Here is a 144,179-nt window from a genome sequence, read left to right as displayed (position 1 = left end):
TTGTGCTTGCAGTTCTTATAGACAGGAACTCTGGATCAGAGATTTTGACTGTGGGATGGCAACCCCATCCCTCCACATGATGCCCTGTTATTTCACTGAAGATGGACTCCACAATTTCCCTCTCCCCACTGTAGGACATTTCATCTAAGGTCCCTCCCTTTGAGTCCTGAGCATCTCTCACCTCTCACATCTCTGGTACATTCTAGAGGGTCCCCCTACCTCCTACCTCCCGAGGTTGCCTATGTAATGAGACATTGCAATAAACCCATCTCTGATTGAAATTTTATACCTTCAAGTTGCCCCCCAGAGTATATTCCTCAGAGTGGACTTTCTAGGCCAAAAGCTATAAATATTTTTTTTAAAGAACTCTGTCTTCTTGACACAAAGACATGTAAATTGTGTTACTGTAGAAAGCTGCTTGGCCAAGGTCTTTCTTCAAGATCTTACTAGTTCCAAGTGTGGTTCTTTAGAAAGCAAAACAAATGCACAGACAAAGAAAATCCTTCATAAATTTCATGGGCTGGCTCTAAGTATCTCAAGAGTATATCAAAGTATACCAAAGTAGGCATGTAGGCATGTGTGTAGTGCAGTTTAGTGTAGTGTAAGTGTGTGTGTATGTGTGTGTGTGTGTGAGAGAGAGAGAGAGAGAGAGAGAGAGAGAGAGATATTTGTCCATCATCTATTTAAAAACACGTTTATGGTTGCTCATTTGTCATTTGTTGTTTTAACATTTTCTCTTTCTCTAACTGTATTTAACACATATTTAATAAAGCATGCATGTTAAATTGTAAAAGTTTAAGATCATAGTTTTTTTGTGACTTTGTGATATGGTAATAATAACACAGCTCTCTTGTATTGCTCTAACTAATGTGAGATTGTCCTCTGTCTTAGGGTTTCTATTGCTATGATAGGACATTATGCCTGAACACAACTTGAACAATGGGGAAGCACATGTTTATTTTCTCTTACAGCTTACAGTCCATCATCCAGGGATGTCAAAGTGGGGACTTAAAAGAGGCATCTGGAAGTGGGAACTGAGTCAGAAGCCATGCAGGAGTGCTGTTTTCTGATTTGTTCAGCCTGACTTTGTATAGCCCTTAGGGCAACCAGCCCAGGGGTAGCAGCACCCACAGTGACCTGAGCCCTTCCATGCCAATCATTTATCAAGAAAACACACCACAGTGCTTGCTGCCCACAAGCCAATCGGGGAGGGCATTTTCTCAGTTGAGATTCACTCTTCTCTTCTAAAGTGTCTTCGGTTGTGTTAAGATGGCATTAACCCAGGAAACACTAATTACAAGTATGCTAGGGTTGGTCTTGTGCGCTGTGTATTCAGATACTGAGTTCTGTGCCCCCAAATCAGGTTGCAGTCTGAACATGAACATTGCATTGACCAATGTGCTATACAGCATGCTCCCCAGTAATTTCTGATTGGGCAATAAAAGCCTAGAGCCTGTGACAGGAGAGATTGGAAGGCAGGACTTAAGATAGAGTAAGGACCATGAGGGGAAGGACAGAGGGGAGAAGGCTGCCATGAGGCAAGATGGACCATGGGGGTGGACCACGAGCACGTGGCTAAAAGAAGCTTGCATTGAAGATGCACATAAAACAGAACAAGACCCAGTTGGTAAGTAATGCGGCATTTATCTGGTTATTAGTAGCCTAGTAACTACTAGTAACTAACACTAATTAGTATTAGTAGCCTAGCTGGGTTATAACAGTCTCATAACACCCCCCCCCCCAGTTTAGATTTGTAGTTTGTTAATAAATTATGATATCTCGGTGTTGTTTACTTGGGAGCTAAACGGGAAAGAGTGGGGCAGAAACTCCACATAAAAATACTTCAACACTGATGGACCAGAGAAAAGACCACTGACACCTGGGTTGGTTGCTTCTGCTGACTTGTTCATCTTATTTTTTCTATAGTTCCTGCTGACCATCATCTCATGAGCCTTCCTTACTGAAAAATTTCTCCCTGCTTCTTTTGCTTTTCTCGTTTTACTTTCTACTCCACGTTGTGTTATCCTAATCTGCTTATTTCTTTCCAAAAATGAAAATATAATCTTTCAAAGAACTAGACAGGTCTATTTTTGCATGCCTTTAGGGTTCTAGAAAGTTATAAAACATGAAGCAAAAGCACCAGAGATATGTTGCTTGAGAGTTGGCAACACTGGGAGCTGATCAATGATCAACAATGTGTTTGTTGATCACAATGATCAATAATGTGTTCAATAATTCCAAAGGTTTCCAGGTGCAGTGGCTCAAGTACAATTTTCTGTCCATAGTGAGTTAGTTAGAGATTATTTAGTGATCAAGAGAGATATCTTGTTTCCAAATATACATATGTTCACTATATAGCACACACACACACACACACACACACACACACACACACACACACACACACACACACACACACAGAGAGAGAGAGAGAGAGAGAGAGAGAGAGAGAGAGAGAGTTAGTTCATATGTCAAAATCATTTGGTTCTACAAGCTATGTAGAGAAAGACTAATTCATGAGACTTATCACAGATGATCTTGTCTATAAGATGAGCCAAACTTCTAAAATTGAGTAACTACATTTCATGATATCTAATTTTATATATAAGCACCAATGATCTGCACATGATTGGCACCTATAACTTGGAGATAAACCTTCCAGAAGAGGAGCATAGGAAGGTAAATAAGAGTTTTGTAGGGCTGTGAAATGGCAGAAACATGGCAAGGAGCAGGGGGTATGCAAATTCTGGTCTATGAGTCTGAATACCAGAAAGTTCACATGCGCCAACTTCCGAGCAAGCAGGAGGCTCACAAGGAGCTGGTCATCATGACTTGGAGGCTCTTTATGCAGTCTGAGATGGCCAGGTAGGTATGAGTTTCTGGGCTGAGCCACTGATTAATAAGATGGAAGAACATCCTTTAAAAGCATGTCTTTACAGTATTGATTTCTGAGTTTGACTGACTCCTAAGAGGCCCACTGAATGGAACGTTAGACTATGTTCCGATAATAGGAGGTAAGGAAGAGAGGCTAGGGAGAAAAAAATTGTTCAACTTCAGGGGCAAGGAAACTCAAAAGAAGATCCCAAGCAAGAAGATTCCAACTGAAACAATGTATGGTCAAATTTGAGGAGACATCTTTCTGTAGCTGTTGTATTGAATTAATGGTCTAGGTGCTTTTCTAGCAATTTCTGCTGGAATTGTACTGTCTGCAATACTATCGTTAAAATGAATATTAATTAGGATTCTTTCTGATTCTTCATTTTCTATAATAACTTATTTAAAGCTGGGATAGATAATTTTAAGATCATTTGGGACCTTAGTCATTCTGCACATGAGCAAATGAAGAACTGGAAACAGGGAATGATTTGTTTGAGCAATGCAAAGAATTATGGGTGTGAGAGGAGAACAAGCCTTGGTTCAGTGCCCTCCATGCCTTCCAAAACACCTTTGAATTGAAAATAAGGTTCAGGGTTTAATTTCAGGGAAAACAATATCTTCTCCCTCTGCTCCCTCTCCCTCTCCCTCTCCCTCTCCCCTTCCCCCTCCCCCTCCCTCTCCCCGTTCCCCTCCCCTCCCTCTCCCCCTCCCTCTCCCCCTCCCTCTCCCCCTCCCCATCCCCATCCCCATCCCTCTCCCCCTCCCCCTCCCCCTCTTTCCTCTTACTTTCTATGTGTGTGTATTTCTCTCTGTCTCTCTCTGTCTCTCACTGTCTAAATTTTTATCTCTCTGTGTGCCTCTCTGTCTGTGTCTCTGTGTCTGTCTCTGTGTCTTTGTCTCTGTCTGTTTCCACTCCCTGCTTCCTGTTGCATGAACGTTTCTTTGCCTATGTGTGTGCATGTAGAGGCCAGACAGAGCAGGATGTTGGGCAGCATCCTCTATCCCCCACCACCTATTGCTTCAGACAGAGTCTCACCCTGAACTCAAAGTTCTCATTTCAGCTAGGTTAGCTGACCAAATAGCTCCTGGGATCTGCCCCTGTAACCATATCAACAATGCTGATGTTATAGGCATGTAAAAGTATAGCTTGGCTTTTTAAATAGGTGCTGAGGGTTTCCCCTCAGGTCCTTGTGCTTGTAGAACAAGTCTTTTTACCCACAGAGCTATGACACTGGCCTCGAGTATAGCATGTCGAATTTGTTACATGGGGTTTTCTCTTAAGAGGACCACATCTGTGAATTAGTGTCTGGTGCTAATCTGTGGAGAATTCTCTCTCCTCTGGTTCAAACACTTCCTCTGTTCATTTCTTCTCCCACCCCTATTCCTGTCTAACATAGGTTATACTTTTTTATAATTGTTATGTCGTTCTTGGATAGTCGAGTTTTTTTTCTTCCCATTTTTTATTTGTATTTTCACTTTGGATTTTCTAACAATAGATCAGTGAATTTAGGGATTATTCCCTCGGCCCTCCTTAATTCAGCAGTCAGCCCATCAAAGGCATCCTTTAATTCTTTATCTCCATTATACTGGTTTTGATCTGCAGCATTTGCTTTTGGTCTTTTCCTAGAATTTCCGTATCTGAGCAAATTGCAGCCTATGTCATATTCTGTTCACTTTATCCTTTGGAGCCCACAGCATATGAAGAGTGAATGTTCTAAATTAGTGTCCTGGTAATCTCAACGTGTCTACAATATTGAAGTCAAGTGTTTGGTTTTTTTTTGTTTTGTTTTGTTTTTTTGTTTTGTTTTTGTTTTTGTTTTTTTGTGGTGGTGGTGGTGGTTTTTTTGTTTGTTTGTTTGTTTTTTTGTCAATGTGTATGAATTTTGATTTTTGCATTCTATAGCTTTGGTTTGGGAATTATATACTGTGTAAAAGGAAATGTTTTAAATTGATCTTTAGAAATGCAGAAGTCAGGTATTTTGAAGAGGAGCTGAGAATTCTATTATCCTAAGTATTTGATATTTTTGTAAGCTTGTGCTTCTGGACCATAATTCGCATGTTCTCATTAGTGTCTCCTCCCCTTAGGTATGATAGGATGGCCAGTAGGGGCTGGAATCCAGCACTTTCCTTTCTTCAAGTTTGCTAGGCTACGATGAAACTGTAACAGATCAGGACAGATTGCTTATGTGCTCTAAGTGCACGTTTAACTTAATGGCACTGTCAACTTGGAATGGGTTTTCTGGATCTAGCCCTCTGTCATTTCTAGTTTCTTCACAAGGCAAACCGAACTAAGAGCAGAGTTTTCTAGTTTACCATATTTTTCAATTTATACCTGGGTTATATACTCTATCAACTCATCAACTACAGTTTATATTTCCAGTTCTTTCTATGATTCCACCCCTGGTGGGCTTTGGTTCTGTGTTTTCACCAGCAGACCTGCAACCTTACTTCTCTGATAGAGGAAAATGGCATGGAAATCTTCTTACATGCTCAGACTAACCTGAGTTTTCAAAAGTAAAATTTTCTTGATCTTATAAAGGTGGAGCCAAATCACTCTAGAAATATATGGTTGTTTCTTATAGTATATTTAATACTATTCTAACATTCCAAGTCTTTCTTGGATCATAGTCCTTAATTTTGTATTGTTACCATCCAACGCAGAATTTGATGACATTACAAGGGACCCAAGTGTCTGTACAAAGGCATGGAAATCAGATCATTTAAAATTCCTAAAGTGAGCCGCCTATGCTTGCTGTCTGTGCTTCTGTGGTGGTATTTTTTGTGGCTTGAGGTTTCATAGGTTTTGCACATACTCTCACAACTGCTCTGATTTCACCTGTGCAGCCATGTTTGTCTGGAGTACACTGTTGTTGTTATTGTTGTTGTTAATCATTTACCACCTCTGCCTCTTAGAGTCTTTCTGTTCTCTCTTCTGCAATGATCCCTGAGCTTTGGAAGGGGAGACTGTACACTAGACGTCCCATCTATGCCTAAGTTCCCTCTTCAGTCTCTTATTCTCTGTTGATTAGCTGTGCATCTCTATGTTAATCACAATCACTGTGGAAAGATGTTTTTCAGGTGGAGTCTGAGAGATGGATTGGTCTATGGGTCTAAATAGAAGCCATTGGGGATTGGTTTGATACCATGCTCTTTTAGCTGTCAGGATAGGGAAAGGAAGCATTTCTTTGAGTGTGACCAGCACTTGGGTAAAAGTAGAGAACAGAATAGACTCCCACAAGTTGTCTTTCTGATCCCCACATGATATGCACACGAGCATGTACACATATAAGTAACGATAAAAAACAGAGTGAAATTTGTAAAATGAAACAGAACTGTTTGAAATCACTAAAAGCTTTCTATGCTTTCAAAAAGGATTTTTGCGTTGTACGTGTTAAGATCAATGATTTGTTCTCTCTGTGTGTCTACCCTTCCTCTCTCTCTCTCTCTCTCTCTCTCTCTCTCTCTCTCTCTGTGTGTGTGTGTGTGAGAGAGAGAGAGAGAGAGAGAGAGAGAGAGAGAGAGAGAGAGAGAGAGAAAGAGGAGTCTTTTCTTATGTAACTCGGTGCATTATTAGGAAGCTCATGCATTCATTGGTTCCCTGTACTCTGGAAGAAATTTCTTCAATGATTAAGAGACTTATACATGCTCTATATTTTCACTGCAGTTTACTACATTTCTACAAAGGCTGACCTTCTCCATATGATCCCCATAATCTTTTGGCAGTTCTTTAGATCTTCCTTAAAATTCACTCATAACATTTTCTGTTGCAATCTTAAAAAATTAAAAATTCAGCTTCCCAGTATCCCTCCATCTACCCTTAGTGAAGACACCTGAAAAGATTCAGCTATTATGTTCCACCTAAGCAATATAAAGATTAATTTCCTCTTGAATCAGTTTCTCTTGTCAACTAACTCTGAGGAAGCCAGTTCCTTTCCCAGGAGCAGGAGGCCTTTTGTTCATGGGAATCCCATTTGTGGATCTGTGGCCTTTCCTCTTTTACCAAAAGTTCTCTCAATTCTGCAGTACTCATCCCTGAATCCCCACCTACTAAACTAGGATTGAAGCTTTGAGAGCTCAGGATATCTAATTTACTTTTTAAAATCCTAATACAAACTATAGTTAGTGTCGGAAACCTCACTTGAATTGTATCTGCCTGGACCCTAAAAAATTTAATTTTAGGTGATAGCAGTAATGAAATAAAATGAAATATTGGCAGGCATCTAGTTGCCAAATAAAAATTGTTCTACATCCTATTCTGTTGTTTCCTGAGCTTCAAGACATGGCTTCAAGGCATTCTGGGTGGGATAGGACCAAGATGTATCAGCAATGAATGTCATCTGAATTTAAAAAATAAAGAAAATAATCAACTACCCTTCCTTAGAGGAGGAAAAATTCTCATTTGTCTTTGCTCATTGTTTTGCTTATTTATTTCGCAATGTTAGGGATCAAATACAGACCTTATGCCTGAAGATGTTCTACCACTGAGCTATTCCTGAGAAGCTACAACAGACAAGAAAACATATATTGCCTCTTTAAAGGTACCCAGGTCAAAATATACAAGGAGTGTGCAAACAAAGGCATCGAGGAAGTAAGAGCAGTCTCTAAGATACAGTTAAAAGAAAATAGGTTTTTTTTTTTCCTTAGCAAACAGACTTGCAATCTATTTGTTTCAAAGACATGAAAAAAGTTTAAATAGGGTCTATGTGAAGGTGCAATTCATACCTCTCTGTGACTATTTAGTTTCTGATGAAAGATCAGGTGTAAAATAGTAAGCACCATGTTCTTTGTTATGAACACGGTCATAAATTATACTAAGGGTGACCAAGAATTATATATTAATTCACCGTCACCTTATTTTGAGAATGCACACTGGATGTCCCTTTTATTTCTGTTTCCTTATGAAGAGGGAAAGATATAAGTGGAGAGCAAGGGGCTAGATTGGAGAAAGAGACTTGAGTAATTCACCCTGTTATAGCGTAAGTAAGATATACATATGCATACTCAGATTTTGTAGTTTTCTATGTCCTCAGAGGGCCTTGAAATACATTTTATAGAAATGTATAGTTGGCCTAGAAAGAGGATCTTAAGAAGATGTGTGGGCTTCTATTCAGTTACCTGGGATATCTAGTTGTTCCAGGCTTTACACTCTCATAATAAGTCAATACCAACCAATCTGTCTGTAGGAGACCTATAATAACCCTGTTTTGTCTTTCATACCACAACAAATCTGTCTTACCCTATACCCCTTTATGAATGATGATTTAATCTAGTTAGGAGTAGCCAAACCTAAGCAACACCAAACCAAGTAATTCTAGGAGAAACTAGAGGTCCTTTGGGCTTCAGGGGCCTCGTCAGTTCTGGGCTCTGGGGTTACAGTTCCACCCAGTGCTTGAGAGGTGCAACAGAAAGGACTCAGATTTGTTCTCTGGAAGTGACTCAGATCAGATGGGGTTTTTTTTTGCAAAGGAACTTTTCCTTTGCAGCTGTCAGTTCCTATAGTTGTGTTTGTTTGCTGTGAGCTTGGCGCCGTGGACATTTCCACCTCACCGGTTCCCAGAGGATCTTTCTTTATCTTCAGATTTTTCACTGCCCCTAAGATGTGTGGAAATCATCTTCCTGGGACATCATGTGCCCGAATCCTACAAGGAAGTAGAGGAGAAAATTGAAAAGCATATGGCCTGGAACATGATTGCACCTGCTTAAGAGTAACTAGAACAAGTTCTACCTTTGGCTTTCTGACCTTCCATGTTGATGCTCTTGAGCAGTGGATTACAAAGGCAGACCTTGTAAACTATTTAAAACGTGCTTTCAGATGTGTTAAAGAACTGTGTTGCTCTTGAGAATCATTTGTATTTTTTTTTTTTAAAGCCAAACTTGAGGTGTGGATTTCAAGCCGTTGTAGCTAATGATGGTTAAAATATCATCTCTTTTACTAAATATTTACTAATTTGCTAAATCAAATAATTACTTTGACTTTGTACTGCCATTGTTAGATGTGTCAAGTGCCACCTTACACTCAAGGTGACATTGCTTGTTCCTATTTGTTCTCTCCTCTCTCCTCCCCTCCCCTCACTTCTCAAGCTTTTTTCACCACCCTTCTTTCTACCCTTCTTTTCTTTCTGTTAGGATATGGAAGTTTGCACAGACTTTACTTTTTATTCCATATTAGAAAAGTCTTTCTATGATGATGTATTCCTGTTGGCTATGTGCCCTCACACATTTTTTTTCAGTGATGTTAATTCATTAAATGAATGATTATATTTGGCTTACTTGTATGTAGGCACATAAATCTGAAACATTGTTTTGAATGCATCTTTCCTCATTAGCATAGTTGCATAAAGAAGCATATCTTAGAACATTTTGATTTTTTAGCATCCATAATAGCTGTTGTGTGAATGAAAGAAAAGTTTTGAAGGAGTCACTCTAAAGGATTGCTAAACATTCAACTGGAGCAAAAAGGCTGGAGCAACTGCTACGCACGTTTGGACTGAAGATGGTCTTACTCTTCCTGGTCTTCTGACTCTTCTTTTTGCCTGAGATCTTCTCAAGCCCTTGGATTTCAATTTGCTCGGTAGAGTGCCAGGGGAAATCCTCTTAGGATAATCCAGTAGAACCACTTGAAAACTTTCACTTTCCACAACTGTACTGTGGTTTGGGATTTCAGAGGATCCAGGAACTTCCAGATGAGTATCTGTGTCAAGCGCTCAGTGTAACTCCAGGAAATGTATATAGTGCCCTCCTGACTTCCAGTCAGTGTGTCTGGCTCAAGACTGCTTGACATTTTCTCAAATGACTGTGCAAATCACTTTAATAGAAGCCTCAGCCTGATCCTAACACTCAGATGGAAGAAAAGGTACTTAATTGAATGTAGAAAAATCAAGGAAGAAAGTGTCTCACAGAACACATGTTGGTCCACCTCTAACAAAGAGAGACCTAAAGGGGAAGCATAAGGCATGTTGGTTTTTATTTTCTTTCAAGGTAATTGTAGTATTATGACAGTAACATTCATTCCATAGTTGGACTTTAATATGTGTATTTTCTCCCTGTAGAACTGAAGAGTTATCAATTACAGTTAAGAAAGTAATTTCTCCTATGACGATCATTCGAGTCTGCTCCAAGTGTCATATGCAGAAGATGGTGCCTGGGAGGGAAGCCAGTGATGGAGAGAACATGAACTCCCATTGGCCCTGCAACCTTTAGGTCAACCCCAGCCTCTTGTTTTTATTTGTGACATGGGTGTGATGATTCTGTGTTGATTCACAAGGTTAGGATTAAACAAAGTAAGACACTGAAAGCACATAGCATTCAGCCCAGCCCTTAGCAAATACTACATAGAATACAGCAGGAATTGATACCTTCGGATGGTTGTTTCCTTGTGGGTTTTCTCTAAGACCTGGTTTTCTTTTACCTTAATGACTGCAATATTTTATATCTGCTAGGAAGAATGAAAAAACAGAGAGAGTAAACCTAACTTTTATTTTCTTATCATTGAAATAAGCTCGTCACTAAAAAATATTCTCATGACAAAAAAATGTAAATGCATCACAAGAAGGTGTATTATTAATGGTCATCTAAAGAGAGAGACTGAAGGGTTCATGATAGGAAATGTTATTGTCTTTTGTGATCTAATAGGTTTAATGTGGGAATACTCAATGTTAGAGATAGTATAATTACTAAAATCACCATTATAAAGTATTTTGTTGCCTAGAGAGTAGTACCCTGTCTTAGCAACAAGGAGATATAGATTTACATTTTATAGCTGCATCTTATTCAGGTTGAAATCCCTGTATTAGTTTCATTTCTTGTTGCTGGGTTAAAATACTCTGACAGAAGCCACTTAAGGGAGTGTGTATTTACTTTGGATTATAGTTATAGAGGACATACAGTCCATCATTTCTGGGAAGGCATAGCGATGGAGTCTTGAGGCCAGGCTATCATATTGCATCACTGCTGGAAACAGAGAGAATTAAGAGGAAGTGAAGCCAGGCTAACTACTTCAAAGCCCTCCCTCCCTGTAGTGACACACTTCCTCCAGCAAGGCTCCACCTCATAAAAGTTCCACCATCTTCCCAAATAGCATTACTGGATGAAGGACAAATATTCAAACACAGGAGCCTGTGGGGGACATTCCTCTTTCTAACTGCATGACCCCTATTACTTCAAGAATGCATGTCACCTGTCAAACTGAGAATGATAAGACATGAATAGTGTTAACATTCTCTGCTTGTCTCCAGTTTCTAACATCCGGGCTGAGTCAAGCCAGTACAGTACAGACAGACAGTGCTGCCAAATGAAGCATAACCACAGATCAATGTTCTTCCCTCTGGAATTCCAATGGCACTTTCATCTGCAGCTCTTCTTTTAACAAAACCTTACATTAGATAATAATATGGTTGAGCCATGATGCTACACAAAGATACCTTGGTTGTTTTACTGGTCAGAATAATAGCATTTGTTGACAATAACATAAGAAGGGCAGGGCAGCAATAATTTGAGTTCCCGCTTAAAAAAAAAAAAAGATATAATTTTTTTCCTATTTTCTCCAATTTTATTTACTTTTTAAATAATTTCCTTATTTTTATTTTATGTATATTGGTGTTCTGTCTGCTTGTATTGTGTGTTAGGGTGCTATATCCCCTAGAACTGGGGTTTCAGGAAGTTGTGAGCTGCCATGTTGGTGCTGGGAATTGAAGCCAGGTTCTTTGGAAATTAGCCAGTGCTATTATTAACCACTGAGCCATCTTTCCAGCTCATGATGTATTTTTTAAAGCTTATTTTCCTTCTCTACTTTAGCCTTCAGAAGGAAGTAGCTTTTGTTATTGATATTACCCTTTGGATTTTGGAGTTAGGACAGTGAAATAAAAATTAGGATTCAAACTATGTGGATCTCTGATTTTCAAGCAGCATAAGTTGAGACTAGTGATTCCTTAAAATCTATGGGCCAGAAGGATGTAATGTGTTACCATCAGACAGCAAAATACAAAATGGTCTTTGACAAATCTTGGTTTGAATTGCTCTATTTGACTGGAGGGGGGGTGTGTGATAATATTCATTCAGTAGAAAACATAATTCCATTTTTAGAAAAATACTGCCTCATGATAATGGTCAAGAGGCTGCAAGTCTAAGTCAGTTAGGCGATCACAGCAACAGAGGATGCTCAGATGCTTGTGACACTGTGTTCAATCAATCACAAGAACTATATAACACTTCCTCATAAAACTGTCTTTGTCTTAGATGATAATGTCAATTTGTTAGCTAATGTAAATACCAAACACACATTAGAAAGGCCAACCTATAGTACATTTTATAGTTTAGGCATATTTAGGTAATATGATTAATTTGAGAACTTTTCCTTATAATATTTTTACCTTATGACAGATTTGTCAAGATATAACCACCTCCTAAATTGAGAAAACCCTATGTTATTTTGTGAAGGAATGGTAATGTATCATTAATAAGGTCTATATAAGAAGGTTTAATACCGTCAAGGAAATCATGCTTCAGCATGTGAAATGTGCAGATTCATTTTAATTCTAGAAGGTTAACCTCATCTTATCCCAAGTCCCCACATGTCAGTAGGAAGAGCCCCAGTAAGCAAGTAAGCATCTAAAACTTGGCGGATTGACAGTTATTTATATCTGAAGTAAAAGAAGCAAACACATTTTCTTAAATTATGTAAGAAGTTTTGTTTTCTAAAGAAATCTCTAAAATCATTTGACCTTTAAAATGACAAACCAATTGTGTTTGGCAAATTTATGAGCACTGAACACCCTTGCTCTCTGCTTTTTGTTTTGTTTTGTTTGTGTTTGTGTTTTTTTTTTTTTTTGTTTTGTTTTGTTTGTTTTTTAAATTCCATCCATGGCTGCTTCCCTTGTTCTTTCTCTCATATATGAGGATCATTTCACGGCCTCTGTTGTGAGTGAGACAGCTTCCTGGTGCTTTATGCATGTAGTCAATGTAACAAAATATATCAAGGCACTGAGCCTTTTAATACAACCTTCACTTTCTGTTACTTCATTTGATGCTGTAAAATGGTAGAATTAACCCCCGTGTTTTGTCTTGGCTCTGTTTCTAATTTGATGTAAAAGACTTCTTCTTAAGTGGCTGTAAAACCAAGGCATAGTACCAACACAAAACATTTTGAGGGGCACAGGAAGTTTTGAAAATGACCTTTGGTCCCAGTTGCCTCCGCCAATTCCTCGGGAATCAATTTAATCACAGAAGGGATGTTTACAAGACGAGCTGCAGCGTACATGCCTGTGCGCATGCCGTGTAGGTTGTTTTTCTAGGTTAGAGCCGAAAAGAGGTCAAGTACCTTGTGCGTGTTCCTGTTGTTTTGTGTTTACTCTGGATCCTTGCAAAACCATTTCCAAGGGATCAGCAAGATTCCTAGACAGAGAGGATTCTGAGCCTGTATGCTTTTTAAAAATGAGAATATTGAAAAGCTTTCGCTTGAAGAATTTTATAGACTTAAACTAAACGAAGCCCCAAATAGCAGTCTACCATAGATTTAATTGAACAAGGAGACAGCATTTCAAGGGTAGAGAATTGCTGGGTAAATTTTCAGCACCACAGCAAGGATAATCTGATATGCTATAGGATACTGTAATTGAGATCTGAAGCAGATAGGATAATTAAAATTCTGAGGAGATAATAGTGGTGACTTTGGAAGATCACAGTGTCTGTAAAGCACTTTATCACATGAGAAAAAAATGTAGTTATTGGGCAGCTTAGACTAATAAATACACAATTCTCTGCTTAGAGGAAATAAACAGTATTATTGAGATGGGTGAAAATTACCACAGTCCAGTATGTTATATTTACACAGCACTAAGGAACTATCTGAAACCTTCTATCAAACTTGGAAAAAAAAGCTATGATTTTTTCAATATTAAGGGTCATCTGAGACATGCAATGAATTCTTCTATAGCATACATTTGCACTTGAAAATCACTTCCAGTGAATGGAAAATATGTGTGAGCATCTCTGGTACCTATATGAACTTGCCAGGGAGTTTGAACACCCTGTAGGTGCCATGTGCAATTCTACCTGTGAGAAACACTAGGCAGGAAAAGACACCAACCAGCTGAGTTACTATACAGAAAACACTCTTAGGGAGATATTAGCTATCTACATGTATCCCACTTCAGAGTGGAGGCCATGAGGCTTCCTCTGCCTGTTGTAGCAATGTTTAAACAAATTGCAAGTGCACTTCCTTTTACTGGTTCCAAGAGCTTACAAGCTGCAAAGGTTTCTTCCAGTGCCTGTTTCAACAAATTATTTCCAGTTCATGTTGCATTCATTTATTCATTCAAACTGGACATGTGTAAAACTCCTTTGCCCTTTTGGTTGGGTGCCATTTTTTTTAATGTCAACACCAGTAATGCTTTTCATTGTTATGATCCCAACTGTATATTTTTAAGTGTTCTCTCTTTTTCTCTGTCTGTCTGTCTGTCTGTCTGTCTGTCTGTCTGTCTGTCTCTGTCTCTCTCTGTCTCTCTTTTTTTCTCTCTTTCTCTCTCCACCCCCTCTGTGTGTGTGTGTGTTTCTTTATGTGTGTTTAAGCAAATTCTTCCATATGTATGCTTCAGTACCAGAAAAGTCTATCCAGTACCCTCTTTTACTGCTTTCTGCCTTAGATCCATTACTCAGATTCTCTTGATTAAACCCTAGGGTTTGCCTTTTGGCTAGACTAACTTGCCAGCGGGTGTCAGGATCCACACATCTCTGCCCTTTCAGTGTTAGGATTACAGCTACAGTTCGTTTTGCCTCACGCGGGTTTTGGGGATTCAAACCCAGGTGTCTATGTTAGCTTAGCAAGCTGTCTTATCCTGAGTCCTCTCTTCGGCCTTTGTAGGTTTTGTTTTGAATCATGACTTTTGTGTGTTTTAAGAGCAACAATGATGTGTTATAGCAGAGCTGGGGAGGGCGTACCTGTAAGCAGAGCACTGAGTGCGCATGTCTGTTGTGTATGTCATGTGTAGCTCTAAGTACTAACCACTAAGGGCTTTGAGCCTGCGTGATGCTGTTTCCAGTGCAATAAGATGTCCTTATTACCCACACTAGGTGGTAAGAGAATCTGTCCGTGTTGCCTTGTCTCCCTTTATGATTTGTCCTCTGATTGCTTCCTTCCCATTCTTCTTCGCCTTTACCTAGAATGAACCTAACCAGTTGGCAGCTTCCCATATTCTGTGATGGGTTTTCCAAAGACCAAAATGTACCTTTTTTTCCCCCCTTGCCTTTTCAAAGAGAGCCACACAGGAAGGAAAACAAGAAATTCAACTTTTAAGCTGGGCTATTCACGGCCTTCACTAAGTCCTGGCAGAATTTCACGGTTTTCATTACGATTCATCTCATTGATTTCCTGACGGAATGAACTGGCCTTTTCATTGAGGCCATTGGGCAGTGAAGTTGGGTCACTCGAGTCGTTGAGTTTCGCTATCTGATGAGTGAGCTATGGACTGGTTTTCAGTGTGTGTTTGGAATCTCCTGTGTGTTCTTTCATTAAATTCCATTTTGTGAAATTTGAATCAAGGGGAAGGAGAGGGTTGTTAGAACAAAGTCTGTCTTTTTTGTTGTTGTTGTTCTGGGAGCTCGGAAAGGATAACGCATGGCTTCAAGAAGTAGAGCTATAGGGTTTATAGTGTTTTGTTTTTGTTTTTGTTTTTTCACTTTCCACTTTCCACAGGACCCAGTTGCTTCACATGCTCAATTAATGCTGTACTCCGCTACTCAGTTGGAGTACACACATGCTCAAGTTCACTAACATAATGCCCTTCCCCCAACTCCTGTCCTGGAACGGTGAACTCAAATAAGAGAAATATGAGGTTGTTTAAACTTATTCCAAATTACCTGCTAGAATGAAATAATGATGTCCACTTCTGACTTCTAAATTGCTTTATGGCTAGACAACATAATAACCCCTTTGTTTTTAACTTGTCTTAAATGTACTATTAAGAGAATCTGTGTTTTCTACTTACTGAAACATACAGAATATTTAATTTTTTAGGTAAATCTAAATGGTCTTTGAAGATAATAATTAAAATCTATACCACAGATTGAACTTTTTGAATGTCCTATTCATTTTATTTTTTAATTTTAAGGAAGAAGGGGAAAGGATTATAGATGGGTATTTGGCATTTGACCTGACATTTTGTTTAGAGTCCTAAATATTCATATATTGAGTTACATGTAAATGACACAAAAATACTGAAATTAACTTGTAGACTTTGTTCCTAAGCACTGTGAGAACACACCTTTGGCAGAGATTTTAATCTTCTACTGTAACTTAAAACTACATACATCATATCTCCTATTGTTTAATTAATCTACAATTTATTCAATACAAGCAATTCTGTTGGGGTTTGTGAATAAGGTGGAGAAAGAGGAGAGAGAGAGAGAGAGAGAGAGAGAGAGAGAGAGAGAGAGAGAGAGAGAACACATGAGAACATACTGCTTTTGAGAAATACTTTTATTTTGGACTTAGCAGTCTGGTTTTGAAACACATACACAACAAGGTCCTGGAAATCATGAATACAGAGTAAACTTCTGGAATGGTTGCGTGTAGTAGTTTAAATTTTGGATCACTTATTACTTTGTGTTTTGTATAAATCAAAACACACAGTTCAAGTGCACAATGTGTTGCTTCCTAAACTGGACCATATACAAGAGAGTGAAACAACTGGTGATTATAAATAGAGAAATAAAATCCATCAGTTTGTTGGGGGGCAATAAAAGGAGAAAAATGGAAACAGTCTTAAAATAGCTCTCAGCAAATCTACAACAAAATGTAAGAATTCTGAGCTTGCAAAATTTCAAAGAAAATTCCTTGGCTTGAGCCTGGCTAGAGATCTATGGTTTCTGCAATGAGATGTGTATTGATGACCTGCAGAGCTGGAGATGAGAGGAATAGATATGTAACACTATATATAACGTGATGCATCTATCATTCAGAAGAAAGAACAGCTGAACTCTGGCTCAAGAGGTAGCTCAGTGGATAAAGTATTTGTTGTGACAACATGAAGACCTTATTGTAGATTCCCTGCACACTTGAGTGTACACACACATGCACACACACACTATATATCTATATATATGTATAAGATTATATATGTATATAATCTTAGTATAGTAGTGCATATCTATAACTATAACACTGGTTTGTGGATGGGGGATGGAAAATGGAGGGCAAGGACATGTTTATTCCTAGTGTTTCCTGGAACCATAAGATAAACTCTAGGTTTAGTGGGAGACCTTGCCTTAAAAAATCAGATGGAAAATGATCGGAAAAGACATACAAAGTCAATTTTTGTCTTCCACATATACATGGACTAGACAAACTCAGTCTGTTTCCCCTGAATATACACAAGCTTAGAACACACACACACACACACACACACACACACACACACACACAAATAATTATATAGCTATATAGGTGAGACTACAAAAAAAATCAGAGTTATATTGATAGTCTACCTTAATCAAGCCCTGTGACCTGCACTAAATATTATCCTCAAGGGCATATGTGATATATATATATATATATATATATATATATATATATATATATCTTAATCAAGCCCTGTGACCTGCACTAAATATTATCCTCAAGGGCATATGTGTGTTATGTATATGTATATGTGTATGTGTATGTGTATGTGTATGTGTATGTGTATGTGTATGTGTATATGTATATGTATATGTATATATGTATATGTATATATATTTACTGAGCACTTGTTGTAAGTTAGGCACTATCCTAATTTTTGAGTGTATATGGATACAATCCTTATTCTCACCCATGTAGCTTCATTTCAATATAATATGAACAGAAGAAATAATAAATTATTTGTAAAGATAACAGAGATTATTCAGTCTTACACTTTTCATTTTGGAAAACACAACTCCTCAGACATAAAATGTCTTGACAGAGACCATACCTCTCTCAACTCCTCTGCCCTAATGGAAATTTGACTTTCTAATACTTTCTCTGACCGTTCTGTCTCTATACTTGATTGTTTCGACTGAGTGGATTTTTCTCATGAGGCAGTGAGAGATCCTTAGGACAATTCATCCCATATACTCAGATAACAAAACCCCATAATTATTTTGACCTCTTATTCCTGTTCTATAGCTAAATAAAGGAAAACCTTTTTATTTCATTTGGTTTTACCTACCTTTTTTTCCCTTTAACTCACTAACTTCAGCACTGTCATTAACTGTTAGGTAAAGAGATGCAAAAGGCTGGAATAAAGAAAAGGTTGGGGGAGGGAGCTGAGCGGAAATAGAGTGAAGCAGTCAGGCTGAGAAGTGATGTTTGAGTAGTGACTTATTGTAGGCGTCAAGGTTGTGGTTCTTGTTACCGTCAGGGACATTTTGATCTGTGATCTGATGGACTAGCTGTGTGAACTTTGTCTTTACAAAAGAAAGAAAAAAAATTCCATTTGCATAAGTCCAGGCATCTTAGTACAGCTGTACTCCCTGTGGAGATTCAGAAGTTCTCATGTTCTCCCTTTTCCAAACGCAAACAGAAAACCGGTCAGGTTCTCATCAGTGCAGGAGTTAAAGGGCACGTGACTCGGCTAGACAAAACAAGAAGACTTACAGACTCACTGGAAATGTCTAGGTTTTGAAAAGTACCTGATGTGGAAAAAAATTGAAAGAGACAGGAATGGAAAATTCCTTTGCTGGCTTCCTGCTCTCCTTCCTGCTAAAGCAGGATTAGTTACCAGCTGTCAAAAGAAATATCATTTTTGATTCTTATTTTGGTAGAAAGGAAAGCATTAGAAAAAAATCTTGGAAGACGAATGAGGCAACATGGTCTTGCCTTTTTGCAGTTCATTCTTGAAGTCTGAAACAGCAGCAGAAGGTTCTAAATTAGGAAGCAAAGCATGGCACCTCTGTAAGAAAAAGTTGAGAGAGGTAAAGGAGGTGATGCAAGTCATTTTCTTCCTTTCCATTGTTACCTAATGGAAACAGTAATGGAGTCAGGGACACAGGACCTGAAACGTTGAAGCAGTGATCAAAAGTCATCTCTCACAGAGATGAATACAGGGCATATATGCATAAAATCGTCTCTATGATAAGGTATTTACTGAGAATATGATTGATGAATGCTCAGGCCTAAATAGAACATTTACATCATCACTGCATTCAAGGCCCAGTGAGTGTCACAGAAGAGGACACAGAAAGATTAAAAGAGGCATAGGTGGAGAGGGAGAGAGGAATGGTATGAAACAGTCTTCTGCTTGTGGTATGGCCTTTGCAATCAAAAGCAAGAGATGCAGCTACCTGCAAAAGATATGCACTCACACACAAAAGAAACATGCACGTTGTAGAAGAACATGTGGAGAGGAACATAAGGTAGGTAAAAGAGGCAATGAGGGAGACCTATGATTGTAATACCATAAATATGAATAAAACCAAAAATAAAGTCTGGAGAGCAGTAGGGTTGGAGAGATGGCTCCATGATTAAAGGCAATCACTGATTGTATAGAGGACCTGGAGTTTGCTTTCCCAGTACCTAAGTCAGGTAGCTCCCAAACACATCTAACTTTAGCTCTGTAGATCTGATACCCTCATCTGGCTCTCAGTGAAAGCTGCACTTCCTTACATGTGTGTATTCCCACACAGAATTATACATGATGAGAAATAGTAAAAGTAAACTTTAAAAAAAAAAAAAAAAACCCAAAGTCATCTTAGGCATAATATTCCTAATAAATGCATAGATAATTTTAACATCTAGGAGAGATTTCAAAAGTTATTCTTTTCATTTTGATCCCCTGGAAAAAGTAACTTGTGTTACACTGTGTTGACTATGGTATAGGCATAAGATGCTCCCTAAAGCAGTAATGCTTGGACACTTAGTTCCTAGGTGACGCCACTGCCTGGAAGTTGAAGAACCTTGAAGGAAATAGTCCACAGGTTGAGGTTCTTTGAGGGCTCCATCTCAGCCCAAATGCCACAGGACTTATCTGTGCTTTGTGGCTCACCTAGATATGGAGAGGCAAGCAATGCTGGCCACATGCTGATATACGACCATGCACACTGATGCTGTCATGCTTTTCCCATGGATATGCTCTGCTCCTTAGCACTGTGGTACAAAATAAGCTACTTTGACAGATATTTGGGCATAGCGATGAGAAAAAGAGGCAAAAGAAGCATAATTCAGCCTCTCAGACACTTCTAATAACTTAGGGATGTCATGACCTTGACCCAGTCACCGATGAAGTACTATGGATCATCTTACAGAAGTGCCAACATAGTAGATTGCTCTGTGCACTGAGAGGGCTGAGGCTGGAAGACTCACTAATTGATATTTACAATAAACAACTAAGCACTTGCACTTATCAAGAGTATATCTGGGGTCTGGGCCCAAACACTGAGCAGATTCCGGGCAGCAGCTCTGACCCCATCTCACAGAACCCAAAGGAAGTGGGCCTCCCAGGAGCTCTAACCTGGGCAGTATTGTAGGTAAGGAGACAGCAACACCCACCCCAAACAGGGAGTAACTGGAACCCACTAGGACCCAGGAATTCACTCCTGGCCTGGAGGACTGGTTCCTTCCTGTCTGCGCCTGAGCACTGAGCAGATCTTGGGCCCCAGCTCTAACCCCAGTAGTAACACCCATCCCACACAGTTCTGATACAACCAAGATAATAGGAAAGACAGGCTCCAGTCAGAGACAGGGCAGGTAGCACTAAGAAGATCCAAATGGCAAAAGGCAAGTGCAAGAACATAAGCATCAACAACCCAGGGTACTTGGCATCATTAGAACCTAGTTCTCCCACACAAGAAAGTCCTGAATCCCACATATCACTAGGAAAGCAAGATTCAAACTTAAAATCAAGTCTAATGATGATGATATAGGACTTTAAGAAAAACATAAATAACACTCTCAAAGAATTTAAGGAGAACACAGGTAAACAGGTAGAAGCCCTTAAAGAGGAAACACAAAAATCCCTTAAAGAATTACAAGAAAATACAACCAAATAGGTGAAGGAATTGAACAAAACCATCCAGGTCATAAAAATGGAAGTAGAAGCAATAAAGAAACCACAAAGGGAGACTACCCTGGAGATAGAAAACCTAGGAAAGCAATCAAAAGTCATAGACACAAGCATCACCAACAGAATACAAGAGGTAGAAGAGAGAACCTCAGGTGTAGAAGATACCATAGAAAATATTGATACAATTGTCAAAGAAAACAAAAAGTGCAAAAAGTTTTTAACACAAAACATCCAGGAAATCCAAGACACAATGAGAAGACCAAACCTAAGGATAATAGGTATAGAAGAGAGTGAGGATTCCCAACTTAAAGGGCTAATAAATATCTTCAACAAAATTATAGAAGAAAATTTCCATAATCTAAAGAATAAAGAAGCCTATAGAACTCCAAATAGACTAGACCAGAAAAGAAATACCTCCCATCACATAATAATCAAAACACCAAGTGCACAAAACAAAGAAAGAATATTAAATGCAGTAAGGGAAAAAGGCCAAGTAACATATAAAGGCAGACCTATCAGAATTATACCAGACTTCTCACCAGATACTATAAAAGCTAGAAGATGCTGGACAGATGTCATACAGACCCTAAGACAACACAAATGACAGTCCAGGCTACTATACCCAGCAAAACACTCAATTACCATAGATGGAGAAACCAAGATATTCCAAGACAAAACCAAATTTACACAATATCTTTCCACAAACCCAGCATTATAAAGGATAATAGCAGGAAAGCTCTAATACAAGGAGGGAAATTATACCCTAGAAAGAGCAAGAAAGTAATCCTCTCTCAACAAATCCAAAAGGAGATGACCACACAAAGATAATTCCACCTCTAATAACAAAAATAACAGGAAGTAACAATCACTGTTCTTTAGTATCTCTTAACATCAATTCCCCAATTAAAAGACATGGGCTAATTGACTGGATATGTAAACAGGATCCAGTATTTTGCTGCATACAGGAAACCCACCTCAGTGACAAAGATACACACTACCTTAGAGTAAAAGGCTGAAAAACAATTTTTCAAGCAAATATCCTAAGAAACAAGCTGGAGTAGCCATTCTAAAATCTCCATCCCGAGAACACAAAGGGAGGGACTCATGGCTCCACCTGTATCAGTAGTTGAGGGTGGCCTTTCCAGGCATCACTGGAAGTGAACAGCCTTGGTGTCTGAAAGTTTGGATTCCCTGGTGTTGGGGAATTCGAGAGCAGGGAGGCAGCAATGGGAGGATGGCGGGAGCACACCCTCATAGAAACTCCCAGAATTATATAGATTAGATATGACAGAGGCAGGCTGCCAGAAGACTAGATTACAGAATTCAAACAAAAAATTATCTTGATACTAAAATTTGTTTTGAGAATTGTATATTGTAGAATACACAGCTTTGGTGTATCTGCTCATCAAGCAAGCTGAGCAGACCTGCTAGAACCTCTGATGTCCTGGAATTCCAGCTGAATGCAGTGAAGACACAGACTCAGAGGCTTATCAGTTTACTCTCCCCCCTGCCCCTCTTCTAATATCTCAACACCCATAATCAGCTTGAAGAAGTTAATGAAGAGTCGGTGCCCCTATTCCCTGGGCTTGGGGACTGAGGTGGTTAATATTGGGCTGTCTTTCTAGGGAAAAGTAGTGGTTTTGTTGGAACAGGAAGGAATAGCTAGGATTTATTGCATAGCCATAACCTATTGGTAGAAATATGTATAATTGTTATTAAGATGAAGTTATAATTTCTTAAATGATACAAAATTTACTTTGATTTCAAATTTAAGGTTTTCATTGGTATGAGTTTCTTATTGATATAAAAGTGAGATTAATATTGTTAATCTCATTGGCATTGTTCCTATATAACTCATTTAAGAATACAAGGCTTAGTTAGACCCAGTTCTTCTTTAACTTTTTTTAACTGATTTGAGATGGTTAGCCTGTGATTTAAGGGCCTATAGCAAATTCATGGCTCTGAGTTTATTGTTAGGGTGTTTTCTCTATTTTATTTAGAAATAGCTGAGAGGAGTTAACAGACAGCAGTCCAGATTGCCTTACATGAATAGTTGGTTTTCAAAACACCAGAAGTCCACAGAATTGATGTTACAAACATTTCTGTATTAATGTTCATTTTGATTAGAGACCTGTCTGCTCCTGACAGCTTCCTGTCTTGGATTCTAAGGAGAAACTGAGCATCTTTGGAGTTACTCCAGTTGTGGTGAGACAGCCACTAGGCAAGAATTGCCTCTTTCCATCTACAGAAAAATTACTGTCCAGAAAAGGACACACTTGCAGAATAGTCGACTGATTATATCTGCCTAGACAGAGTAATCAGCCCTTAATAATTCTGCATCATTAGGTCTGTCAGATGATTCTGGGTCAGAAGGCTGAAGATCGGATGCTCCAACATTTTGTAGTATAGAGACTGTCCAGGTGTTCAGTGGTCTCTATAAATTGGCTAAGTTTTAGAAGCTATGCTTTGTGCTTCCCATAATTTCAGTTAACTCAGTCATTCTGCATTTCTGACAGGGTTGAAGACTTATAGTCTCATAGCCAATCCTGGCTATTTACTTTGAGAGAAAAAATTTGAAAGGATGGTTTTCAGCTGACATTCATTCTAAAGCCAAGAAAAAAGCCAGGTTCAGAACTAAGTCTTTTATTTAGGAGAGATGACAGAGGTTCTGGTTAGTCAACAAAATGATGGACTGGGTATTAGGCCTATATTGTACCTTACTAATATAAATTGGTATAGTTATGCTCTAATTGTATTTTGAGAGAAAAGTTTTATTTTTAACAGGAAGGGTGACATGTAGGAAGAGCTAAGGTAGGAGGAGTAAGGAGAGGAAGAAGAGGAGTAAGGAGATGAGCAGGAGAAGTAGAGGAGGAGCTAGGAGAGATGAGAGACAGACAGAGAGAGAGAGAGAGAGAGAGACAGAGAGAGACAGAGAGAGAGACAGAGAGACAGAGACAGACAGAGACAGAGACAGACAGACAGACAGACAGACAGACAGAGACAGAGACAGAGAGGAACATAGAGGCGGATGTTCGAGTGTCTCTGCCAGTCAAAGATAGTTGGTATATCTAGGTTGGGTATTGGGTTACACTTCTGATTGTATGGGCATCTTGTTATTGAGCATTACCAAACTTAAAAAGCCTTTGACCAACATTTAAAAAAATGTATAAAAGCAAAAAGGGGGAGGGGGGATGGGATAGGGGTTTTCTAGGGAGGGGAAATGGGGAAAGGGGATGGCATCTGAAATGTAAAATATCCAATAAAAAAAACTAAAGAAAAAAAAAAGAGGCTGGGCAGTGGTGGCGCACGCCTTTAATCCCAGCACTTGGGAGGCAGAGGCAGGCGGATTTCTGAGTTTGAGGCCAGCCTGGTCTACAGAGTGAGTTCCGGGACAGCCAGGGCTACACAGAGAAACCCTGTCTTGAAAAACAAACAAGCAAACAAACAAACAAACAAACAAAGAGAGAGAGAGTATATCTGGAGGGGCAGTTACTCTGGTTCCTGTAGATCTGACATACTTGTGCTAGAAATCTGTTTGAAGGAGGAAGTATGGTTTGGTCTCATATTTAAGAGGTCCCTGTGGATGTGATGTCAGTATCTTTATATTTTAAGAGCTGTGAAGAGAAGAGCATAATGGGAGGTCTTGGTGGAACAAAGCTGCTCACTCCTACTGGCCAGGAAGCAAACATAAAATGAACAGTGTGGGTGTCCCAGCATTCCTTTTATAGGCATGATGCCAGTAACATAACCCATCTTACTTCCAAAGAATCCCTGCCTTGACAGTTCCACTATGGATAACAACACAGGAACACATGACCTTTGACAGATAGTTAAAAATCTTACCCATAACAATAGGACCCTGTGCTATAGAAAGACAGGGCATTAGCATTCAACCACAGAAAGAAATTAATCAGAGAATTGTAGTTTTGCCTTTGGAGAACGGGGAATTATGCGGCATGCCTACATTAAAGGTTGGTAAACATTTTCTTTTATAAAGGATATTTTAGGAGTTGTGATTCACAGTCCCCAGAGTCCTTGTAAGCCTGTGTCTGAATCATGACAATGGAGCATAAAATGTATTGACCATATGAAAATAAATGAGCCTGGTTGTGTTCCAATAAGCTTTATTTATGAACAGTGAGATTGAAATTTTATATCATTTCCCAATACCACAGAATACCCCTTTTTCCCTCTTTATAGCCATTTTAAAAAGTAAGAACTGTTCTTAGCTCATAGCTACTAACAACATTAGAGCAGGTAATTATTACTGTCGGAGCTTGGAGAACAATGTTAGAGTTCTACATTGTAAGGAGTCTTTCTGTCTCTGTCTCTCTGTCTCTCTGTCTCTGCCTCTCTCTCTCTCTCTCTGTGTGTGTATATGTGTGTGTGTGTTCTCTCTCTCTGTGTGTGTATGTGTGTGTTCTCTCTCTCTCTCTCTCTCTCTCTCTCTCTCTCTCTCTCTCTCTGTATGTGTGTGTGTGTTTATATGGGTGTGTGCATGCTGGTGTATGTATGTGCATGGGTGCATGCACATGTTCGAAAGAGTGTGGAAACCAGACATCAATATTGCTGTCTTTTTTACTCTTTATTTATTTATTTATTTATTTATTTATTTATTTATTTTTGAGCCCAGCTCATCACTTTGGCTAGGCTGCCTGGCCAATGACCTCTGCAGTCTGCCTGTCTCTGCCCCTACAACTGGGGTTACAGAAAATCACCCCCCATGCCTGGCTTTGACCTGAGTGATGGAAATCTGAACTCCGGTCCTCAGGCTTGCAGGGAAGGCATTTTACTAACCCTGCCACCTCCCTAGACTCTAAAGTCTCTTCGAATGGTACAAACTCCTCTCATGATACCAGGAAAGCTCTACCAATAAATAACTAAAAATGATAATCACTTCTCAATTTCAGTCTATACATTCAAGTTGCAAGCACTTTCATCATTTTACAGTATAATAGATCCTAAAGAAGACCTATTGCTTTCATTTACCTCAGTTTCCCTTTCTATTTCAGGGGAATTGCAGGTCACAGAGGCAGAAATTCAGTTAAACTCATGTTCAATGGCTGTGTTCTGTTCAGAGCTTGTAGAACAACACAAAAACCCATTTAAATATCATTTTTACTTTACAGTGTGTTTTTAAACTTCCTGGTCAGCTGGGACATATCTGACATTCCCAGGATCTACTTCAAATGAAGCAATGACATCACAGGTCATGGCGTGACTGTTGGATTCAAGAAGCTATTGACTCCATCTTCCCTCCTGGCCTGCAATTCTCGATGCTAAGAAACCAGATTCTTCATCCTCTCTGTCAAATCCAAGCACTCACACACAGTCAGCTTCCCTGAAATGATTTTCCCAGAGATAATTGAGTCACTGTATCTTCACACTCGCTTAAAAGTACCTCAAAGGCTTTGAAGATGATTTGTAAATGGAAAAACAGGTAAGAGTCTCTTAGAGAGAGCGGTACAACCAGCAACTGGTAAGTTCTGGTGTGGAGGGAAGGTTAGGTAGAACCTGTAACAGATGAAGGGTGAGGGATGCTGGGAAAACCCAGAGGATGCCAGCTTGACTTTACACCTCAGCCATTTGTTCCAGGGCTTGAGACTTAACAACTTGGACATCATGTAAACAGGAGGTCTTGAGCTTGAATCCCCAGACCCTCTGGGAAGCAGAAACAAAAATAAAAACAAAACCAAGACAGCAATCTAAGTATTATTCATCCCAAATTATTAGGAAAGCCTACCTCTACTCTGAGGTGGAGATAGGTGGGGTTCCATGTCGTTTACCAGACATGAGCTCTAGGCTAGTGAGAGAAACTTTCTCAAGGCTGAGAATAAAAGTCTGAGTCAGCATAAAGAGGAAACTCAGCTTTTGACCAGTGTAAGGGATAATAGCCACTAGATTATGAAGCCAGACTGATTTCAGAAACATCACAAAGGAAAGTTGAGGCTTCCATTAGTACTGAAATGAAGGCACACAGGAACCTGAATCTAGTCTTCAAATTTCTTTGCAGAGAAAGCAAGCTTTGGGCCCACTGCTTGCCAGACATTGATGTGTAGCTGAAAAGTTCTGTCTCTTAAAAAGTTGAGATTCTTCTGAGGTATTGTGTTACAGTTTGCCTAGCAGATGTTTATATTAGAATGTCAAGACCTTAAGTTAGCTAACAGTTCGGCAGAGTGTTTATCTACCTGAGGGAGGTATTGCTGCAGCTGTGGTTCACTGTCCCTCCCCCCTTTACAAATGACGATATTTGAGATAAAAATTGAGATTTAAAAAAAAAAATCATCAGAAATCTCCCAGAAGGGCTGACAACACTCAGGTTCAATTTTCCCAAGCACTTGGAGCCTTTGAAAATAGAATTGAAAACAGCAGCTGGAATGCAAACAGCAACCAGGGGTCAGAATCTAGAAAAAGTCTCCAAAATTTGGAGTATGAACCAAGAACCAAGGGTTTCTTTTGCCCCTCTGCCTATCTTCCCTCTTTGGAGAGGCATAATACAAATTCCCAGCTAGAAAAATATCCCCATTGACCTTTCCTGAAAACAGCTCTCCTGGGGCAGAGAGAGCTTCAGGTGCTTGGGGAGGGGGTGGGGGTGATTTCTTTGGTTCCTCATGGTTGCTTTTTACATTCCTCTAGCATTTTAAGCCACCTGTTCCCTTCTGAGGCTGTGTTCTGTCTTCTAGTGAACCGCCCCGACTGCACGGTGTCTTTGAACATTATATTTACCTTCTAGGACACTCTTCAACGAACAGTACCTGACAATCAGAAAGTGTTCTCAGGACCTGGACAACAATCTGGGCTCTATTTACCCATCTCACTGTTAAGGTGTGACCTCTGGGATGCTGCAAAGGAGCCGTCCCCAGCCCCAGTCCACATCTCATCAGGGCTAGTCTACTGCATTGTCCAGGATGAACTACTTTTGGTTTATGTGGAGTAGCGGGATGAAGTCGTGGGTATCTCTAGTTGTCTTGTCTCACTGTTCACCAGCAATGCAATCCCAGCCCTCACCTGCTGAGCTATGGACAAATAGTTCTGCTGAGCAGGGTTTCATTGTATGGCACTGATCAAAGCCATAAGACAGACAGGAGTGTTTCTATAGGTTATTTCTCAGTAAGCCTGTTTGGAAATGTCTGAGCCATTTACTGGCATGGTTGAGCATGCTTCTGGCCCAAATGCTCTCCCTCCCCCTCTGTATCCTTGACAAAAAAAAAAAACTTGTCAGGGTATACTTGAGTGACCTTCAGAGTAGCAGAACCAGTGAGGTCATTGCTGTCTCAGCTGACTGGTTACTGCCTGCTTTAGAAGATGCCAGGGGCTGCTGATGTAGATTCCAGGGTGGAACCAGAGTAGCAAACCAATGTCAATGGTTAACCTGGTTTCTTGATATTGGAGACTTTTCTTCCCTTTATTATTAACTAAAGAACATTCTTAACCATTGCAAGCTGAGAGCAAGCAGCTCATACATCCTTGTGGAAGAGTGTGAATGACGGTAAGCATTACTTCATGTTTTGTTATTATACAATCTCTTGCTACATTGATGGTTTACACACAATGATTTTTTTGGGGGGAGGGGGTGGAATCTTCAAGGCTCCATGACCATCGGTACAAATGTTTATGCTGAATTAAACGCAATTAAAGTGATTTAATAAGGGTGTGCCATATTCCTGAATTTCTTTTGAGGCTTTGGGTAAAAGTAGTCTCAAGCTGGTATTTGTGGAGTCTGTGAAACAAGTCTCATCTATCCATATACAGGTAGATATTGAAAGTCACTTATCATGTTGATCCCATGTGGGGTATTCTGATATTTTTTTCAAGATCAGATTATTGGAACCGAAATGTATATTTGTACATTTATCAGTGTGTATGCCTCAAAATTTTGTATTTTATATCATCCATAAAGCTTTAAGAATTTTTTATGAGTATTTATAATGATATAAGAGGAAATAAAACATCTATTTTTCTAGACTTGTTTTAACATGAATTTCATACCAGGAACTTACTACTTCATTCCTGTAAAGCAGTATTTCTCAATCTGTGGGTTGTGACCTTTTGGGGGGGGTTGCATATCAGAGTACCTACACATTGGATATTTACATTACAATTCATAACAGTTATGAAGTAGCAACAATAATTTTTTTATGTTTGGAATCACTACAACATGAGGAACCATATTAAAGTGTCATCAGACTAGGAAGTTTGAGAATTGCTGCTTAAAGTTGAGTTTGTTTGTTTGTTTATTTATTGTCTGTGAAAATCTTAGAAATTTTACTTCTTCAAAATGTATTCAGAAAATTATGGACTTGATGTCTATCCTCTGACTTCCAGGAGTTCAAACCTATAAAATTGAATTGATGTTTGTAGGTTTCTTTGACTAACAAGAACATTTCTATAAAGTAGATGACATTTGCTGTGTGAATTATAGCCCTGTGGTGGTGTGTGTCTAGAAGAGAGGATGTCCCGGGAGCTGTAGTTTGACTTTTTAACATTATCCTTCACCACTCGGTGGGAGCCAGGACATTAAAAAGAAAATAATATATTTGTGTACTTTCACTAGTTACTATGGGAAGTGTAAACCTCGCACTCTCTGTGTACAGTTTTCATCTTCCAGAAAATAAAAATAAAACCAAATATCATGTGTGTTGAACTGCAGCTGATTCATAGCACACATGTAAGAGTATTCTGAATTTAAGCCAAAAGGGAAGGTTATAAATGAACAAGGTTCAGAGTTCAATTCAAATTAGGAGAGAAAGTGGAGGAGCTGAGAGGCTGAAGAGACAAGGAGAGAGAGGGAAATGGGGAGGGAGAGGGAGAGAGGGAGAGAGGGAGAGGAAGAGAGGAAGAGGGAAAGGGAGAGAGGGAGAGGGAGAGAGGGAGAGAGGGTGAGGGAGAGAGGGAGAGATGGAGAGAGGGAGAGGCCAGGTTTAGCTTTTGATAATGCAACTTGATCATGAGAAAATAATTTTTCTTAAGTGAGGTGAAAGACAAGTTAATGTAAAAGATATTACATGGTCCTCCTCTCTAATATCACTGCTTCTATGCTACTGAAGTTTATTATATATTTTAACTGCCATTTTCTCCTCTGTACCTTTATGTACTGTGTTATTCATGCATATGAACCCTACCTCTGAAAAGCTGTTCTTCCAGGGGTAGAAGACTGTAAGGAGCTATGAGCACTGTAGTGAATACACAATATGCTATTCATATAGTTACAGAATTTGGATTTGAAGTAAGGAAAGATGCTTAATGTAAATGACAACCAATTGAAACAGTTTTATAATAAATATTAAATATTTTATTACCTATTTTACATATTTTATATCACACAAATTACATTGTATATTTATTATACATACATTTCAACACTGTTTAACACAGGCATGCATTAAAAATTCTAAGACTGGAATATTTTGAGTCTTTAATCTTATATTCTGATAATCTCTAGGGTTTGGGGTTGGAATAAGACTAATGTGTTTAATTTCCTTTCTCTGTGTGAAGTCATATTTCTTTAATGGAAAAGTTTGAGGAGCATCAATAGAGGGTGTAGTTGGTTTTATTTAGTGTGTGTGTGTGGGGGGGTATTGTTTGTGTAAGGAAGATGCTGGGTTTCTTGCATCATCAACTCCTTATTTTATTCACTTGAGACAGCATCTTTCCCTTGACCTGGATGTAGACAGGCAGTCATCAAGTCTTAGGGATCCTCCTGCTTCTACTCCACCTCTCAGTGCTAGGATTCAATATCTACCAGCAACCATAATTTGCTATTCACATGTGTTCTAATAGCCTGAACATATATCCTCATGCTTATGAACCCAACACAGGTTGGATTTTATTACACAGAGTTCTTGAGCTCAATTAGTAATTAATAAATAAGCTGGTTTCACCTACAAAAAAAAGTAGCCATTCACTTAAGAGCTTGGCCCGTCTTTTTACAACTGTAGTTTCATATCATCTACAATGAAACTGGCCCAAGCAATGTGTCTTTTAGGATATTCTGTCTTTACTCTGGGAAAAGAATCTGAAATAATATTATAAAATAAAATCTATGATTCGGTGCTCCTATCAATGAAGGCAGCATGGTGATTTTCTGTAGAAGGACTCAGTAGCTCTAGCTGGCTAGTACCTAAAATACACAGTTAGCCATTTCTAAGTAGCTTGTTTAGTAGGGAATGTGATGTTTAACTTTCATCTCTCTAGAATTGTGGTTATATTTACAGGTGACACCACAAAAAGCTTCCTGGATTTGCAACTGGAATTTGAAGTTTCCAGACTATTACAGACCGTTAGCCCAACTTTTGTTTGGACCAGAAATGGTTCAACTTGCCAGTTGGTGCAAGAAGAACATGGTGGTTAATTGGCACAAATGATCTAAGACTTACAAGTTACTCATTTTTAAATTTAGGCTTTCTGGGAATAACATTGTTTCATTTACTCACGATCTAAGTTTTATTAGTAATGATGTTGAGGTGAAGATGAGATTGGATACCTTGTTCTAGGGTTTTACATGATAAAGAATATTCAGTGCAACAAGTAAGAGCGTAGTAAATGGTCTAGACAGCACCCACAGACCCAAGGAAAACCAGGAAGAATCCAAATGCAGTGTGCCTTATGCTCATGAAAATTAACAACGCTGGACCTCGGGATACTCTTTCTCTACTTTGAGTTGATGCAGACAGAATATGTCTGCAGCTTTCCTGCACAGATGTGTCAGCTCATGCTTGTTGTTTGTGGATGTAAATACAGGGCACTGCTTCTTGAACTGTGCATTGAATCTGGCTGTCATCCATGGGGTCAGCTTGTAAAAAAGGAACAGAAACACAGAATAAGCAGAGCTAGCAGTTAAGGGTGGCACACTATGTCCTTGGGATAGTGTTGTTTATTTACAATGTCTTGCATGCATGAGTATATATAAATTTGATGTCTGTTAATGTATGAAGTTTTACCCTGATAATTGCTATCTAGTGAGTGTAATTTTGTGGCCCTGGCTATTTATACATCAAAATAATAATGTTTAGTAATCATTTTGCTACTCTGTAGGCAAAATGCTATTTTCCTGAGGTAAGCAAATGTCACTTTCTTTTCTTCTAAATAGATGTACAGTGACACTTTGTTGGTTACTGGACGGATTTTAGATTACCCTTTCAGTTTCTCGCTTTGGTAGGGTCAAATGTTTGTAAGTGTTCAGAAGAAGGCACAGTGCTTGGGATGATAGAAAGCTTTACATCAGACATAATTTTTTGTTACAAATTGTTAGAGAAGAGTTATCTATCTGACTGTGAACAGTCTATCTGGTTTCAGATCTGTGAAACATTAAACATGATTGGAGTGTAGGTTCTTGGTGTAAGGACAAAAGCTGAGTTAAAAGATTCTGATATCCAGACAGTTAAATAGTCATGTTGGCTTTCTCCACACGGATACACAGCCTAGGTGAAGCTGCTTGCTTCTTTCTGACACTAAACCCTGATGCTATAGGGCAAACAGTTGGAAAGACTGATGAGGTGAAGAAGGCAATACATAAAGATAATGCCGGTCAATGCCATTAAGGCATTAGTAAATCTACATTGTTCTCTCATGGTTTTAAAGACTCCAACTTGATAATGAAGGTGTTCATCAGGAGGGGCTGGAGGCACAGCAGTGGAGGGCGACTGGCAGGATCTGTTGACATACACAAAGAGTGTGCCTTGGTGAAGCAGTTACAATCTGCATGGTTGTCACAGCCTCATGTCCTATGGTGATCCATTGATGAATGAAAGAATGGATTCATGAAAGAAGAGTGAAAATATTGGTTCTCTTTTACCCAGCATATGAGAGAAAGTATATTCTCTGTAGCCTGGGCTAACTGGTAATCTAACTGTGAAGTGTGCAGAAAAAAAAATTGAGTCTTCTCAGCCTCTACTATCAAGTTTGCATACAGCCAAATTCAGAATTTAAAAAAAAGCAAATTCATAGTTTTTGCTATCAAGGAGTTGACTGGATGGTAGCAGGGCCAACCCTGCTCTTGACTATAAATGAGAGTAATGCAAACTAACATGACTTGAAGCTGTTACATTTCTAATGGGTTTCCAGAGATCCATCCTGTCTATTTGATCTTAAATTATTTCCATTTGTAAAGATGAAATACTGGGGTATGAATCCATCTTAGATAATTTAATGAGCTTGAATTCTGTAGGATTGCTCTGCTTCTTCTCTTGTCAGTTGGTGGAATCAGAGTGCTGAATGGAGAGCAACCCAGCTGCTCCATCAGCCATGATGCTTTGCTTTACCTAAGCATGCCCACGTTTGAAAGCCACCATTTACTTCCCCACCATGTTTATATACTTTATATCCATTTTAAGCAATGAAAGCATCAAAGATATACAAAAAAAAATCATCAAAATTCCTAAACAATTAATAACTGAAATGTAAACACAGGAGGTAGGGAGTGTAGTCTCAACATATGATGTCAAGTCCACATAAATGCAAACTGCAGAAAAGATGGAAAGGAAGAAATCATTAGTTTGGACTATAATTTCAGAGAGTGCTAATAAAAATCATAGAAGAGATCTCATCTTGTGGTGTTGGGATCATGCAGTGGGCTCTGTTCACACCACAGTGGATAAGAAGGCAGAATATGACAGGAGCTGGGACCAGAGTAGGCTATCACCTGCAAAGACCTACACCCAGAACCTATTTCTACCAGCTGGGCCTCTTCTAGATTTCACAATCTCCCAAAATAACACTACCAACTAGAAAATAATTGGTCAAAAGATTAACCATGAAGGAACATTCCATTTTCAAATCATAGCACATACCAAACATTAAATACTTCATACCCTACAAAGGAATTGAAAACAAAACTCAAAACAATAAGGTCAGAAAGAGAGATGGTACACCTATACTTTACTGAACAGGTACAAACTCTGATGTACCAAAACATGAATTGTCATTTACACCAGAAGCTAATAATTATAAATAAATAAATAAATAACCTTCAATAACACAAATCAATGAGAATTTTGACTCATTGAACAAATATAGTATCCAATCAAAAGGAAATAATATTTCATTGATGTGGAAAAATCCACTGTTCCTTGTGTTCTTAATGACAAGCGCCAACCTGATGGTCCAAATATCGAATATTGACCTGCAATGGCATTTGTGGGGAACGAAATGAGCATGAAAGTGAAGTGAAGCAGTGTTTGGTAAATTGCTTAGTTTAGAATCAAAAGTTCTTCCATAATCCAACACAGTGTTGACAGCACATAAATATTACTTAAAAGGTGTTGATTCTGGGTTTTCAACATAAAATTTTCATGAGAAAATAAAGACAAATGTTACTTTGTATCATTACATGACAATTAGTTATTGGAGAATAACAATGGCATACAGTCTGTCTGCTAACATTTTGCCTGCCTCTGAATACATGAATCCTATATTTGTATCCCAGAGTACATTACCCATGAAGTCAGATTGATGTTTCCTCAATGTACTTTAGACAAAAGCCAACAGCCTACATCCCCCCCACCACCACCACCGTTTTGGTGAAGTGTTTCCAGGTTGGCAGAAAGCTATAGCACCTAAGAAAGTAAGCAGCGTGAAATCCGAACTGTTGTTAAAGCAGTTACACTTACATGTTTATATTTTCACTTGAAAAAAAAAAAAAAAAAAAAAAGGATTATTGGAAGAGGCCCTGTGTTGTCTCCCCTGAAAACAATTAGTCCAGTCCCTTTAAAGATGTCATAACCTCTGAGGTTCTAATAAACTTCTTTGTCATTTCCTTTTACGTCATCCCAGCCTTTAAAACAAAGATCAGTTCCTTTAGTGGCATAGTGACATTTTCTTTTGGTCCATCTTCAGTTCATTGCTGTTATGATTTCTACTGAAAATAACCAGCAGCATTTGCGGTGGCATGTTGGAGCTTTGGAATTTTTTTTTTTTTTTTTTTAACACTGATGGGCACATTTTCGGGACTTTTAAAATTAGCATTGTGACATTTTCATATGTACAGATACTTTGTTTTTTTATCATACGTATTTCCCTTAGCTCTCTCTTGTCCCTCTCACTCTTTCTGAGCTTCCACTAGCCCCTTCACAATTTTCATGTGTCTTATCCACTTACATTAATTAATTTCATTAGGGCTGCTTACAAGAACATGGGCGATGGGTTGCTTCTAGGAGTGTGACCAACTTAACAGCAGCTACACCACTGAAGAAAATGTCTTCATGACAAGAAACCATTATCTGTCTCTAGATCCTCAGGTAGGACTGTGGTCTAGTAACCCCTGTCCCTGCTAGCCATCATTAACTCTGACAGGTTTCATATCAAAACAACTCTTAGTGTTAGAATTCTTCGGTCATGGAGACACTAAAGATCAGATTAATTAAATGATGTGATGGTGTATCGCAGAGCCAGGAGCTCAAATTACAGGCTCCACTACTCTTCCACTTACTATCTAAACAGGGCAATACCTTTTCTCCTCTGTTTTACACTAAAGAACTCTTATAGGGAAATGGGTGCTTTTGGGTGTGGTCTTTGAATGCTATTTAGAATCAGACAGGAGAGGGTATGGTCTGTACTTCTTGTTTATGAGCTACATGGTCTAATTTAGCTGTTCCCAGTGTGAAGCAGTATTCTAGTATCTTTAAGGAACTTGTAAGAAATGCAGATTCTTAGGCCCTATAACCCGGTCATCTAAAACTCTGGGGACAGAGGTTGGCACATCTGTTTAACCAACCCCCGACAGGACTGTGGTATACACTGACGTTTGAAAAACAGGTGTAGGACAAAGTGCTTCTACAGAGCCTGGCCTCTCTTTAGAAACTGGGTTTATGGCAACCATGCCACAGAGCTCTGAAGATGGGGATGTGGTTAGGAACAGAAACACAGCCAGCAGGTTAGATACGGAAACATCCTAAGGCATCCATGTTCATTGAAAGGATTAGCTCTAACCAGTTCTTTAAAATTGATCTCTATGGGGGAGGAAAGCAAGGCAGTCACGTGATCATCCTTCTTGGGCACAGCAGTAGTTCTTTAGTTAGAATTGACTGCTAATTCTAACATGTATCTATCTGGGTTATCTATGGGCACACTGGCTATATTCAAAGTGCTTAGTGGTTGCCATTGAAAACGAAGCAAATGGAGCTCACTGATCTATGCCTTTGTTTCCTTCCTTCCTGCCTGCCTTCCTTTCTTTCTGCAACAAAGGCCCTTTGGTTGGGGGCAGGGAAACATGAGCGAGAGGTGACTATTTTCTTCATCGCTTTTACCTCATGTTTTCTTCATGTGATTCCAGCTTTTGTATTCCAATACTCTGCTCAATAGGCAGATTTTAGTCTCATGATTTGAATGACCTGCCACTTATAAACCAAAATATGACACAACGAGTTAAAAGTCCTCATTTTACAAAAAACTACAAATTAAATTCAAAAATTCTTATCAAAAATGATATTTAGTCATATTACCCCCAAAACACAAAGTGGGTATCTTTTCTCTTTCTTTATATAGTTACTGTGCTTGTCTACAACCCTCACACTCCAACAGCTATAGTACTAATTTTTTTTGACATTTTGAGGTGATAAGATAATTTGGTAAAATATGTAATGTTGCAAGTTGGAATGCAGAAACACACACACCCCCACACACATGTGGGGCAGTGGATCGTTCAGGAAACTTGGTAAGGTTGAGCAGGTTAGAAACCCTGGAATCTCTGAGAGGAAACCTCTGAGAGGACAGTAGGAGCTTCACCTGCTTCAGACCAGGCCCCTGTCATGTGACCACACTCCCTACATAGGAATGTGACCTATGGTCACATAGATCAGAACCGAGTTCTCCATGCTGATGAGGTATCTAGAGACCCTGAGGGTTTATCCAATAAACTTACCCTCTGGGACATTCCTTCCTCCAAAAGGTATTTAATCTCTGGTCTACCTTGAGGAAGTGGCATGCACCCTTTTTTCACGATGAACAATCAGTAAACAGTTTGGAACCAAAGACTTTCACTTTCATCAAGTATTGCCATGGGGAGCATAGAGAAAGCCATTGTCTACAGAGCTATCTATGAGCTAAGCTGGAGCTCTCCATCTCCCCGATCCCATCCCACCTCAGAGCCTGCTGGCCTCCTCTGTTCTCAGCAACTCTGTGACTTCTAGAGGCTCCTGGATGCCCGGGAGTCAGGGAGCCCCAGTGTCTGAATCCCAGTTTTGACCTCCCACATCTTAGGCTGCACTTTCCCAATCCCCTGAGCAGTGTGTCAATGCTTTGATCAAGCCCAGCACCTAATGGCAGTGCAGAGTAAATGCCATCTTTGTGTTTTGCCTGCCTGGCAGCATTCCCATACCTTGGTGGTGGGACTCAATGCTTCAATGCAGAAACACACACACACACACACACACACACACACACACACACACACACACCAAGTCAATGTATGCTTCTGATCCTTCCTTCCTTCCTTCCTTCCTTCCTTCCTTCCTTCCTTCCTTCCTTCCTTTCCTTCCTTCCTTCCTTCCTTCCTTCCTTCCTTCCTTCCTTCCTTCCTTCCTTCCTTTCTCTTTCTTTCTTTCTTTCTTTCTTTCTTTCTTTCTTTCTTTCTTTCTACTTTCTTTCTTTTTTTCTGAGATCTTTCTGGATCTACAAAGGCATAGAATAGCTGTAATGCCAACCACACATCATGTTTTGTGCCATTTGCTAAGGTCCATGTTGTGTGATTTATATGTCCCTTTTAACGGCAGGTAGTCCATAACATAAGCTGGAGGTGCTAAGCGAAACCAACTGTTTGTCTACATTTTTGTTTTAGAGTTGAGTCATGTGTAGTTTAAGTAGTCATTTTTTGAGGACAGGAAATAAGAGCAGTTTTGTGTTTTTGGTGTTGTTCTGGCTTCTACTGTTGGATAAGAAACAATACTCTAAGTCCCTCCTGCCACTTCATTTTGCTTTTTTTAATTCAGTACTGCGTTAAAGTGACTTGGGAAGACATTGTCTGATTTAGTGGAGCATAAACCTATAGTGCTTCCATGACTTTGGTAATGTACAGCCTGAGGGCATACTATTAAGTAACTTCAACTTGCTTGGAATGAGGGAAAATATTTAGCCATAAACTAGGCTTCCAATTGCATGTAACAATTCTTTCTAATCTCTGTTTATTAAATCTATGTGTAGATAAAGAGATGAAAGCTTACTACTCCAATATTTATATAGAACACACAGCTCTGAGTGATTTAAATCTACACTTAACATTATATTCAAGACAAAGGAGAATATGACACCACTGATGTGTTAACACTAAAAACACCACCTGTTCCTGTCCCTCTGGGTCTACTGCTACATTCTGCCCTGCTGCTGTAATGGAAAAGACCTTGAGAGGGAAACTGGTTGAAGCTACTTCTGCCTGACCTCAGCTGGCTGGTTCACTGTACCCAAAGAATACTGCTCCAACATTTGCTTGAGCATTTAGCCTTTAGACTCCACTTAGAGTGTAATCACTTACTTATCTTCCTGTCAAAGAATCTGTGCTGGTGAAATGGGGCAGGTGATCTGGACTGAGCCTGTTTTGGCTGCTTGTGTGCAAAGGCTACTTGGAGAACAGCTGATGGCAGTGATTTCCTGACTGAATGGGGAAATTGTTCTGAGGTTTATTTTTTCCCCCTTTAAAGAAAATTCTACAGGCCTGAAAGCTCTAAGATAAAGGAAACTGTCCACCACTGTGTATTCTCTCACAGGCCTTTGGTGACTAGGAAAATAGATCATCCTTGTTGCTTGTTGGCCCGACGGAATTGGACACAAATACTTGAGAAATTAAGGTCAATGAAGCGCTAAGACTTTATTTCCCTGGGTACTTCTTTTTGCTGGCTTGAATTCTGCAGTACAGCCCTATGAACTAGCCATACCGTGTGTGCGTTGGGTATGTTCATCTGTCATTTTAAAAACTAATTTGTCTTCATTCTTAGGATTTCATACAAATGCCAGGAAATCTTATAGCTACCCACTCTTTTGATCCTCTTTGACCATTTATAACTTGTCCCATGTGTCCTTTTTTATTATTATTTTTTATTATTATTTTTGAGACAGGACCGATGATACTATGTAGCTTTGGCTGACTGGAACATGCTATGTGCAGCATGTTGACCTAAAATTCAAAGATATCTACCTTATTGTTAAGCAAAATACCCATAAGCACAAAATAAAAGGAAAACAAATATCAAATAAGGTCGGATTCACAGAAGTAAAGCCTAACTTCGTGGTAAAGTAGTATAAGATGCAAACACTTCTATTCCTAAATTTGGCTTAATTTTTTTTTTTGAACGAGAGTCATTTTTAAGTAATTCTCATAACTACCTGAATCTGATTAGTAGTCAATGAACCATCTTCATTCTGGTGATTAACAAAATGAAAAGACAGGGACAGAGCAAATGAAAATGGAGAATAGAAGAAGCATGTGACCAATCACATGGGTAATATGAAGCTTTCTCATAAATAGTTCTCCGATAAAGAAAGAGAAAATTGTGATTTGGGTGTTGATTTTCTTCCGTAACTTTCCACACAGCCAGCATCATGAAACTTCCTTTATATTTTCCAACTTCAACCTAAAGAGAAATGACAATAATAAAATTTGCATTTGCTTAAGGCTTTGGAAGCATCAAACTGAGTTTCCAGGAATGGAATACCTCACTCAAGCAAGTTTTGTTGGACAAGGCTGTAATTGAGACCCAATTTTCACAGGAGCAAAAGTAGACAGTAAGGGAGGCAGAAGAGAATAGAATATCACCAACATTTCGGTGAGAGCATCCATGGGGATTAGCCTGTAAGTCAGAAGAAATTACGAAGTTGGAAGAACTGGAGCTGGTCAGAGTCAGTAAACATATTTGGTGACACCACCTTGATGTGAAAAAATGAACTTCAACAAATTGGAATGATTGCAACAATCCAATGCTGGATTTATTAGTGAAAAATGATCTAGACCAACAGCTCTCACAAAGTTGGAAATGGTATCGTAGATTTACATAACTTTTGTGATTTATATTGTTCAGTTGATAGGTTTTGTGAGGCTTAAGGTTTTCATGCTACAACCCTCCATAGGTTTTAAATAAACTTGGGTCTGCTTTACAAGAGCACTCTTGAAAGCAACTGCAAACCAGGCAATTTATGTTTCTAATAACATGACATATTGACATGGGGAAGTTGAAAAGCAGGAGCTACTGCTTTTCAAATTTTGCACAGAGGGGTGGTAGGATTTGTCCTCAGAATACCAGAGCAATTGAGCATTATTATAATAGATTTCTTAGGATCAGAACATTACACTGGAGAGATGGTTCAGTGGACAATGTATTTGTTGTGAAAGAACCACAAACCTTAGGTCAGATTCCTCACCTGCCCTCCACCCCACGATATAAAGCTTTCCCAAGCCTCTGAATGCGTTTGCAACTTTTGCTAAATGAACCTAATACCTGTTTCTTTGGGACAGCAAGCTGTAAATAAATGACTCCTGCTTGTCTTGATTTCCATGATCTTTGTGTATTTTCGAAGTCTATTATGCTTCTTGCACAGAAAAATGTAAATGGAAGATTAGCTCTGGCCAAGTAAGAAAATAATTTCAGGCCAATAGGATTCTCAAATGTAGCATCAATAATTTTAAAAGGCAGATAAATGGTTGGAATTGGTTCACCTTTGGAACAAGACTCCTGTGGACTAGCTGAGACCTGTGATTATTTGGTGTTTATAGACTCAGCTGACTTTCTAGATATCTCAGCAGAAACTACACTTCTTTGAGTTTTCTGCCTGCGATATTATTTGGCAGACTATTTGGGGAATTCCTCAGGAATAGTAAGAAAGTCCCCTGCAAATAACAACTTTGGCTCTACTTCATATTTATACTCTTTGAGAACTTCACCCAACCTGTCTGGGTCACATCCACTATCACTCCTTACCCCAACTCCTCTCAGATCCACCTCTTCCTCCCTAAGTCCCATCCTTTATTTTAGATCTTTAAAAATAATTATTCAATAGGAGATTATCTCAAGGCAGATGGCTTTGTCCTCTGTCTTTCACAATCTTTGAGCCCTCTGTCTTCCATGTGCCCAGATTCTTAGGTGTAGGGGTTGTATTGTAAATGTAACAGAGAAAGGTTTCCCAGGGTCAGTTCATTTATGCATTTTGACCAGTTGTCATTTTCTATAATGATCTCCACCTGCTGAAAAAGAGAAGAGGGATACATTTATCTGTGAACATAAGAATAAATAATTTAGCATGCAATTAGAGATTACACTGGTTTGGGAATATGACAGTATTATCTAGGTCTCATGGCCTTGACATTCATGGGTATTTGATGAAGTTTATAGTTCCAGGTATGAATTCCTTCCTATTGGGTGAGCCCTAAGTCTAATTATATAGCATTTAGTTACTCCTAGGATATTAAGTGTCACTATTGTACTTTTTACAATCTTACCATGCTAGTTACTGCGGCTCACAGGTGGTACATCTAGGTTGGATTATTGATTTACTTTCTCCATTGACAGTTTGCAAATAACTTTGCACAGCACTGTGAACTCTAGCCCACAAGAAGAAGGAATCCAGGTCAAATTCTGAATAATTTCTTCAAGTCCTGTGTTTGAGGTATGTGGTGTCTAGAAGTTTACTTTCTTTCCCTGGAAGGTACAAGTGCAACACCAATCATCTATTTAATTTGGGAGGGTCTTTTGGATACCCCGTATCAAAACTCTAAAGAAGATTGGCTCTATTTTTTAAAGAAGGTCTGATCTATCATTATTAACTGAGAATTTGGTATATGGCATCTATTGGATGACTTCAATTCAATTTCAGTCAATAACTTCTGTTCAATGTATGACACTGAAATAGTGTACCAACATGCTTAGCCTTGTGTTGCTCATGTAAAAAAAATGTGATAGTGACTGTGGTAGATAGCATATGAGGTTTCTAAAAAAATAAAACATAATTTGTGCAAGCCAGTGACCTGTGGTCTAATATGCAACACTTATTCAAATAAATAATAGCTGTTTGTATTTATATTCTTATCATTATATCAAAGCCATGTTTACATTTCCAAATGCCATATTTTTGAAGTGACTCATTTAGTATTCAGAGCTGAGAACTGCTAAGACCTGAAACTTTCCATCAGCTGGATAATGTGTAGGGTTTTCTAAGGTATCAGACATGGCTGCTACAAGAAAATCTAAGCATTAAATGATATAAAGTATAAATTTGCTGTAGCACAATTTAATATAGGAAGACCCTCAGCTATACTGCAAATTAAGTCTTGGAACCAGCACAGTTTGATATCATGCTAGTGGGGTTTTGTTTGACTTGTGCGTTTTATGTGGCTTCTATTGTTTGAGAAAATGACAGGCAATATTTTGGTCAACATATTTAGATATTAGTTTTGCCTTTTGGAATGGAGATGAACCTACTTTTGAAATACACTATTCCAGAAGAATAGACAAGCACAGACAACCAGTGTCAAGTATGTCATGATGCACAAAACATTATCTATTCTGTTTTGGACCCTGTGGCAGTTTAATACTTCATCATATTTCACAAAATGCTCATTTTGGAGACATGATGCATGCACATTTAAATTCTGAATAAAACAAAGGAAGCATTATTGGGTATTTTGTATGTGTTTTCTGCAACTGTGACTCCAGATACAAATAGCTATTCAATCTTAAAAGAGACATGACCTCACCGGAGTAGAGGAAGGAAAGTTAATGTTTTTTTACTCAATTACAGTTTCCTCACAAAGGACAGCACCAGTCACAGAGCCTTCAACTGGGCTTATGTCTCTTTGACATCAGAGGCTTCTGCCTAGGGGTCTTTAATGGAGCATTTTTGGAACACACAGTTTGTGGGAGCTTCATTGTTCTTGTCACACAGGTTATTTTATGGCCAATCTGGAAACTCAAAATGGAATGAGTGCACTATTAAAATTCTCAAATCTAAAAGTGTTTATTTAGTCTAGTGGGTTCCCACAAAGTGGGGGGGGGGGGGGAGATGATGGTGATGGAGAGGAGAACACCTGGAATCTGACTAGATGCAGATCACCACAGGAGAATCATGAACTGGACTTTGCAACTTTCCAAGCTTGTCTTTTTCAAGTGTTCTTCCTTCTCTTTAAACCCATGACTTTCTTGCCTCTCTTCAATATCCTTCCTACAACAGCATGATCTCTTGTATGAACTTCATGTTCCTCAACCTATGGGTCAGATGGCCTTCTCTTCCTTTTGGACCATAGACAAACCTCTATTTGAAATATGATATTTCAGAACTACAGAGAGGTATAGCCAACTCAAGACAGAACAAGCCCTAATTTATTCAATGTTGTTTATTCTCCTTTGAACCCATTCCATTTCAAGATACTGACTCATGCCTTGAAATGGTTCTCTTGTAGACATTCTAAACCAAGTTCCTTGGAATCATCTGGGCTCTCATTACATCCTCCTCTACTCTCTCCGCTCATCCACAGCCTTTCCCTTCTGGCTCCTTTCCCTATGGATTTCTGATTGCTGTGGAATCCAGAGCTGACTCTGAAGTATCTTTGGAATTTGTCCCCTTTTCTTTGTTCTCTGGAGCTATGTAATATTCTTCTTACTCATACCTCCATCTCTTGTATTATCATCTTAATCATTCCTTTAGACCCAGAATTTTCGATGTAACTTTAATCTTTAATACTTTACCTTTGGGGCTAGAGAGATGGTATACTCAGTAAACCTCCTTGTGTGAAAGCATAAGAAGGGATTCCCTGGAACCCATAGAAAGAGCAACATGATGAGGGGTCTCTAATCCAGTGCTGGTTAGAAGAAATAAAGAGATCATCAATTCTTGATGCTCATTGGACAGGCAGCCAGATTAACTGTCTCAGAAAATAAGGAGAAAAACAATTGAAGGAAGACCCTCGATATTGACCTCTGGCTTCAGTGTACACAAGTGTACACAACCACAGGAACGTGTAGGTACTTCAACCTCATCTGCCTTTGTATAGATACATACATGCATATGAAAAGGAGAGAGAGAGAGAGAGAGAGAGAGAGAGAGAGAGAGAGAGAGAGAGAGAGATTTTACCACAATGCCCTTAAGATTGTCCTAGTCTCCTGATCAAAGCCTTTCATTCCTTGTGAGACTAATCTTAGCAGGTTAGGATGATTTACCAGTGACAGCTCACCACCTCAGCTCTCTGTGATATTTCTCCCAGTAACTGATCTAGAGATGAAACCAAACAGGCGTGCTTCTTTTGCCTGTTGATTCCTTTTCAGGGCTCACAACATTTGTCTCCATCATTTCCATTCAGTATGAAGGGTGTGAATTGCACCCTTGGGAAAGCGTGACTCAACAAGCAGCTACTGGAGAGTGGATACCCTGGAAAGCAAAGGCAAACACATCCACACTTCTTGAGAATGGAGGAGCCTACTCCGGAGTGGAAAAGACTGGACGTTAAAAAATAAGATTAGTCATAAGGAGACATTTAAGTTCAATGTGTATGGATTTTCCATAACTCATGATGAGGGCTTGAGCATTAACTGGGTTTTATGGAAACATTTTAAGACATTAAGATCAATCATGATTTTGTGTTTGTGGTATCACTTTTTGCAAGACGAGCTTCTTGCAAGTACATCCAGTTCTTGTTAAATTCCATTTCTTTTTCCTTCCCCCCAGGAAAAACAAAACAAAACAAAACATCCCTTTAGTTACACCTAGTGCCACATGACATTCTTTAGACCTGTAACTTGTCTTTGTACATGTCCCTCCTATATTTCATTAGCATTCCAACAGCTGGGGATTATAGGAATGCACTACTGTCCTCAGCTTACTTTATAGTTTAAGGGGCATCCTCAAGAATTCATCAAACTAAACTCTCAGCTCACAAGACTCAATTTAGGTCTCTTACCAGCACTTACCCGGCCTGAGATCTCACATGTTCACCTTAAAAACAGCCACAATTCGAATATACACAACACAGATATTGAATGATTTGTGACTGGCCATAACTCGAATATTTACACCACAGAAATTGGAAACTTTACACATCAGCCTAGAGTTGTGGCTCAGTTGTAGAACATTTGATTTGGGCTGACCAAGACTGTCAGTTCTGTTGTAAATGTGGCCCTAGCCACAGCTCATGAGTAAATTGACCATGTAACCAGCAGTTCTGGTTGGTACCCATTTCCTTAGTGACATGGGACCACAACATTTATCCCATTTGATCACAATAACAGATTAAATGGTTACTGTGGATATTGAAGATAATGAAAGACTTCGGGCATCCTTTCTTTCTGGAAGAAATGAAGTCTCTGTCACAAGGTAAGCTATGACTACGAGACTCTCCTCTGTATTCAGCTGAAGAGTCAGTTGTTGGAAGTCTTGCAAGGCTTGCAGCAATTTGGGAACACTGAATACAGGAAAGTTTGTAAAGGCTACAAAGAAGCACAGTTTTTATCAGAGTCTGAGGAAGGACTTCCTGTTTAATTATGTAGAATCATCATAAAGCAAGAACAGAACACATGGGTACCACTGAGATCCTGGAGTATGAAAACTATATAAGTCAGAGCTGTTTGGAAGGGACATTACAGAAAAGGCTCAGATGATAAATTCTTCCATTAACATTCTCATGATTCATATATTTTGAATCAGTTCACTCCTTGATCTGGCATTCTGTCAGTTCTCAGAAGGCCTTGCCTAATACTTTGTGTGTTTGGCAATGAGGAATACCAGCCTGATGTCTAAAAAAAAGAAATCATTTAATTTCTTAAATAAAATATCCAACCAGAAGTGCATGGGGGCACTTTTGTATTTGATTCTAAAATTAAATGTCGTCTCTCATCTGAGAGGAAGTAAACATCTCTCCAGTGTCCTATGCATGCTTTCAGAGGCTAAAATCTCTCAGGATAACATGGTTCACTTCAGCACAGCCTGGTCAAAGGAAAGGAAATGTATCAGGAAAGAGAACCCGGCATGAGGATCTTAAGCAGGGGAATGACGTTTGGGAGGGGCGCCCTGTTTACTGATGAGAACTTTAACCACTTCCTCCATATCCTAGTGTAGCCCCGGGCAGCTAGAATAACAGGAAGTTCTCAGGCAGGCAAAACATGGCACCTGTGCAGTTTGTTTCAGTCAGTCAGAAGAAACCTTTCAGCGAGGCCTAAGACTGTGAAACAGCAACAACTTAAGCATTTTTGCTGAATGTTGAAATCTGGCTAAAGTTAACATTCTGTCTGTTATTCATATGAACGTGGCACTGTGCAGCAGTAAAAGGGTTTCTGTTTTGATCTTGCTCAGTTTTCTTTAAGGGGTGGTCCACTGGAAGTTTGATTATGCTCCAGATTCTCTCTGTCTCTCTTTCTTTCTCCTTCTCCTTCTCCTTCTCCTTCTCCTTCTCCTTCTCCTTCTCCTTCTCCTTCTCCTTCTCCTTCTCCTTCTCCTTCTCCTTCTCCTTCTCCTTCTCCTTCTCCTTCTCCTTCTCCTTCTCCTTCTCCTTCTCCTTCTCCTTCTCCTTCTCCTTCTCCTTCTCCTTCTCCTTCTCCTCCTCCTCCTCCTCCTCCTCCTCCTCCTCCTCCTCCTCCTCCTCCTCCTCCTCCTCTTCCTCCTCCTCTTCCTCCTCCTCCTCCTCCTCTTCCTCCTCCTCTTCCTCCTTCTTCTTTTTCTTCTTTTTTTCTGAAGCAGTGTTAGAAGGGTTGGTGAATGGACAAGGGGAGACTGGGAAGGAACTGTGATCAGGGTGCATGATGTGAACTTCCCAAATAATCAATAAAAATATTATGTTGGAGAAAATGTACCAAAACATAGGGTTGATGTATAGGTCAATTAGTAGGCATCATGCTGGCTTGCTATGAGCGAAGCCCTGGGTTCTATCCCTAGGTCTGCAAAAACCCAGAGTGCTGCTGCACAAGGGTTGTGGAGGCAGGAGGATTAGAAGTTCGAGGTTTAAATAGAAAAGGAAGTTTAAGATCACCCAAGGCTCCATAGCATCCGAGTCCAGCCTGCTGTGCATGAGACTTTATCTCAAAGGAAACAAAAGTTGCTTTAAAAATAAAATTACTTTATACAAATTATGTAGTTTTTATAGCATTACCAGAAGTATAATTGGCAGTAATTTCAAGATCAATGTGTTTCATTTGCATAACTTTAATTATACCTGATACTTGTCTGCCCATTCCTTCTGCTATGTAGGGATTTTTTTTTTTTTTTTTTTTTTTTTAGTTTATCCCCATTTCCTGTCAATCTTTGCACTACAGAAAATAATTTAATCCCATCCACCTACTTGCTCACCCACTCACCCCCTTGTAGACATTCTTCTCTCTAGTCTTTCCATTAGAATAATTTCACAATGATTCTGACAGCATTTACTTTGCTACGGTTTTAACTATTTTGCAAATATTACATCTACTTTTACTAAGGGCTATATGGAATATATATATATATATATATATATATATATGTATGTATACACACACACACACACACTTGGTTTGGCATGACAGGTCAATTAAATGTATATTTTTTTGAGCTTCATTTTTAAAAAGGAACCACACTACTCTCACAGTAAATAATTGCAATTGTAGATCATTTTAATGCTGTATTTATTCAGATAGTTATTCTGGCCTTTGACAAATAGGCATTAAGCACTGACTTTATGTTAATAGATATTTTAAATGAGCATATGACTTAATAGAAGATTATGATTAATCTGTGCATCAATAATAGGATTATCCTAATGATAATGAAAATTATGGAATTCATATTTTATAGTCTATCTTATTTTTACATGTACAAAAAGAATCATTGCTTCAGAAATAGAAACAGTATTTTTATAAGATATAGAACATGAAGAAAACATAGTGAGTGAGATTAATCACTTATTGCACAATCATTTAAACAGGTGGTTAGTAACATTAGACTCACTAATCCACTGATAGTTCTAATATCAGTGTTGTATCTTTCCCTATGAATTTGCAATAAAACGATGAAGATGAAACAATGCCTTCTTCTTATTTACCAAAAGATGTGGTTTTATGCAATGATATGCAAGAGTCAGGTCATGTACTTAATTAAAAAACTTAACTAATTGAAAACATTTTCAGGCAAATCATCACTTTTTTCATAGGGTAAGAGGATCCACCCCCACCCCTCAAGACACCATTGACAGCTAATGTCTAGTTGAAAGAGAGAAACCATTTTCTTCAGAGACGTCACCACTGTACGCTTATCCCTGCATCAACCCACAACTCCATACCATGTTCCTGCAACAATCCCAATTACACCTAGTGGGTCACAAAAACACGAAGTAAGGAAGGGAACAGACAGGAAGAAGAAAGGTTTCGGGTGGTTTGAGAGTGTAATAGACGGCGTGCACGTTCAGACTGATAGACGTGTGTCAAATTACCAATAAATTAATTAAAGACAAACAAATCTCTCTTTCCCAGAATAACAAACTACTCCTCTTTCTTACATGGCTTTCCATCCATCCCGGTTATCTATGGCGTCGCGCCATGTGGAAGCTTCCTGCCTCCTCTCGCTAACACCTCTTACTCTGTTCCTACTTGTTTGTCATTTATTCAGGGCTCTGCCTTCAAATTTATGGCAATTTTTGTCAAGGTTACCAGTCAAATACCACTTCTCAATGCCAGGGTGTCCCTCCATGTATGACAGGATGACATTCCCTAGCACTGTCAAACTTTCATGGTGTACTATAGCTCACAGTTTTGCTGTGCAAGGAAGGGTTCTCTCATTTCCTACTGTGGATCCTCTTCCTTGTTCCAACATCAAATTGGGTTTTGTCCTAGGACTCAGTCATGGAATTCTCTCTTCTAATTCTTCTGACTTCTTGTGTGGTCTCTTCCATTGTCTGTGACTACAAATGCCAAATATATAGCAACAACTTCTAATCTGAATCTTCTGAACTCCAGACCATTATATTATCTCCTGGCAAGTCTACTTGGTTGAAGAGCATATCTCTCTATCTCTATCTCTATCTCTATCTCTATCTCTATCTCTATCTCTATCTCTATCTCTGTAATCTATATATCTATAACCCCAGATAAAAATCTACTACTGAGTGTCACATGTCAAAATTCCTTGTCTCCAGTCTCAGTGAATTCACCAAAGTTGACTTAAATAAAAAATTCAACACCGACTAATTATTCAAAATGATGCTAAGCTTTCACTTAAAAAAAAAAGAACACTGGACAGTGAGTGACTCACTCTTTCTCTTATCTCCAAAGTAAAGAAAGCAAAGCAAACAATCACAAATGAAAGCAGTTTCCTGAAGAACATCTAATGTCCTTGGAACTAATACTAAGGTTGTTGATAATTTCTCTAGGGTCACCTACTACCTTGGAGCCCATGTGAACTGGTGTTGGGCAAGAGGCTGTTTGCCTTTGGTATAGGGTTACATAGTCAGACAGGGTGTGTGTTTTCACAGAAAACTCTGCTGTGACAGTACAGAGAGCCCACACATAAAAAGATCAGACTTGGATGAAGTTGTACCAGCCTTGAGATGTCAGCGCGAGAGGATTCAGCTTTCTGGGTGAATGCGATGTTTAGGGGGCAGCATGTGGCCACTTGGTAATTTGAGGGATTCTTGTGATTTAACAGGCTCCTAGAGCTGTGATCAAAGACTGAGTTGTAAATGAGCATAGAGAAAGGGGATTTCTCCTAGCTTCTTGTTTTCTGTCAGCCCCCGTTGGCAGGCATCTCTACCATGAGTAGGCATGGGAACCGGTTAAAGAAAGTGTCGATTCAGTCAAGTAACGCTGAGAACTCTGGCTTTTGTCTGTGCTGAATGTGGCCGGAAAGGCAAAACAGACCAAGATTCTGCTGTGGGGTTTCGCATCTCCATGGTGGTAGGTGCCGACAGCCTAAGAAGGGGAATGTGAAGAGCACAGAGAAGAGATCATGAGTTGTGTCTGCGCAGTCGTGTTGAAGATGAAAAGGTCCCAGGGTTTGAGTCTGTAACTGAGGTAAGACTTTGCTCTCCTGTACAAACGGATCTAAGCCTGGGCTACTTGCTCATTCATCTGTTCCTTTAAGCTCATTCTTTCTACATAGAAGCTTTTGTTGGGTACTTGCGTTGGCCATGGGCTATGTACTTTAGTTATGTGTCATGCTTTATTACTACACAGTCTATGGCTGGGATTCGTTTTTTTTTTTTCTTTTCATATCATCTCTAGGGAGGGCTGAAGCAAACAAACTGGGAAAGCAAATGCCATTTAGGGATCTCTTAAGGGAAGTAACATTGAGAGGAAGGCGAAAAGGGGAGCGACTTCATCAGTGGAACATTAGTATAGCTTATTGACGTGGCTGGGGTGGCAGAAGTGAATCTTTAATTTCCCGTGCAAACAGGCATGGATAAAAGAAAGCTGTGCTGTATGTCTTTGTTCACTGCCTCCAAGGGACAGCAAAGCAACAGGAAGGATGTGAAATTGTAAGACAATTCATGCTTCTGCACGGTTTTGTCCTAATTACATCCCCACCACTAAAAATGTGGGCACACATTATTATTAAATGTATGTAAAAATTAACTACTTACAGGTCTTTAGTGAAGAGCAATGTCCTAATCCATGCCCCCAAGCACTGGAATAAGCTTTAGAGAAAAAAAAATCACCAGGCTTTCTACTATTTGGTGTTTTTCTTCTATTAATTATTTTATTTCAATTTTCATATCTGAGTGTTGCTATGGAGTAAAAATCACTCAGGCTATTCCTTGTCTGTAAGTTTTCATTTCACTTGTAGAAAAGACACAATTCGAGAGAGTAGAGTTTGACTGGGTGGAAATTCTAAGACCATGGAGGTGCAGGATCATAGATATGGCCATAAGTATTTTATTTATCGAGAACATGAGTCTTTGCCTTTCAAAAGTTCTGTTTCCTTCTTTAATTCCCATGAGTCTTCAAGTCATCCTGAGAACTCCAAAAAGGCCGAGACAGTGTCTGCAGAGCTTATGAAAGCTTTTCATCCTATCAGAATTGGCTACCTATCAGCAGTGACCTTTCCAAGGTTTTCAGCTTCTAACAACTTCTGTCAGAAAAGCCTTTAACAGTATCTGTCCCTAGATAGTCTATAATCTCTGTTGGTATGGTACCTGGCACATAAGGACCACAAATTACACAGAGATAAATGTTGTTAGCTCCATTTCCTAGAGGAGGGAAATTTTGGTGTAAAGAGTCACTTGATTCAGTAGCTAAACTCAAGAGTAATATTCAACAAATTGCTCAAGTTCAAGCAACTCACACTTTGTTTGGTATTAGAGAAAAAATACCAGCCAATTGTAATTTTGTAATGGGGAATGTGGAAGTAAAAGATTAAAAAAAGATGTAATTCCCACAAAAATATCAACTATGATATGTTGCTGCGGTGGATTTTGCTTTTTGATAGCTGTGTTCCACCCCTGGGCCTTCCCCGGCTGATGAGGCCAGTCTCTGTAGCTAGGGATGCAGTTGAGGTCAGAGCTGCACACTAAGATGGGCTGGCATAAGAAAGAAACAGGGTCAAGTGGGTTAGAGCCAGGCAAATTCTCTTTTGTGTGTTGATGTAATAAAGAGTAACCATTTTATATTCTGATCTCTTAAGTTGGGCCACACTAAAGCATCCATTATTGAATGAATCTAGCCTAGTGACTTTCTCTGTGCCTATCAGGTGGCTGTTTTAGATCAGCCCTTTTTGACCCAAGTACTTAAGCTTAGTGTATGATTTATAAACATTAACAGGATCCCTGTCATTCCACAGTGCTATTGGATTTGATTTTTATAGTTACTTATTTTTAAGGAGTAAAATATTTAGTCTAGGTTATAAGAAGTCAATGGTTATGATGAGACTCAGATGGGAATCAGTCTGTCCGTTGAAATCAATTCTGAATAACTAAAGTAAAGGCATTGTTTGATTTGAGAAATGGTGTATTTGCTGTGTCAGATGATAAGCACACTAGAAATCTGTCATAGCATACAGATTTTGCTCATCTACAAGAGGCTGTACTCCTAGCTTCATAGGGGATCAAGGGCTCCTGGAGTTCACAAGTTATCCACCCAAAATCCATCTGTAGTTCTTGAGCATTTCATATGTCATTAGGTTTATGTCTAGTTTAAGACAGTCTCCTTATACAGCCGTAGCTAATCTAGAACCCATGAGGTAGACAATACTGACTCTGAATTGTTAGCAATCCTTCTGCCTCTGTTTCCCAAGTACTGTGATAGTGAGTATGTGCTACCATGTATAGCTTTCCAAGTTTTCCTTAATGGTTGCTCAAAAAATCCCTAATCACATGTGAACTGTTTCTTTTCCTGTTGTTAATGAGTTTTTAAGGTTTGAGCTACAGGCAGATCACAAAATAAAAATGAAAACAACTCAACTAAACCATAAATGTCAACATTGATCGAACGCAAAGATAGCAAGCGGACATGAAAAGGGACAGCTTTTCCTGTTGCTATGACAGTCAAGCTCAGACTTCTTTTAAATCAGAAGATTCAAGTGCTTGGATCCTAATGAACTGATGGAGTTTTTGTAACATTGTTTCATTTTTAATCCTCTTGGCCATCCATTCACCACTGTTCATCTCCTAATACTGGAGTGAATCCTGTGTGCTTGTGAAGGAAAACTTTTAGCCTCATACTGTTAAAAGAGAACTTCAGAGTTGTCTAGCCCAACTCCTTAACAAATGCAGGAAGTTCCTCCACAAATCCTTTGATTACACAAATTTTAAACAAATAGTCCCAGCATGGTATCTATTGTTAAAAATATTAGTGGCAAAACATTCTTGTTGATATGGGTATTAAATCTGTAACCTTGTAAATTCGGTAGGCAGTTCTTGGACTAGCATCACAAAATAGGGACTCTGTGTCTATTGCATAAATATATGAATTTGCCATTTCTACATGCAAGGTGCCACCTACTTGGAGCAGACTCATGTTTTTATTATCTCAGAAAAATTTAGATCACCAAATATACAGCTTAGTTGATACCTGTTGGGTAATTTTTCCATAGAAAACACAAGGAAAGGACTAATGTGTCTCAATATATCATCTACAGACAAAAAATCTCTAGAACAGTGAACCTCTGAGATTTTTTGGTAGTTACTTATAGGAACATGGGCAACTCAAAAGGCAGCTACACTACTGAGAGGTACTTTCAGCGGTTGATAGGCAGCTCCTCCACCAAGAAAGCCCACCTCAATCAATTGCCACATTATCAACAGGGATCATTGGAATCTGAAGAAGGAGAGAGGCTGGTGAAAATCTCATGATCCTTCCTGTTCCTTCTATAGGGAATGCCAATAACCATGATCTTAAGAGGTTTTATGTGTGTGTGTGTGTGGGGGGGGTGTGTGACAGCCATTCAGTTCCAAGACAGCTATGGGCATCTCCAACCTAGAAAGAGCTGTTTTAGTCTGATGCTTAATAAAGATTTTATACAAGAGTGTATATCGTCAATAGTTTCTCCTTCACTAATTCTTATATTATTTCCTACTTTAATCTTTAAAGTTACAGAGACCTGTCTTAAAAAACACAATCCTGCTTATAGACCTTTATGTATAAAATAATCTCCACTTGAACAATGTTTCATTATTTACACTGGAAATTCTTTGCGGATCAAAATCTGTTCTTTTTCTTTCTCTGTTTGTTGAACAGAAGGTGCCTTCACTCTTCTGGGAAAGATGCTTGTGTTTCTCTCCATTTCCCTTTGTCTGTGTCTCAAAGTTTGTTTGCTCTATACCTGGGTTTAACTCAAATGAGCATTTAGGAACTGGCTCTTTTAATTTCCCTGCCTGTGACCTCAAGTCCCAACAGTTGATCTCATATGTGGTCCTCCAGGTTCTGAGCTGTAGTGTATCTCTGGGGGATATAGCCAACATTCTTTCCAGCTAATTCTGTCCTGAATCTAAGCCTAAATTATAGGAATGGGTGTCTAAAGACATCTTAACAATAATTTCACTTCCAACAACTTATTTCAGAACAGTTTAAAGCTGTAGTGACATCACAGAAGGAAGAGTGGTAAAGTTCTTCATTGCACAAAACTTAAGGCATGGAATGAGATGAGTTCTTTATGCTCCTTTTCTCTTGATAGTTCCTGTTGCTCCTGGAAATCCTACCAAGCCAGTTAATCATCATTTCTACATCTGAGGAAGAGGATGATATTGATGCCTCGGTCTCAGGGTTATTGGGAGAATTAAGCATGTTCCTGGTCATGAAGTGCCTGACACTTAAGAAGTTCTTCTCTAGCTGAGGATTGTGCCATACTCCTATATGTAACATACGTGAAAATCCTAGATTCAGCTGCATACCTAGGACCTGTGATATGTAATGCTTGTATGTCTTAATCTTCATAAAATGTGTAGTGAGTTCTCTAAATTCCTTAGCTATATGCTTTCTTTCTATACGCTTGAGAGACATTGTCTTTGAAGATGGTGGGAATGTTTCTCTTCAGGTTATAACCAAACCTCCAGCTTTATTTGTTTATTTTAATTGACAAATAACAATTCACACACACACACACACACACACACAGACACACACACAAACACCACACACACTATGGAATGGCAAGATTCCCCATAAGTTTTGTGATAAGAGCATTTAAAACCTTTTTTTTTTTTTTTTTGGCAAATTTCAAACACTAAAACATTTTGCTTACCGTAAACACCACATTGTATGGTACGTTCATAGATTGCATCCTTTTCTCCTAACTAAACTTTTGCATGTGCACTGTGTGCACATAGAGGTACATATGGGGTAGTATGTATATATGGAGGTCAAGATCTGGTATTTTCCTCTATTGCTTTCCACATTTAACTCGGAGACAGCAGCTCTCAATGAAGCCAGAGCTCACCAAGTTGGCTAGGCTGGCTAGCCCATGAGCTGCAGGAATCCATCTGTCTCTGGCTCCAAAGGCCTAGGATTATAGGTGTGTGCTGCTACTCTTGGCTTTTTCTGTGGGTGCTAGGGATCTGAGCTCAACCCTTTATGTTGGCACCAAGGGCTCTATTGATTTAGACATCTAGCCAACCTCATTAAGTAATCTTTTGTGTCATTTGACCTACATAATCTCAGGAATTCTTTTGTCTCTAATTTTGTCTGACAGAGTCTCCTCAGCTATCTGTTACGCTGTAAATTTGTTTTTATTTAAATGATGGTAGGCTGACACTGACAGAGGAAAACCCTTTGATTTGTGGTCAAGCTTCTATAATTCCATCTTTTCTGTATCTAATAACTCCAACTAAAACATTAATAAATATAACTAGAAGGTATACAATACAATTTGAGAGTGTCCATGGAAAACAAAGCCTATTATCTTCTTAGTTTAGTGAAAGTGGCCTCGGGCTATTCACAGAAAACTTTGAGATTATGTGGAGGAGGGCTGATTCGTTAAATATTGACACTCACAAGTAAGTACCAAGGGACCAGAGGTTTGATAGCCTGGAGACCTAAAACTAAACAGGACTGGCCAAGAAATGCTCAGTGAAATGATTCCTCATGATATTCTGCTATACTTATACACTGGAGCATACCATAATCCTCATCAGAGAGGCTAGATCCAGCAACTGATGGGAGTGGGTACAGATAGCCACACCCACCAAAGATTAAGTGGAGCTCAGGGTACCCCAAGGAAGAAGGAGAGAAAGAATTGAATGAGCCAGAGGGGTTGAGGACACCCCAAGAACATGTCCCACGGAATCAATTGAGCAGGGCTCACAGAAGTTAACACAAATTGAACCAACAACCAGGGAGCCTATATGGGTCTGAGCTGCATATATGTTATGGTTGTTTAGTGTTCTTATTGGGCTCAAAACAGTGGGAGTGTGTGTGGGGGTATCTCTGAATCTTGCCTGCTTTGGGGACCCTTTTTATCCTACCAGGTTGCCTCATTCAGCCTTGATCTGAGAATATGTGCCAAGTCTTAGTATAGCACGTCTGCAATGTTCCATGTATGATTGATTTTCCAGGATGCCTGCTCTTTTCTGAAAGGAAATGGAAGAGTGGATCTGAAGAGAGGGGAGAAAGTGGAAGGGACTAGGAGGACTGAAGTGAGGAGAAACTGTGGTTGGGATGTAATGTACCACAGAAAAAAAGAGTGGTAAAAAAGAACCTATTTTGCATCCTGCATACCTACACACACACACACACACACACACACACACACACATCTCATGTGCATATGCACATGACATATACGTACAAATACATGACACACTCATACACATATACAGACACATACACACGTTGCTCACCCACACTCACACATACACCCATATCATACACACATACATGCATACACACACACACACATGCATACACATGCCACCCACACATACACATACCTGCACACATATACACATGCCACAGCATATACATACACATATATACATACACATACACACATTCACACATGTACACACATACTTACATCCACACACGTGTCACACATGCACACATACATATATATGCATATACAGTCACATACATCACACATACATATGTTACACACATATACATACACACACATACATACCACATGTGTGTACCCTCCTCCTTTAAAGCATTGATCAATTAATTGATTTTAATGTATCTTTGAATATTTTAAGTATGTACTTCTTTTACCTGCATGTATGTATGTATGATGTATATATGAATGTATGTATGTATGTTTATATACACATATATGTGTGTGCATTACATGTCTGCCTGATGTCCACAGAAGTCAGAGGGGAGTCAGATTCCCTGGAACTAGAATCAGAGATGTTTGTAAGATATCATGTGAGTACTGGAAAATAAACCCGATCCTCTGGTCTTAACTCCTAAGGTGTCTCTCCAGACACAGGCATTTGTTTAGACTTTATGTATACGAGTGTTTTGCCTGCACATGTGTATGTGCAACACGTATGCACCTAATGAGCAAAGAGGTCAGAGGAGGTCATCAGTTCTAAGAACTTCTGCTTGTGGGCTGCCATGTAGGTGCAGGAAACCAAGCGTGAGGTCTGCAAAAGCATCTCTCCAGACATTTATTAATTTGTTTTTAATGTAATATCTCTATTTAGCTCAGGCAGATATCAGACTCATAATTATTCTGTCTCCCAAATACAGGGTCACAGGTGTGAACCACCATATGCCACTCAGTCTTTTTTTTTAAATGGATATTTTCTTTATTTACATTTCAAATGTTATCCATTTCCTGGTCCTCCCCCCCCAAAACCCCCTATCCCATCACCACTCTCCTGCTTCTATGAGGTGCTCCCCCACCCACCTATCCACTCCTGCCTCCCTGGCCTTGAATTCCCCTACACTGGGGCATTGAGCCTTCACAGGACCAAGGGCCTCACCTCCCATTGATGCCCAACAAGGCCATCCTCTGCTACATATGTGGCTGGAGCCATGGGTCCCTCCATCTGTATTCCTTGGTTGGTAGTTTAGTCCCTGGGAGCTCTGGAGGGTCTGGTTGGTTGATATTATTGTTCTTCCTATGGGGTTGCAAACACCTTCAGCTCCTTCAGTTCATTCTCTAACTCTTTCATTGGGGACCCCATGCTCAGTCCAGCGGTTGGCTGCGAGCTGACTAGGAATGGTTCACTCACAAGAGCAAAACGTCTGCCTGCAGAAGGAATCAATACCAAGATAAGGCTGTATACTTTGGATGTGTGCAGGAGGAAGCATTCTCCTTACCACTTTCCTCAGGATACTTGATGACATCATTCACATTGAATTGTATTTCCCATTGTGTTCAAATGTTTTGGCTTAACTCCAAAAGGTGTCCAGACGCTAGGAGTCCTGCCTCTTATCCAATCACTAGGTGGGTTAATCTCACATGTGAAACTACATAAAAAGGCATCAGTGGGTTAGCTATCAGTGATAACGCTGTCTGGGGTCTAGACATCCTTTGGCCTCTCTTGCCAGTCTTTAGATTCTTGATGATTTGATCCACTCAGGGTTTGTGAGCTGATAGTTACTCAATGTATACACTGGTGTAGTAGATGCATCTCACATAAGCTGTAATATTTTGCCACAACCTGGTACCCAGAGATAGAAGAACAGAATAGAATCTGTTTAATTCTAGGAACCAGATTCAATCCTTAAATACAAAGGACTGACAATCCCAGGGTGGCAGCATTGATCTCTTTGTATCATTTTGTCTAGTTATAGAGAACTGGATTGCAATCCCAGGGTGTTTGGGGGTTTTGTTTGTTTGTTTTGGTTTGGTTTGGTTTGGTTTTTGGTTTCTTTTGCACACTCTTTAGTAAACTACCTCATTTGGTTTGTAGCTAGTTAATTGCCAACATATAAAAACATAACTACAATATAAAACATTATAGTATACAGGTAGGGTCTGGTAGTGCAGACCGTTAATCCCAGCACATGGGGGGCAGAGTCAGATGCATCTTGCCTAGTCTACATAGTGAGTTTAAAAACAGCCAGGGTTACATAGTAAGGTCCCCAAAATTCCAAACAAGAGCAATATCAGTAACAGAAAATTAAAAGATGCTTGTCTCATGAGTAAGCGTTATCAGTCCCAGATATACCTCTATGTCATACCACAGAAATAGAATAATAAATTCTGTGCTGATTTCTGAGTAGTCCTTTGTACAGTTAGTCCATAGGTGCTGGTATTGGCTTCGCTTGTGTTCTGTCCAACAACAGAGGGAAGAGAGGAATAAATAAAATGGTGTGTGTGTGTGTGTGTGTGTGTGTGTGTGTGTGTGCGTGCGTGCTGTGGAATTTTTGTGACCATAAAGAAGAATGAAGTTATGGGTTTCTTTTTTGTAGGAAAATGGATACAAATAGAGATAATCATTTTAAGCAAATTAAGCTATTCTCAGACCGATACGTATTTATTCACATGCGGTTTCGAGCCTTCATATGGATACATAAAATCACACACACACACACACACACACACACACACACACACGTACGCACACACGTGCACACACACTAAAACTGTCCAGGGGAATAAAAGAGCTAAGGAAGAGAGAAACAGGGAGAATAGGGATGATGGATGGTAATTCAGAAGATTTTCTCAGTCTATGCTGTGTCTGGCTACAATCCCCCTTCCCCGCCATGAAACATGGTTTATGTACAACAAACATAAAAATGAAAACTTTGTAACTTCAAAACAATGATGTACTGGAGCTTGCATTGTATGATTATCGTTAGGAAGCTTGAGTAAGTGGCTAGTCACTGAAACCCTGAGAGAGGAGCTGAAGATGTACTGAGGGCAGTGTCCCTAAAAGTGGAAACAGGCAACTATGAATTTTGATTGGCCTCACCAATGATCTGCAAGGCTGCGCCACACTGCTAGGTCATACTTTTTTGACCTCCTGGCCATCATTGCTTATACGTTGATATTTGACTAGTATTATTATATAGAACTAAGAGGAAAATCTGCTCTGGGAAAAACGAGAAGAGCAGCAGGCCACAGAGAAGCAAGACCAAACGTTTCAGTTTCAATGTGTTGCTTCCATGCAAGGTTATCTTCGAACAGAAGAGGACCTTCTTAGGACAGGAGGTAGAGACCTGCCTTCCTCGGTGGAATCATTAGACCCATATCCTTGCCATGTTTTTGCAGATCTTGGAGAGAGAGTGAGAGAGCTGGGATCCAAGTGGAAATCTCAGAGGCTTAGGGGGTGATAGAGTCAACTTTATAGTTCTTGGCTTTCAAAAGATTTTAGTGCCATTTAGCCAAATGTGAATGAATAAAAGTACAAATATTTTCTTTGCCTGCTATGTATTCTTTTTAAAAAAGTGTTTGTGGCTGTGGGAGTTGGCATGAGAACATTCATAACCAGCTGGAGATCTGCTGTGGAGGGCTGGTTTTTAATTGTGTGTGTGTATGGTCTCACACATGCTAGGCAAGTAAGTACCTTACCCTTGAGCTTTGCCTCAACCCTTCCTTTTTTTTTTTTTTTTCTTTAATTAAGGTCTGCACTTTGTTCCTACAAGAATTTTACAAGGGAATGCAGAAGCGGAAAATGCCAGTGAAGTAGTAGTATTGCATTTCAGAAAACAACAACATCAAAACAGTATTTCTTCCTTGGCTAATAAATTATGTGAATGAAAAACAACAAACAAAAAAAATGAACTTAATGTATTCTTCAGTTGTATTTTAAGCCTCAAAAGTATTTCCAGACAAATTATTAAATGAATTTCTTGCGAATAATATTTATCCCACATTGATGTAAAATGACCTTTTGGCTAAGTGATAGCAAAATCAAATTTTATTTCGAAAGAAAATACTTGGTTCATCCCTGTCTTTCCCCATGTAACCTCAAACCAAAGGCAGGCAGTAGAAGTGAAAGGGAAGGCACATGGACTATAGTTAAAGTTATTGCAACTAATCTTTAATATCAGTAATAGCTAAATGTTTCTGAAGTTTCAAAACACATTAGGATTTGTTCAGCAGATTGCTATGTTGTGTAAATTCTTGGTGAAAAGAAAAAAAAAAGTTTTGATTGACATGCTGGAAATGCATTTATTTGAGCCAAGTATCACACAAATTTTCATAGGCACACTGCCTGCTGAATGAATTAGACATAGGCATTAAAGTTTAAATTCCCAAACTGCTTTTTGCTCACCAGTTTACATTCAAGGTCTTTATCTGATCATTGACTTCAGGGAACACAAAGCCAGTGTGAATAGCCTCCCAGGTACATGAATGGGTGTTTTAAACAAGCACAATTTGATTTCTAATTATTTTCCTCTTATAGTTTATCTGTGTATGGCCACAACTTTTTTAGCTAATGAAGCAGAGTTAACCACATAGGCATAATGTTGAGATGCACATTGGAGTCTTAGATGCTGGGAAGGTCTCAAACATAGTCACCTTTCTTTTGCATGGCCCAATCCTCAGTTACTGTGGCCCTGTCCTCCCACAGAGGTCTGGCTTTTGAGAGGGCTGTTTGACCAGAACATCTCCGGTAGACCAAGACTGAAGTTTCTTAGAGGCAAAAGATTGCCCCAATCCTTAGTTTAAATCATCACGGATACAGTTGAATAAGTTGTATACATGAAGCCATTTCTGTGATTTTTAACTCCACTATAGGCATAGGTACATTTGGCTGTGACACAGACACTTAAGAGAAAGTTTTACCCCGTTGCATGCAGACATAATTCAAAAGTGCCTGTATCAAGCCTTACCCTGACTCTCTATGTGCCAAGATAATAAATATTCTAGCCTGAGAAACATTGGGACCAAGACATACATCACTTGCCTAACTACAGAAAGTAGCATTGATTTGGGTTGTCTCTTCATGCAGACATTCATGAATAATGAATCCAGACCTTCGAAATCAGGTCAGGCCAGGGTTAATCTATAGCACCATCATGGGAATAAAACTATGATGAGAAGATGAAGCATAGAAAATCAGATTCATGGAAATGCAAGAGTCTATCAAATGTATTTTAGTCTTACCATCTACCTAAATCATCTGTAAACTATTCAGGGGTCATGCTTCTCACCCAAGGAGGCTTGAGAATGCACACACTGATAGAAAGCTAATGCCAATTGCTAACACTGTGCAGCATACAGAATCCTTAAGAGACTATGTATCTGGATCATCCAGGAAAGGTATCTTATCTCATACTTTAAGGCCTCTCAGTTTTCTGTATCCACAGGAGAAAAGAGAATTGGGCCAACAAACGATAACAGTTGCTTCATTTTCTTCCCCAATAAAGATGTCCTGACTTTTCATTTTGACAACTTAAAACAGAAAGTGAATCATTTAAAGGTCAGAGGAGTTGTAGACACTATCCAGGGAGTTCCTAGTCTACAAGCATAACACATCTGTGAGTTCGCCGATTCCCGGCAGATGCAGCAGACTAATAAATAGCCTTCCCCGTTGCCAAAAAGGACAGTTCGCAGGCCCTCGTCACAAATGAGAAAATAGTAACAGAGACACAGGAGTTCGGTTTCTGTTAGAATACCATTAATACTGAACTGAAAAGGTCAAAGGTCGTGGCAACATGTGCTTTCCATAAGTTACGTTTGTTTGGGAATGCACTCTTAGGTCTAATCAAAGCAGCTTTCAAATAAAACAGTCTGGAATCTATTATGGGTCAGTCATAGGCAACCTGGCGTTGGAACCACAATGCAGAATGCTTTTTTATCCTTGGGGGCAGGGGAAGTGAGTGCTGGGTACCACATGATTTCTATTCTTAGCAATCCTAGGAGTTCTTCTGGACTGTTCTGTCACATCTTCCAGAAGTAACCTGAAGGTCAAGACAATTAGATGCAAAAGGGAACGTTTAAACAAGGGCTTGAAGTTGCCCTGCTTACCCTTCACTGCGGATATGCTCACACTAATGGCACCCAGTGCTCTTCATATACAAACCTACACTTGAAGATGGTGATGTTCTGCAAAAGATGACCTTGATTCGTGTTATTTGATTCACTTGGAGTAATTGTAGGTACGAGCCTTGGGGTTGAACCAGTACTAAGTTCCATGTCCTTCGAGAACAGGTTCCATATCACAGCTTCATTTTCTGCTCAGAGTGGCTCAGAGTCCCCAAAGGGGCAGGTGAGCAAGCATCAGCTTATAAAGATCAATGCAAAGTCCAAAAAAGCGAACAAAGAAACAAATTCAATTCTGGGCATCCCAAACTTATCTAAAAAATGCCAAGGCTTCTCAGGGAGTCATCAAATATTTGAACTCAAATTCTTATCTCTCCGTAGTTTCAGTAAAAACATTATTTAAAAAGGTCGAGGAGATTGGAGTCCTGAGGGTGTACAAGAATCACTTGGTACCATCATAACACAAGGATGGAGCTAAAACAACCCCAGAATTTGCAAGTGCATGTACTCCTTTGGGAACTTAAAGGCAAGTTGTTAGAGGACCATGCAATCAAACACAGTGCAATGCAACCCTACATGTGGGTTTGACCAAGAATAGAGTGCACTAAGACTCATTCATTAAGAATTGGCTAATTTCGACTATACAGACAAATGCACATCTTAATAACTGAGAGTGGCATTTATCCACTTCCTATTTCTTTAGAGTTTCAAAGTCTGTCCTTATAGACTAAGATGCTGTGCAGTTACACAAAGGCTTTTTAATATTATTTATCAAGTATATTAGGAATAAGTTTTTCATGTTTTATTTCTTAAGGTAAAAGATTCTGAAAACAGACTGGGCTCTATTGAGTCAAGACTTAGAGGTTAGCAGTTTAATAGGGTCTGGAATAGGGGAAGGCGGGAATGTCGGTACTAAAATGGACACGTGCACTTCCATGACTCCTTAGAACCTACACTGCTTTTCTGTAGCCCTGATAGGTTACCAGCAGCTTTCACGGGTTTCCCAGTTGCTTTCTCAGTGGCCAGATCAGATCAACTCCCTCTTCCCCCAACCTCTGCGTTTCAAAGGAGATCTGGTTTTACTTAGAGGAATTAAATGCCACTATATTTGTTTCTGTGAATTGTTCCAGCAAAAATTACCGCATCAATGTCTGACTTTAGATGTCTGTAAGGCTGTCTGCTTCTCTGAGCTATTTATAGCTTCCTTTTTTAAAAGGGTCTAATAAATGCTTGTAGATTGCTATTGTTTTTTTTTTTTTTTTTTTTTCTTTACGGAGCCTCAGAATTGGAAGGTTTCAAATGTGCAAAGGATGTGTTTAGTGTAAAAATTTATTCATTCTCTCTCTCTCTCTCTCTCTCTCTCTCTCTCTCTCTCTCTCTCTGTGTGTGTGTGTGTGTATGTATGTGTGTGTGTGTGTGTGTGTGCGTGGTGCAGGTGTGTGGTATATGCACATGTGGGATAGAGCAGAGTGTTATTTGTCAAGATGAACCATTCTGCCTTATTCCATTGAGACAGGGACTCTCACTGAGTCTAAATCTGGGCTGGTGGCCAGCAAGTCCCAGAAATCCTCTAGTCTATGGTCCCCACCTCCCACTGTGCTGAGGTCAAAGGTGCACTGAGATGTTCCAGGCTGTTTTCGTGGGTTCTGGAAATCTGAACTTGGGTTCTAAGGCTTTCACAGAAGCAACCCACTCATTCAGGCATCTCTGTAGCCTCTATTGTAAAGTGCAAGATACATAAACATACAAATAATGAATATAAGTAAAAAAGAGAATAAACAAACCTGTTAAACCCATAGAGTAACAATTTATATTTTTCTGTGTATCACACCTGTCATATGTTTAAATACATTTAAACTTTAAATTTATATTGTTCAAACTGTTTCATAATCGTGTTTCTATTTGGGCCAGATCACATGTTCCGTGTTGTCCTGTATCACTTTTAATAAGTGATTTACAGAGTCAATGTGATTGTGCTAGTGACCCGTGCTTACCAGACGGTCTGGTAAAAACCAAAAGTCACCAAAAACAGCTTTTTGTTCTGGTGTGATTTTTGTCACATGATAAACTTTTAGAGTGAGGATTTTCAGTAGAATTGCTAGATTAGTCCACATTTCTGTAATTTAGATTTGTATATGTGTATGCATATATACACATATAGTTGGCTAAATATGTTCATACAATATGATGAACCCATTTGCTATCCTTTATGTGTATGTTTTCTGGTCGGAACTCTTGTTACTGGATATCAAGTAGGAGTCTCATCCCTGGAGATGATTTCTACCATTCCAGTTGTGTAGATTAGTCTCACAAATAGCTAGCTGTCTTTCAGAAATAATTCCAATAAATGTATATGTACACATATAAATGTGCACATTTTGATATATCTCTATAAAAATTTAATAATCTGTATTGGTACCAGGAGTATCTCATTTCTAAAAATTCAGTTATAGTCAAACATAAACACCTCTTTTTTCTAGTTTCATTTATTTGCTTATTTAGAGACATACTTGATAGAACATATGCTGTCTTCAAACTTCCTATGTAGCCATGAATGACCTTGAACTTCTAGTTTGTCTGCTGGCCCTGTTCCAGTGACAGAAAGATACCAAGAATATAGGTTTGTTCCACTATACCCGTTTTATGTGATGCTGAGTATTGAACCCAGGGCTTCTTGCATGTTGGACAAGAACTCTACCAAGTGATCTACACCCCTAATCCTAGGTAAACACTCCTTACTACCAAGAACATTTTTTAACTTCATATCTCTAGAGAATTCTGTAACACCATTGCACTTCACTATTACACTATGGCCTATAGTTGATGCAAGAAAATTTGTGAGCAGATTTATTTTTAAATTTATAGATAGAAAATTAAAGAGTGACAAACAAGGATCTTTGGGATTTGGAATTTGGAATTTGGAAAAGTATCAGTATTGATAGGGTGTTGATTATCTTCTTTGATAAGAAATAATGTCTTTCCAATGTTTGCTCACTCAATCCACCAAGCTACAGTTAGTGAGCACACACATGCCTGCCATATCTTGTATTAGCTATAAGGGACATAGGAATGAAAAGATGAATGAAGTTCTTTCCTCTGGTAGTTTACAGTCTTTTCCATGGCACATTCTGGTCAACAATTCAGTCATGTATTAGGTCAACAATTTAATCATGCTTTAGGATGGGTTTGGAGACACTTCTATGACAAGCAAAAGATTAAGACTGTAAACCTCACAGATTGAATGTCCTTTGTCACAACTGCCCTTCATTGCCTGGTGTAAGGCAGGGAGACTGTCTTTCTTGGAGAGGAAAAATGGAGTTGGTGAGATACAACAGGAAAAGTAACACTAGAAAAAGCAATGGGTGTACTGGTCAACTCAGGAAGGGTACATGCCTCCCTTCCACCACAAGATGGAATGGCTGAGACTGTCTCCTACGAAGGGGTAGCTACGCTCTTCTTGAACATTTCAGTGTGTGCTGCCTCACCACTGGCCTCCTGACCCCATGCATTGGCTTTAAATAATAGCCTCAAAAACTTTATTTAATTTCTTTAATTCAGTCTTGACTGTGAGATTCTGATTGGTCATCCTTATATCAGATGACTCTGCTCCAGAAACGTTATAGTAAGTAGAGACCTCTTCTACATTTCTTGATTCTTCTCTCTCCAATCACCCCAACTCCCATGGAGTTGTTTCTTACATCATTGGGTTGTAGACCTTTTGATGATGGGTTTTCCTTTGCCTGGGAAACAATCACTCTTTCTTACTTAGTTCACATCATCTTTCCCATCACAGCTTAATCACTCATCACTATAGACTAGGCGAGTACTCAGCAGGATGAGCCGATGGAGTAAGGATACTTGATTAGGTTAGGAAATTACAATAAAAACTAGAGAATACCCACGGTGTTGGTGAGCTTTCCATTTGCTATTCACAAAAACCTTTTGAGAAACATACAGTGCTACTCTCAAAATTCATATAAATTCAACAAGCTTAAAATATTTGTAACTCGATATTATTTTGCCAACGTGTGGTAAAAACAAAGATAGGTTCAAGTCTTTGATTTTTCATGTTCCTGTCCTTCACACACTGTTACATAGGCTCTCATTGCTGTTTTGGACAGTGCCCACAGCAGCAGGAGGTTTCATTTCAGGTTTAAAATGTTCCCCGGTTAAAAAAAAAAAAAAAAAAAAAAAAAAAAAAAAAAAAAAAAAAAGCCAGAGACGTGTTAGAGGGCAGGTGTTACAGAAGCCAGGTGAAACTAGGTGAAAGATAGCAAAAGACTGTGTTCAGTGGTGAAATGCAAATGAGTTCCTGTAATATTGGGTTCCTGTGAGAACCAGCCCTTCAGATTCACATAGAACAATCAGCTAAAACGCCCCTGTAAATAATGAGAGCCTTAACAACCAGATAGTGACTAGATCTTAGACAAACAAAATAATATGGAGAGCCAGGTCTGTTTGGAAGGATTTTACCTGGGGCAAAGAGTACAGAGCACAGAACCAGAATGACAGCTTCTGAGTCAGAGTCTTTCTGGTGGCCCATGTCACATAGTAACTTCCCTCTTTCTGTTCCTTCTGCACAGTGATATATTCTGTTTCTTTTCCCTAGAAGCTATCAGTAACATAAATGGTCCCCCGGATTACTTTCATAGATATTGTCTGTGAAACTCACAAATGTAAACTCCATAAAAATAGCGGGCTATCCTTTGATATTCATAAGTGATTGTACCTGGCGTATAGTAGAAGTCACTTGAGTAGATTCTCAATGGAACTTTAGAATTCATAGGAGAAATGTTTTCATTATGCAACAAAGATCGAAATGTGTCTTTTAAAGGGACATCTGATCTTATCACAACTGGCTTCTGCACCTACCTCAATCCAGATCAAACTGAGCTATGAGCAACCTAGGCTAGCATCCAACCAAGGCAGAGGTGGGCTAGCATCCAACCAAGGCAAGGATGGGCTACCATTCAACCAAGACAAAGATGGGATAGAATCCAACCAAGACAGGGATGCTAGCATCAATCCAAGACAGGGATGGGCAGACTGGTTATGAAGATAAGACCATAAAAAAAAAACCACAAAGATTTGTTTTACCCAAACATGTATTCTTAAAAAAATAAGGGCAGGATCACTTTGAGAATTCTTTTTTTAAATTGTTTTACTTATTTACATTCCAAATGTTACCACACTTCCTGGTCACCCCTCCAAGAGTTCTTCATCCTATCCCCTCCCCGCTTTGTCTCTGAGAGGGTGCTCCACCCACCCCTCACCCTCTACTTCCCTACCTTACCACCCACCCATCCATTGTGCATCAAGTCTCTACAGGATTAAGCACATCATCTCCCACTGAGGCCAGACAAGGCCTCTGCTACATATGTGCCAGGGGCTGTGTACCAGCCCATGTATGTTCTTTAGTTGGTGGCTTAGTCTCTGGAAGCTCCCAGGGATCCAGGTTAGTTGATACTGTTGTTCTTCCTATGGGGGTGTCATCTCTTTCACCTCCTTCAATCTTCATTCCTAACTCTTTCATAAGGGTCTGCGACTTCAGTCCAGTGGTTGGCTATAAGTATCTGCATCTGTCTCAGTCAGCTGCTGGTAGAGACTCTCAGAGGGCAGCCATGATAAGCTCCCATCTGCAAGCACAAAAGGGCATTCGTAATAGTGTCAGGGTTTGGTGCCTGCCCCTGGAATGCTCCACTTTTTGTCCTTGCATTTCTTTTAGACTGGAACAATTGTAGACCAAACATTTTAAGGTAGTTTGGTGACCCCATCTGTTGAGTTTTCCAACCTTGGGAGCTCTTGCTTCTTTTTGATTTTTTTCTCAGAAAAAGTAACAATACAATTCTCAAATTGAGTTGAATGGGCATATGTAGGTTCATGTGCCTATGTATGCATTCTTGTATGTTTACATGCATGCATATGCGTATATATGCATGTATAAAAGGAAAAGGACAATCTCCCATATGAGGTATTTGTTATGGATAAATTTCATCGGCTTTCTGGGCTTTGAGCATCTAGTAGAAGGACAGAGAAGCAGCTCTGTGGTGTAGTGGTAGGGACAGTGGTGCTACCTTTGTCATATAGGAACCAAATACAATTTGCTACTGACTTGCCAGGAAGATATTATTTTTCAAAAGAGTGAAAATAAATGTTCTGACACTTTACAGTAAGAAAACAACCCACCCATAATTCTGATTCAGTCACTGATGACTGAATAGTGACTCTGTACCTGTAACTATATATGTTGGCTCTACACCCATTATTTTATTCAAACCTCGCAGTAAGTAACCTAGTGACACAGGCCATATCCTGCAATATCATAAGTGACTATATTACATTTCAGAATAGTAGCTTATACAAGATGTTCTTGGAGTTGAGGATAAACCTTGAACTGAAGACTGCCGCAGAACTTAGGGTTTCCCCATGATAACCCTCTACTTCCCAATATACACTTAGGCTGTGCAGAAGCCATACATAGATATTGCAGATGTCATGTATCCTGCCCCATCATTCTCACTCTATCCTCTGCTGGAAACAGAATCTCTTGGACAACTTGTAGCTCCCATGATCCTTCTACCTCTGTCCCATACAGTGATACCGTTAATACACATGTATGCGGGCATGCTCAATGTGTTATGTGAGCTCTGGCTCCTGAGCCATCTTTTAAGCTTGCATATTCATTTCTCATACTCATACATACATCACTTCAGCTTCAGATACACCCATTAGACATTTCCTATTTCTGTAACATGATTTTTAAGTTAGATTATTTGTAATTATATACCATTTAATTTTAATTTTGATTTTAAAGATATGCTGTCAGTCTAGATGATAAACTGTGATTTTTCAGCATGTATATGGAATCTGTAAAAATCAAATTATCTTCGATGTAATATTGACATTAAGAAAACTAGAAAACATCTTCTAGTCTAAAACTTTGTACTTGTTTATAAAGCAAAAAGCAGATGGGCTGATAGGGCCGTTTAGTGTGTAAGCATACTCACTGTGCAAGCCTTGTGACCTGAGTTCCATCCCTGGGACCCCTGTAAAAAGCCAGGGGCGGAAGCAGCAACTGTAATTCCAGCTCATTGTTAACAAAACGAGAAGTGGAGACAAGAGAACCAGATGAAATTCTAGACAAGAGTCAGAAGCTAAAACCCAAGAAATACCTCAAAATAGGATGGGTGGAGAGAAGATCTCAGCACATTGTGGCATGTGTGTGCACTTACATTCACTACACATGTACACAGAACAAACAATGAAATATGCTTTAAAAAATGTATAAAACCTGCTGGGCAGTGGTGGCGCACGCCTTTAATCCCAGCACTTGGGGGGCAGAGGCAGAGGCAGGTGGATTTCTGAGTTCGAGGCCAGCCTGGTCTACAGAGTGAGTTCCAGGACAGCCAGAGATACACAGAGAAACCCTGTCTCCCCTGTCTCAAAAAACAAAAACAAACAAACAAACAAAAGAGAAACAAAACAAAATATCTAAAACCAGACAGTAGCATTTGGAGTAAGGACCTAAATTAGGTTGCCCATATCACAGAAGACAAACTGGTGTAGAAGCAGGACCTCAAGTGAATGTCTCCATAAGTTCTGTAATGTCACATTCTTCCCTGGTCCACATTCTGGGATGCTTGCTTGCTTTCTCTTGGCATATAACAGCCTCCTTTATTATTCATTATTATTATTTTTACTATGCACGGTAGTAGGTAGGATAAGGACATTTTCATGCAACAGAAAGGTGCAGACGTACTCCCCACAAACACCCAGCCTCCTAGCCTCCCATTCCCACTTGGAGTCCCCTGTGAGCCTTGTTGAGTCAAGGTGAAAGTCTTAGATGGAACTCTGCTGAGAAGGAAACAGGAGGATCAACCAAGTGCATCCTCAAAGAGAAACTGAGGTGGAAGCTGAGGGGATTTGGGGAAAGACAGATAGTACCTATTAGGTCCCGGATGAAGCACAAATTTTGTTGCTGAACGGGGAGGTCTGTCAGAGCGTGTTTGCATGCCATATTAAGAACTGCAGGGACAAAAATGGAGAAGAGACTGAAGGAAAGGAAATCATATGACCAGCCCCACTTGGGATCCATCTCACGGGGGTGGAGGGCTCCAAGGTCGGATACTACTAAGCTATGAGGTGCTTATAAATAGGAGCCTAACATGGCTGTCCTCAAAAAGGCCCTACCAGCGGCTGACTGAGACAGATGCAGATACTTACAGGCTGGACTGAAGTTGGGGACCCCTAAGGTTGAATTAGGGGAAGGATTGAAGAAGCTGAAAGGGAGAGTGACCCCTAGGAAGACCAGCAGTCTCAACTAACCCAGACCACAGGGAGCTCCCAGAGACTGAGCCACCAACAACTAGGAACATATACAGTTTAGTCAGAGGCCCCTGGCACATGTGTACCGGGAGTCTACCTGTTCTGGCCTCAGTGGGAGAAGATATGCCTAATCCTGTAGAGCCTTGAAGCCGGAGTGGGGTGGGGTGGGATGGGGCATGGGGTGGGGGATGTGGGTGTGGGTGGGTGGTGGTAGTGAAGGGGAAGCACCCTCTCAGAGACAAGAGGGAGGAGGAATGGGATGAGGAGCTGTGGGAGAGGGGATTGAGGAGGGAAATGACTGGAATGAAAATAAATACAATCATTTAAATTAAAATAAAAGAATTTCAGGAAAGATAAAAGTTTTGAATAAACTAGCAAAAGACCTTCTTTATTTTGAGGTCAAATTCAAGCTTCCTCTCTCTTCTTCCTTCAACCAGAGCCCACCCTATCCTCACTACAATCTCTCCCACTGAGTGTGTTATTCACAACCTTGCCTTCCCCACTTTGCTTCACAAAAGAGCTTATTTTCAACTAGATGAGTTTCCAGCAGGAATGAAGCCTTCCTTTCTCCTCTCTGCCCTACCAACTCTCACATTTCCATCAAAACTTATCTCCTTTAATGGTTGCCAGGAGAGTAATTTGATTACTGATGACTTTAAGTGTCAACTGCCTCAGATCCATTATGCAAGGGAAGAAAGGGTTTGTTAACCTCAGAAGCCACTGGCTTCAATAATTGGATCTCACCAAAATATTTTAGGACATTTTTGTGGTGCATGCTGAATTATGCAAGACAGATAATGAATGTGTTTATGCAAGGAGGGTGGTAGAGGCAAGATTGCATTTTAGCACTGATTGGTGCTGTACAGTCTACCTGCTGGGGAAAACTAATTTTTGAAGACCTAACTGTGAAAGGGGTTCACTTGGCAACAGTTAAATATGGGGGGATGTGGCTGAATAGAGGAGAAAATGTTTTAATTTTATGCGTGGGGAAACAAGAACAAATATGGGGATGTTCGTGTGGTTTTTTTTCTAAATGTCCCCTGCTCTATCTACTGCCCATTCAAAATTCACTGAACTAGTAAAAGTTGTCCCCCGACTTGAATCCATGAAAAACAGAAGTCTAAAAGCGGAGCCCAGTAGTCAAAGGTGTTAAAAATATTTTTTTCAGAGTCTACTAAAAATAATTAGGAAGATATTAGAAATGTGCCTATCTGGAGAAGGAATGCTATCTCCAGTTGTCTGTCTTCTCTCCATCTGCCCACCCTTAGCCCACAGAACAAAATAAGATGGAGTTCCTCTTAGTAGTTTTCTAAATACCTTTAAATGGATTTATTCTATTCCATGTGTAAGTATGTTTCCTGCATCTGTATCTGGGCACCATGTCCCTCTTTAGTGCTCATGCCCAGAAGCATACATAGAACTGGAGTTACAGAAGCTGAGAGTCATCATATGGTGCCGGGTATTAAAGCAGGGTTCCCTGGATGAGCAGCCAGTGCTTTTACCCTCTGATTTATCTCACCATCTACAACCTTTGGATGTTTTAATAAATGCTGATAATATTTTAAGGATCCATCATTCTGATTGTGAATAGACCCCCTTGATTTTTAATTCCAGCTATTGAGAGAGTCAGGATGCCTTTGCTGCCTCTGTTAATCACCACATGGGAAAACTGACTTCTCTCGCTTCAGCATCTGCCTTTGACCTTTATATTCCATCATTTTATGACTGTCTTAGATCTATAGCTTTCTTTCTAGAGGGTGACATGCAGGGCAGATGCTGAAGTTGGGAGATTGGAACTCCTTTCTCTGGATGGGCTTTGTGGTGGCAAGATGATTATAAGAACATGAAAGCAATTAAAATTATTGGTTGCATTTATTTGTGTGCCTATGCATGGTCTGTGCTGTGGGGAGGTTAAAAGGACAAGTTGCAGAAGTCAGTTTTTCCCTCTATTCTCTGTGTTAGCATTCTGTCTAAGCTCTACCCCACAGAATGCTAACACTGGCTAACACTGTGTATCCCGGAGATTCAGTTAAGTAGTCTAGTCTTGGTGGCAGGCACATTTTACTCTCTGAAGTATCCTCTCTTGTGAACATTATAGCAGTTTTAAAGTCTCCATCTTCATCATAAGAAACACATATCAAAGACAGAATCCCCATGAGCCCACAAGCACACTCTTCTCATGGTTATTGGCAAGCAGTTGAAAAAGTTCTCAAGTTAAGACAATACATTTACCAGGAGATGAATACATGTTTGCTTTGTCTAGCCATCTTGACAATGGACCCTCCATCAACCCCTTTATTTATTTTGTAGGTTGAGATGAGGGAGGCACAAGGTTGAATGAAGTTGGCCCGTCTTTGCTATATTTATCATTTTAGATTGCAGAGTTTTTTTTTTTTTTCTCAGAGCATGTCTCACTGACATGTTTAAAGAGTCAAGAATATGTACAGCAAGAATGGGGACATATGCAGAATCTGAATGCTTGTATCTCTGCCTAAGTTGAACTGTGTGGTTACAATGAGCAACCCTATCAAATGCCTGGAGAATTTGGGGCAGAATTCTCAGTCTTAATTTGAATCTCTGACATTCTTAACAGTAGTCAGCAACAAATTTTCCACATACTCAAATTTGCTCGCTTATAATTTGTTTTAATTTCAAATTAATCCACTGATTATCCCGTTTTGGAAGGTGTTTTAAAAGTGGCTTGTTTATAATAGTTTCTAGTACCACTGGAATCCAAATTGGATGCCAACTGAACACCATTTCAAGTAAAACTCTTTCCCTCCCTTTTGGCAGCTACACAGTAGCTCTTGATTTGTGATTTTTTTTTTTTTTTAAACTCTCAGACTCCCCTGGTGTTGGGCAGTTCTCCTTAAGAAACTTTTTGGGTTGAAAACATTTAACAAGAAAATAATTCTACCTCTGCATCTGTTCTTTAGTTTGAACCCCTCTAGGGTTTTTGTTTGTTTGTTTGTTTTTATAATTTATCCTAAACTCTCACCTTCTATAGTCAGTATAGAAGAAAGAATAGGCAACACAATAGGACTTCTACTTTGGGGTCTTTAAATATTTAATTAGGCAAATACCTCTGATGACCAATGAACTGATATTACAAAGAAAGTTTGGGGAAATATTTTATACTCGGCATTCTTATACTCATTTTGGGAGAGATAGGTCATATCTTGAAATTATTGAAACATCTTTCCTTAGCATAGGCAGAGAGACAGAGAGACAGAGAGACAGAGAGACAGAGAGACAGAGAGACAGAGAGACAGAAAGACAGAGAGGGAGAGGGAGAGGGAGAGGGGGAGAGAGACGGGGAGAGAGAGAGAGAGAGAGAGAGAGAGAGAGAGAGAGAGAGAGAGAGAGAGAGGATGCTTTACAGTTCTTTTGGCCTTAAGCACAGTCTATCCTTGTGAGTGGTCCCCTAGACAAAGAGTTCTTTGTAAAGTGGGTCTGATCCCTGGAGAGACACACACACAGAAAATGACTCTTTCTGCCTGAAAGATGTTAACACTTTCTCTTCTGCAGTAGGGAAGGCAGTTGATCCAAAGTGATCAATCTCCTAATGGGTTTTAGAAAGTAGTGTTTTATAATATTCGTTTCCATGTGACTGAGTTTGGAATGGTAAGATCCCACGGCCTGTTTCTGCCTATACCCCCTTGTGTCAGGCTGGCACAGGTGCATCACGTCAAAGACATACTCCAATAACTACCGAACCATTCAGTGCGCCGATTTTATTACTAAGAGAAACCTGAGGACTATTTATTTAACAGTCACATTTAGTATCCTTAGACACGGATGCCCTGAGATGATAAGTGTATGCTCTACTTATCAACTGGTTTTGTCTAGGGAAGGTTGCACATGCATCAGAGAAAATATGCAGAACTAAGGGGGCGGGGGTCTATTGACCAGCAGTACGCTCCCTTTAAGGGTGAAACAAGCTTAACAACTTTGGCAACATTTCTGTTTCTATTCAGGGGAAAGAGAAGAGAGGTTAGTGTCAAAACCCAAAAAGCTGGTAGGGTGGACAGAGGCTGAGAGACAAAATCAGAGGCAACTTTACACCTACCCCAGAGCCTACCTGGGAGTGGTTTGAACTCCTCTGGGGTTAAGAAAGCTTTCTTTTCCAATCAAGGTTAAGGGTGGAGCTAGGAGAAAAGGAATTTAATCTGAAGTAGATGTCAGTATTAGTTCTGCTCGGTTTTGGGAAGTACACGAGAAGAAAAACCCAAGTGGGACAGAGAAGAAGCCACAGTGAGGGGCTGCCTACTCCAGGAATCAGGGTAACCGTCTCATTATATGCCAAAGGTAGAAACTATTTATTGTTCTGGATTTAGTAATTGGAAATCTAGTAACTAAATCCCACTTCATCCCTGTATATTATAGATTGCTTTGTTTTCTCATGAAAGAAAATGTGTCAATATAAACCTACTATTCTCTCCATCAGGTGAGACAGGGACATGAGGTACCATTTGGAATAATCATAGTGTTTACTCGAACACTATGCAAACATAAAAAAAAAAAACTTATTTTCTCTAATTGGATATTTTCATTTCTTTAATAACTGAGTTGCTTTCTCTACCGAAACGTTGAATCAATACTGAATATCTCCATGGTTCAAATGAAGTCTTCGCTACTTTAGATAGCAGAAAATTGCTCCCAATTTGTCAAAGGGCTAAAATGGAATTTGGAATCTAAAGCTAAAATGGTGTTTAATTTTTTTTTCTTTTGCTCTGTACTTTCAGGCTTTAACAGAAAATCTTTAAAAAAGTAAAAGTTAGAATACACCTGAAACTTTTAACTGACATCAAACTCCTCTGGATGCCCTAAAGGACCAAGAAAGAATGAGCTATTACGGAAGTAGCTACCGGATTGTCAATGTGGACTCCAAATATCCAGTCTATCCTCCAGAGCATGCCATAGCTGAGAAGAGAAGAGCAAGGAGACGCCTGCTCCACAAAGATGGCAGCTGTAATGTATACTTTAAACACATTTTTGGAGAATGGGGGAGCTACATGGTTGATATTTTCACCACTCTTGTGGATACCAAATGGCGCCATATGTTTGTCATATTTTCTTTGTCTTACATCCTTTCCTGGTTGATATTTGGCTCCATATTTTGGCTCATAGCCTTTCATCACGGAGACCTATTAAGTGATCCAGATATCACCCCTTGTGTTGACAACGTGCATTCATTTACGGCAGCATTTTTATTCTCCCTTGAGACCCAAACCACCATAGGGTACGGTTACCGTTGTGTCACGGAAGAATGCTCTATGGCCGTGCTGACCGTGATCCTTCAGTCCATCCTAAGCTGCATCATAAACACCTTCATCATTGGAGCAGCCTTGGCAAAGATGGCAACTGCCCGGAAGAGAGCCCAGACCATCCGCTTCAGTTATTTCGCGCTCATTGGTATGAGAGATGGGAAGCTTTGCCTCATGTGGCGCATAGGTGACTTCCGACCAAACCATGTGGTGGAGGGCACGGTGAGAGCCCAACTTCTGCGCTATTCAGAAGACAGTGAAGGGCGGATGACAATGGCGTTTAAAGACCTTAAACTCGTCAATGACCAGATAATCCTGGTAACTCCAGTGACTATTGTCCATGAAATTGATCATGAGAGTCCTCTGTATGCCCTTGACCGCAAGGCAGTGGCCAAAGATAATTTCGAGATCCTGGTGACATTTATTTATACAGGTGATTCTACTGGGACATCCCACCAGTCCAGAAGTTCCTATGTCCCCAGAGAAATTCTCTGGGGCCATCGGTTTCATGATGTATTGGAAGTGAAGAGAAAATACTACAAGGTGAACTGCTTGCAGTTTGAAGGAAGTGTGGAAGTCTACGCACCCTTTTGCAGTGCCAAACAACTGGACTGGAAGGACCAACAACTCAACAACTTGGAGAAAACATCCCCTGCCCGAGGATCCTGCACGTCTGACACCAACACCAGGAGAAGGTCTTTCAGCGCAGTTGCCATGGTGAGCAGTTGTGAGAACCCAGAGGAGACCATCCTGTCCACACAAGAAGAGTGTAAGGAAGTCCCCTACCAGAAAGCCCTCCTGACTTTAAACAGGATCTCCATGGAATCCCAGATGTAGCCCTCCTCTCTGACCCTTACCTAAAGGCCCGGAGCTGTAAGCACGATTTTTAACAAACTTACTTCTGTGATTTGTGGCAGGAATAGAAAGCAGAGCAGGTTAAACTTGGTGAATAATCATCTAAAAATTCCACAGTTTTCTAATATTAAAATTTGTCTTCGGTAGCAGAGTTTGCATTAGGAACGTGATTAAGAAGCTTAATTGATTACAATTAATCTCATTATTGCATATATTTGTGTCTCTTGAAGGTGAAGTATTTAGGAGTGGGGGGAAGAGTCTGGTGGACTAGATAAAAATAGGGAAGCAGGTAAGCTAAATATTTGCATATAAATAAAAAATTAACGATGGAATGAGAACTTATAACAATATCTTATCATCTAAGCACAACATATGAGATTTGCCTCAGCCCAGAAACATTGAGATAAAAAAGTAAAACTCAGTGTGGTTTGAATTACAGGATTTGCCTCTCATAGTATCTTGGCATCTGTACACACACAGAGACGTGGCTTTAAGAAATTGAAAATGCCATCAAGTCACAAATTTCTTTCAGCGGAACTTGCCTAAAGTGTTATTAGCGAGTGCTGGAAGCCAGAGCCTTGTGACAGAAGAAAGAGGAACATCACTATGTAAAGAAGCATTTTTCTCTTAAATACCTTGGTTCAATGGGGGATCAGAAGTGAGTCAGGGCCTTTCTGTGTGCTCCCTGGAGAAGTCTCCTGTGCTCATACTCCCACTGTGCTTAAACATCTGTGAAGAAGCGACATTGCAGCAGTGGGATACAGGAGTGGGCAGTAGCTGTATGTATCCTCAGACCTTTGGAGAATAGAGGCTAGATGCTATCGGTTCCTGGTCCTGAGAGGCTACAGTGTGGGTTGAGGAGAATTCAAAGAGATAGAGCCTCTCCTGAAGGCAGAGGAGCGGTGTCTATGGTGACTGGAGTCTCAGGTCTTAGTACTTTTGTCAACAATGCAATGATATTGATTTGATTATATACTAGAGGAATAAATTGACTATTACAGAGCTGCTTAAATTTTAGGACAAGAGATAAATGTGTATTTTCTGCCTTAATCTTGTTAAAGGATTAACAAGATTCCTTTTAACAGGAACCCAGTCTAAGACACTGTAAACTTTATAAACTAAAGAATTATTATCAATGGCTTGGCATCATTTGTGTGATTATTTCCATTGTTGCTGAGCTGGGAATGAGTATATTATATAGCTCTCACTTAATTTAAGCACACAGATATTTTTGCTTCTTTTGGTGACTTCTTTCTCGCTTGTCCTCTTACCCCCCCCCCCCACACACACACACTTAGTTACATAAGCACACTGAACTGAATCACACAATTCATGATTACCAAGCTAAGTCAAATAAATAGATATTTGAAGGGGTCACTTTTTCTTCTTTTTCTGTCATTTTTTTCTCCCTCTCCCTTTCTATCTTTGCCTTTTCCTGTTAACCAGGCTCAATACAGAATACAGTGTAACTTCTCTAATGCACTTGTGTAAATAAATCTTTCATTCCTGCTGTCTTATAAATAAGAGATCTGTTCAAGGGGCATGTTACAAACTGTCCTGAAACTTAATATCTGAAACCTAAATCATGTTTAATCTGCACTGCTCAGGGAATGGAGAATCCATTAGTTAAACCATAGAGCCATGTATTTATCTACCTACACATCTGGCATGCACAAACACACAGACACACATACACAGAGAGAGAGGGGGGGAGGGGCGGGGCACAGGAGATAGAGACGCATGGAGCAAATTCAGATTTTGTAGAAGGAATTACTTGTCCAAATTAGAATATTACTCTTTCCAAGCCCGAAAAAGCATCATTCTAACAATGCTTTCTCCACCAATTTGAATTTGTTTTCCTAGAAGGCAGGTGCATTTCTGTACATTGTTTTTCCTTTGCTCTGTCCTCCCATGACAAGATTAGTATAAGAGTTGGAGGGGCAGGAATTATTGACTTCTGATTAAAGAGATTCTGGTATACTGTGGGTTCACACACAAAGTGGACTGTATGGTTAGCATTCACGTGTCCCGTGCATCTCTCACCTTATGTGCAGATTTATAACATGCTTTGACACGCCTGATGACTTACTTAATAAAGATTTTAGACTGGTGCAAACACCGTGTGCATCCCTTTGTTGCCTATAATGTCGACTCTGCTTCCCCAAGATGAAAATGGTGCCTCCTATAACTCATGAAACACTATTATGGGGCTTTTACCAGCACATGGAACAGCTACATCTGAAGCAACAGTCACTTCTATGCACAGCACAGACTGGCTTTTTGCAAAATGTATTTCCCATTCTGAGTGCACTGTTGTCGATGTTAAATGAGTCAAGTTGAATATGCCATCTAAATATGAAACATTCTCCCTAAACATGAAATTATCCATCAGCATAATAGAAAACAAATTGTGGCATCAAGTCTCTGTTCCATCGGGTACTATGGTCTGTGTTCAGGAAGAACAATGGAAGAGAGAGAGAGAGAAAGGGAGAGGAAAAGGAAGAGAGAAAGAGAGAGAGAAGGGGAAGGGATGGAGGCAGAGGGAGAGGAATCAGGAGAGGGACTGTGAGAGAGAGGAGAGACAGCCCCCACTTTACCACTTCCCTAAGCTCTGTCAAGAGTGGTCAGTCCATGGATGTACTTAGTAGTCTCCATGATGAAATGGTAAGGTGGGTATTTAACAAATGTCCTGTTCCTCCCTGCCCCTCCACACACACAAACAAATTCCTAATTGGGACAGCAGTGTGCTCAGGTGAGTATATGAAACAGTCCTTTTCAGTTTCTCTTTCCTCTTGCAGGGGTAGAGTGTAGGGTGTGGATGATATTAAATAACTCCATTCTGGGCCATGTGCTATTAGTGCAGGTCTCTTGGTGTTACTTTTACAAACGTGCTATTATAGAGGCAGATTTAGCAGGCATGTATCTCCTCACTCTTCTTTGTTGACCTCCTTTCCCCAGTGAACTTCAGACTTGACAGCTGTTGGCTCTGCAGCCATGCTTTATGAAGGCAAATGAAATACATCCTCTGGAGACAGAATAGAGGGACAGAGGCACCATGACCTCCAAGTGCAAATGTCTATATACTCTTAAAGAAATTCATACATGCATATGATATACATGTGCTTTGGTCATATGCACTCACCAAATTTCCCTCTCTTTCCAGATCCCTCCAACATACCCCCTGCACACTTCATTCCCCCTTGTGTTTTTTAAACACACTAAGCCTAGTTACCACTGCCTATATATGGTGTGTGTGTGTGAGGCCACCCACTGGAACAGAGACTACCTACCAGAGGCATGAAAATAAGTGGACTGACTCTCCCTACTTCAGTAGCTCTCAGCTCTCAGTAGTAGCTACTCAGCTGGATCTAGCTTTCTTTATGCAAGAGTAAAAATAAACGCTGTCTAACTATCACAGGGAGAACCAGGTCTCAAGGGAATGACTTTGAAAACAGGCTAGAAGGGAAAAGAAAACGATGTTCAGCTAAAGTCCAGTTTGTACTTCTACATGACATTTGTTGGATCTGGTCGCCGGGGAAATTACATATTTTCTCGGGAGCTGAGGAAATGCCATCATCATTGTAAAACAAACACAAAGGAATTGTCTTTGACCTGGAAATCCCTTTGAGACACCGGTGGCTGGGTGATCTTGCTAGCAGGATTCACCAGACCTCCTACAGTGGGGGAGGGGGGAGGCTGTCTTCATGTTCTGTCTTTCCCACAACACAGTCACATAAGTTCTGTGTCATTGTGGAACTTTTGATGGGGCTAATTACCTGAAATAAATACAGGCTTGGCAAGCCCTATAGTGATAACAATAAAAGAAAATAAAAGTTCCCCTCAACCCTAGTTAAATTCTCAGCAGACCTCAGCAAGACCAAATGTCTTAACTTTAGGACATTCCAAGAAACCTTAAAGATATTCTAAGGAACCTAAATTCTGAACATTTCTACTTTGGGGGCTGGGCACTGAGTATGTAGGTCAGTTGATGGAATACTTGCTTACATGGCATGCATTAAAACATCTTTACTATCTCCAACAAAGAAACAAAACAGGGCACGCTGGTGCATACCTGTAACCCCAGCATTTGGGAGGAAGGTAGTGTCATGAAGATCAGAAATCAAGACCATACTCTGCTGTATTTAGCCTGTTCTATGCCAGTTGGAGCTACACAAAAACCTTTTGTAAAGAAGAAAAAAAATAGGGGCAGGAGCGATGGCTCAGTGATTAAGCGCAATGGTTGCTCTACCAGAGGACCTAGGTTTAATTCTATTCACCAACATAACAGTTCAAAACTGTCTGCCGTTCAGTTCTAGGGATTCAATGCCCTCTTCTGACATCCACAGATATCAGGTAAGCATATGGCACACAAACAAAACTTGCAAGCAAAATATATTTAATATACTATGCAATACACATCAACTATGTTTGATACTACAAAATTAATTTCTTATAGCAAAGTTGGCCACAGGATACAAATACAACAGGTTTTAATGTCTACCTGTACTTAAATCATGGGGCAGCAAATTCTCCTCCTCTGGAGATGTTCTCTGGCCTCTCTCTAACAGGCCTTCTGAAACTGCTCCAAAGACCTTGTTCTGTGATCTGAAGACTTCTAGAAGACATGTCTACACCCCCAGAACACCCGTCACCCCTCAGCCCTATTTCCACTCTAAAGCTAGTGCAACTTCCTTTCTCTCACTCCCGCTTCTCAGTGAGCTACATAACTCACATCCAGAGGAAAAGCATTCAGCCACATGCACAAAGTACAAGTGGGGTTCACATAGAGCACTCAGATGGAGCAAGCAGCAGGAAGTACTTCAGCCCGTCCCCTGCCAAGAGTCTCCTGGATACCGAGAAATGGAAACTAATGCTTGGACTTGGTTTGGATAGCTGGGTGGGCAGAGAGCAAGCAAGGTCCCCAGCAGGGCATTTTCCTGAAAAGACACAGTCCTGAGGGTTGAATGCCCATCTGCACTGCCATGGCAACTTTCTTTCCCAGTGTTTCTTCTACTGTTTTTGCATCACTGAAATGCTTTAATATGATTCTGTTTTCAGGACTCCATGCTTGAGTTTTGAGGTTTTATTGCGGCTGAGTTGCTTCTTCTTTTGTCATGGCATCCTGTACATCATTTCTTGGGAAGGTTCAGGACTGTGGTTTAAGGTCCTTCATGCATTGTCCAGAGATTGAGTACCAAACCTCTATGATAATTATCAGTGAATTTGAAAGTAGAGTGGGGGCCAGGATCAGTTATGGGAAAAGACAAGAAAGAAGCACAGAGGGTCAGAAAAATGAATAAAAATATGTAGCAATGAGGTACAGGGAACTATGTATAGCCACTAGAATATCTCAGACACCAGGGAAGTGAGAGGTTCCCAGGATCCAGCAGGGATGACATTAGCTGAAATAGCCAACAAAGGAGAGATAGAACCTGTAAAGACCATCTTCAGTAGATAGGCACAGTCTCCAGATAAGGGATGGAGCCACCCACCCATCTCAAAATTTTTAAGCCAGAATTGTTCCTGTCTAAAAGAAACACAGGGACAAAAAATGGAGCAGAGACTGAAGGAAAGGCCATCTAGAAACTGCCCCACCTAGGGATTTATCTCATGTGCAGACACCAAGCCCTGACACTATTGCTGATGCCAGAAAGTGTTTGCTGACAGGAACCTGGTATAGCTATTCCCTGAGAGGCTCTGCCAGAGCCTGACCAATAAAGATGTAGATACTCACAGCCCACCATCAGACTGAGCACAAGGACCCCAATGGAAGAGTTAGGGAAAGGAATGAAAAAGCTGAAGGATTTCAACCTCATAGAAAGAACAATGATATCAACTAATGGGACAACCACCAGAACCTTCAGAGCTTCCAGGGACTAAACCATCAACCAAAGAGTATACATGGAAGTATCCATGGCTCCAGCTACACATGTAGCAAAGGATTGTCTTATCTGGCATCAATGGGAGGGGAGGCCCTTGGTTCTGTGGAGGTTTGATACCCCAGAGTAGGGGGATGCTAGAGTGGTGAGTGGGGAGTGGGTGGAGCACCCTCATAGAGGCAAAGGAGACAGGAGATGGAATGGGGGTTTTGCAGAGGGGAGACTGGGAAGGGGTCTTTATTTATTTATTTTATTTATTTGAAATGTAAATAAATAAAATAACCAAGTTAAATAAAAACAGAAAGAAAGTGCCCTTTACGTTCCACAGGTATTCTGGCAGAGGAACACGTAACATGGAAAACAGAGAAGATAAAAACGAATAAAAATAAAATACTTCTGGCTTTTTAATTTTTCAGTGTTACTCAAACATTTTGTTTAAATACAGTAAAGTTGGGGCTGGCAATGTGGTTCAGCATTTTAAGGGCAGTTAGCTCCTCTTGCAGAGGACCTGAGTTCAATTTTCATCATCCACATGGTGATATATAATAACAGTCTGTGACTGTAGTTCCATGGGTATCAAACACTCTCTTCTGCCATGTACATGGATTCTAAGCATGTACTATGTGCACATACATACACACAGACAAAATATATACATAGAATAAAAACAAATAAGTCTTTAAAACAATACTTTAAAGAAGTGTCATACCTGGAGAATGCCTGTTGTCTCAAGAAAAGGTATGTGGCTGTGGGGAGATGACACAGGGATGAAATGCTAACTTTGTCTCTTAGTTAAGGTTTTCCTGCTGTGAACAGACACCGTTACCAAGGCAACTCTTATAAGGACACCATTTAATTGAGGCTGGTTTACAGGTTCAGAGTTCAGTCCATTATCATCAAGGTGGGAACATGGCAGCATTCAGGCAGGCATGGTGCAGGAGAAGCTAAGAGTTTTACATCTTCATCTGAAGGCAGCTAGCAGAATACTGGCTTCTAGACAGCTAGGATGAGAGTCTTAAAACCCATACCTACAGTGACACACTTACTCCAATAAGGCTACACCTTCTAATAGTTCTATTCCCTGGCCAAGCATATACAAACCATAACACCTTGCAAGTAGAAGAACACAAATTACACTCTCAGAACCCAATTAAAAAATTGTGGGCACTATATGAGACATCTGTAATTCTAGTGCTCAGTGGGCTGAGAAAGGCTGGTCTCTGGGACTTGTTGGAGACAAGCCACAAGAAAATGAAAGATCCTGTCTCCAGAAACAATGCCACCAATACCCTTTGAACATTTTAAACTAAAATAGTCCTCTGGCCTCCGTGTGCACCAACACACATATGCATACACAACTATAGGAATTTGCCTACATGCTCACACACACACACACACACACACACACACACACACACACACACACACACACACACCAAAAACAACAACAACAAAAATGAAGACAAGTTTAGGTAAAACAGACAAACAGAAGTTCCCAAATTTTTTTTAAGTCTATAAGGTTGATCATTCTGAAAACTTGTCAGGCTGCAGAGAAAATGGTTACTTCAAGCTTTTCTATAATCCCAATGGGTGAAAACCCAAGTAGATTCTCTTGCTAAATTAGATAATTATAGAATGATATTGTCTCTACTGCTATGTTGACCCCAGGGGCCTATGAAATATCTTTAATCACTATCTAAGAAACCTGAATTTTATACAGAAAGAGCCCCAACTCAGGAAGGATTCACTGTGAAGTTTTCTTTAGTAGAAAGTAATATCAGAAGTCTTCACATTTCCACATAAAAGACCTCATCACACATAAACCTCATGGTAACTGAATGTGCTTCATGTTAATTAGAAGCACATGTTGGAGGTCAGTTATTCGCTATACTTCTGGTTGATTTTTTTTTTCTGACATTAATTTGCCTGGAGAAGAGAAGGCTGCCTTCAGGCTGAGTTTATGGAATAGCTCAATTCTTCCAGCTGCTAATTTACACCTAAAGGTGGTTATGCTATCAACAGTCTATTAGATGCCTCTTGTATTACAGATAAGGAACTCTTCTTTGCAGAGACAAAGACGAGAAAAAGAGGAGAGATATTCAATGATCGATGACCTGAGATGAATCACACCTATTGACAAATGGTTTTGACCTGGCCTAAGCCTGATAATTATTAAATAAAAGACATGGCTGTACAAACATTCTCTTGAATCTGAGGGCATAATTTTCTTTATTCTATTTTACATTTATTTCATGTTATTGGTAATTTTCTACAAGAGTACTATATTTAAATCATTTATAAAAGGTTGCAGGGACATTTTTAGGGTCATATTTTGTTTGGCTTTGTTACTAATGTCTGAACACAGAGCTTACTCAAGTAAGAGAGGAGAAATGATTGAATGGTTGGCTGAAGCTTTGTCAAAAGATAGCCTACTGAAAAGGAGTTGGAGTTGCTTAATATCCCTTGGCTTAGAGTTGCTGAAGGGATTTTAAGAGTCAGGAATATTGCAATGTTCGAGTGGCTATGCTGTATAAAACCTAATCCTCGACAACGGGAAATCACAGAAGACATGCCCTACACTAATCCTCGAAGATGCAAGATGCTGAGGGGCACCAATACATTTGAAGAGCTTTGTTGTTGCAAGTGACCTTGTGCCAGACCTTAGGGTTGAAGATTCTGCTCCTCAGTTAGATGAATTAAAATTGGGCCTAAAGTAGCAGGGACCAGGTGGCAACACTGAATCAACAGAGGCAAGGACATAGAAATTATCATAATGGGCAGCACAGACAAATATATATATATATATAGTGTAATATAATATATAATGCTATATATTTATATATACACTATATTATTTATTATATGTGTACAATATATATGTATACTATACACACACATATATTTATTTATTTATTTATTTATTTATTTATTTATTTATTTATTTATACACAGTTGATAAGAACACCTGAGTCATCTAGATAAGGGATGGCCACAATTGTATATCCTATTATGGTACAATCTGGGTCAGAATAACTGATGTTGCTGATCTAGGCTTCTTCACTTGTATTTGCAGCTGCTGTATGAAGCTTTAACTGAGAGAGTGGAATTAAGCGCCAATTACCTAAGTCTGAATGATATTATTTCTCTATTCTGAATAAAAGGCTTCGGAAAAACCTTTCTGTATGCAAATTTCCTCAACTGTGAAATAAGGAAACCAATCCCAGACACTTCATAATTGTTGCAAGCTTTATTGAGAAAATATTTCGAAAGGGTAACAGCAGTGCTTTGGTATGTAATGGGTGCTCTCCACATATAAGCTACTAATGGTATTGCCAGCAGAAGACTCCCCATAGAGTTAGTGTTTCAGTAAGTTTTCACAACGATCAGAACCAAATCAAAACAAAACTAACTTGAACAATTTTAAGAATGAATGGAGATGCAACCATTTGTAAAAAAAATCCAGGAGCTGTTACCATCCACAGGTAAGTGGTTTATGAACAGTGCTACCAAAATCACTTTGGGTTTTCTGTATTATGTCTCATGTTTCCTCTCAGCATCAGTGTGTGATAAAAATGGTGCTTTGAAATTCTACTCTACACAGATACATAAGCTTAGCAAATAGTGCCAAACCTCATCTCATACAGGACAACACGCCTGTGCGAAATACCATTTTGGACATTAAATTAGAGCCACTGCTAGGTCAACTATTTTATATTGTACATAGGTGACTTTCAAACTGTCCAACTATTTCCAGTACTTTGGAAAGGCCCTGGGAAATGCAAGTTTATGATCCCAAACTGCTCATCACAACTTGAATACGGTGTTCTTACAGAAGCAGGAAGTACTTCACTGCCTGCGACATCTCCAAAAGTCTGCAGCTCATCTCACTGCAGAGGATGAGAAACAAAATGTGGAATTTATAATGGATAGAGAAGAACAATTCCATTCTACTGCCCAGCATTGTAGCCAACTTCATTTGTGTTCCTTAGGTCACATCCTGTTATTTTGGGTCATGGTCTCTTTTTGTCCTTATTCTCTCCAAGTAAGGTAGGCTGGTTGGGCACCGAACCCCAAGAATCCACCTGTTTCTACCTCCACAGCACGAGGATTATAAATACAGGCCACCATTTCTTTGGTAGATTGGTTCTGGAGATCAAACTCAGCTCTTATGCTTGTGTGACAAGTGCATCATGGACTGAGCCACCTCCCCAAGTTGTGGCTAGTAAATTTGTAATGAATGGTTCTGGAGAGTAGGAAGTCACATTGAGGCACACATCTGGCAAGGGTCTCCTTTATTGTATCACCCTGTAGCAGAAGAGTAAGAAAAGGAGACAGAGAGAAAAGTGGGCCAAAGTTAGCCTGCCATAGTTAACCACTTCCATAATAACCATATGCACGAAGGTCAATCTCCTGTATATAATTACTTTGTAAAAGTCTACCTGTAATAGTATTAGGATGGCAAATAAATTTCAGTGTGTTTTGGAGGGAATAAATGTCCAGATTATAACATGGATTGTGAGGAGTATTTTGGGGATGTCTACACACACACACACACACACACACACACAGAGAGAGAGAGAGAGAGAGAGAGAGAGAGAGAGAGAGAGAGAGGTGTGCTCAATAAATCAACATTCCCCATTACTCCAAAATATATCACTAACAATACTGTATTTCATAGACACTTGAAAGTAAAGCTATTAGGTACTGAACAGTAATGTTTGGATGGAGAAAGGGCCCACAAATTTCCACCCCTAGCAGAGATGTCTTTAACAGCTGATTGCTGTTGGGAGGGAGAGACGCAGTTTCCTTCAAGGATTCAGTCTCTGAGAGGGTATCTATGCTCCAGTAGGTGGTCCTGTGCCTGTGCACATATAGACAGCACTAAGTGGATTCAGTGGATTAAAACAAAAAGAGAGATCACATGAAGATGGGTGGGAAAAGCCATCTCAGGGCAAAGGGGAATGACAAAGGGACAAAGGGATCAAAACACATGATATATGTGAACAAAGTTCTCAAATGATAAAATGATAAAAGGTTAGGTAATATTTGTCACAACTGTTGAATGTTCATGATTTCCTCTTGTTGCGGTGGTTAATGTTTGAAGCCACGCTTCTCAATGGATGTTGATGGCTCTGATTCCAACTGAAATAGATTCGCATCTCAGTGCTACCAATGATGAATTATGAATCTGAGGGAAAATGGTCCAATTTCCCTGCCCGACTCTTTTGGAATACATACAATACAGATACTCTTTAAAAGACTTCTGGGCTCCTTGTAGCCGTCAGTCATCATGATTATTCCTTACTCTACTTCTAATCTTGCCCCCTTTGTTTCTCGTTTGTCCGTCTTGACTCTTCATGCTTACCGTTTCTGGTATATTACTGTGGTTTATGTGTCTATGTTCTCCTAAAACTCACATGTGGGGATCTCAGTGCCCAAGTTAGTAGCAGTGAGAGGTGAGTCCTCAGACCAAAGTTAAGTCAAGAGACTTCACAAGAGATGACAGTGCCCTTGTAGAACAGAACAGAGACTCCTCACTCCCCCGGCTTCAGAGAGAAGCCTTCTTCACTGACCAGACACACCCTGGCTTGATCTTGGACTGCTACACCTCTAGAGATAAATTCCTACTTCTGATTAGTCAGCTACTTTATAGAACACTGTCAAAAGATGGAGTTTGTAGCTTACGATTTCTCTTCTCAGGATTCTGGTGCAATGTGAATTTACCTGGAAATTTCCTCTCTGTACAGTTGGGAATCTTCCTTTAAGGAGTAACTTACCATGATTTACTCTGTAATGTGTACAATAAGACCTTGGCAGTTTAGTTAATGTAATAATTGATGACCTTGTTTTTCTGATCTCTTTTTCTTATCTTTTCTTATCTATGTTTGTATGTATTTTCACAACAACAGAATAAGTAGTATATAAATACCACAAAGTCTGACTGTGGAAAAGATGGGAATACTGCTTTTTCGCTGCAACAAGAGGAAATTTCTAGAAACAGCACAGACTTTGTGATCAGGACAACTTATATGCATGACATGAACCATGAAAGGCCATCCATCATGCAAGCTTTCTGTTTGTGCTGTTCCCCAAATTTCATTTGTACTGTTTGAGGATTTCATTCATTCCCGTAACGTGCTTTGATCAAATCCACCCCTCATCCTTTGCTCTCTAATTTCTTCTCCATCACTCTCTATTGTTCCTTGACGACTTTATGTGCTACTTTAAAAAACCCACTATGTCCACTTAGTACAGACTGTATTTACAAGGATGTAGGACCATTTACAAGAGCTTGGGTAGTCACTCAGGGGCCTCATTCCTTTAGAAAACTGACTCCCCTTCTTGTAGCCACCACTTGCCAGTAGCTCTTCAGCTATGGGTTGGGCTTAATTAGTCATTCCCCTCTCATGCCGGGATAATAATCGTATTAATAATTATTATGAAAATGTTTCTAGTAATTGCTTTTCTATTAGAGGTTGAGCATTCTTGGTCCCTATTGCGCCACCTTGTGGTTACAAGACAACACAAATTTTCCCATGCAGTAAATCTGGTATGGCTTTCGTTTTTTTTCCTCCTCTTCAATGGGACAGTATTTGGAGTCTATTTTAGCAGTGATATCTATAATCAAAGTGTGACCATTTGACACAGAAAGTAGTATGCACTGAAAGCAAGTGGTACCTGTCTAAGTATGGATTGCATGTTCTCTATCTTCCCTTGGCTCCCTCCACCTAGATTACATATTTATTAGAAGAGGAAGAAACTGCAGTTCACATAGGCTGTTTTTCTGGATCTACATATATAGTCAAGGATGTCTGGATAGTGTCCATTGAGAATCTAATAAGTAATTCATTGCTATATTTATTACAAGAAAAGTAGTCAGAATTTATGTAGTAATCAACAGTAAATTACAGAGTGATCATGCACACACACAGAGGGGAATAGCTTACAAATCACATTTCTCATCACTGAGTAGAATTTGCTTTGTAGGCACGCACATTACACTCCAGTAAATTGTATGGACCTCACAGATCTGTAATATTTGCTTACAGAATATTTTTGTTCTGTCTTGTCTTCTAAATTCCCACTTTGTCAGCGTCTAGATCTGAAGGATAGAGAAAGATAGGGGTGTCCATTTGCCTACAGAGTGCTGCTTGCTAAGGAGTAAATATATTTTCAAATTCAGAAATTAAGCAGTTATGGTCTTACTGCATCAAAGCCTGTTTGCTTTGGCATATACAGACAAGGATCAAAGTATTAGATAACAGTAAAGTCCAACAAGTCTCTCTCTCTCTTCTCACTGGCTAATTAAAGAGAAAAGAGTGAGAAGAGAGAGAGAGAGAGAGAAAGAGAGAGAGAGAGACAGAGACAGATCAAGAGAGACAGAAAAGAGAGACAGAAGGGAGAAATAGATAGATAGATAGATAGATAGATAGATAGATAGATAGATAATATCCTAGGGGTATTAGCCTGTTAACATTGGCTTTAAATATCCATCCACCCATTTGTCTGTGCCTCCATCTCTCTGTCCATCCATATGTTCATCCATCCATCTCTGCTGTCTACCTCTATTGTTTTGATGTTATATCAATCCTGTTGATTCCCTGTTGAGACAATGTTAACTATCAACTTGATAGAAACTAGAATCACCTTGGGGATGCACCTCTGTGTGTGTGTGTGTGTGTGTGTGTGTGTGATTATCATCTTTGTTGTGTTAAGTGAGATGGAGAAGATCCATCCACAGTGGGTGGTGACCACTCCCTGACTAGAACTGTAGAGTGTATAAATGGAGAAAGAGTACATTTCCCTCTCTATTTCCTGACTCTGAATTTCATGTGACTGGCTAATTAAAGACCTGGATACCTTTTATCCCTTACTACAGTGAGCTGTACCTTCAAATTTGAGCTGAAATAACCCATTTCTCCCAGAAGTTGCATTTGTTAAAGTTTTTTAATTTTTACTCATGGCTATAGATAGAGGAAACTAAATCATGAATCCTTTTTAATTAGTTCATACATGCCTTAATCTCCCTGTGTATTTTCATTTCTTAGTTGCTTCCTTTCTTGTTTTTACCATCAAGCTTACACTAAAATCTGTAAGAGTCAGTGATCTTGACTGACATGAATCCAAACCCTTTGGATCCCTCCATGTGGCCTCAGGCAAATGAATGCAAATGTTTAAAACCCTTCCTTACCCATTAAATGGGGATTAAAGTAATTCCCTACAAGATTATGATAATTAAAGTGATGCATCAAAAATAAAAGAATTATATGTAATTATATTTTACTTAAAATGTAAATCAGTTTATCTAAAATATAAATTAAAAAATAAAAAATACCAAAAACTTGAAAATAAAATAAAAATTAAGAAATGTTAAATTAAAAATACTTTTAAAAACTGGGGAAAATGTCCAACATTTTGGTTTTTGTCCAACATATTTTGGGTTTTTTTAATATGAAAAAAGTAAGGCATTTTAAAATCTCAACCATTCAATATCTTAAGATACTCTATCGGCCTTGTTTATAGGTCTAATATAACCATCAACCTCAGCTGTGTCTGAAGAATTTTAAAATAGAATCTCGCATTAAAACTTTGCATTTAAACTTTCAAGCAGTTGCCTTATTAATATCAACACAGTATACTGAAGAAGGGTGCCCTGCCTGCAGCCACAGGCTGTTAAGTGGCAAAACTAATTAAAGAATTCATGCCTTCCACTTCTACATTATAACCTGGAGTTCGTGGCAATGAATACAAATTGTCTTTCTGTGCCATAATTATTCCTCTCCCTCTTCTCCTCCACCACCACGTCTCCTCCCCCTCTTTCTACCCTCTCTCCCTCCTTCCCCCTTCCCTCCTCCCATCCTTTGTTCCTTTCTTCATCTCTCCACCTTTACACTCCCTCCTTTTCTTATCTTTAAGTTCCAAGTTGGATTTAACATAGCTGATAAGAAAAGTGAAATCCCTTTAACCAGTATGTGATATTAAAAAAAAAAAAGTGAAATAATTTTATGTCTTCATTATATATTAAGGGTCTACAGTATGTTGAGTCATTCACAGACATTGTAAAGCAGTAATGACCTGAATAGAAACAAATCTTGTCCCTTTGCAACCTAGAGTAAGAAAGACAGAAAGCAGAAACCATGTCTATATTTATGTCAAGAGTTATTTGTTTAAAGGAATTTACCCATCATGGTACAATGGGCTGACACACAGAGACAAGAGAGAGTTACGGATGCAGAGACCTGAGAGTCCCAAGTAAGTACAAGTGCCTAAAGCAGAATCACAGCATCTAGAACAGGAGGAAAGGTGTTTTGAATGGGATGCTATTCAATATGGAGTTCATACCAAATGGGAGCTAGCTAACAGTAGAAAGAATCTGTGTGAACTTGGTATTGTGGGAGACAGTTAGACCTGAAGTCGTAAATTTAAAAGCTATTTGCACGAATACTTGCCTAACAATGTAAGTCTGGCTTAGATCTAAGAATCGAATGGCAAAAGGGAACCATAGAAATCTATAGAGCCAAGACCCTTGAATGCTGTGTGATTCAGACATAAAATGATGTATTAAAGAACAATAAGGAAGCACAAGAGAAGAAGAGTTGCTTAAAACCCAGAAAAAGAATACAATACAAAACAGAGAGTAATGAGTTGCTATGATACAACTACAATGTCTTTGACATAAAAATGTTGGAGGTAAGTGTCAGATTGAAGGAGGTACTGGTGGAGAGGTGAGAATGTAGAGAAAACTTTTGAAAAATACAGATATCAAAACAGAAGCCACCCCAAGCTTGAGAGATAAGATGGTCAAGGGACACATACGTTTTTTATTTGTAAATGTCTTTTTTGTTGTTGTTAGTTGGAAAGTAGTTTCCTGTATGGGAATGGTGGCCTGCTAGGGGAAAGTAGTTCAAGTAGAAGAAAAATGAAAGAGAAACTGTACCCTTCCCCCCACCATGAGCAGGCCTGAGAGACCTTGTTTACCACAACAAGGTCAAGTGATAGGATCTAGGTGGAGTTACCCACCTTGGCTGCCCAGAACACAGAAGCAGAACTGCCCCTGGGCTTGCCTTGAGACATCTCCGGCCATGACCTGGAACAGACTATGGATTATTCCACCCATCTGAAACCAGGAGGGGCTGTGGGTTGGGTCTTCCCCTTTAAATTGAGAGCTGAACATTAAAGCTTTGGGCCTTGATCAGAGAACTTTGTCTTGGCCTCATCTCTTCTCGCCCTCCTTCCCCCTTCAATTCCCAGCCCCCCTTTCAGGTGAATCCAGTTGACTTGTGGCCACGGGCGGCTACAAGAAACAAACAAAAACCCTTTGAATACAGTAGAAGGAGTACTAACTACCTAGTCCACAAGTAGCAGACAATAGCATGTCACCTTAGCTGCAGATACCACAAGAAAACATCAACAGGTGTTTCATTCTTTTAAAAGTTCAGTGAGAAGGAAGATAATCATAGAAAAATGGAGAGCATCATCAGGAATTTAAGAGGGCAGGCAAAATTCAGATTCATACTCATCCTAGACATTAGGAGCTTGAGTGGATTAAGAGGAAAGCAACAAGACTGGACTGGGGTGAAAGGTCACACCTGTAATCCCAGAGCTCCGAGTTTGAGATAGGAGAATTGAGAATTGAGTCATTTGGTCACCAAATGACGGCTGGGACGGAGGTTGATGAAGACAAGTCCTACCCAAAAACACCTTGTTGGCTGACCAACATGTGGTGCAGAAATGCAAAGAGCCGGGCATGGCTTATCTGCACATTAAACTCTGGTACAAAAGAGGAAAAAAAAGATCAAGACCCTTGAGTCTGGGAACCAGTTAGCACTCATGTGTGTCGGTCACTGTGGGATGAAGAGAGGACAGATTGGGCATGTTATACCCATGTCTCCTCTAACAGCGCAAAGGCTTGCTGTGGTCATTGCCCATGAACAACTCTTCTCACCACATTTTCTGTTCTTAAGTTGTCTTTATGTAAACTAATGGATAAATAACAAATAAGATTTCATTGCTTAATATTACTGATAATTTCAACTTCTTTGGGGGGGGGTTGGCATCATCCCTATTCTCTCTCTCTCTCTCTCTCTCTCTCTCTCTCTCTCTCTCTCTCTCTCTCTCTGTTTTTTGCATTGCTAATAAATGAGACCAGGGCTTTATACATCAGTGAGTGTTCTATCCCTGACTTACAGTCTCAGCATTGAAGATCAGAATTTTTCTTCATTTTTTTTTGTTTGCTTTGAAGCTTACTTACTAAGAATTTATCCTACAAATAACGCATCTAACATTCTATATATCATGTTTCAAATTTTGTAAGTAGAACAGGTGCTAAGTCTTCAGTGAGCAAGAAATAATTTTATCAGCTATTGAAGCATCAATTGCAAGGAACTAGATATAAGTGGTTGGACTACCATTGGACTGAAGACTTTCCCCCCATGACCTTAGTAGCTAAGTAAGCAAGAGTTTCTATCTCTGTCAGAGATTCTAACTCTTCCTTTATTAGGCCATTTATTACAACCAACTATTAGAGGGAAATTGCAAAATGTATATGAATTTGATCAGAAACACTTAGCCTACCAGTCTGTATACTATGTCATAAGCTTTCTAAGTATATAATTTTAAAACATAATAAAAGGAGTCTCAGCTGTGAATATATGGAGTACAAATCAAAGAACCTGTTTAAATCAAACTCAACAAGATGAACAGTAGCTAACATAGGTTGGTACTAGCTAGAAATAATAAACTCACAAAGGAAACATCAATCAAATATTTGCTTTTCTTCATGATGATTTAACATTTTGCCACTTATGGATGTGAATTTCTTCTTACACATTGCTGTCTAAGTACAAAACTGGTCCTTCATTTCAAACCTCATTCCTATTGTAAATTTCATTAATGGTTATATTCTGCTCAATTGGCCCTTTCCCCTATTGACTTTTGAAAGGTTGGATAGGGATTAGTGGGGCAGATTTTAAAATATTTAGTACAATTACCTTGGTTTGTTGTATGCTATTTCAGATCCCTTTAGAACAATGCCATTTTAAGGTAAGATTTTAAATGTATTTTTCGTGATTTTGAAATTCACTCTTAAAGGACACACACTAATATAAAAACCTTTTGAAATACTCTCAATGCATCTACCAGAACATGAGTCTGATAAAAGAGGCTCCATTTTCAATGACAAATCCACCAGACTATTTTCAATGTACCTACTAGAATATGAGACTAATAAAAAGAGGCTCTCTTTTCAATGACAAACCCACCGGACTACCTACTAGAATATGAGACTACTAAAAAGACTTCTTTTTCATTGACAAAGCTATTAAAAGGGACAGTGGTGGGTTCCAGTCTTGTACAGCCTTTTCGTGATATAGAATGTGCTTAAGTACATATTAGGGTATGCACTGCTCCTATTGCATCGTAGCTACTGTGTTGACTGATGACAGTGTTCCACGTGTGGCTTAAATTAGTTATGATCTAAACAAAACGTTAACACATTTGCCATCCTTGTCACCACATAGTTCAGTATTTACTTTATAGTAAAGTTACAGTATATCATGGAGTTTTGTTGAATCCTATAATGGCTAATCTTGATCTCATAATTTCTGTCAACTTGACTCAAACCTAAACATACTTGCAAAAAGGAAATTTTAATTGAGGAATCACTTCAAACACAATGACCTGTGGGCATGTCTGTGAGGACATTTTGTGACTGATGATTGATGTGGGAGGACCTAGCCCGCTGTGGGTGGTCCCTACCCTAGGCAGGTGGTTGACAGATTTAAAAAAAAGTAATTCAGCAATGTAGAGGAAATATGACAATAAGCAGCACTCTTCTGTGGCCACTGCTTCAGTTGCTGCTCTGAATTCCATCCATAAAGGACTCTAACCAGTCAGCCAAATAGACCCTTTCCTGGGATCTAATCTAAACCAAGAGACATGCCTTTTGGTGGGTCTTTAGGGCATTTATGGATAGCATTAACTGAAGGGGAAGACCCTCCCTTAGAGTAGGCAGCCCATTATGGCCACAGCTTAGATATTAAGAGGTCTGGAGGAAAAGCAATGTTGCTCTTGAGTGCGACCACCTTATTGCTGTGACTGCCATCTTTCATTGATAGGAAACTTTCTTGGCTCTCCAATATGGACTGAAGACCAGCAGCTCTCCAGCAATCTTCCATGCCTTCAGCACCAGATTGGGACTTCTGAAGCATCCAGCCTCCAAGACTGAGGGAAGCTACTAGGGAGTTCTCTGGTCCTCTAGTGCATAGATATCCATGGTTGGACTATAAACTCTCCATCAGTAAAGCTAATCAAATATCCACTTCCCATGTGGCATATATTCATTCCATGTGTTCTTCTTGTCTAAAACAGCTTAATACAAGTTATTACATGTCAATAACAGAGCCCCACAATTATTCATATGCTCATTGACAAATATTGACAGCAGATCACTCTTGAAAATATCAAATTTTTGTATTGTTGGCTGATAATTACTATTGGTCTTACCTAATAGTCAGTATTTCCAAGGTACATGTGTAGTGAAAAGACAGAACACAAGTGCATTTAAATTCATATATAATTTAGTCATGAGAAAAACAAGTAATAGTCTTTACTATAGCATCATTTGTCCTGAATATTACAGTGTTAATACTGTTGACCACAGTAGCTCTGATGAAGGTGTTGTTGGATCCATTGGAGGCAAGAACAGAATGATGTCACACTGAACATTGCTTGGATGAGACCTCCCCACCATGTGACACCAAGGGAATGACAGTTAGCTGCCTCCCTTTAATCCTTGCTTAGAGGATATGATACTCGGAAATCTTACATTCAATTAGAACTTTTTTGAATAGAGTCTAAAAATCTTTATTTCCAGGACATGAAATTCTTCAGAGGATTGAATCACATCTGGGAAAATTTCTGAACTTTTGGTTGTGCCAAGTAGATCATAGAACAAACAACTCTGAAGTGAGCCATGAGGAGAGCCTTGATCCACACCCTCTCCCCTCATCACAGGATGAAAACAGGATAAGACAAATGAGCAAGTTTGCCCATGGGTCTTTGATAAACATTTAACTTAACTCACTACTTTGGGTGCACTGGGGTGATGGCCAAGCAGGTAAGAGCATCTGATACTCTTGCAGAAGATGGGTTCCATCTCTAGCCTCTGCATACCAATTCATAATTGCCTCTAACTCTCGTTCCAGGGGGATCCAATACCCTCTTCTGGATTCTATAGGCTCTGGTGTGCACATGGTGCACAGATATTTGTGCAGGCTAATGCTAATATCTAAAATGTTTGCTTTCTAAGCAAAAAGGTTTAATTCTAAAATTACAGACTTTAGAGGGATCCTATTTTGTTTTAGGTAATTAGTGTTTGTTTATTTAAAACTCTCTGTGTGTGTGTGTGTGTGTGTGTGTGTGTGTGTGTGTGTATGTGTGTGTGTGTGTGTGCACTTGTGTGCTGTGATGTATTCATATATGTAGAGGGAGTGAATTTGCCTTGTTTTGAGTGTGTGGAGGTCAAATGTCAATGTTGGGTGTCTACCCTTAACCATATTTTTCAAGGCAGGGTCTCCCACTAAATATGACATGAGCCATTGTAGCTAGACAGGCTGGCCAGCAATACCCTGAGATTCACCTTTCTTCTCCTCTCAAGACCTAAGCTTACATATATTCTGGCATACTGGGCTTTCATATGGATTCTAGTGATCTGATCATGTGGTCTCAGACTCCTATACTAAGTACTTTATCCATTGAGGCATCTCCACAGATACTCTTTTGTTTTTATTAGGGATTTTTTGAAACTCAAGCATCCATCGACATTGTTGGGTAGGTTTTTATTTGTTTTTAATGCATGATTAATATTTCCTTTAAGTTTTCCTTATGGATTTCTATAATTCATTGTTTTGAAAAATCCCATTCAACTGGTTTTTAATCCTCTAATTTGTGTCCAATTCAAAAGAAGCTCTGAACTTTTTTACCTATACATGCTGTGTGATTATGATGGCTAAATATTTTCTATGGAAGCAGACTAAACTCACTATTCTTAAAAGCTTTTTAAAAGAAGATTAGTTTGGGATAATATATGGTCTGGCTGAAAATCAACATTTTTATGAATATTTTAACATATATCACTCTCTGTCTGTGATAAGCAAACCTAGTTCAGCTCTCTTGCTTTTCAAGAAAAATATTCTAAGGAGAACTTAAAATATACTATGTATTTAATACTGAGCTATTTTATGCTGGTATATGTTCATTATGCATAACATTGACTTTCATAAAGAGTTTAATACCGCTGTTTAGTATTTTTTGACCATAGTCTCTCCCACATCCCTTGTATTAGTTACTTTTATTCTCCTGCTATGATGAAATACCTAAACTTAATAGTGAAAACAACTCATGGGGAGAGAGAGTGAGAGAGAGACAGAGACAGATAGATAGAGACAGAGACACAGAGAAAAATACAGAAGGAGAGAGAGACAGAGACTGACAAAGACAGAAAGATATTGAGACAGAAAGACACAGAAAGAAACAGGAAGTTGGGTGAGATTATAAGTCCTCAAAACCTACCCCTTAGTATCATACTTCTTACAGCAGAAATGCACCCCTAAAGGTTCTAAAATAGACACTAAACAGTGCCAACAGCTGGGAACAGAGTATTTCAATAAATGAGTCTATGGGGATGGTTCTTTTTCAAACCACAGCATCCTTGTACTCTCCTCTCCACCTCTCCTTGTTGGTCCTCTCTATGCCTCTTCTACTTTCATGACATACACATACAAGATTTTACATATCTTTAAATAAGGGAAATGTCATATTTGTCTTTCTGGTCTACCCTAATTTGCTTGATATTATAATCTTCAATTATAGCCATTTTTTTTCTCCAAATGGCATACTTGCATTCTTTTTGCTTGCTTGTTTAATAATTTAGGGATATTTTTTGAGAATTCCTCTTATAAGTATTGAATCTACATCACTCACACCACTTTATCTCCTTCCTCAACTCCTCTCATGTTTCTGCCTCCCCAAAATTATGATATTTATTATTGCTACATGTACACACACAAAAACACACAAACACACACACACACACACACACACACACACACACACACAGCCTAAAAATCCATTGAGTGCATTTAGCTCTGCTTGTACATATGCATGTACAGACAAGAAAACAATCACCAGAGGCAAAGGGAGGGAGGGTCTTTTATGGGAGAAGGGAGGGGAAGGGGAAAGGGGGAACATGATCAGGTATGGGGGGGTAGAGACAGGAGAGAAGCCATGAGGGCCAGCAGAATGAATGGAAATATGCAAGACCCAAAGGAGGAACCTTAGATGAAATGCCCAACATTGGGGAGAGGGAACTCACGGAGTCCACCTCCAGGAGAAAGACAGGGCATCAAGTGGAGGGATAGGGTTGCCATCCTACAGTCAAAAGTTCTGACCCAGAATTGTTCCTGTGTAAAAGAACTGCAGGGACAAAAATGAAGAAGACACTGAGGGAAAGGTGGTCCAGTAACAGGCCCAATTGGGGATCTATCTCAAGGGGAGGCTCCAAGGCCTGACACTATTATTGACGCTATGGTGTGCTTACAGACAGAAGCCTAGCATGGCTGTCCTCTGAGAAACCCAACAAGCAGCCAATTGAGAGAGATGCAGATACTTACACCCAACCATTGGACTGAAGTCCAGAACTGAAGTCCAGGGTTGAATTAGGGAAAGGCTGGATGAAGATGAGGAGGAGGGCAGCCCCATAGGATGACCAGCAATCTCAACTAACCTAAACCCCTGAGATATCTCTCAGACACAGGAACACCAACCAGGCAGCATACAGGAGTTGGTCCGAGGCCCCTGATACATTTACGTCAGAGGACTGCCTGCTCTGGCCAAAGGGGGAGAAGATGTAAGCCTAACTCTAAAGAGACCTGAGGCCCCAGGGAGTGGGAGGTCTGTCAGGGTGGGAAGAGAACATCCTCTTGGAGACAGGGAGAGGAGGAATGGGATGAGGAACTGTAGGAGGGTGGACTGGGATGGGGGGCAATGACAAGACTGAAAAAAAAAAATAAAAGCAATTTTAAAAAAAGTATATGTAACTTACTGATACCCTGGATTTTAAGTCCTCCCTGAGAAACCCAAGATTCCACTTGGTATGAGTCCAGTAATGTAACCACACTCCTTTGTAAGTCGCACATCTCTGCTATGGTTCTTCTTCTTCACAAAGATGCACCAAACCCATTCTCAGTGCTTCATCTTGTATTGTTTGTCATGAACCCTGGAAGTATTCTTGAGTTTGCAAGCAGATGGAAAAAGAATGGTGGGAGAAGACCACAGCCCCCCCTTGGTGGGATATTGCTATAGCACACTGTAATATGGTGTGTTGGTGTCTGTTGGCTACCCACTCAAACTCTTGGCTGCTCAGACGACTCCTAGACCCATGGCAAAGGTAGAAGTCACTCCGGTCTGTCAGTGGATGAAAACATACTACAGAAAAGATAAAAACCTTAAAACAACATTTCTATGTGAAGAAGGGATCTGAGGAGTGGGAAGGGAAAAGCTAGAGCCTGCCCAGTGCAGGCTTCTGGGAACGACCTACTGTGAGCTCAGTCTGCAGTCAGCTTCATCATCTGGGCAAGTTTCTCCTGCATGGCTGGGGTAGCGGACTAAGGTGACCAGTTTGCTTACTCATTGGTTCATTTGGCAGCCATGGCTTCTCTATTTGCCCACCCCACCACACACACACACACACACACACACACACACACACACACACACACACACACCTATACAGCAACTATTTATCACTTTCTTAGGCAATACTCAGCCTTTAATTTGCTGAAGACATACCACAGCATTTGGTTTGATGAAAGACTATAGTGTCAGGTTCATCATCCTGGTTAGTTGTGACCCCTGTCCTTTATCTATCAATATGCAAACTCATTTAAGAATACTTCCAGGGTTTAAATTTCTAGGTAGCAGATATGTAGAAAAGCTATGCTTTGGACTTTTGTAGACTGGCAATTCTATTAGATGGGCTAATGAAGAATTGAATTAAAATAGAATCTGTAGCCAAGACAGAAAGAAAAAAAAAAAAAGCCATACTGAAAGTTTGAGCAAGAAAAGCATTGGGAGATTCTTTAAAGTCCACTAACATATCCCTTTTATTTCTGTTCCTGACAATACAAGATGGAGAGTTAGAGGCAGGATTGGTGTATCTTTGTGAAGAAGAACCATAGCAGAGATGTGTGAAGAGGGCCTTTCAACTGAGAAAACGCTTCTGTAGGATTTGCCTATAGGTAAGTCTGTAGTGAAAGTATTTAATTAATGACCCATGGCAGAGGCTCAGACCACTGTGGGTGGTGCCATTCCCAAGTAAGTGGTCCTGGATGTATAAGATAGCAGGCTGAGCAAGCCAGGAGAAGCAAAGGAATAAACAGCTGTGCTCTATGAATTCTGCTTCAGTTCCTGCTTCCAGGTTCCTCCTGTTGTGTTCCTGATTTCTCTAAAAGATACACTATAAGGTCTAAAATTAAATAAACACTTTCTTCCCCATGTTGAACTTGATCATGGTGTTTACCACAGCCATGGAAAAAAGACTAAGTCAGTCATGCTTTTTTGTTGTTTTAACAGAGGCAGTGCAGTAGCTTTCCTGTAAGACTCATAACCCAAGCCATCAAGCTGAGATTGAGACAAACTACTCACAATGCTTGAATTTGTCAGCCAGACTCAAACCACCAGCAAACAAACCACAGAATGCGGCTTCTTGCAGCTCAACCCTGGATGTTATTTTTCCATGATGTAACAGACCTTTTAGATGCCTTTGAAAGAAAACTTACTAGCAGATCTGTCCAAATCTGAGTGTTACTGAGATCATCTGCACAGGCTGAAAACGTGTCCTGCAGGGACAAGGGTTTTGATACCAGAAGCATTAGTTATGAGGGTTGTCATTGTTGTTCCTTGCAAGGAAGAGAAAGTATATTCACACTAGGTCATGTGTATATTCGTGCTGTTTTTACTGGCTCTTAACCCTTTTCCTTCCAGGAATTGTTAAGTTCCTCTGCAGTCATATATCAGCCTTTGGGTATGTTCTCACCAAGGGTGACTGTTTGACGGTAAGGCCTTTCTCAGTAGCCCAACAGAATAGAAGTCAGGTCAGGCAACTGGGTCCCTGGAAATTACGTAAGAGAGATAAATACCCTGGTATTTCAGAAAGGAAATTATGAAACACTCATCGAACATAGATTCATATACTCTCTTAAACTCTGTGAGAAAAAAAAATTGTTCTCAAAGGGGTCTTTGAGAATGGAGTCCTGGATAAAGGTTTTTGCAGGAGAGAGCTTCAGGTCTTAACTACTAGAAATAGAATATAGGTCAAATTATCTTCGGAGGGAGACCGGGAAGGGCATCAGGACCCATGAGAAAGAAAGGGCATCTGCCAATCACTAGTGGTCTTTCTTTATTCTATCTTGCTCTTTTTTGTTCTCCTCCTCTTCCTCTTTGTTCTTCACTCTTCTCCCACTTCTCTTCCACTCCTCCCCAGCCTCCTCTTTTCCATCCTCCTTCTTCTGTCCTCCTTCTCCTCCCCTCCTTCTCCTCTCTCCTTTCTCCACTTCTTACCTACAAGTGAACTCATCAAGAATTGTTTTCCATTATGATGAAACATTCCCAAACCAATCTATTTTCCTCCCAGGCTGAATTGTTTCATCCTGTGAGTCTGGCTGTGCTTACAGTGTCAGATGGGCCTGGTGCTTTTCTGGCCTGTTCCATTGACATGTGACGGTTTTGGATGAAGCTCGAATCATGCAACTCTTGAGCTTCATTTACAGAGATGTAAAAGTGTAGTCACAGTAGTGCATAGGGAGCCTTACCTGGATCTCTGCTACATTTGAGTTTTAATTGACTGGGTCTTAAAATAATGCAGGGGCCATAGAGATGGGAAAATCAGTGGGGTAAATGATGGACATAGAAGGAAGTAAAGCAGAATACTGAAAGCAGTAAATGAATTTCTCTGTGTGTATCAGTGCAGGGGGAACAGTGATTCATTCTGAGATCAGGATTAAGGAGACTTTTATAAATCTCCATCATGTTGCCTGGATTTTGCAACTATGGATACAGCATTGGTGACTAAGCTGGAGCCCACGGTGCTAACTGACATTGTGGCCATGCAGATGTTCTGATCGCTCCTTGAAGGAAATAGAAAGAATATTGTGATTATGTTCTCTATGGGGTCTGCCCGAGCTGTCTGTCCTTTGCTTGTGTCTTACTGGAGGGTTGAAAGCATTTAGCCTTAGACTTCGGTAGGTGATTCAGCCTTCCAAAAATTTCTGAAGGAGGTGTCAGTATCTATTTAGAATTCTTCACACTTTCAATGTAGAAGAACTGAGTGTGCAGTGGGTGCACTGGGTTAGTAGGCGACTTTTAAAGATGCAGATTGTGAAATATAACTGGGTTTAAAAGCATCAGATTCATGGAAGGACATTTCTCCAATGGAGAATCTTTGGGCTGACCACTGCTTTTCTGTCACAACATAGCATTGCAAATCAAAGCTTGGCTGTTTCCTTTCCTTTATGGGGTTTTGCATGCGTCATTCTCTCTCTCTCTCTCTCTCTCTCTCTCTCTCTCTCTCTCTCTCTCTCTCTCTCTCTGTGTCTGTCTCTCTGTCTCTCTCTCTCTTTCTGTGTGTCTGTCTCTCTCTAATCTCTCTCTCCTCCCTCCCTCCCTCCCTCCCCCCTCTCTGTCTCTCTCAGTAATATGTTCAGTATATCGCTTCCTTAATGCATATTAAAAAGGCATCCTATTTTTATACAAAAATAATGTACAGAAAGAGCAGTAGCTTTGGGGTGTGACATTTACCCAAGTGGGAAATCCATCACTTCTCAGGAAGTTATTTGGAAGCACGACTGCACATGTTAACACATAAACAATGTTTAATCTCAGCAAATGTGAAAACTAGTTCTCCTAATTGGGTTCTATTGGCCAAGGTGCCTTAACAGCCACCGTGCATCTTCGTGTGCTTCAGAGGGCTGGCGGGGAAATGGCCATCAGACTGCAGAAAAGGCATTATTTATAGTGTCAGTTCCTGCTTTGCTAAAACGTGATGACTCAGTTATGCAAGCCACATGAAAGAATAAACTGCTGTACAAATGAAGGCTTGCAAAGAGATCATTGCTGATAAAATACAATCAGAAACTGGAGTGCTGGGGATAGAATGTAAGTCTGTTAGGAATTTGGAGTTCACTGCTAACCTCAGAAACAATTTCTGAAACACTTGCCTATGTGTGGGACTCATTTAAATGTTATGAACACTTAAAATGGAGACACTGCAGCTTGAGCGTGAGTACAAGAGAAGAAATTTCTGGATTTGATCTCCATAAGTCCATTAAAATATCAAAGCACTTATAAAATGGGCAATGATGTTATTTGAATTTTTAAAATTATAGCATACTGTTACAGTTACACTGCTACCACCAGTGTTGCTGGTGATAATTGTGTACACCTCTTTTGATTTTGTACAGTTGTAACGCCAGTTTTAATGGACGCAGTTTACACAAAAGGACCTTGGCTCTGGGAGGACGTGTGCTTAGGGTATGGAGACTGGTCAATGCTAGAGAAAACCTACCGTTACTGATAAGATTTATTTTTAAAGTAGGAAGCATGGAGTGTGAACCAAACAGTTAGAGTTGCAAACTATGCGAAGACCAAAAAGTCTGACTTTGTGTGTTTTAGGGTCATGGAAAAATGGATTATGGAGAAGTAGTAAGTGGCTAATGTGGATTTGCAGAGCTGCATTTGCAGAATTGGGCTAACAGAGGTGTTGTGAGGGTTGTATCCCACACAGTGCTCTGCTGTGGATTTGGAACCAGCAGATTTAGAAGTTGTGTCCTCAGGCTCCACACTTGTAAGGGTGTTGATCAGAGAATATTCTTTATTTTTTTTCTAACTTAAAAATGGGGATTTGGGAAACTATACTTAGCAAATGCGAGAATGACATAAACGAGACACAAAACAGGAAAATAATATGCCATGGCTATAGCCAGGGGCCATGATAAATAAATGCCAATCTGATTCGTTGTTCTAATTTCCCTACACCCACCCTTATTCTTGTGATTTGTAGAGCTCACGCTCTGCGAAAAATTAACTGTCAACTGCTTGTCCTTGTGTATTTAGAATCTACCAGTCTGTGTTTCCGTGAGTATCACTTTAAGAAACCCCCTCTCTGTGTATGTGTGTGTATTGTGTTGGGGGGGGGGGGTTGTGTTCATGTGCACATGTGCATGTGTGTGTTGTGTGTATATGTGTGCATTGTGTGTTGTTTGTGTGTGTTGTGTATTATGTGTGTGCATTTGTGTGTTGTGAGTATGTGTGTGTGCTGTGTGTATGTGCATGTGTTGTGTAGGTAGGGAATGGATGTGTATGTGTGTGTACATGTGTGTAGGTGTGTGTGCATGTGCTTGTGTGTATGTATGTGTATGTGCGTGTGTATGTTTGTGTGTGTGTAGGTAGGAGTTGGGGTGTGCCTGCAGGCTAGATGCCAATGTCCGCTGTTCTCCCTCATCATTTCTCTAGTTTGGTGTTTTCTTTTGAGACAGAGTCTCTCACTGAACCTGGAAATCACCAACTGACTAGACTGGCTAGACAGCAAGCCCCAGTGACCTCCGTGTTTCTGCATGCCCAGAGCTGAGATTTCAGGCATGTGCTACCATGCTATGTCCAGCTTTTTACATGATCACCAGGGATCTGAACTTAGGTCCTTATAACTGGATAACAAGCACTTCCCTACTGGGAGGTCTTCGTAGCTCCTATAAAAAAATGTTCAAATATGAACCACCAACTGGAAAATGCATTTTGCTTTTCTCCTTTGGTTAGCTTGCCAGCCTGTACCTTCGGGGTTGCCTAGAACATTCCAGGCTCCTTGGGTGCCTACACTTCATTCTTGATTGTGACATTTAGTTGGGCACTGCTGAAAATTTATATGTCATTTCAAAACTCGTTGTATACATAGCTTTAGTCCCCAAACTAACATATATTGATCCGGCAATTTTCAGTGTCTTTAAATTCGTCTCTAGTGTAAACAGCCACTGTTATTTAGATTATCAGCATGTCTCATGAATTTCAAATATATGATTTTCAATACCAGTAAAAATTTTTCACGGATGTTAAGTGGCTGACTCGAATTGTAGATTTGCACCAGGGTGACCCACTTTCCCCGACTCTCCATGTTGCATGGAATTTGTACCTAGCATCAAAACCCCATAATTTAAAACTTAAAATTTAACATGTTTAATTTAAGGTAATGAGAAGTGAAATTAAGATAGTTTTAAGGGTTCACAGCCTTTGACCTGGTCACTCCAGATCTAGAAACCTACTTAAGGAAAATGGAAAAGATGAAGATAAACACTAAGTTACATAGTGTTTATACCAGATGTTTAAGTATTTATTTAACTAATTTCTATAGTGTTTAACCCCAAAAGTGAATATAACAATAGAAGTCTCAGGGATGACTGTCATTCTTATATGTTATGAATACAAGATGTAATAAGAAGTCATTAAGCTTGCCTTTGGGTACGTTTTATTGCATCACAAATTCTTAAGTAAAGTATTAGCCATGAGTAAGAAAAGAAGACCCATATGCTCTTATATTTAGTTAATTTGATGGCTAAAAATGATATAGAACTGGAGGAGAAGGAAAGAAGTTTACAAAGCTTAAGTATATTTACCCCATTAAAGGAGATCAGGGCTTCTTGTACTGTTCCAATTTTCAAACACAAATCTATATTTTATTTTTTTCTTAATCTTTTAGATTTTTCTGTGGATGAAATTTTACCTGCATACGTGTCTGTGCACCCTGTGAGAACAGTAACCCTCACAAGCTAGAAGAGGCATCCCATGCCCTGGAACTAGAGTTGCAGAGGGTTGTAAGTCACTATGAGGCTGCTGGGAATGAAACCCAGGTCCTCTGGAAGAGCAGTCAGTGCTCTGAACAGCAGAGCCATCTCTCCAGCCCATTCACACTTTCAACTGGTTTAAAAAATCACTGTATGTTTTCACAAGGAGCATGAACTGTACGTGTGAAAAAAAAAAAAAAAAGCTTCAAGGTTTCTGTGTCAGCATCCTAAAACCTAAGCATGCAGAAATATAGCTTTTCTTTTCAAAGTATCATTACAGTATGATTGATTGGGTCAAACTATATTTTACACTTTCCCTGCATCCTGGAGCATAAACTGTCTCTCTTCTTTGATGTTTGTCAAAGCCAAGTTGAGTGAGTCTTAATGGTGTTTCAGTGAGTTGTTCTCAAAGCAAAAACGCATCATTTCAAGTGTGTTAGACTTTAGGTGTCATTGCTGATTGTAATGGAAGTGAAGGAGAGAGCTGAGGTGCTGGGAGCAAGGATGTCTTCTGTATGTGTGTACCTTCTATAGGCAAGCGGAAGTGTTTGTGTCTCTACAGAACCAGTTATCTCCAGGAACATTCTCTTCTCCTCTCCCATTTTCTCCTTCCTTTCCAATTTTCACACTTTCCTTGTGTGCATGTGCATGTGACGCTGATACTGTGTATCCTGCACGGGAACATATAAGAGCAGTGACTATTTCTTGGGAAGTTCTCCGTCTACCCTGGCTTCTTACTGGTCTTCTTACTAAACTTCCATCTTATCAAGTGATGGTACTGAACCCTCAGCACTGAGGCTTGCCTGTCCCCAGTGGCCATAGTGGCAAATGATACAAAATAATTAGCATTTTTCTCAGCTGGGTGCTCCTCAACCAGTGACCTGTGCTGATGGCAGAATGACCCAGTCTAAGAAGCCACCACCCATGGGGGGAGGGGAAAAGCAAAGGATATAGGGCTCCCTGTCTTTAAGAGAACTAATACTCCACAGATAACACGAATAAAGCAATCCTTGTAATCACTGTGTTATAAACAGTAAAGTAAGAGTCAGCCCTGTGATGAATTTGGTATTTTTCGGAGGGTAATTGTCTCACCTACCTGAGATAAACAAAGGTTTCTGCAGCGTGACAGAGGAGCCGATTTACTAAATAATAACCTATCTGCTCTGGAAGCAGAAGCTTCTTAGAGAAGAGAGACCCGTTTGTTATCGGTGTTAACAGATCGGGTGTGAAATCAAGGCCTTTAATAATACATCATCACATTAGGCAATGCCATTTGCTGAGGGAATACGTATGATTTGGCTGCACACATACCTATTAGCACACAAATAGTTATAAACTCAGAGACACCTCTTTACTCAGAGGTCTTCCTGAACAGTTCACTACTGAAACACAACAAATGCCCAAGCCTTTAATTGCCATGCAAAGCTGAAAAAGATGCCTTAGATAGATCCAGAAAAACTGACCAAGATAAGGTAACTTGAAGTTTGGCATCTGAACAGACTGTATATAAATATATATATATATATATATATATATATATATATATATATATATATATTACAAAAATACATCTTTAGCTGTGTTAGATCATATTTGTTTCCCTTTGCCATATATTTTTAACAACCTTGGTTATATAATGTCTCAGCTTAGTGGAGATTAGAATCAAAATATTAGACACAGCACTGTGCCAGCCTGAGATATTTTCAACACACTGTCACAAGGAAAATATTGTCAAGTGAAGGTTCTCTCTGATGAAGTAAGGTCTTTAAAAAAAAAAAAAGTATTACATACATGTAGTCGTCATTCAATGTAGGGAAATGATAGCCCAATGCATTGCAGGTAAAAATTGTATAGCATACAGTAGTTATTATATAACCATCTCATGTGTGCTGGTGTGATCCTTTGTCTTTGCAATAGGGTATTTGACATAAATTTGGCTCATGGTCTCTCTCCATAGTGCTTGCTTCTAGTGATTCTGGATTCAGGGTGACATGGGACATAAGAGCACCCAGAACCTATGTCATAGTCCACTTATCTCATGGTGGAAAGAAACACAGGCAAAGAGACAGGGTATAGGTGAAGACTACTCTTTCCATGCCACAAAAAAATCAAACCAAAACAAACCAAAACAAACAAACAAACAAACAAAAAACCTAAAGTTTCCCCTACCACTAACTAAGGACAACACCTTCTGCATATGAGCTGTGGAGGACATCTGAAATTCAAACCATAACCCAGAGCCACTTTGCAAGCCATTTTTGTTTAAATTGGTTTTTTTTTTTTTTTCTATTTCTCTGGATCATTTCATCAGGGAACTGACTTTTGTGGAGACACATTTACACACTCACACACTTGACTACACGACATGTGACCAAAATATGGAGATAAAATGAGACAATAACACATTTTGGAAGTCTACCTATGGGTGGGTGCAAACAAGCATATGGAAGATGTTTTCAGTAGCACAAATGGAGCAAAATGAACTATATGAGAGGTAGATTCAGAGTGTTAGTGAGTCGGTCCCAGAGCTATATAGTTCTGAGAAAATATTCTTCAACCAACCAGGTTTCGTTCCAAAAAAAAAAAAAAAAAAAACATGACGTAAGATGCTGTGTTTCCAGGTGTGTGAGACAAGGAAAAGCATCTCTGCTGTGAAGTGGCACAGACAGTGCTTATGGGGTAAATTCACTCTTTCAACGCCTTGAGTAGACAGAAGCACATAGTGAGGACGTGATACTCAAAATTCATAATTACACTTGCAATCTCATCCACATGAAGTGGGGCATCCTGGGTACTTGAGGATGGGGACGTTAACACAGTCAGGTGACAAGTTTGCCTTCCGTATGTCCTCAGCATCCTCAATACCAATGAATATGACAAAAATATTTCTTGTGAACTTCTTTTCCCCCAGCATTGGATCATTTAAGTGTTTTGTTTGTTTGTTGTTAGACATCTAAAGCAAAAAAAAAAAAAAAAAAATTGAACCCTGAATGAAAAAAGAAATATTGTTTCTTTCACTAGGTGCTCAGTAGGTATGTTAAAAGTCTATCAATAAAGAGCAATATAAAGAATAAGTATGATCATAATGATAAGTAATAATGATAAATGATTAATTTTCAAAGACAAAGGGGATTTCCAATAAGGAGTCTATTTAATATTTGAAGTGCCACTTTAGATGGTTTTGTCAATTGTAACTCAAACTCATAATCTGTCGTTTATATTATTATTATTATCATTACTGCAAGTTAGTGGTTCTTAATATGGAGTATACGAAAATGCCAGAAGCTGTTGCTGATTTTCTCATGACTGCGATATGAGTTTGAACATATATGGGCAGGGGATGTCTGAATGTGTTTCTACTTCTTCAGGTAGGTGTGAAGGAAGGATTTATGCTTCCAGTGAGACAGTCGCTCTCTGCGTCACACGGCCATGCACAATTAGCCTTCTCATCCAGAGTCTGACTAATATTGGAGCTAATATTATAGACGGTTGCCGTGCAGGGAATAAAAGCATAATTGTCATTTCCTTGGAAAAATTTAATCCACAGATGGATCCCAACAACCAACTGCCACAATATCCAAAACTAATGGGTCTCTGTCTCTGTCTCTGTCTCTGTCTCTGTCTCTGTCCCTCCCTCCCTCCCTCCCTCCCTCCCTCCCTCCCTCCCTCCCTCCCTCCCTTCCTCTCTCCCTCCTTCCCTCCCTCCCTCCCTCTCTTAAATAAAACCTAAATCAGCCCAAAAAGGCAGACTAACTAGAGAAATCTGTATCACTCACTGGTCCAAAAAGAGCATAGTTACCCAAAGCCTGGTGCTTTGGCAAGCTAGAGACTTCCTAACAGGGATGGAGTGAAAAGCCATTTATTAATTAAAAATGCACCGCTACTTTCTTTTTTTAAATGCAGGGAAGCTATGATGCAAGTTCATCTATCAAATGCTGAAAACGTTTTAGTCACAATTAAATGCTCCGTGTTTGTTTAACTCATCAATGAAGGGAAAGCTTCTATTCAGACTGGGAAGCTGCTCGTAAAAATCTAATTTTCCTGAACTTTCGTCTTCAAGACACCTGCCTTGTGACCTGCCATTTACTAAGTCCCTGGGAGAGGACTGAGAGTAAAGTCTGTGATGGACAGAAAAACTAGAGTTATTATTTTTATCTACCTCTACAGGAAAACGTACACAACCAAATAAAGACATTGCATGTTGGGCTCATTTCTTTAATGATCTTCCCGTTCTATGAAGCTGTCTTGGCCTGGAGCTTATTCATTTTACTACGAGTGGACTATTTAAATAAAACAATTGCAAACTAGAAAATACTTCCCTTTTCTGGGTAGCTGGGCAATTTTAAACAGAGAGCCTTACCTGTGAGGACAGTGGGTGGGGGTGTTCCTCTAGTTTGGAAAATTCTTCACATCTACACATGCAGTGATTTACAACGCAGAAGAAAGAAAAACATAAATGAGCTGTTAACTCCTTCTCTGTGCCTTGGCTACTAAAGAGTTAACTTCTTTTCCTTCGGGCTACAGCCTGGGTTTTAATACAGTCATCTTTGCAGATTTAATCCAAGTTATTTATAAATAATATATGGCTTAATATATGAAAAAGAAGACCTCCCTTGTGGGAGACAATATCCCATTATACAAGGTTTTAAACGGCAACCCTCAGTATCAGGGCTTGATGTATTCAGCTTCAGCAAATGAAACACCATTTGGATATCAAAACAGTCCCAGGGCTTGCATGACCTATTCTACACCCTCTAAAGTGACTTGCTCATGCTAGTGAAAGAGACAGGCTTCTTAAGGCCAAATGAAAATCTATGCACATTTCACCAGCACCTCCTAGGGGCCAAGCGCGGATGTGAGACTGGGAGGTGGGTATCCACGCAGCAACTCAGAAGAGTTCCTTTCAGCACTTCTAAACATAAAATCGTGCCCTGCCCCTACCACCTAGAATGCGAAATACTCTGTAGAAGTTATTTGGTGACTCAAGGCGGTCTTTAGGGCTTTAAGTTAAAAGTAAGCAGGATGCTTTGGGGCACTTGAAACATAATCATTAAACCGGACTGCAAACTCCGTGGAAGATGAAAGAAAGAAAGAAAGAAAGAAAGAAAGAAAGAAAGAAAGAAAGAAAGAAAGAAAGAAAGAAAGACAGAAAGAGAGAGAGAGAAAAGAAAGAAAAGAAAAGAAAGAAAAGACTCCTAAATATGTCACGTTTTTTTTTTAAAGCAAAGTTTCGCTATGATGCCAATGTACTCAGAGATAATATGCGCCCGCTTTACACACTCACTCGAGAGAGAATTCATTTATAAACTGTCAGGATTGCAGGTGCTAACCGAGGCTGGGTTTTGAAGGTCTTCAATACTCTTGCCTGGTTGCTGGGAAGGAGGGCTGGGAGGCGCTGGAGCGAGGGCAGAGCTGAGAGTCTGTAGGAGTTGCTGTTCCAGCGAATTCATTACTCTCTAATTGTTCTGGTTTTACATGAGCAGAGCGTGCCGGGCGGTGGTGGAGAGAAAGATCGAGGGCGGACAAGGCGAAAGAGGAACCAGCGGCTCCCTCCCTTCCCCCACACATCCCGGAGAAGTCCAGGAGCTTTTTTTTTTTTTTTTTCCTTTTGTAAGTAATTCACCATCATTCGCGAGGAGAAACAGCCCAGTCAGACAAGCAATCGCTAGCACATTTAAATCTTGCTGGGTATTGAGTGCGGGTCTCGGGACCCTTTCCAGGTTTAATTTAAGGATTATCAGCGAGAGCTGCAGTTGAATGCTCAGTGGGTTTTAACAGTCTACAAGCTGGAAAAGGGATGGAGGGAGAGACGCACCCCAGTGATCATTCATTCCCTCCCTGCTGCAGACGTCTTTCCCAGGCACTGACACCTCTCGGGCCCTTACACAGGAAAACGTACAGCCGGCCTCCACCGTGGAAAGAAACCGGGAAGTGTGAGTCTCAGAGGAAGCTTTGCCCAAGGCCAGGCTGCAATTAGGCAGCTGGATGGCGGCTGAGCTTCCCACCTGTTGCTGTCCCCTCTGGGCCGCGACTTCCTCCTCCTCGGCCCCAGAGCTGGACGCTCAGAGCAGGCTAGGTAGCTGGAGGAGGTAGAGGAAGCCACCGCAGGTTCCTAGGCTGGCAGAGGCAGGGGCCGCGGGTGTAAAGATCCTCCTCCTCCTCCTGGTGGCTGGTCCCCGGGGTGGGGGTGGGGGGGCAGCTAGGTGCTCTCCGATTGGCCAGCAGTGGGTAGGGGGAGGAGCCAGCAAGGCCGGTTATCACAAGGACCGCCTCAAAAGCTTCCAGGCTATCGCAGAGCGCTTTGGAGCCCTGGCCAGCGCACAGCCTTCCCGGCGCCGGCAAGCAGGGTCTTGGGAATTCTCACTTGCTTCGGCTCACTCTCTTTCACAAAAACCACTGGATCTTACATGCTTCTGTAATCCCCACTTCCACTCCATGTCCCCATGATCCTGTGCCAGCAACAGGTAAGGGCTTCTGTGTTTTCTTCCTGTTCTTTTCTCGGTTGTCTGTGTGTGTTCAGGGCAATGAACTTGCGCCACCGTCTCCTACCTTACAGCTCCTGCTGCCCTGGAGGTGCCCAGTTGGCAGGCTTCTGTTAATGCTTTTCTCCGCAAGCTTTGGAGTCCCGGCTCATTGCCTATATAGTTTGTGTGCGCACCAGAACATCCTCAGAGCTAAAAATACTGAGACACGCTTGGAAGAGTTGAGCAATAGAAACAGATTTCTCTGCAGCATCTGTTTGTGCTCATAACTTCCAATGCACCAGCTGTAGCGAGATATTGGGTTTAGAGTCAAGCGCGAGCCTGGCGTGGATTCTTCCTCTTATTGAGGGTGAGAGGGAGGAAGAGAAGGTGACTGGGGATTGGTCGGACCAAGAGACTCGGCACTTAATCTAGGTCCTTGTTTGGGGAAGGGGTGTCCTTGTTACAAATTCAGCACAAAATTTCAGAGTGAGCTTCTCAAGTCTCAAAGTTCCTTTGCTGAGGAAAAAAAAAATATTAGAAGCCGGAGTTGGATTTTAGCCTCAAGACCGCAAAACTTTCTCATCCTATGTCAGTCTCCCCTAAGTACTTTGCTCTTCTTAGTAATAATTGTGTAAAAATCTCTCCTTTGAAGACAATGTGGTTTTAGGAAAGCCATGATCAAAGCAACTTGATGGGGGGGTGGGGGGGGGAGACTGTATCATAACGTGTACTTCTATGACAGTTGAGGGAAAAATCAAGATAGGAAATGGATAGTCGCACGCTTGTCTGGTTCAGTCGGACAGTGGAGACTTGGATGGGGCTATCCATTCCAAAGATTGTCACAAACTCCAAAGATACCTGCCATGAAATAAAGGCATTGCTTGAAAACCTGGTTTGGTTAAGCATAGAAGAGAATTAACATCTCCTTTTATCATTTGTTGTCTCTTCCTATTAATAATTAATAGGCAGTCATATTTCCTTTTGCAAACCAGCTCTGTATGTGAACTGTGAGCCACCACTACACTTGTCTGCCTCTTCTTGCTCACATCCAAGGGTTTTATTTTTATTTTCATTACACACACGCCTGCACACACACACACACACACACACACACACACACACACACACACTTCCCAAAGCCCAGGAGAGAGATAGGCTACTTTAAGTTTGGTGGGAACAGTGACAGAAGGGTCAAGGTCATCTCAATTTGTTTTGTGCTCTCATTTCATAGTGTGGAATTCCTTTATTTTTTACATTATTGATATCTGTAAAGGATCTTGTTTTGCGTCTTGGTGAAATTACTTAAACAACAAACAAAGCAGTCAGCACCTTTCAGACACTCCTTATTGAAACTCTCTGGTCAGCTGTCCTTCTTTGAATTCTGAGTAATTTAGAGGCTTGTCCCCCTTTATCCCCTATCTTTACCTGAAGGGTTGTACCATTTCAAAACATTTGAAAAGCTGTAAATTCTTGTTTAATACATACAAGTTGTCCTTGGCATGTACATGTGCCTAGAGTTGCCACAAACACTGCCACTGCCGTGTGTGTCAGTGTTAGAGGCAGCACTCACAGATACAAATGGGTGTCTCACTCCCCCCTGCCGCCCCTTGCACTTGTCCTTCCCCCCTCCCTTCTGTTTACTGAGCCTCACAGGGGTTGCTCTGCAGCAGTAGAACTCACATAGCAACTTGTGCCCAGAGCACTCTGGGGCTGGTCTACATGGCGTCAGCTGGGGAATAGCTGCTCCAAGCACTCATTAGCAGACTTCTCTCACCCAGCACCCTTCCTTTCTTCTGCTATTTCCTGTCTTTAGTTAGAAACTTACTTTTTTCACTGAGAATCAATAACCTCCTTATGGGACATCATGATTTTCTTTTATTCTTCATGTGCTCTATTGGAGGTGTTTCATATAATATATATATATATATATATATATATATATATATATATATATATATATATATATTCCCATCTCTCCCTGCATATCCCTCCCTCTCTCCTCCTCTCTCTCCTTTAATATCTACCTAAGATTGAAGCTCTGAACTATTTTTTCCATTGCTTATGCTTAATTTTGGATCTGCCTATAAATAGCCTTAACATGAACGGCAGCACATGTAGCCTCTCAATTTCCCAGAAATACTTTCAACCTCATTGGTCGTGGCTTGTGTGAAATGATTATTCATGTCCATGGAGTATAGATGTGGATCCTTAAATATTTGAGCTTTGGGGGGGGGGGGGCTTCTCTATTATTCACTGAATCCAGTATTTCCAGTATTGGCTCTCTACACAGCCTTCAGGGAGGCAAGAACATCTGAATATATTATTAGTTAGCTGTGTCCCAGAACATTTTTTTTTTTTGCAGTAATATTGCATGGAAGTCTTTTTTTTTCATAATGATGTTTTGGTGACTCCCACTAAGGGAGAAGAAGGAAAGGGAACTTTCTGCTTGTTTGAAGCCACTGGGACATGTGGATCTGTCAACAGCAAAGACAAGTGAACTATAAAGACAGTTAACCCGCCAGACTGTAGCAGGTTCTGGAGTTTTGCAATTGCAAGCAGTTCCATGAAAGTCCAGTGACATAGGACATGTGTGTGCACACATGCACACAGTACTCTGTTTGGGACACATGTGTTGGTCGTAGTGAAATTTTCCATTTCGGGGGGTAAAAAAAGCTTGTTATTTTTCCCTTTCCAGGAAGCACTGGTGAGACCTGAACCTGATGCTGTAGCGTGTAGAACACATTCTGCATTAGCGGGGGAAAGGAGACAGTAACAGCCCCCTCAGCACATTTGAAAGCTATTTGAAAGGTTCCAAGTGGGAAAAGATATTCATAGGAAACAGCTATTGTGTGATTCGTGGAATTCAAACAGATGTCCTAGGGTTGAGATTTTGGAAAGCCGTAATTGGGCCTGTAGAGGTCATAGAGTTGTAAGGTTCTTGTGTGGAAAGGGGTAGGAGTCAGTTTGAAGAAATCTGAGAGAGTCAGTGCCTGGCCCCTAATGTTAATGCAGGGAAAGGCTTCTTTTGAAGGGTGTAAAGGGAATTTATTGATGCTAGTTTATAGTAAAATATTTTAAAGTCCATCATAGCTCAGATACTTTCTTTGAAGAGACTCCTTTGTCCCATTCCCATGTTTTAAAGAAAAGCACACCTGCATTTGCTGCTGACTCTATGTTCATGAAACATTCGGCAACATTGCGTAAGTCAAATCATCTGAAAATGCTGTTAAAATATTTCTTTCCAAGTCCAGGACGATCTAGTCCTTGGCGGAATATGATTCTTTCTTCCTTTGTCACAATGCACTGTTCATGGGAAAGCAGGCAAAACGGTGAAGCTGGTAGAAGGTTGGGAAGACACCGGATCTTCCTTTTATAAAGCAATTCAAAGGCATTTTCAAATCAAGCATCATTTAGGTGTCAAAAGCTGACAAAATGTAACACAAATTGAAATTTTCACAGATGACTAATCTCAGGAAAAATAAGGTGGGGTACATCTTGATTATAGCTTGAACATGGTGGGAGAAGACAGAAGACTATTACACAGAATTTCCAAAGACAATGCACATTGCCCCTTGGTAATGGACTAAATAAGGAAAAAATGGACCACCTTCTATATCTGCAGCTGGCTTGGCTGAAAATGGTCCTGTTGTCTGGTCCATGTTTATGTGCCTTCGGGGGTGGGGTGGGGGGTGGGCTCAAAACTGGAATCCTGTTACAAAGGTCTCCACCAATTCCTGATATTTTTATTGTCCCACTTAAATACAGGACATGGATTTGGTGGTTTGAAAAGTTGGAAATCATTCTCAATTTTTAGTTTTAGGCCATGTTAATATTAATCTACTCCTGGGCTTCATTCATGCACATTACATAACGAAAACACCTTGGACAATTTCTTAGGCATTCTTTCCTTTTTCCCTCCTCCTCTTCCTCCACCTCCTCTTCCCCTCTGTCTCTGTCTCTCTTCTCTCTTCTTTCTTGTTACAGAGGACATGTAGGGTAGGGTTTTTTTGGTTTTTTTTTTTTTTTTTTTTTTTTTTTTTTTTTTTTTGAGTCAAGAAGGAAAGTCAGAGCAGGTAGCTAAATTTTACCTGGGGGCAGAATGGAGCAGTGGGAGGAAGCTGGAAGCTACTATTTGTTCATGTTAAGTAAAGGTGAGTGCCTTCTCCATAGGAACCTACAGCAAACAACAGAACTAGAAGTGAAAGTGAGCTGACTGGGGTTTATGAGCTCCTTTGATTACAAAGTTGTCTCTGTTTGAGAGCACACAGCCTTGGACCCACATGAAATGAGCCCCTGCCTTATCTCAATCCGCTAAAGACCTGCGCCTCTGGCACAGAGGTGCTTGCTTCCTACCCTGTCATTACACATGGCAATCCCATCTCTGGAGAATTTCAGGACTCAGATTGCTAGGCAACAGAACGGTTCTCTATCCCCCAGAGCAAATCTGTGTCTTCAAGTTAGAATCCCTTACATTCTGGAAGACGGTATCAGGCATTTTTCTGCACAGTGCCTGCTTCAAGTATGTGGAGTGATGGAGCAAGCCCAAACAGTATCCAGAAGTTAGGATCTATTTCAAATGTTGCAAAGGACTTTCTGTCCAACATTATTACCAAAACAAAACTGTCTGTGCCTGTCGATGTCAACCTTGTCAGCAAAAGCTGAGACAGTCTCCCTTAATACACACATACATGGATTAATATTCAGGCTGTTCAAATACAACGTTCTCTAGACACATCCTACTGTAAAAAACTGGTACAAACCTTAGACTCAGAAGGACTCTTCTATTACCCTGAGAACTGGGAAGAGAATAAGAGCTGATAGGTAGATATAAATTATAGAATATTCTAGATTGCCGACAAGCAGAAGAAAAGAGAACTAAAGTTCCAGTGGAGTGACTAGCAGAGGTACCTTGTCTATGTTCAGTGACTGTGATTTTTAAATAAAAATTTAAAAGAGCATTTATAAGAAGAAAGAGAACTCCACACAATTCAATCTAAAGTACTTTTTTTTTTTTTCTTCTGTTTGTTAAGACAGGGATATTGTTTCTCAAATCTAGGATCACTTCAGAAGGGAAGAGTATCTGCTTGGACCAGATAGACATCAATGTTGGTTTCAGTAGTGGAATTGACCATATATTTCTGGTGTTTTCTGTTTGTTAAGACTGTAGGACTCCTTTAAGTATGGCTGTTTTGTGATGAATGCTCTTTTTTCTTGTAGGACAAGTTCTCCGGATGTCCGCTGAGTTACTAAGATAACTCTGCAGGTCAAAAGAACCCCAAGGTTCTTGGAAGCATCCATCTCTCCTCATTAAAAAAAAAAAAAATTTTTTTTTTTTTTTTTTTGCTGTGTCTTCACCGAACATTCAAAACTGTTTCTTCAAAGGGTTTTGCAAAAACTCAGACTGTTTTCTAAAGCAGAAACACTGGCGTCCCCAGCGGAAGCAATGGGCAGTGTGCGAACCAACCGCTACAGCATCGTCTCTTCGGAGGAAGACGGCATGAAGTTGGCCACCATGGCAGTCGCTAATGGCTTCGGGAATGGCAAGAGTAAAGTCCATACCCGACAACAGTGCAGGAGCCGCTTTGTGAAGAAAGATGGGCATTGCAATGTTCAGTTTATCAACGTGGGTGAGAAGGGACAGAGGTATCTGGCAGACATCTTTACTACCTGTGTTGACATCCGCTGGCGGTGGATGCTGGTTATCTTCTGCCTAGCGTTTGTGCTCTCCTGGCTGTTCTTTGGCTGTGTGTTTTGGTTGATAGCTCTGCTCCATGGGGATCTGGATGCTTCTAAAGGGAGCAAAGCCTGTGTGTCTGAGGTCAACAGCTTCACGGCTGCCTTCCTCTTCTCCATCGAGACCCAGACAACCATCGGCTATGGTTTCAGGTGTGTTACAGATGAGTGCCCAATTGCTGTTTTCATGGTGGTATTCCAGTCCATCGTAGGCTGCATCATCGATGCCTTCATCATTGGCGCAGTTATGGCGAAGATGGCAAAACCAAAGAAGAGAAATGAGACTCTTGTCTTCAGTCACAATGCTGTGATTGCCATGAGGGACGGCAAACTCTGTTTGATGTGGAGAGTGGGCAACCTTCGCAAGAGCCATCTTGTAGAAGCTCATGTCCGGGCACAGCTTCTCAAATCTAGGATCACTTCAGAAGGGGAGTATATCCCCTTGGACCAGATAGACATCAATGTTGGTTTCGATAGTGGAATTGACCGTATATTTCTGGTGTCCCCCATCACCATTGTCCACGAAATAGACGAAGACAGCCCTTTGTATGACTTGAGTAAGCAGGACATTGACAATGCAGACTTTGAAATCGTTGTCATCCTGGAAGGCATGGTAGAGGCCACTGCCATGACAACGCAATGCCGGAGTTCGTATCTGGCCAATGAAATTCTCTGGGGTCACCGCTACGAGCCAGTGCTCTTTGAAGAGAAACACTACTATAAAGTAGACTATTCAAGATTCCATAAAACTTATGAAGTACCTAACACTCCCCTTTGTAGTGCCAGAGACTTAGCAGAGAAGAAATACATCCTCTCAAATGCAAATTCATTTTGCTATGAAAATGAAGTTGCCCTAACAAGCAAAGAGGAAGAGGACAGTGAGAATGGAGTTCCAGAGAGCACGAGTACAGACTCACCTCCTGGCATAGATCTCCACAACCAGGCAAGCGTACCTCTAGAGCCCAGACCCTTAAGGCGAGAATCAGAGATATGACTGGCCGATTCTGCCTTTGGAATATTTACTTCGCTACACAGTCTGATGTTGGTCAGAGGTCCGAGACAGTTATACAGACCATGGTACTGGTCGAGAGGTGGGTGAAAGCAAGCAGCCACAAGAGACAGACTAAGGCTAGCACAAAGGTTTCAAGAAAAGACTGTAAGCTGGATGACTGATGTAAAGCGCTTTGCAGGCCTCCAAGAGACACGATGGCACATATCTGTTGTAGTATAAGTTATGGGGTTTTTAATGTATTGTTTTGTGTTTTTACAAGACTTGAATATGCAGGCAAGCCTTGGTTTGGGTACATGACTTACCTGGAATGCTTCTCTTTAGGGGAACAAGAGTGATTTTAATGGCATAACATAGGCAAGACTCTGCCTTAATTTTTTTTTGAAAAGCTGCTAACTACATGAACACAAACTGTATTTTTGTTGCAGTGTAGTTTATCTTTTTACATAACATTAAAATGTCAGTGTTGAGCATTATGGAAGGCGCACAGTGTGCTTCAAAGTGTCAAGTATTTGGCTATTAACTGCCAAAACGAGAGCCTGATTTTCTGAGGCCAGTAATTTGTTTGCTAAAATTGATCTCTCTGTCTCTCCTCTCTCTGTCTCTCCTCTCTCTGTCTCTCCTCTCTCTCTCTCTCTCTCTCTCTCTCTCTCTCTCTCTCTCTCTCTCTCTCTCTCTCTCTCTCTCGTTACATAATAGCATTATGTAATGCTAGCCAAATGGTAGCCTCTGGGTTTTATAGTTTTCTTTTCCACAATGCTAATAGGTTATGTCAAACTTTCAGTTAGAGTAATTTAAATAAATACCAAAGATAATGCACCTCCCCCCCCCCACCGACTTTGGCACGTAGAGGTTATATTTTTAAAAAGAAACAAAGCTTCATGGATTGTCTTGGAAATCCAGAGACACTATCTTTGAACTTCAGCAAGATGTGAAACAGTCCATTCATTTTGCACTATAGTCTGAAAAGAACACCAAAGTCTTGACGAATGTACTGTGTTTTCGAGTCTGTTCTTTTGTGCATCTTTCTTATTTGGAGGGGAAGAGGGAAATATGAATCACAGTTACATATTCACTATAACAATATCTTCAATATCTTTCTTTCCCTGATAGGCTGATAGGTAGTGCTGGTCAGGCCAATGTACTTAAAGTGGTAGGAGAGAGAGAGAGAGAGAGAGAGAGAGAGAGAGAGAGAGAGAGAGAGAGAGAGAGAATATGCTTGGACTTTTCTGAGCTTTTCTCTCTTTGCACATTCCAAAGTTTGTTCCATAAGATCAGATCTTGGTTGAACTTTGTTGGTAACCTGGCACCTTCCAAACCGTCACCCAGCAGGGAAGATGAACAGATTTCAAATTTTGCAGCTGAGTCATAGCCTTGACTGCCAGGGCATTTCTGTCACATTAAGAAAGATGTCTAGCCTCTAGGCTTGTCCTTCTGAGGTCTCTGGGGGGTGGGGGTGGGGAAGACAGAGAAGAGAGAGAGGAGGGGAGGGAGAGAGAGAGAGAGAGAGAGAGAGAGAGAGAGAGAGAGAACATGAGCCACTTCAATACAACAATCCACTTTATGGGAGAGAGGGAAGTTGTTTCTTTCATGACAGAGGGTAAGGGGGACTCTTTCAGTATTTTGTGAGCCATATAAACACATAATTACAAGCTAAGGAGTTAAGAGTCTAAAGGGTTATTTCTCTCTCTGTAAACACTCATGATTAATGTGAGCTGGTCATTGTCTCTTGGAAAGTCTCAGAGCAGGTTGCCAAGGACATGTTATTTTCTAGAAGCCTTTTTTTACCTATTCACCTGGTTTTATAAAAACCTCTCTCCCCTCCCTCAATCTAGCTCAATAATGCAATTCTCCCTCTCTTCCTTTCTCTTGGTTTTAATGTTCTCTACTCGTAAATCCTAGGGCTGCTAATTTTCCTTTTTAGTTGGCGTCTCAAAATCAACTCTCTAATGGTATTACACTCTAATATGCCATTAAAAATCAGCTTGTTCTAGAACCATGTATTTTATTTCAGTTGATGTTTGTGCCTGTCTGTGGCTTGTGAGCCTCTGTGTCTGGATGCAGCGCCTGCAAGAAAGGATGACAGTTTCTGCTGTCTTCAACTTTCTAAGTCAATGGATTTGAAAACTGGTGTTATGGAAATTAAGAGAGACGTGTTGAGAAAGTGGTTGTTATTGTATATCTGGGTTTAAAGGTAGGGTTGCAAGTTGCTTAAAGAGTTGGCGGGATTGGGGAGAGGGAGAAGTCACAGGAGAGAAAACAGACTGGCTTCTGACAGTGCGAGGCTATGGAAGGCTTCAGATGCTGCTATTTTGGTGATTTGCAAAGGAAAGAAATCAAACCAAAGAGTATTCAGTGGACTGTCAATCAAATGAAGATTCAGTAGAGAGTGGGGGTGACAACCTGGACTAACCCCAAACACACAGAGTTACCACTTAAAAAGACTTGAGTTATTTGGAAGGGGGGGGCGGGTACATAGTCAAAAAAGTGGGAGGGGAATCTTTCAAATTTTTTTTTTTTGCTTTAAAAAGAAGAAACCATCTAAAATTTCTGGTGCATAGGTTTGTTTTTTGTTTGTTTGTTCGGTTTGTTTTTCTTTTTGTTTTTCAAGAAAAATTTTGCAGAAGCTACATTTTTAAAGTGTACATTTTATAAAGTTTATCAGATATTTTCATATTTAAAGCCAAATGTAAATAAAAATCTGTAAAGGAAATAAAAAATACCCTAAGAGGTATAACTACCACAGTGAATTCTGAAAGCTAGTACCTATATGCTACCGGTTAGCATGGTTTTAGCAGATATTACCAGCCTTTTGAGGTTCGATTTAGTATGTTCTTCTGTTATTTATTTCAGCATGGACTGTTCCTTTGAGAGCTTTTTATAGTTATTAGCATCTTAATAGTTACAAGATTTAAATGGCTTTTTGTTTTGTTCTGCCAAGAGCCAAGACATAGGTAATGCATGGCATCTCTTCCTGCATTTTTACCTTCAGAATATCTGTCTTTATTGACTGGGCCTCCAGAACTAGTGCACACACCTGCCACTAGTATGCAGATGGAGGGACTCACCTTGAACATCTGGGGTTCATCCCCAGATGCCAGTTGCTTCTGTGCTGCAAGCAAATCCCTCTAGGATGTATTCCCTTTTAAAGAATGTTTGCCCGTATCTGAATGGGCATTATATTTTTTTGGAGGGGGGAGGCATAGATTCCTGGTTATTCTATTTTTAAATAAAAGGTAGACAAACTGAATTCTATTTTGATTATTGAGAAAGGAATAGTTTTCTATCCCTCTAAGAGTATACTTGAATCAGACATTTTTAGAATGTCGTATAGCACTGTAGTCATTTCTAAATCCCTAGAGAAGTTTGTTTGACTCTGTTTCTGTTATGTAAACGCATTATTCCTTTTCTTTCACTTCCTCTCTTCCTATATATTCTCCTCCCTAAATCATGATGTGTCTCTGATGACCTTGGTTCCCCAAAGATGTTCCCCTTGCAGATAACAAACGTCAGCTTTTAACTTATAATCAGCCACCCCATAAAAGCAAAGAGGTCATCTCCAGTGGTGGGTTGAGCTTCTTATCACTCTGTTCAATGATGTTAAGGTGGAAAGTATAAAAGTGTTGTATTATCACATCCCCCACCACAACCTTCAGCAAACTAGAGTTTCTTTCCTAGGAATGTTAGGTTTCAGCTCTGGGCTCTGGCGAGTTGAACAACCCTGGCCTTTGACAATCGCGATAGTTATTATTTTCCCATTTGCCATCTTTTTGTATCTAAAGTCTTCCTATTGTACTGCACAAACCATGGGTTGTATATATTTTTTATATATTATGTCTTATTTTATTATTTCTAAATAAAAATTGAAAATACATTTGTGGACGTGTCATTGGACCTCTTATTTGATCTCCACAGAAACATGCATGTTCTCAGACAATGGGACATAAACTCTGACCATTTGAATGAATAGAGCCATAGAAATTGACTGAACACACAGGTCCAGGGGACTGGCAGATTAGCTTAATCCAAGTTAGAGGAAATCAAGTTTATATTTTGGTTTGGAGCAGAGCAGCTTAGAGGATAGGAAAGAGGGCACAAAGTAAAGCTAACAAAAAAGAGTTATATTTTAGTTACTAACTTACAGTGATTATATTTTTTGATATTTGACTATAAGTAGATTCTACTTTGCATATTATTTGTCTTTTCTTTTCTTCTTTTTTGAACAATTAAGGTTGTGTCTCATGTGACTAAGATTGGCCTCTGAATTCGATATGTGGCCAAAGATGAGCTTGAACATTTGATTTTCCTGCTTCTATCCTTGTGATGAGATTCCAGGTGTGAGCCCGGAGTTCTGCTTTATTTGGTGCCAGTGAGAACACCCCATGGGGCTTTGTGTATGCTAAGCAATCACCGGTATAATGGAGCTATGCCCATACTATTTCATCCCATGCCTGCCCAACACAAAATCAAGATGTTATTATTTGTCAATTCTACGAGAAACCAAGAAAGCTAGAATGAACTTTAAAGCTAGGAAATCAACAAAGACAGGATTTGAATTCAAGTTTGACGTGCTTCCACTGCATTACGTATTGTTTCACAACACATTGCCAGCTCTAGCTGGTCCCTGAGAAAAAGGCTCATTCTCTGTAACAGGTCACAAATAAAATACTCTCCAAAGCTGGAAAAAGACGGGAAACTCCCGTTCCAAAATATGTGATTCTTGCTATCTCTTATTCTCAGTGAACTCTTTCAAATGTGGCTCCGAGTTCCTGGAAAATATTAAATAATTTCATCTTAACAGCAAAATTCTGCAGCTCTTGTTCGATCTGCACGCACGCACCGCACGCACGCATAGGACCCAGGAGCAAAGGCTGGATAGGGATTGGAACTCTATAGTGATCCTCTCTTTCTCAGCTCCTCCTTTATGATCTGAACAGCTAGGAAGGAGAGTTCATTTGCAAGACAGAATCATCGCGCGTATAAACATCCATTTTGGGATCTGCATACATTTCAAACTTCAGATTCATTTCAGTCAACTTTAAGTAGCTCAGGCCTGTCTCTTCTAGGCAAAACTTCAAAGCTCTGCCATTCAGCAAACAGCAGGTACCTAACCACCTCAGACACTTCTGCTTTCTGGATGCTGTGGGCAGTCAGAGGGTAAAAATGTTCCTGTGGTTGGGAGGGGCACGCGGGGCATGCCACAATAAAGCCAGACAGGACAGATGCAATAAAGACACCATCTGTATTTATACTCATTCATTTATTTCTTTGTATGTCTGCACATATGTGTATATCTTTGTATGCATTTAGATATTTAATATAATAATGGCTGTACGTAAGGTTCTGAGTTGACTTGATCAGCCAATACAGTTAAGTCATCCAAGCGCCAGACTCCCTAGGCCACAACTCTATGAATAATATTTATGAAGAAGAAATATATATTATATTTTAGAAGGTCACTTTAACTCCCAGAAAACTGGTTAAATTAACTGGAGTTGTTCTTGTAAAGCTATATAGACACACACATACAGAGGGAATGCCAGCCCCACACAGGGAGTCCACCATGCGTGTAGTTTGAAATCTGTCTGATGCTTTCTTCAGGGACCCTAGTGGTCCCATGATTCAAAGCTCTGGCTGAGGTTTGTCCTTAAGCACTTTTAAAAACTTTTTTTTACGTCATCACAGGCTTAATCCCTTTAAGATAAAGATGGACTAAAATGATCAGAGTGTTTATCTCTGAAATGAGGTGATGGGATCTCAGGGTGCTGGGCTCTCAGAGCTCAGGTAGGGAGTGTTCCTGAGAACTGGGAAGAGCCAACTCTGCTCATTTGAAAGCTGGAGTTGTTGACTCCCTGAGAAAAGAGGACAGTTAAAAAGAGTGTGAAAGAGAGGAGATTAAGCCAGGTGAGCCTCCTCCAGCACAGGAGAGTTACCAAATCCCAAGGATAATAACGTGAATAATTATACATAAGTGGCTCTCTCCAAGTAACTAAAATGTGTAGCTTGGGGGGATATTCATTGTTTGGAGGGATTTTTTTTTTTTTAATTATAATGCTCTCCCCAATTTAAAATAATATATATCATTTAACACTACTTTTGGTTACTGAAGCTAACGTGACCCTTTCTTCATGGTGACGACTGAGCTTCTACATGTCTTATTTACTGTGAAACCATCAACCTGTTCTTTTGTCCACTAGCAGAAGTCACCTGGCACAGTTCAGGCTTTGCTTCTGATTGTTTGGATCAAGGAAAACAGATTATAGACTATGCTGTACTGACCGTACATTATCTCATCCTAGGTGCTGAATCATCAATCCCTTTGCATACTGCAGAGGCTATATAGGTTATCAAGAAGGTCTGTCAGAATAGCAACAATAACATGCAAGCCATGAAATCCTTCTTCCCCATCTTACCATCACTCTGGTACCTCTTTTCTTCCTTTCTGGTGATGGAGACTAAATCCAGAGTCTTGTTCATACCAGGAAAGCAGTCTCCCACAGAACTAAATTCCATTCCCTATTTATCATTTTAAGTTTGAGGCAGGCTTTTACTAAGGTTACCAGGCTGGCCTTGAATTTATGTTCTTTGTGCTTCAATCTTGAGAGGAGCTGGGTTTACAGGATCATAAACCTGGGCCTGGGGTTGAAGGTACTTCTTATTTCAGGCTTGGGGTTCTAGTCTGAGATCTTGAGCCTGTTCAGAAGTTTGACTTCTAGAATGTTCTATTTAACCCAGCCAAGAGAAGAAATTACTGTATGTTGTGAGTACTGTAAGGCTTTCTACATTGTATGTGAGTTCAACAGATTACAATTTGAAAAGTGGCCAATATTACTTTTTTTTTTTTTGCTTTAAAATTAAAAAAAATATAGCTGGGCTTAGAAATAAAAAAATATAGATATGCCGGGCGTGGTGGTGCACGCCTTTAATCCCAGCACTTGGGAGGCAGAGGCAGGTGGATTTCTGAGTTCGAGGCCAGCCTGAGCTACAGAGTGAGTTCCAGGACAGCCAGTGCTACACAGAGAAACCCTGTCTCAAAAAAAAAAAAAAAAAAAAAAAAAAAATTATAGATACGACATTAAGTAATAATTCCTCAGAAGTTGCTACTTATTTGGTCTCATGAAGATAAATTCTTTCTCTCTGTATTTCGAAACACTCACTGGGAAGTTAAGGGGTTTTAAGGGTTATCACACCACCGATTTGAGTATTTATGCAACAACATACTGGGCATCATTTTTTTCCTACCAAGCTTATCTTTTCAAATGTGCTATTTTAAAAAAGCTTCCTGTTAAATTCTACTGTTATGGAAAGACATCAAGAAACTGGCTGACGTGGCAAAGGTGGACAGGTAAGCTGACAATCATCAAGCTAGGGAGATGGCTCGGTGGGCAAAAGGATGAACATCTGAGTCCTAATCCCAAGAGCCTCCAGAACCCCTAAAGAAGCCTGTTAACACAGACCTCTATAATCACAGAATTACTACAGAGGTGTGGGGGATGGAGACGTGAACATCTTTGGAAGTTTCCAGGTGGACTAGCCTGGTACACAGCACAGTTGCAAACAAGACAACTACTGTCTCAAACAAGGTGGGAGGTGAGGACGGACCCCCACAGTTGTCTTCTGACTTGGACACTCACTCAGTGGCATGTCTGTACTTCACACACATGGATGAGCACTTACCTACACATATTGTACACGTGTGCTTTTAAGATGACAAATGATCATTTTTTGTTTTTTTGTAATGCTCAAGCTAAACTGTTCATGCTCAGATTTCAAGAGGGGCTTTTAAAAGGACTGTGCATACATGGGCATATCTTACCTTTCTTAATTCTAATGTTTGTTCAGATCGTAGATTCTGCTGGGATCGAGGTCTATCCCTGATTCCCAAGGGGAGGGCCAAATAGCTTTATTTGAGTAAGCATTTGGGTTCGTCTAACAAACAAACAAACTTTATAAATTTTGTTTGCCTTTGTTTTTTTTGTACTTTTTTTTCTAAGACAGTTCTTTATTTGAATCCTCGGCTAAACATTTTTTTTTTAATGGGGTGCTATAGTGAGAAGGATTGCACTAAATAGCATGCAGGAGTTTATTTTAAAATATGCAGTTAGCTCCATTAAAAACCTACTTATAGAAATACATTATTTACCAATAGAGAGATTTCAAAGGCAAGTTTATACACATCCTGAGCAACACACTCTTGGCAAAAGCACTCTCAGATGGCACCCACTCACAGCCAGGCGAAGAAAGGAGGAATAGACACCTCAGAGGTTTCTTTTGGTCCTCATGCACATTTTCTGGTGGGCATGAGATCGACAAGTCCTACTCTCTGCCTCTTCCAGAAGCAGTTATAAGTTGAGTCCCTTGAGTACCCTCACCATCAATGAGGCAGATGAATAAGATGCCCCGAGTTGCCATAGAAACTGGGAGCAGCATTGAAGCACCTTCTCCTTCCTGCATGCTCTTTAATTTCATCTGAGTGACTGTGTTCAAGAACCAAAAATAAAAGGTGCACAAAGATGTAATTATATAAAAAGCTGTGTTCAATTATAAATACAGTATGTACTTTTGCCTCTGTCTACAGCTCACTTGCTTCTTTCTCCCATTTGAAGTCATTTGAACTATTCAAGGGAGAGTCTCCATTTTCTATTTAACTCAAGTGAGGCCCAGATTTGACCACATAAGAGAGCAAGGCTGTCTTCTCCATTGTCACCTTTGCCTGGCTCACATATGACATCTATTTGGTGGCCCTTCTGATAATAGGATCCCTTTACAGCAAATGCTTATGCTGGGCCATGTGGGTTTACCTGGAGCTCCTGAACTTGCTCTGCCATTAGGTAATCTTGAATATCTAGATGTCTAGAACATTCTGTAGGTTTATGAACTTCTTTTATTGTAAGCTAATAAAAAGTGGACAGCTGAATGCCAAAAAAAAAAAAAAAAAAAAAAAAAGGCTATTAGTAGAGAAAGCCAACAGATTCTTTCTCTTTTTAAAAAAAAAAAAAAAAAAATCCTGTTGCTACATGTAATGAGCAGGTCATTTCACAATGGTGGGGGCTACCATCAGGTCTCAACAATAGCCCCATAGCCCCATGGCGCATTCACCTCCGAGGACATGCTCAGAATGCAGAGCAGAGTCTGCTTCTCTTTGTTCACCTTTTCATTGGGTCGATGGATTAAAATTTTTGGTAGGGAAAAACCAAATACCTCGTCTTCCTGATGAAGCAAGGCAGTCCTGGACCTGTATGTTGGCATCATTTGAAAGGTAATTGTGCCCAGGCACTGGCTTCCTGCTAGTGATTTGCATGAGGTTGTGTGCTCTATAGAATTCACTCTCAGAAGAAAATGCAAAGGTACAGGGCGTGGCAGCTGAGGCAGGACACAGCTGATTTGTTGTCTGTGACTCCCGTCTCCTGGAAACTCTTGATTTAAAAGGACTATCTAATCAGGGCACTGTGTTGGGTCTCTCTGCAAGGCAAACAAGTCCTTTACATGAAGAAATATGAAAGGATTTTTTTTCCCTTTAGGACAGTTGGCAACCTGCAGGAAAAAAATGCTGCTGGTTTATCTACTGCCACTTGGAAAACCAGACTGACTGTGTTGATTAAATACCTATTGAAACCAGTTGCATGCTTGCAGAGTTAATAAAATAAAATAAACCTGACTGTATATGGTTGAAACTTTTACTTAATTAATAAATCTATAATTTCCAGACATGTGTATCCAGGATTACATAACAAATACAAAATGAACTTTAAACACACACACACACACACACACACACACACACACACACACACACAATCCTAGAATATCAGAAGCATGTTTCTTCTGTCTCAAGCTGAGAAGCTAAGTCTGGGTATACTGGTTTAGGATTTCTGTTTGATTTTATTTCATCTTTTAGGTTTGTTTAGAATTCTGTTACTCTATATTGACCTATGATGAGTACAATTTCAATTTGGATTTTCCAAAAATAATATAGACATCTAGCCTCGTACAACATAAACCGAGGACTTCTCACTACACACTTCATGACGGACATCAGACTTGTGTTTCTTTAAGAGTTCCTTCCCTTTCTCTCCCCTCACTATGTACCAGCCAAAACACTCTTCTTATCTCCGGACACCCTTTAAGGTGCCCAGTAAAACAAAAGGCCTTACAGTTAACAAGACTCCCATTAAAAATTACTAGGTCCGTGGCCCAGTCTCAGAGCTTCAATGTGCCTTGCACTGTACCACTAAGATCCACAAACAAGGACATCTTCTTCACCATGGTTTGAGGTTTCCCTTCAGTCTCTTGGGCTCAGTGTCCATTATGGCGGCTCAGGGCTCAGCCAGCCTTGGCAGGTGGAGCCATGAATATGAAATGTATATGGAGTTATGACCACAGGACAAAACACCACACACACACACACACACACACACACACACACACACATACACACACACAAAATCTTCGTCTGAGTATTCCCTCTGTGAATTTCCTGTGGGGCTTGGGACCAGAGTGAATCGTCCAGGTGAGTTGACTGGGATGTTAACAAACAAAGAACCTTTTAACCTTTAATGCCAGTGGGGATCTGATGCCATGAATGCAGTCCTGTGGAATTTGTAGGAAGGACTACCCTTCTCCTCAAATCTGTCCCAGGCCAACCAGTGTCACAGGCATTCCCCTTATAATATAAATATGTATTAGTTATTTAAATGGATAGGTATAGAACACTTTAAAATAGGCTTCATATGTTTGAAAACTAATCTCTTTTCTTCATTTTAAATTGTTATCTATCTTTCTTTGTATCATTTATTTATTTAAAATAATGTCTCTTATAGTCCAGAATGGCCTTGAATTCTGTTTGTAGCTGAGATAACTTTAAACTTCTGATTTTGGAATGTGCCACCATGGCTGGTAGATACATTGCTAGGAACTGAACCTAGAACTCTGCATGCTAGGCATGCGCTCCACCAACTGAACTGTGTGTCTCAGCTTCCATCTCTCATGTATATGTTTTTAAAAGTCAATTATCCCTTGACAGTGTTTTTACACATGCATGTGCATATGCATACTTTTGTGACTTGCATAAAGTTACATGCTCTTCCTGTAGTTACAGCAGTCAGCATATGTGGTTCGATTCCCAAGCCACTTTAATCTCCTCTTTCAGAAAACCTTACAACTTCAACCCACATGGGACTCCAGAGAAACCACAAGTTCATTTTATTATTTATTTTAATTTGAGGAATATTTGAGGATTCCATACACCAGGACTCGGCTCATCGTTTCCAGGCCCCCTCTCTCCTATATCACCTCCTGTGTCCTCCCACTTCCTCTCATGTCCATGTGGCCCCTTTCTATAACTACTGTAGTCACACACAGGTACAACCCGCTGAGTCCATCTATTGTTGTTTGAAATTGGAAATGAATTTTGACTTTTCTGGACATCCATTTTGCTCCCTTTCGTAAGCTCTCAGTGCCCCTGCATTGATGCACCCTGTGTGGATTCCACCCTCTCACTTTTTAGAAGAAACCCTTTCTCTCGAATTTTCAAGATCTTGGGAACGTTAAATATTTAATGTACTGGTCTCCCCATTTTTTCTAACCACCTGCCTCCCAGCTCGGCTACTTTGATCATTGTTTTTGCTAAATCTTTAATAGCTAGCTTTGAAGAAAAAGATATCATTGTGATCTCCTAGTGTAGAGAATCATATGCACACATTTGTGTGTGTGTGTGTGTGTGTGTGTGTGTGTGTGTGTGTGTGTGTGTGTGTAGGGGAAACTGGGAAGGGAGATAACATTTGAACTGTAAATAAATAAAATAGCAACAACAACAACAACAAAACCCACATATATACAGCTATATAATCCAGCATACATTTTGCCTTAAGGAAATCTTCAACTCTAAGAAACATTTCACAAACACCTTCAGCAGGTTTTATGAAACAGATTTACTTTCTCTCCATTCCTTTATTTGTATGCACAATGTATTTAATCGCTCGTCGCAAAGTATTTCTTGTCTCCCTATTCATCATCCACAAAGACGGTTGAGAATAAGTTGCTTTTTTACAAGTTACTTCAACAGTTGGAAGTAGGGATGAAGGGGGTAATGTTTGCAAAAGTGTTTTTATAAATTATGAAATGGACTCAGTGGGTAAAGCCCTTGCTAGAAAGCATAAAGACCTGAGTTCAGATCCTGGGCACTCAGCTAAAGTCTGGGTGGTTGTGGCATCCTGCCTGTAATTCCAGTGCTCAGAGGTTAGGACGTGGGAATCCTGGATCAAGCTGGCTATTTGGACCAGCTGACTAAGACAGCCACAGTTTAAATGAAAGATTCTGCTTCATTATGGAAGGTGGAAAGAGATCAAGAAAGACAATGGACGTCAGCCTCAGAGCTCAGTAGTCATGTACACGCACACGCAAGTACATCCACATAGGCTTGTGATCGTGAAGACACACAGACACTACTCACACATATATGCAAAAGAATATACTTTTATGTATATGCTATTTACACATTTACAGAAGCATTATTTTCTTTTTCTGTGTTATTCTTCTCCTTAACTTCCGCATGCTGGAATGGGGGAATAATTCTCTTTTTTTGCAAAATGTTTTCCTAGCACTAGGTACCTGGAGCTGTGATAGCTCTTGCGTATTCAAAGGTGTTCTTTGTACAGAGCTTGCAGCAGAGTTAGGGAGAAGGAGAAAAGCAATTATAGTAATCTAATTTTAGATTTCTATATTTGTGCTCTGACCTTAGCAATTAAGCCAAAGGTCTCCAATGAAGTGTCTGTGAAGACACAGGCTAAGCCTTCTTCCCCACAGTTGCCGAAACACTCCACCGCTCTGCCTGTCACGTTCTGTCGAACGCTAAGTGGACAGAACTTCTTTCTTACATTTTCTTTTCTTACTTGTGTCTGTAGGATTGGAGCTTGTGCACCTGGACTCTGGCCCTGTGTGAAGGGAAGGCGTTGTTCCTGGCAAAATACTCGGTGGCAAGCCTATCAGATTACAGACTGGATTTCCTTTATCTTGGGGCATTGGACTCTATTCAGGGGGCAAGAAGGCTAGGATTTCACGTCTTGTTTGGACATGCTACCTGGTCCTTATTCTCATCCTTCTGGAGAGAAGGTATTCTCTTGGCATACAGTCTACTAGGGTCAATGTCCATTTAAGAAAAATATCTGGATCACCAGATGCCTTTTTGCTGAACAAACATGACCTTATTGTCCAAAACCACAACTACTCCCCAAGAGCAAGAGGTTGGTCCTTCCTAGAACTTTCGTGGAAGTAGCGTCCCTGAAGTGTGGCAAGGTTTGACAGCATTTTAACCAAGACACATGAATGTTTCCTCTCCTGCATTGTGCCAATGGGAATATTTCTCCTCAACAGACTCTGGAGCCTCTGCCCTCTCACTTGCTATATATAGGGCCTTACTTTTCAGTATACATTGCTACATTTTGGAGGGTCAATCTTTATCAGACTTTAATGTTTCAGACATCGTCCTGGAAAATCTGCTAAAAATGAAACATTTAATTTCCTTTGATAGACTTTTTTTTTTTTTTTTTTTGGCAAGGAAAATGGTATTCCTGACAGTTATGAAAAGGCTTTTTTTTTTTTCTATCTATCACTATACCTAAGGTAGGCTTGCAGGAAGACAGATTCAAATGAGAAAGAGAGGAAGAGAGAGACAGAGAGAGACAGAGAGAGAGAGAGAGAGACAGAGACAGACAGAGACAAAGACAGAGAGACAGGAAAACAGAGAGACAGAGAGGAAAACAGAGACAGGAAGACAGGGAGACAGACAAACAGAAAGACAGGCAGCCTGTCTTCCCTGAGGATCTCCAGTCTCACTGTCAGAATATCTCTTAGGACATTGGTAAAAGCAGAGGACCAAGTCAGCCCTAAAACCAAATAGACATCATGATTTGGGGCATTCAGTTCCATTCCTTAATCATGGCTTGTCTGTGTTCACATGACCTGAGGAAGAAGCAATATAGGGACTGAGGAGTTGCATTTGCCATTCTCCTTTGTAACTTGCCAACTTGCTACAGTGAAAACATCCAAGATTGCAATGGATTTAGCTGATTTCTTTTCTAATCGTTTAGTTTTTTGTTTTTTGTTTTTGTTTTTTGTTTTGGAACAAATATGTTGCCTATGAAGTTTCATAAGTAGCATTTTGTTAAAGTCCATAGGTTATAGTATTGTATAGGCAAAGCAATTCTAAATATTTCCTAAATGGATTGCTTCAAGTCAAGTGGCATTTATATGTGTTTACAAAATGTGTCCAGTTTGTGCCAGGTGTGTGTAGTAAGAGCTTTTAAAATCTCGGCACTGAGCAGGCAGAGGTAGGCACATTTCTATGACTTTGAGCCAGCTGAGTCTACAAAGTGAGTTCCAGGTCAGGAAGGGGTATATAGTATGAACCTGTCTCAATCACTTGATAAATCAACCAATTGGTAAATTGTAGTTTGATATATTGTTCTTGGGATTTCGACATATTGTAGTGCATGATAAAAAATATAATTGAAATGAATTTTAGTGGAGTTTTATTTTCAACTTGATGGAAATTCATTATCCCTTGCTTAAGATAAAGCAGCCACAACAGCATTAGGAGCAGATTACAAATACTTTTACTACATCAGGCCAGGAACTGTGGATTAAACGGTGAGTTTCAGGAAATAGGGCAGGTTGTTAATTTGATATTGAGCACAGCTGACTTTCCATCTGCTTGTGAGAGCCCACAACAGCTTAATCTTCACTTGGTATGGCCACACGTGGTCAAAGTTACCCTGTCCTTGAACAGATCTTTCAAGCCTCCTGATGGGCTGGAACCTGAGAGGGTCAGCTATCCTTCAACCACAGGCTGCCACCTGTGACTCTGTGTGTACACGTGGAACTGTTTTTATAACCCTACAAGTGAGAAAGTGAGCCTATTGCAGTAAATTCTAATCAGGGGCCCTGGGTACTTTCCCCAACTGTGACAGGCACAGAAGAGCCATCAGCTTGTTTAATGTTCCAATGACTTTGAGAAGCCAAGGCAGGTAAAGTGAATTCTAAGGTCCAGCTACCTTTCTCTCTTGGCTTTGTCTTTGTCTCTCTCCAGAGCGGTGGAGTTTATTGTCTTCCTCATTTCCTAAGTGAGCATGGCAGACATTATTGCTTTTATCAGTGAGATAAATTGAAATAAAAATACTTTCAGTATTTATAGGGCAGTAAAATACTTACACAAGAAAATGAGTGTATTTGTCAGAGACATTAAAAAGTGAGGGAATTAGGTTTAAACCATATGCATAGTCGTTTGTGTAAGTCACGGCATATTTATTTATTCATTTAAAAACGGGCCAGGAATTTGCTTCCGTGTTGTTTGTTTGGAGTTTCATACAAACCTGAACTCATAGACACTTTGCTCAACTTCTTGAGATTATAGGTGTACATACCTGACATTTAAAAAAAAAATTTTAGAAACCAAATTTAATGAACAAAGTGAAGATGAAGATAAATGTTTAAGTCCTGTTTTCAATTCTTTATGTATCACCTTTGTGATACAAAGGAGAAAGAAAATATTTATAAGTCAGTAGTTTTTTTTTTTTTTAATTAAAATAAGGGCAGGTGTGGTGGTACACATTTGTATACCCAAGCTTCCAAAACTTGGGAGGAAGAGGCAGGAGAATCCAGTATTTAAGGCCAGATTACACAGAGAGTACCAGAGTTTCAAACATTCTAGTACAATAAAGAGATACAGCTGTGGACATGGTAGTGGGGAAAAAATCTAAGCCATATCTGGATAACAAAATAGATCTGTGTTGTCTAGGACAACATTTTCTTCTCTGAGACATGTGACAGTTCTTCTGATATTTTATCGTTTGTTACTAGTTAGGGGTATCAATAAAGCCTCCATTCCCACCTCCCAACAAGGAATTATCCAGGCTATCCTTCCCACAGTCTGAAAACTGGGAAAATCATTCTGGATTATAGTTAAATTCTCTCTTCTTCTTTTTAAATGTACAAACTAAAGGATGTGTCGTGGTATTTCCATATATAAATATACTGCTTTTACCAAATCACTCTTCGTCTATTAGTATTCATTTCCCATCCCCCCCATCTTTTCCCCTTTGCACATACTTAATAGTCTGTTCTATTCTGATTCTGTTTCCAGACCCATCCTTCCATGTCCTCAGATTCCACACTGAGTTCAAATCTTGTGAGAACTGTCTTTCTGATGTTGGTTTATTTCACTTAACACAGTGATCTCAATTTGACCGAACATGACATGACTTTCTCCTTCCTTGTAATTTATCTTCTTTGCTTTATCAATTCATATATTGATGAACAGATGGTCTGACTCAGGTCTGTTGAGAACAGTGTAGCAATAAAATGGGCAGGTAGAGATGTCAGTGGGAAATAAGACTGGGAAGGTATCTTATGAGTTTTCGTGCTAGAGTAAGGAAACTATTCTGTAAATAGAAAATTGTGAACAGTCACAGAAGTTTCATTGGCTGAGAGAATGACAGAAGATGAAGTGGCAAATACATGAAGGTGACTGGAGGAGCAAGAGATGCAGACAGAGATAAACATGCCTGTTACAAGCCTGTAGTGATATTTCAAGTAAGTGATAATGAGAAACTTGAACTTCAGAAGAGAAAGGAAGCTATCAGTTCTGGAGGCATTACAGAAGGGGAGTCTCCAATGACTTGGTAATTGTTTGGATTAGGAGACAGAGTAAGTGGCTATAAATGTCACAATATAGATACATTGATAAGGAGAAGTGTCAGGATAGAGGGCTGGTCCCTAGCAGGAGACAAGACTCTTGAGTTTGAGGGTTAGGTAAGTATCTTATAGGTGGACACATCAAATTAGGTGCTACAAGGCAGGCAGACTCAACTTATCGTCTGTCAACATTCCCCAGCACTTCCAATTGACTTGATTCCAAGTTACCACCCTCCTTTGCAGCAGAGCCATATCCTTCTCCTCTTGTAGGAGGAGGGTGATGCATATGGCTCTCTCTAGCCCTTTAACTCCTGAGGCCAGTTCATCCAGCCTCATCTAACAGCATCTGAGTTCACTAAATGTCAAGCATTAGGGAAGGATGCTCACGTTTTTATTATTATTATTACTTTTTATTTACCATCAATTGCATCTGATTCTTTGTGCAGTTTCTCTGATTCCAGAGCTGTAAAGCTGCGAGTCACACTTATGTTCTGGGCATGAGTTCACATTTATGTAAATCTTCCGCATGCTGCTACAGATCCACTCAAGCTGACTGCTCAGCACATCCCAACATGTATATTTGAGAGGTTTCCATGAATTACATTCTTTGTTTTAATCCAGCATTGACTCATTCTCATGGATTTACCATCACTCCTGCTGCAACTTGATCCATGGCTCTTTGTGAGCTTCATTACAGATGTCTTACTTTAGAGGGGGCACTTTGATACGCTCAGGAAATGGAAGTCTGGCTAGCTTAACTCCCTGTGACTTAGGCAAGGTAGCTCTGCTTTCTTCGCAGGGTTTTCTCATGTTTCTAACTCTACTGGATCATAGAAGGAAAGAATTTGGGACTTCAATTTATTCTGATTATATTTATGTCATGCCGTTTGAGTTTATGCTATAAAAAAGTAGTTCTCAACCTTCCTAATGTTGTAAACCTTTAATACAGTTACTCATGTGGTGACCCTCAACCATAAAATTATTTTTTGTTGCTACTTCATATCTATAATTTTCTATTGTTGTAAAACATGATATAAAATATCTCATATGCAGGATATCTAATATGAGACCCTTGAGAAAGGACCATTCTAGCCTTAGAGGGATATGACCCACAAGTTGAAAACCATTGCTATAAATAGTAAACACTTAAACTCTGTTAAATTACAAGCTTTGTTCTATACCCCATAAACCTTTTCTCAGTTGGTTTCCTAGATATAGTACAACTTATTTGCAGATGCTCTCCTGTATCTATATAGAAATAGTTTATGAGCCTTACTGATTGAACTAGATTTGGTACCTCATGTTTTAAAGTTAACCCTTTTCATGCCCCAATAACCAAATACATGTCCAAGGAAGTTCATGCTTGACCATGAATCCTCCTTAAGAGCCTGTATAAAAAGTATGTCGTCCCCCGCCCCCCCCCCCGCCCCCAAGAGTGAATTTGGAAGTCTTTTTTATTATAATATATAGTATTTATTTTTAAATAATTTTATTTATTTACATTCCAAATATTGCCCCTCTTTCTGGTTCCCCCTCCCCAAGTTCTTTACCCCATTCTCTCTCCCCTTTGTTTCACACAAAACGTGCTCCCCCACCCACCTACATACTTCTACCTCACCCATTCCAACATCCCCCCTTCCTGGGGCACCAACTTTCCACAGGATTTAAGGCATTCTCTCCCACTGAGGCCAGACAAGGCATTCCTCTGCTACCTATTGTACAGACCAGTCCATGTACAATTTTTGTCTGGTGACTTAGTGTCTGAGAGCTCCCAGAGGTCTGGGGTTGTTGATACTGTTGGTCTTCCTATGTGGTTACCATTCCTTTCAGCTCCTTCAATTCTTCTCCCAAATATTCCATAGGGGTCTTCAGGCTCAGTCCAATGGTTAGTGGTAAGTACCTGCATCTGTCTCAGTCAGCTGCTGGTACAGCCTCCCAGAGGGCAGCCGTGCTCAGCTCCTGTCTGCAAGCACAACGTGGCATCTGTAATAGAATCAGGTTTGGTGCCTGTGCATGGGATGGATCCCAAGTTGGGCAGGTCACTGGATGGCCTCTCCTTAAGTCTCTGCTCCATTTTGTCCCTGCATTTCCTTTAAACAGGAACAATTCTGGGTCAAAAAATTGAAGATAGGTGGGTGGCCCCATGTCTCAACTGGGGGCCATGTCTATCTACTGGAGGTGGTCTAGATTAGAAAGTCTTACCTTCAGTTTCTCACCTCTACTACAAAGACAAATAAGCCAGGACCATTATTCTACCATGTGCTTACCTTAGATGTTTATTATAATGGAGACTTCTATCCCTCACTGACTCTGTCCTGAGTCACTACCTCCTTTTATCACCATCAACAGATTTGTCTTGTGCTTATTTATTTGATTGGCTTCTAGGTTCAGTTCCTTCTTTAACTACTTCCACTTTCTTGCACAAAAAAACCGTGATTTAGATCCCCAGAGGGTCACAGAAGTGGACAGCAAATACTCTGAAAATAGAATGGACTATACAGGAAAGCTTGAGGACAGGAGAGACAGAAACACACCAAAGCATTGCCAAGCATGCAGTTCTCAATGGCTGCCATTGTCCTTCTTCACAGCTGATTTTAATTTGAAATAGTTAACAACTGTTTGTTTTTGACAAAGATCAAGTCATAGACAAAATAAAGACAGACAAGACGATAACAAAAAAATGATAGTATTGCAGAATATGGATCCTTGACATTTCATAAAAAGTGAAGATTATTAATGTTAAAGAATTCATCTGGTTTAGGTCAAACTTTAATCTGTGCTTAACAGTAAGACAAAGGATTCTCTGGGTACCCAGAAGGGCATTCAAGAATGGGAAATGTAGAAAATTAGTTCATAGAGGCCTAAAATTGAGGACCATCTATGCTTGCAAGTCTTTCAACTGAGACATAGTTGGTCAAATTATTTCTTCCTTCTATTTTACCTATCTGGAACATTCCATTGTCATGGTACAGTTTTCAAGACAGGAAACTGAAATATTATTACTAAAAACACTTCAGAAGTATAGTGAATGTTTGTTGGGGGTTTTCTTAATCCAAGGAGAATATGCTGTTTTAAAAGATTTTATTCAGAAATGGTCATGAGGGCTGAGTTGGCAACTGGGGCCCATTGATATCTAGAAATCATCTGAATCTATGTTGGGAAGATGGAAAAGATTTCTCTGCTTTGCACTCACTACACATAGTTACTGCCCAGACAGACAGACAGACACACACACACATACACACACACACACACACACACAAACACACATCCCAAGGTCAACTGAAGTTGTGCTTTCCTGTAGTGTTTCCCACCATGGTTTAACAATTTACCACTGCACATTTTCCCCTCAGAGAGGGTTTGATTATGAATTCCTGGTGGCCTGGAATTCTCTGTATGCAATAGGCTAGCTGCACACATGCAGAGATCGATCTGCCTTTGCCTCCTGGGTGTTGAAATAAAGGGTCAGGAGCCACCATGTTCGGTTCATCTGTCCTATTTACTCGAAAGACAATCTTAGATGAAGAAGCTTTCATCCCTAGCTGGAATGAAAAGGCAATTTGTTAATCCTACCATTTTAGTTTTATTACTTGAGAACCATATTAAACAGAGTCAGTTGTCAGTCACCCCTAAGCAATTTAAGGTGATTCTTAACAATCTGCATAGATTCAGAAATCAATGGAAAAATGAACTGCTGCGTTGGGTCCCATAAGTGTGGTGCCTACGCTAATTCAACCAAACATCTAAATGGTCTTGGGGACGAAATTTGTTGTATTTGGGGATAAAGTTATGTGGTTGTTGAATACTCTTCATTTATATTCCACCTGATAATGACTCGGTGTGGACTACTAAAGACAAATGTATTTATATGGCAAAGAAAAATGAGTTTTCAAGATACTGATGAACAGGTTGTTAATTCCACTGAAATACTCACAGGAAGGCTGCAATTGTTGAGATTTAATTCTGGAGAACCTTTCAAGAATATGCAAATGCTCAAGAAAACATCACACTTGAAAACCACTCTAGTGCTGAAACCCCATGGTGTATTACACGTTTCTGGAGTTTAGGTTGTCTTACCCACATTTCCTCTCTTAGTTCACTGAGAAGTGAATCATTTGGATATTTGTTATGAAAGAGGAGCTCAGTGACAGGCTGGATCCTGTAAACTAAAACTAATGAATGGACCAGAGAGAACTTTGCTATGGGCTACACACAGTTGTGAGCATTTATCACACCTAAGTTCTGGAGTTAAAAGTGTATACTATGTTCCATTATCAAGCTAAGAATTTAATCTAGTTCTTTTAAAATATTAAAATCCTGCTGCATTTATGTAGAGTGTTGGGGGCCGACTTTTAGCAGAAAATGGCTATCAGCTTTGCAGCCATCTTGAGCCATATACCCTGACATGAGACTTGGATTACAATAACCTACAACAGCTGAGAACACTCCGATAATCTTGGTTTAGATACCTTGAGATTAAAGGTGTGTGAGATTAAAGGTGTGTGACTTAATAGTATACTTAGAAGTATAGAAATCAGAGTTAGAGACAAGACCTAAGGGCATGATTATAGGTGTAACTTAGAGGCATGGCTTAGAAGTGAGACATATAAAAGGCAAAGACAGAACAGATCAGATTTGAGACGATAGAAGACATTAGTCAGACTATAGAAGACAGAACCAGAGATCAGAGAATATATAGACTAAGATCAGAGACTATAGAGGGATCACCAGAGATGAATCTCAGACATTAGGGAGACACAGCAGAGAGAAGACATTAGGGAAACGAGAGAGAGAGAGATTCATACACATCAGACATTAGGTAGAATCTGGCCTCACCCTTGCTCTTGCTGAAACCCGACCTGCAGACCGGAGCAGCAGCTTGGGCTGGGATACAGTGGCCGCCCAAACGTGGGTCAGCCCGGGCCTCAACATTTTGCCTGGGCTGCAACATTTATTTTGGCGCCCAACGTGGGGCTAGTGCGGTCCCCAACAGTAGAGTATGTGTTCAATAAATGCCTCAGTATGCACATGGAGGTCACAGAACAGGAGTTGAATTTCCTATTCTGCCATGTGAGTACCTAGGGTCAAACTCGGGTTATTACAGGTCATTAGGCTTGGGACCCAGCATCTGTACATATGAAGCTACATCGATGGCCCCAAACTCAACCCTATTTTACTCCAATCTCTCTTAAACATTATTTAACACTGCAAAGAAACACCATTTGGTGACCACATTAGACAGGAAAAATTATATTCTCTTGTATGAAGTGTATATGAACTGATATACATGCTTTTTCCATTTTTCTATTTATGTTTTGTACTGCATTATAAATTTCTGGTGTTGGTTTTTCCATTATTCAAGAAGGTTCCAGCTTTTGTGGGGGAAAATGTCTGCATTGTTGAGTTTACCTATAAGTTCTCATTTTCCATGTGTGCACGAGTCTGGCTCAACTGTTCAACATTTGTTTGCATTAAAAGTGGAACATAATTTAGGGAAGAGTTGCTTGAAAAACTGTTAGGAGTGAGAGAATAACACAGTGTCATGGGACATGGGCAATAGATTTTTTTCACTGTCTGAAATGCAGAGGTTACATACATTCTACTTCTGAAATATTTTTGGTTATTCTATGAAGTGAATGATTATGAAGTTAAAATAATTATATTAATTACTGGATATCTGATAATCATTAAGAAATGTTACATTCAGTTGCTCTTATTTTTGTTTTACATTGTTTCCTTTAATTTAGATCTATTGGATAAATACTATGTATGCTTCCTTACTTCTTGATGCCCTCTAGTGATGACATATGGCTCACGTAGTAATAGGTATGAGTTCTTACCAAACTGGCTTGAGATTATAATGTTTATTGTATTGCTTGTTTGCAGACAGAGGAACAGTTACCCTAGGTGACACTGAAATGTGATTCATAAGCCCATATCTATTGAATCTGCCTAAGTAGCACTTCTAAAGGGGAACAAATGGGATCTCGTGTGGCAATGTGCCACAAAGACAGGCAAAACTTTGTTCCATGAAGCGAGTGAGGAAGAGGAAACGTGTTGCACAATTTTGAATGATGCAATGTGAACAGCAGCCATGGTAAGAGTCCCTAGCATCAGCCAAGCACAAGGAAGGAAGTTGCTCTCACAGTCCTCTATCTTTAGATCTTAACCCAAAATGACCTTTAAAGAGACAGAAATCAAGGGTCCAACTGAAGACTGCTTTCCTGACAAAAAAAAAAAAAAAAAAAAAAAAAAAAAAATCCCAATACTAACTTCTAAAGAGTCCAAGTTTAGGCATGAAGAAGTGCGGAACATGGTTTTAGCAGGTTTAATATCTCTCAGTTCTGACAGGCCTTGAGGAGTCAGGGGACTGAGAACAAAGCCATGAAGTATCTTTACATCTGTTGGTCTAACAAGCAGAGTAGCAGGAAGAAAACACCACCTGACACAGTTAAGGGACAGAGAACCCGTGGTGGTCAGCCTGGAGGCAGAAGGACAGAAAAACAGAGGACCTGCTTCCATATCTGAGACAGTCCACCAGCTGAAGATTGTTCTAAGGAAGGATGCTCAAAGAAGCTGCAACTCAGTAGAGGTGTGAAACCCTACACTCATGGTTACCAGGGTCCTCTTCATCTTTTGGCTTTCCATTTATGTTTATTCTCTGCCTCCTGTGCCAACAGTAGTCCACAGACATTTAATGGAAAGGATGAGAAATAAACAATTCCCATGATTTAAGCAACTTACAATGCAGTGCATTGCTATAGCACTTCTGTTGTTCTTAAGATCTTATTGTGTTTATTGGGTTTAATTTATAACTTAAATCAACATGGGTCTCACCTTTAGGAAAAAGCATATGTGCAGGATTTCATGCTAGCCTTGATTTCAGTTATCGATGATGGTCTTGGAATTTATTTCCTGTGGATAAGGGATTGATGAGTCCATGTATTTGGAGCTGATTAACAGAAAGCAAGCAAGGATGAATGGGGAAAGATAATAGGATGGGCAGGTAGAGGCATTTATTCCTTTCTATAACCAAGTCTATAGTATTGCTACATATTCATGGATCCTCCCTCCCTCCCTTCCTTCCTTCCTTCCTTCCTTCCTTCCTTCCTTCCTTCCTTCCTTCCTTTTTTCTTTCTTTCTGTTTTTTTTTCCTGCAAACATTAAGAGCCCATGTGATCTTCTGAGTCCATCTCCATCTGAGCCAGAAAGGTACATTGTGTTTTATGATTAACTTAGTAGCAATAGCCTAAGTCTTAAAGCAATAGCCTGAGTCTCCTGAGAAGTCCTAAAATAATCAACACATATCACTTCTCTTTCACACTTCTTTGAGCAATTATGAAAAAAATAACTGAAGTAAATTTAATTTTAACCCATAGGCTATCTTTAAACACTACAAGTGTAGGCTAGGAGAATATATATTTACATTTTTAGTTTCATATATATATATATATATATATATATATATATATATATATGTATTGAGGGTATCTTAGAAATACATTAACTTTTAAGTAATTTTAACTTATGCTTTCTAAATCTGATATATATGTCTGCTATGTAATACATGTTAAATATATGTTAAAGAGCTTTCTAAATTTTTTAATTCAATTTTTGTATATAAAATATTGCTGATAATAGTATCAGCTATGTAGAGTTGATTTAAAAATTACATAGAAAAATGTATATAAAGTTTTAAAACAATTTCTGGTGCACTCTAGAGCTCTAACCCATTTTAAATAAAAAAACCTAATTTATTAATATTTTCTTGTGTCTATCTAAAAATACTTTAGGATCATGTTTTCAAAATCACGTGAGTTTAAAAGAGTGAAATAAAATCATGTTAGCTTAGGGTCATCAAACAAAAAAAGTAAGAATTCATAACTGCCCAAACATGCTATGAATAAATATAACCAAACAGACATGCTCACAGGGAAAGATGAC

General features: G+C 39.9%; 2 protein-coding genes and 1 long non-coding RNA gene across 8 annotated transcripts; 2 read left to right on the top strand and 1 right to left on the bottom strand.

The window, feature by feature from the left end:
* The first annotated feature begins 28,217 nt into the window (after positions 1 to 28,217).
* Kcnj16 (potassium inwardly rectifying channel subfamily J member 16) lies at positions 28,218 to 78,692 on the top strand. Of its 5 annotated transcripts, none has more exons than XM_076935530.1 (3): positions 28,218 to 28,377; positions 41,375 to 41,471; positions 75,200 to 78,692. In XM_076935530.1, exon 3 carries the CDS (start codon positions 75,299 to 75,301, stop codon positions 76,556 to 76,558), a length of 1,260 nt encoding a protein of 419 aa, XP_076791645.1. In that variant the 5' UTR covers positions 28,218 to 28,377; positions 41,375 to 41,471; positions 75,200 to 75,298; the 3' UTR covers positions 76,559 to 78,692. The 5 variants fall into 5 exon arrangements, with proteins under 5 accessions (XP_076791645.1, XP_076791646.1, XP_076791648.1 ...); XM_076935533.1 differs by lacking the exons at positions 28,218 to 28,377; positions 41,375 to 41,471 and adding an exon at positions 49,282 to 49,822 and having other exon boundaries at positions 75,200 to 76,594; positions 77,016 to 78,692; XM_076935531.1 differs by lacking the exon at positions 41,375 to 41,471.
* Positions 78,693 to 85,687: 6,995 nt separating this feature from the next.
* Positions 85,688 to 112,496, bottom strand: LOC143442624 (uncharacterized). Of its 2 annotated transcripts, XR_013110956.1 has the most exons (3): positions 111,625 to 112,496; positions 110,701 to 110,752; positions 85,688 to 86,760 (listed from the first exon to the last, which is right to left on the bottom strand). It is a non-coding gene; the product is annotated as an uncharacterized LOC143442624 (long non-coding RNA). The 2 variants fall into 2 exon arrangements; XR_013110957.1 differs by lacking the exon at positions 110,701 to 110,752.
* A 142-nt stretch (positions 112,497 to 112,638) lies between these two features.
* Kcnj2 (potassium inwardly rectifying channel subfamily J member 2) lies at positions 112,639 to 123,420 on the top strand. Its single transcript, XM_034507387.2, has 2 exons — positions 112,639 to 112,804; positions 118,022 to 123,420. The coding sequence occupies exon 2, from the start codon at positions 118,248 to 118,250 to the stop codon at positions 119,529 to 119,531; it is 1,284 nt and encodes a 427-aa protein (XP_034363278.1). The 5' UTR covers positions 112,639 to 112,804; positions 118,022 to 118,247; the 3' UTR covers positions 119,532 to 123,420.
* Positions 123,421 to 144,179: the final 20,759 nt, after the last annotated feature.

The sequence above is a fragment of the Arvicanthis niloticus genome, chromosome 6 (assembly GCF_011762505.2).
Source record: "Arvicanthis niloticus isolate mArvNil1 chromosome 6, mArvNil1.pat.X, whole genome shotgun sequence".
Classification (NCBI taxonomy): Eukaryota; Metazoa; Chordata; class Mammalia; order Rodentia; family Muridae; genus Arvicanthis; species Arvicanthis niloticus.
The sequence above is the reverse complement of the archived record's forward strand: the minus strand, read 5'-3'. Positions and strand labels throughout refer to the sequence as shown.

Bases quoted from the DNA above. Each gene is read 5' to 3' on its own strand.
- Kcnj16 (XM_076935531.1), top strand. From the start codon at position 75,299: ATGAGCTATTACGGAAGTAGCTACCGGATTGTCAATGTGGACTCCAAA.
- Kcnj2 (XM_034507387.2), top strand. From the start codon at position 118,248: ATGGGCAGTGTGCGAACCAACCGCTACAGCATCGTCTCTTCGGAGGAA.